The following is a 144,179-nucleotide window of genomic DNA, read 5'->3' on the forward strand; positions in this document are numbered from 1 at the left end:
TATGATAAAGAACTTTTGAGTTAGAAAGTTTGTGTTTTGATGTGGCAATGAATTGGGGTGACTGGAGAATTTGATGGATTACCTCCCGTGATTGGGCAGCATTTACTGAATAATCCTGAGTGCACTGATGATTAACAAGCTCACAATGTGGCTCGTTTACTCAAGTGAAATATTTGTACATGGACCCATTCTCTGCAAGCAAAAGATATGTTTAAGCCTCGTGTCTTTTAATTTATTGGGGAGCCTATAGTTCCGTTACTTCACGGCAACACCTTGACCAATAAGAGTCGACATGCACCCTTTTTTATCCCCAATAGAAAATTGGCATTCTTGTCTTTGTCCTGATAGGTGCAAGATGAAAAGCTTCAGCAACCTCTTCTTCAGTGTTTAAGTTTCGTACTACCGAGTGACTATTTTTTGAGGTCAGAAGGTGTTTGATAAAGTGCCATATCAGCAAAGCTGAAGATCATGGACTAAAAAGATCTGTAACAACATGGATACAAAGTTGGTTGAGTGACAGGAAATAGAGTAATGGTGAATGATTGTATTTTGGACTGGAGGAAGATATACAATGGAGTTCCCCTGCGTTTGGTATTAAGAACCCCCTTGGTATATAATAGTCTAGACTTGGATGTACAGTGCACAATTTCAAAATTTGCAGATGAGACAAAACTTGGTAGCATTGTGAACTGAGGAGGACAGTGATGAAATCCAAGCAACCATAAGTTTGTGGACTGGATGGACAAGCTTAATGTAGGCAATTTAAAAGGATAATTATAAAGTGGATGCAGGAGTAGAGGGACCTTGGTATAAACGTGCAGAAATTATTTAATGTGGCAAGGCAAGCTGAAAAAGTTCAGGAGTGATGAGCCCAAAGCAAACTTGAAGTGATGGATAAGATTAGGCAAGAATTGTTAATAAATAATAATTGTGGGTAATCTTCACTTCTGGAACAACAAACTTTTTTATGCTTCTGTGGTTCTAGAATAGAAATATATTTGACCCCAAGATGAGCTTCTAACCAAATAGCCACATCATCAAACTGCCAATTTCTATCTCTAGCGTTACCCAAATCTGCTCTGCCTCAGCGTTTCTGTTACTGGAACCCTCATCTGTGCCTTTGTTAACCAGTGCACTCCTAGCCAGTCTCCCACATTTTACCCTCCCATAAACTTGATGCCCTTGTCCTAATTTGCACCATTTAAGCAGCACCTCAATTTAAATTCTCAACCTTGTTTACAAGAATTCCCTCCTAAACCTCACCTCTTCACAACCTACCTCTTTGGCCTTCTGGTCATGTAGTGTTAAACATTGAGGCCACTATCAAGTTTTACTATAGCGATAATAAAATCTGCACTCAACTGATTTTCTTGATCACCAATGAATGAGACTAACTGAGCGCAAATGCTCATGTCGATCTTGACTCGTGTCTTAAATTGATTAAAAAATAAATTAGTTCACATTTTCTAAATAGAAATCTAGAATCAAGCTCTTGAAACAACATGAGCCAGAATAGCTTGCGGTATCAGAAATGTTTATAATCCCATTATAAAATATTTGGCAACTTTGTCAAATTGCATCAGTGATGTTGACAGCTTCAATGAACACTTACTGCATCTGAATTTATACAATGTTCTGGTGTAGGGAATTGACTTACAAACTGAAACAAAAGTCCACATCAGTTTGGCACCACCTCCATGCCATCTGCAACTCCACACCCAAAAACCTGTTCCCATAATGTCCAGTCTGGGGACAGAAACTAATCTAAATTTATTTTAAACTCTGCAGTCATATAAATCTGAGCTTGCTGTGAGTCGCCTGTAATTCACTAGTGATTGAAAATCATTGCTGCAATGCTGTTCCAGGTTAATTCTTCACCTCCCCACCTACCTGCCTTTGCTGAATTCTACTTGGTAACTGTATGGCATTGCTTTCTTTTAAATTCTGGTTAGGCTGCTACCACTCTTATGGACTCAAGGATCTGAAATCCAACAAAATGAGGGATAGAAAATCACAGATATAGCTGTCATTGACATTTAAGGTGGTTCAAGTTGTGAAATTGGGAATTTGGTTTGTTAATTGTGCCATATCCAATTTCTTCTGATATATGGAATTCTGCTGAGGTGGGTAGTTTCCCTAACCAGTGCTTATCCTGTATATATACACACACAGATTTAAGTATAATTTCTCAAATACCTTGCAGTGACAGCAACGGCACAGGTTCAATTCCCGTACTGGTTAACGTTATTCATGAATGCCCACCTTCTCAACCTTGCCTCGGCTGAGGTGTGGTGGTCATTGGGTTAAATCACCACTACTCAGGCTGCTCTCCTTTGAGGGAGAGCTATGATCATCTGGAACTATGGTGACTTTACCTCGAAGTTTCATCTTGAATTCTAAAAACGTAACTATTGCTTTACAACTTTGCATCCATTTATAAAAAAGATGGAAATGAGAAAAATTACCAAAATCTTCAAATGTTTCCACAATTTTTTATATTTTTTGCCTTCGTGGTTTCCTGTGTTCAGTCTGGGTTTAATCCGTGTCATGTTCTTTAAAGTAGTAGATCATGAAACTCCGGTTCATTTTGTTTGAAAGTTTTATTTCCAGTTGTGTTTGTTTTTAGTGTCACAAGTAGGCTTACATTAACACTGCAATGAAGTTACTATGAAAATCCCCTAGTCATCACACTCTGGCACCTATTTGGGTACACTAACGGAGAATTTAGCATAGCCAATATACCTAACTAGCACACATCCTTTGGACTGTGGGAGGAAACCCACGCAGACACTGGGGGAACGTGCAAACTCCACACACAGTGACCCAAGCCAGGAATCAAACCCGGATCCCTGGCACTGTAAGGCAGCAGTGCTAACCACTGTGCCGCCCCCTACCTCATTCTGAGGTACGATCTAGTCAGAATGACATTTTCCAAAATATACTCTTTAGATTACCTCCCCTTGCTGGATAGGAGAAAATGATTGGGGTGCAGTTTTTAAAAAAATCTAATACCTGTACTATTGAAATGGCTTCTCACATCGGATAAGAGAATCTGGGTAGTCTAGCTGAATCTTTCAATTCGTTTTTGGGATATGTGGCTTGCTGTAAGGCCAGAATTTATTGGCCGTCTCTAGTAGCCCTGGAGGTGGGCTGCCACCTTGATTAGTTTGAATGGAATGATCCAGCAAATCAGAGGGCAGACATTGCTGTGGGGCTGAAGTCAGCTACACCACACCTGAGTTTAAATTTCCAGATTTGTTTTATGCTGAGTTCAGATTCTCAAACTATGTGCTATTTGAAGTTTTATGGAATATTAGTCCAGTAACATAATCACCATTGCTATGTTTGTTGAAATTCAAAGTATTCACTGGACGTAGAACCAATACACAACAGCTGTTAGTTGTTTCACATTGCTCAATATTAGGTGGGCCTGTCAGCTGTTGGATTCAATCTGCAGGAATAGCATTTGCATATTTCATGTGGAAAGTACAGAAATTCAAAGTGGTGTTCATTTAAGTTTTTGTTCGTGGGCATTAGTGACTGGACCATCCCAGATGTGGTAAGCTGCCTTCTTGAAATGCTGCACTCTGTGAAGACACACTCAGATGTTGGGTAGGGAGTTCAAGCATTTTGACCCAATGATGAAGGAACAATGTTTTCTATCAAAACATTGTGGAACTTGAGAGTGGGGAACTTGCAGGTGATGGTTCCTTGTGGCAACTGCCCTTGTTTTTCTCGTTAGAGGTCACCGGTTTGGCAGGTACTGTCAACAAAACTGTGGCAAGTTGCGACAGCACATCTTGTAGATGGTACACATTGCTACTCTCAGGTGGTGGATGAAACGACTGTCTAGCGGGCCACTTTGTTCCAAATGGTGGTGAGTTTGTTGGAGCTACAGGCATGTGGGGAATATTCCCTGATACTCCTGACAGGTATCTTGTAGATGGTGATATGCTTTGGGTAGTCAGCAGAGTTATTTACCATATGGTAGTCAGCCTTCAACTTGCATTGGAGCCTGCCACAGTATTTGAGTCCAGTTATTTTTCTGGTCAGTGGTGACCCCAAGATGTTGATGGGAAATTTGATGCTTGTAATACAGTTGAATATGAGATGGTTAGATTCCTTTTAAAACTGTCATTGTCTGGCACTTGTTTGGTACAAATGTTATTTGCTACTTATCAGTAGGAGCATCAGCCTTGATTAAAACTTATTACATGTGGGCACAGACTACTTCATGAGTTGCAAATAGAACTGAATGCTACCGTAATCAGCAAACACATCCATCCTTCTCACCCTGTGGGGGGGAAGATCATTGATAAAGCAGCAGCTAGTTGAGCCTAGGACACTATTGCCAAACCCTTATTCTGGGACTGAGCTCCAATTTATCATTGTGTTAGCTATGACTACAAGAGTGATTTTTGCCCTGAAACCTACAAGGGCTCCTTGAAATTGAGTGGCCCTAACCACATTGGTAAGGGCTGCTTGATAGCATACCTTGAGTGATGGGGCAGTAACTGGCTGGATTGAACGTATGCTTTTTGTGATCATACATAAATCTCCTTTTGTCATCCAATTTCTCCTGCCTTTCGCTCATCACCAGTATTCTATTTTGGGCTGGTGGGAGGCCAATGGAATGATATTTGAGGAATTTTATGCACCCCAAACCCACCAGGGAATGTAAAATTCTGCCCAGGAATTCTTCCTATTTTGAATTTCCTTCCCTTGTCCATGCTCTCTCTCTTGTTTACATCTGTAACTCTGACGTGGACTTCTAATCCCTCTACACCTCCATAATAGCCTTTGGGCTCTCCCCTTTTCCGAATACAGGTCCAACTAATCTCCATCCACATCTATGACCGGAGAGCAGCATTTTGTTTTACATCACAGTTCCTTGTAATGTCCTAGGCCCAACCATCTTCAACTGCTTCATAAAAGACATTCCCTACATTGTTAGTTTAAGGTTAGCAGTGGGGCTGTCCACTGATGAACGTGGAATACTCTGTTCCATTCAAAATTCCTCATAATAAAACAGCTCTTGCATGCAGCAAGTCTTGGATAATTAACATTTGTGCCCACAAATATCAGGCAATGCCCATCTCCAATGAGTCCAAATGCTTCCTTGACATTAAATGGCATTATTGCTGAATACCCCACCATCAACATGCTCTTACACAACCCGTCAAGATAATGTTCGAACTCTCTCCACTTGCCTGCAGCAATACCATCATCCAGGATAAAGCAGTCTGATGGACAGCCATCCAACACCTTAAATAGCTATTCCCTTCATCAGTATGCTGACTGCAGTGTTAACTAGCTGCAGGATGCGCTGCAGAAACTCAAATTATTTGACCTCCCCTTCCAAACCCACAACACACACTAGGAGGACAAGCGCAGCAATATGCATGGGAACTCTCGTTTCCAAGTCACAAGCTGTTAAAGTCAGAATATTGCTGTCAAAAATCTGAAACCTCTTATCCAACAGCATGGAATATCTTCACCACACACTGCAGCAAGTCAAGGTCGATTACAATATATAGAATATCTAACAATGGCTAATCTCAAGTTGACTTTTAACACAATTTGACAAGATTATTGACCTAATGGGTATAAACTTTTCTGACAAGTATTACATTTTAGGAACTTTTTCTAAAATCTTCAGCCTAAGCTAAATGCCTTAAATAAGGGGTAGATCCAAGGCAATAGGAACATTTATTCTGGGCAGGTGGGGGAAACTGTCAGATTTTGGGGTACTTACTTTGCAAATTTCTGCCAAGGAGATTTAAACAATGTCCTGGGAATAAGAGAACACTACAGCCAGTTCTGCGGTTCATGAGTGAAAATAAAAGAGTTTAAGTATTTAATAAAACAAAACAACTTTTAGTTATGAACATTTTTATATACATTATACCTTGTGCACACAACACCATAGTTTCAAGACATAATTGATCACGTAGCTGGAGCAGGCTGGTTAAAGGCTTGACTGAATTCCAAAACCTGGTCCCTTGGGTGTTTCTAATAGTGAAGTTAAACCTTCAGCAGGCTCACAAGAAAAACGTCCATTCCTAGAAAGGACAAAAGATAAAACTGAGTCACTGTTCAAATACTATGCAGGAAGGTTACTTTTAGCAATCCACAAGCCATTCTGCAGTGAAGTATATGCTGCTGTCGAGTGAGTACGGACATTGGTACTGTATCACAGGGCTAAGCCTCAATTTTAAATTTAAAAAACCTGAATTTTTCCTGAATATTTTTTAAATCTTTTCTGATTAGTATACCAACAACTTGTATTTATTATGATGCCTTTAATTTGGTAAAACATCCTAAGGTGCACTTCACAGGAATTTTAAACAAAATCTGACAGTCAAGTGTGGAGATTTTAAAGGTGACCCAAATCCTGTCATCCTGTGGGTTTTAAGGGAGCATGTTAATGGAGAGGTAGAGAAATGAGAGCTTTAGAGAAGGGAATTGCCTCAGTTGCGACAAAGAGATGGAATTAGTGGTAAGGGAGACTATGGCTTTGACTACCTAGTATTCAGTTGGGAGGAAATTTCTGCTCTTGTTACACTGCTTGTCCAACATGCAGTGCTACAAGTTAGGAACAGGGGAAGATTGTGGAGATGGTGGTGTTTGTATACGTGAAACCCCTGAACTGTTTTTGGATAAATATCACCAAGGAGCAACATTTTGTGAGCAATCGGTGGGAATTCTTTCCCTCAGAAGTGGAGGCTGGATATTAAATACTTTTAAAGCTGAGTTAGATGAGTTGAAGGGTATAGAGGGTAGACAGAAAAGTATGGCTACAATCAGATCAGCTATTATCTTACCAAATTGCCAAGCAGACTCGAGGGGTCTGAATGGCCGCCTCCTGCTCCTAATTCATATGTATTCCCTCTGAGTAACTTTGACTTAAGAGCTACTGCTGCTGCACCTGTGAAGATTTCTGTACAGATTCATTCGCATACAAAATTTAGTGGACCCCATGGAAAAGTTGAGGCTTTAGTGCCTCAAACACCAGACCCACTCTGCAATTTACTTCCTTGCTAACAAGCCTTGCTCTGGCATCAGTTAGTGGCCTCTGGCTCTCCAAACTTCTATTTTGAGGAGACAGCTAACCAATGGCATGCAGATGAATTCCAGGAATTAAAAGGCTCCAGTCCTCAAACTGCATTTTACCCTCCCCTACCTCACCCTGAACTTGCTGAAATTAAAATAGATTAAATGAATACTAGGTTTACAGGTTCTGACATGAGTAACAAAACTTCCACCGCCCCTTGCATCATATCATCATATTATTTTGAGTTAACCATCTAATATCAGGAAGTGGTACTAACCATTTGCCGGTGCAAATTATAAATAAAGCACTGCCTACAATTTTTCGAGCATGCCAATTATTTTGCAGTTGATCAAAATGTTTGCACTTTGTTGATCATTAAGTTACTCTGCTTCCAAGAAGGACTTTTATTTTGAAGTCAGTTAATTTTCCCCTTGTGGGGAAAAGAGAAAATTATTTTAAAAAGCCCCTGGAATTCTTGCAATGCTACAATCTCCTCTTGCTGAGATTTATGTCTTCCAAACTCAGTTGCAGAATGACTGAAAGTGTTTGAAAAATGATCTGAAAATAGGAACATGTTTGATAACAGCACCTGAAAATTAAATTTCAGCAGTAGGTAGCGTTAAGTTTAATTTTGAGAGGTGCAGTTCTGGCCATCACTGATTAGACAAATTGCATTCGCACAAGCGATGGGACTGACGTCCTTTGCTGCTTGTTATTCACATGACTGAATAACACAACTGATTAACTGAAGCTTTTGGAGCAAAATGTGTGCTTCAAAGAATGAACACAACCGACTGTTCAGTTAACAAGTTACTGGTTTATTTACAGTACATGGAACAGATTTTATACAGGCCTACATTAGAATGTTTGAAAATTAGACTGATTTACATAAATGGCTAAATATAAAGTGGGTCTATGAAACTTGACTCAAGTTGTCGTTGGTTAATTTAAAAGCTAGCAAGTAAAACAGCTGCTGGGACATTGTTCAGACATGCAGCTGCCTGTCCTAAATTCCAAAATACAAGAGGTTGTTTAATGTAACTGCCCTTGCACGTCCATGACAAGAAAACAAGATGGAAATTATAATGCATTACTAGTTGCTGTTTGTTGTTATAACCCTTCGCAGATTTTATTTAGATTAGTAATACATGAGAAACATTATGGAATTTTATTAAATTATATTTATAACCATTCATTTTTTCCTTTGCTACAAAAATTTTAAAATCCTTTCTCAACAAGTCAAATTCCCCTCCCTCAGCATTGATAATACGAAAGAATATCAGCAATAATCTCTCTCAAAAAGAGAATTACTTGTCTAGACTGACATGAATATAATCTCAGAACTATACCCATGTCTAAATTACCACCTTTGGGAACTAAAAGAGATGAAGCCTTTTAAAAGAAAAAAATCTCTCCATAATCCTGAAATTATGGTGGTGAGTGTTAGAGATAAGAAAATAATGCCCCGATTTACTTTAATGAGTACATAAGCAAGGAAGTGCAATAAACCTGAATTTTGCCATGCAGTCTTCACTGCTGGCCCACCTCCTGCTCCTGACTCTGAAATTCTTTCACAGGGCCTGAAATATAGTTTTGTATGCTCCCCTCCCTTAAGGGAGGCTCCGTCTGCAAACCTGCTTCAGCCTAGTTAGCGGCTTTGCCACTCGGGTTTCAATTAAAATGCAACTCTGGTTCGTCTGATGCAATACATCTCTGGCAGGTGCAAGTTCCGAGTATCTGAAATGACTCCAAGATTGGAAGTTGGGGAAGAGAGCACATCTAAATTATAAAGCACTGAATGTAATGTCTTGGTACAGTGGTTGCCATGGAAAGGATGGAATAGCACTGGATAGGGATTTAAAGGAGAACTGTTGCAATAGAGATACCATTGCACTGTAAATGCTGTGCCGGTCTCTGCTAGTCAATTTTTAAAAAGCACCTTAGTACACCCGGGAAATTACCGACCGGTGAGTCTAACCTCAGTGGTTGGTAAACTGATGGAGAAGATCCTGAGGGACAGGATTTATGAGCATTTAGAGAGGGTTAGTATGCTCAAGAATACTCAGCACGGCTTTGTCAAAGGCAGATCGTGCCTTACGAGCCTGGTGGAGTTCTTCGAAAATGTGACTAAACACATTAACGAAGGGAAGGCAGTAGATGTGGTTTATGTGGATTTTAGCAAGGCGTTCGATAAGGTCCCCCATGCAAGGCTTCTAGAAAAAGTGAGAGGGCGTGGGATCCAAGGGGCTGCTGCCCTGTGGATCCAGAACTGGCTTGCCCAAAGGAGGCAGAGAGTGTGTATAGATGGGTCTTTTTCTAAATGGAGGTCGGTCACCAGTGGTGTGCCCCAGGGATCTGTTCTGGGACCCTTGCTGTTTGTCATTTTCATAAATGACCTGAATGAGGAAGCGGTTGGTAAGTTTGCCAATGACACAAAGGTTGGTGGGGTTGTGGATAGTCTGGAGGGATGTCAGAAGTTACAGAGGGACATAGATAGGATGCAAGACTGGGCGGAGAAGTGGCAGATGGACTTCAACCCAGATAAATGCGTAGTGGTCCATTTTTGGCTTAATAAGTACTTTGTGTCAGTCTTCACAGTAGAAGACATGAGTAATATCCCAACAATTCAGGAAAGTCAGGGGGCAGAGTTGAATATGGTTGCCATCACAAAGGAGAAAGTGCTAGAGAAACTAAAAGGTCTGAAAATTGATAAATCTCCGGGCCCAGATGGGCTACATCCTAGAGTTCTAAAGGAGATAGCTGAAGAAATAGTGGAGGCGTTAGTTATGATCTTTCAAAAGTCACTGGAGTCAGGGAAAGTCCCAGAGGATTGGAAAATCGCTGTTGTAACCCCACTGTTCAAGAAGGGAACAAGAAAAAAGATGGAAAATTATAGGCCAATTAGCCTAACCTCAGTTGTTGGCAAAATTCTAGAATCCATCGTTAAGGATGAGATTTCTAAATTCTTGGAAGTGCAGGGTCGGATTAAGACAAGTCAGCATGGATTTAGTAAGGGGAGGTCGTGCCTGACAAACCTGTTAGAGTTCTTTGAAGAGATAACAAATAGGTTAGACCAAGGAGAGCCAATGGATGTTATCTATCTTGACTTCCAAAAGGCCTTTGACAAGGTGCCTCACGGGAGACTGCTGAGTAAAATAAGGGCCCATGGTATTCGAGGCAAGGTACTAACATGGATTGACGATTGGCTGTCAGACAGAAGGCAGAGAGTTGGGATAAAAGGTTCTTTCTCAGAATGGCAACCGGTGACAAGTGGTGTCCCGCAGGGTTCAGTGTTGGGGCCACAGCTGTTCTCTTTATATATTAACGATCTAGATGACGGGACTGGGAGCATTCTGGCCAAGTTTGCCGATGATACAAAGATAGGTGGAGGGGCAGGTAGTATTGAGGAGGTGGGGAGGCTGCAGAAAGATTTAGACAGTTTAGGAGAGTGGTCCAAGAAGTGGCTGATGAAATTCAACGTGGGCAAGTGCGAGGTCGTACACTTTGGAAAAAAGAATAGGGGCATGGACTATTTTCTAAACGGTGACAAAATTCATAATGCTAAAGTGCAAAGGGACTTGGGAGTCCTAGTCCAGGATTCTCTAAAGGTAAACTTGCAGGTTGAGTCCGTAATTAAGAAAGCAAATGTAATGTTGTCATTTATCTCAAGAGGCTTGGAATACAAAAGCAGGGATGTACTTCTGAGGCTTTATAAAGCACTGGTTAGGCCCCATTTGGAGTACTGTGAGCAATTTTGGGCCCCACACCTCAGGAAGGACATACTGGCACTGGAGCGGGTCCAGCGGAGATTCACACGGATGATCCCAGGAATGGTAGGCCTGACATACGATGAACGTCTGAGGATCGTGGGATTATATTCATTGGAGTTTAGGAGGTTGAGGGGAGATCTGATAGAAACTTACAAGATAATGAACGGCTTAGATAGGATGGACGTAGGGAAGTTGTTTCCATTAACAGGGGAGACTAGGACGCGGGGGCACAGCCTTAGAATAAAAGGGAGTCACTTTAGAACAGAGATGAGGAGAAATTTCTTCAGCCAGAGAGTGGTGGGTCTGTGGAATTCATTGCCACAGAGGGCTGTGGAGGCCGAGACGTTGAGCGTCTTCAAGACAGAAATTGATAAATTCTTGATTTCTCGAGGAATTAAGGGCTATGGGGAGAGAGCGGGTAAATGGAGTTGAAATCAACCATGATTGAATGGTGGAGTGGACTCGATGGGCCGAATGGCCTTACTTCCGCTCCTATGTCTTATGGCAGGTCAAATGGGATGAAGGAGTACAATATTAAGGGAAAGACTTTAGTACGGTAGAGGATCAGAAGGACCTTGGGGTCCGGGTCCATAGGACTCTAAAATCGGCCCCGCAGGTGGAGGAGGTGGTTAAGGCAGCATATGGTGTGCTGGCCTTTATCAATCGAGGGATTGAGTTTAGGAGTCCGGGGATAATGATGCAGCTATATAAGACCCTCGTCAGACCCCACTTGGAGTACTGTGCTCAGTTCTGGTCGCCTCATTACAGGAAGGATGTGGAAATGATTGAAAGGGTGCAGAGGAGATTTACAAGGATGTTGCCTGGATTGAGTGGCATGCCTTATGAGGATAGTCTGAGGGAGCGCGGTCTTTTCTCCTTGGAGAGACGTAGGATGAGAGGAGACCTAATAGAGGTATATAAGATGTTGAGAGGCATAGATTGGGTGGACTCTGAGGCTTTTTCCCAGGGTGGAAATGGCTGCTACGAGAGGACACCGGTTTAAGGTGCTGGGGGGTAGGTATCGGGGAAATGTTAGGGGGAAGTTTTTCACACACAGGGTGGTGGGCAAGTGGAATCGGCTGCCATCAGTGGTGGTGGAGGCAAACTCAATAGGGTCTTTTAAGAGACTCCTGGATGATTACATGGGACTTAATAGGATGGAGGGTTATAGGTAGGCCTAAAAGGTAGGGATATGTTCGGCACAACTTGTGGGGCCGAAGGGCCTGTTTGTGCTGTAGTTTTTCTATGTTTCTACACAGTGCTGAGTATAAATGTGTGCAAAATATGAAAGATTTAAGGGATTAACAGTATAGATATAACATTCCATAATAGATGATAGAATCCAAAATAATTTGGATTGGTTTAGTCTATATGCAAGTTTAAAAATCCTAAAACTCATTGCTGTTATACAAAGCTCATTTCCTCTAATCTTCCAAATGTAGATTTTAAAACATTGCATTTTACAGTATTCTTGCATTCTACTTACCTTGGGCCAGGTTTGGGCATTTTGCCAGCTTTTAATTCATCAATTATTTCCTCCATATCTTTTGTTGTTAGATCTTCCTGTAATGCAAATATAACATCCATATGCAATTATACAACTTGCTGTGAAGAAAAGTTTCAAGTATTTGAATGGAAATGTAGCACATCCCTATATACTTTAACAAAGGATAGAGGAACACCCACTGTAGTAGAAAAGCTAAAAATCAAAAACTCAAGGTTCAATTTCTGGTTCATTATAAGTTAGCTGATGTCAGCCAGGGTTCCTAATCACTAATACAAAGTACAAATGTGAAGGTTAGGTGAGAACAAGACCTGCTACAGTTTACCAATGCTTACTGTATTGACAAGAAGAGTGGCACTTGGCTGATTCATTGGACTATACTCCAGGAAGAATCAGAAAAAGGGTAAATATTGACAAAATCTAATTCACTAACTTATAAATCACATGTTCTTGAGCAAAATGGTTTACATTTTAAAAAATTAGGCACATAACTGATTTTAAATAGTTTGCAATTTAACAGTCACAAGTAGGCAAGTTGAGCAAGTTTATTTAAAGCTGTACCGTTGAAAATTAGAGCCAAGGGCTGGATAGTGTGTGTTGTGTATTAAATAACAGACACTTCAATTTCCTTCAATTAAAAAATCATCATCCTGCTGTGGACCACATTGAAATTATATTTATTGAAATATTTAAAGACGAGTAGTATTCCAGTTGCTGCCATTAAAGGTTGAGCAGTCATTTGAAATTGGATTTAGTGTTGAAACTATTTCCCATATTAACTATGGTAAAGATGACTAGTGTTGTTAAACTTGCCCTATTGTAGGATATAAAAGCAAAAAACAGTGACAACCCATTTCAAATACTTACATAATAATTGTCATTAATTTGCACCATTGGTGCATTGACGCAAGCACCCAGACACTCCACTTCTGTGACAGTGAAAAGCTTGTCAGGTGTAGTTTCTCCAAGAGAGATACCTAAAGATGAAAAGAACTTAACTGAAAACACTTTCACCTTTAGAGACCCATCAGAACCAACCTGGCTGGATTCACTTGTTTCAAAGTAGTTTTTTCAAAAATCCTTAATGGTTTAAGGGCTAGACTAGTCTTGCTTCCATTGCAATACAATTTTAGAAAAGGCACTTTTTAAAAAAAGATAACTTTGGTAAAACCATGATCAATGGAAATTGCTGCTTTTGGGCTTCTCTGCCAGATTCAATATTTAAAAATCATGACATATGCTTAAATTCATGTATATTCAATAATAAAGATTTTACCGTTGCATTTGACAAATTACACAATTTACAATAGGATTGAAGATACCAGAATCAAGAAAAAATTCAACAATGATTTACGGTTTATCTATACAGTAAACAAATATACAATACCATCTGAAATTTAGGTTAATAGTTTCAATGGTGAAGATAATCAAGTCTTAAATCAAATTTTTCATGTTCCCTTAGTCAAGCCTGTCAATTTCACATAGAAAGGGGAGGAAAAGTTTCCAATTGTCAGAGTACCTTTGAAGAGCAAACAAAATTCTTCTGGTACTCTTACCAAAAGAAAATAGGATGGTTTGGATTAGAATCTCTTCCATGCAGGAAGAGGCCATTCAGCACTTTGAGTCTGCACTGACAACAATCCCACCCAGGCCTTATCGTTGTAACCCCACCTGTGCTAATCCCCCTAACACTAAGGGGCAATTTACCATGGCCAATCCACCTAATCATGTGGAGGGCGTAGAAGGTCTGCAGAGAGATTTGGACAGGCTGAGTGAGTGGGCGAGGATCTGGCAGATGGAGTATAACGTTGACAAATGCGAGGTTATTCACTTGAGGGAATAATAGCAAATTGGATGATCTAAATGGAAAAAAATTACAACATGCTACTGCGCAAAGGGACCTGGGGGTCCTTGTGCATGAGACGCAAAAACCCAGTCTGCAGGTGCAACAGGTGATCAAGAAGGCAAATGGAATGTTGGCCTATATTGCAAGGGGGATAGAATATAAAAGCAGAGATGTCTTGCTGCATCTGTACAGGGCATTGGTGAGGCCGCAGCTGGAATACTGTGTGCAGTATTGGTCCCCTTATTTGCGGAAGGATATATTGGCCTTGGAGGGAGTGCAGAGAAGGTTCACCAGGTTGATACCAGAGTTGAGGGGTGTTGATTATGAGGAGAGACTGAGCGGATTGGGTTTGTATTCGTTGGAATTTAGAAGGCTGAGGGGGGATCTTATAGAGACCTATAAGATAATGAAGGGGCTGGATAGGGTAGAGGTGGAGAGATTCTTTCCACTTAGAAAGGAAGCTAGAACTAGAGGGCACAGCCTCAAAATAAAAGAGGGGTCAGTTTAGGACAGAGTTGAGGAGGAACTTCTTCTGAGGGTGGTGAATCTCTGGAATTCTCTGCCCACTGAAGTGGTGGAGGCTACCTCGTTGAATATGTTTAAATCACGGATAGATGGATTCCTGATCGGTAAGGGAATTAGGGGTTATGGGGATCAGGCGGGTAAGTGGAACTGATCCACTTCAGATCAGCCATGATCTTATTGAATGGTGGGGCAGGCTCAAGGGGCTAGATGGCCTACTCCTGCTCCTATTTCTTATGTTCTTATGTAATCTTTGGATTCAGCTATAAATTGGCAGAATGAAGCTATATATTATGATTTATAGCCTAGGGATAGTTAACTTGATTCTCACCTTTTGAGCAATGGTCATTAGTTGTGGTCTGCAGCTTGCATGAGTTACAATTCATATCCCACAGTTATTTATATATTCTGAGCCATCAAGCATGAAGGTCCTCAATTTGATCCACAACAGCTCTGGGTTAGCACTCAGCAGGGGTAATGGTGAGGCTTAAGTTAGGATGGGAAAGGAGCTCAGAGAGTGCCCTTGCTCAAAAAAACATGAGGTTACGGGATAAGGCCGGGGTGGGAACTCTGTCGGAGAGTCGGTGCAGACTTGATGGGCAGAATGGCCTCCTTCTGCACTGTAGGGGTTCTATGATTGCTGACCCGCAGGCAGTCACAACTTCTACAAGCAGATAGTATAGTATGTAGCTTCAAAAAACCTAATGGATTTTATAAAAATTGCAAGTTTCCAGCATGAGTTGTGATAAAGTTTAAGTCAGACTGTATTCTCGCGATCAGAGGTTATTGGGATCCAACAAAACTTTGAAAACGTAAATAGATAATTTTCATTGGTTTGAGCCAATTTGGGATTAGTACAAAAAGCATAAAAAGGATGCAAAGAATATTTTAGTACTCAAAGGCAAAATACTGCAGATGCTGGAATCTGAAACAAAACAGAAAATGCTGGAAAATCTCAGCAGGTCTGACTGACTCTACACTTTCTCCACAGAGCCAATGTTGAGAGGAAGAGTCATCCTGACTCTCAACATTGGCTCTACACTTTCTCCACAGACAAAACGTTCGCTCTATTTTCTCTCCACAGATGCTGTCAGACCTGCTGAGATATTTCAGCATTTTTCGATTTTAACACTCAGCTTCAATAGCAACTGGTGGAAAAAATCCAAAACTGAGAGTCAATCATGGTAACTAAAGAACTGGATGAGCAATAAAAAGGATACATGTAAAGAGCAAAGGAAGGCATTAAAATAGATCCACCTGGAACAAACGCTAGCACCAACACTGGATCACCAAAATATATCCACCATTGGTGCATTGTTTACAGTAGTTCTGACAAACACAAATGAAGCATTGAGGATGCTAGATAAAGGCTCCCGTCGTAAGAAGTTCCATTGTGGAGAACTCATCCTTTTTTATTTCTGGATACAAATTACAGCTTTTGTTAAATAAATCTTGACAAACCACTGCTGTGATCTCAGATGGAACACAAGGTGATACACTAATGTGGTGGCATTCAGGAATGAGGTATTGGCAGAGATTTTTTCACATTCAATGTTACTAGTAAGTTCCATAAACAGAACTCGTCCAACCCAGAATAAGACTGCTCAATACCTAGTTGACAAATGGAACAAACTGATATTTTTAAAAAGAACCCTAAGCTCTATATACCAGCAACTGATATCAACAGGCCATTACATGATTTCTCATTTTATAAAAGGCACCATGAATAAGAACCTCAACAATGCAAGACATAGCTTATACTTGCTGTACCATTCATTAATGGACATTTACTTGAGCATAGCAAGATATAGATTCTTATGTCCAAGTTATGAAAAGAAAATGCAACTTGTTTCCTCTCAATACAAGTTCCAAGACAGAAGACTACCGAGGGAATTTTCACAGTAACTTCATTGCAGTGTGAATGTAAGTCTACTTATGACTAATAAATAAACTAAACTTAAACCTTCGAGCTTAACCTCTGAAGTTGTTTATTCAGGTTTTAAAATATAGTCACATTGTATCTGCTGGTTGTGAACCACAGGCCAATATTTGGCACAGACCACCCCTGCCTCAGGGCACTGTTCTGGCAAGGCAATTGGATCCTTGTTCAATGAGCTATAAATCAGAGGGTTACAAATTGGGGCATAATCCTAGACTGTGACACACAACTTACCTCATTAATTATGTCAAAGTATCTACTCACTAACATTGAATGAAGGCAATCTATTGGTGGATGCTTGCCAATTACTGTGACCATTCTAACTCGCTAGTTTTCACGACTAGACACAACTTCAATAACTTTCATAAATAAACAACATTGATCCAACACACATCTAATTATCATTTGAGATTGCCGATTTACTAGTTAAAAAAATAGGATGCAACCATTGGTGTTTCACTGTTGGCGGTTGAGAAACATTACAAGTTTTAAAAAGTCCATCCCACCCAAAAATCGATTCCTCCTCCTCCACCACCCCCCCACAAGATACTTGCTAATCCTAACTTTCAACAAGACCATTTTCAGAGTTTGAATCTGCTGAATGCTAAACCAGTTTTCACCCAACATGAAATGCCAGAGTTGAGAACGCCAAATAAATAATTCCTCCTGGTAGCTTTGCTCCATGGAGGTTTTCTCACCCGTGTCAAAGCTTGTGGGTTCAAGCTCCACTCAGAACTTGAGCACTTGTAGTGCAGTGCTGAAGGAATGCTGTTATTAAACCAAGATCCTTGCTGCCTATTGAGCTGGATATATATCGTGGCATTCTGAGCCTCCGCTTTGACCAACATTAATCTTGCAACCAAGAGTATCAAGGCAGAATAATTGGACTTTACACACAACAGCGGTGAGATTAAAATGGGTGCTGTTTCTAACTACATAACAACAGTGACTATACATCAAAAATATTTAATTAGTTGAGTACTTTGGGATGTTCTGGTGACATGAAAAGATACTGCAGTTAAATAACTTACAAAACTGATAGGAGCATTCGAATTTGGAATATGGCTTTAAAAGTCCCTATTTAATCATTTTAAAAATGATACATCATACTTTCTAATATTTGAATATTTCCAATAAATGCAGAGTACCAATCACTTAGTTTACTCTTACTGAAGAGAAACTTTAAGCCACAGTAAATAAATCAATACTAGAATATTTTTGTACATTAGCTTTCACAGTAATTTTTTAAAAAATCAGAATCATCCCTGCTAGTGGTAGTGATAATACCATTACACCACTGCAGAGGAGGCGGTGGTGTAGTGGTATTATCACTAGACTCATAATCCAGAGACCCAAGGCAAGATCCAGAATTCTGGTTTGAATCCCACCATGGCAGATATTTGAGTTCTAAAAAATATCTGGAATTAAAGATGTGATGACCACAAAATCATTGTCTATTGTAGTTTTTAAAAAAACATCTGGCTTACTAATGTCCTTCAGGGAAGGAAAATCTACTGTCCGTGCCTGGTCTGGTCTACATGCAACTCCAGGCCCACAGCAATGCAGTAGTCTCTTAAATGTCTACAGGGCAATTAGGGAAGGGCAACAAATATTGGCCTGGCCAGTGATGCCCGCATCCTACGAATGAATAAAAAAAATTGGTAAGTTACTTTAAGAACAAATGACTAGAGTATCCAGATTTTCCGCTTACCAAGCTTTTTCTTGATGCATTCTACAATGCCGTCAGAGTCACGCAGCATGCATGGTGTGGTTGTGCAGATCTGAATATGGAACTTTCCCATTGGCTTGCGATTAAACATAGTGTAAAACGTTGCTACTTCATATACCCTCATAGCAGGCACATTCAGAAGCTCACCAACCTTTTAAAGAAAGACATTATAGAAAGTGATTTGAAGATTTTGCTTCCTAGAATAGACTCCAATAGAAACAGAATTGCAAATTCTTCAACTTCATCAATTCAGTCCAACATTTTCAAATAACTATATTTGAATGAAATTTATGCAATTGATGAGATACCCAATACACGTCAACATTAATATATATTTTGACATCGTCATAGAGCACAAATAAAAGCCCAAGGAAAGCTACTCTTGCTGAAACTACGGAAATACAGTGATGTCTTCCGTTTTAAAAAAAATCAACTAACTGAATACATTCTTGTGACTCAATCTTTATGTGGGAAAAGCTAACCTCTTTGTTCTTTGAACAATACAATAGCAGTCTTATATTTAAAGGTATGCATACTGGTCAATATATAAACAGATAGTGTAACCAAGGGCGATACAATAGTTGCCCCTTTTTGATTTGAATTCGATCTTCATTTCTTTCATAAAGCCTCTAATGTTTCCCAAGGCAGACCACGATCACTTTTGATAAAGCCGAGTCTAGATGCAGATCATTTAATGGCTTTATTTCATGGAATGGTTACAGTTACAACTACAACACAGAAGGTCATTTGGCATGTAGAGCCTGTGCCAGCTTACAAAAAGCAAATTAGCTAGTCTCATTACTCCATCCTTTGCCCATTATTTTCCCTTCAGGTGCTTATCCAATTTCCTTTAAGGCCATGATTGCATCTGCCTCTACAACCAACCACTCTGCTTAAACTTTTTCCTCATATTGACGTTGGTTCGTTTGCCAATCCCTTTACATCTAGGTCCTCTGGTTTGTGACCCTTCTGCCAATGAAAACGACATTTTAAAGGGGAACAACTCCAGATTCTCCAATCTATTGTCCTAACTTTAGGGGAGGTGAAGGCCTAGTGATATTACCAGACTTTTAATCCTGAAACTCAGCTAATGTTCTAGGGACCCAGGTTCGAATCCCGCCAATGCAGCTGGTGGAATTTGTATTCAATAAAAAATAGCTGGAATTAAAAATCTAATGATGACCATGAAACCATTGTCGGAATAGCCCATCTGGTTCACTAATGTCCTTTGGGGAAGGAAATCTGCCATCCTTACCTGGTCTACATGTCACTCCAGAGCCACAGCAATGTGGTTGACTTTCAACTGCTCCCCACCAAGGGCAACTAGGGAAGGGCAACGAATGCTGGCCAGCCAGCAACACCCATGTCCCATTCTCTTATATCTTTTCTGCGCTCCCTAAAACCTTTGATTCCTTTCTAAATTGTATTGTTTAGAATTGGACACAATAGTCCAGTTGTGGTTGGACCATAATTTCTCAAGGCTCTCCATAACATCCTTGTGCTTTTGTACTCATTAGCTTACCAAGAAAAGCAGTGCACCTAGTGCACCAATCCATGGGGAACTCCATACCATCCTCCTGTCCAAAGAACAGCCATTTACCACTAATTCTTTGGTCAGTTTTGTATTTCTATACACTAGACTGGCAGCTAGGATGAAAAGGTGGTCTTATGAGAAAAGTTGGGCCTTTACTCATTTGGAGTTTAGAAGAATGAGAGGTAATCTAATTGAAACAGATAAGATTCTGAGGGTTCTGTAGAAGAGTCATATGAACTCAATGTTAACTCAGTTTCTTTCCTCACAGATGCTGCCAGACCTGCTGAAATTATCCAGCGTTTTCTGTTTTTATTTAAGATTCTGAGGGAACTTGAAAGGGTAGATACAGAGAATGTTTCCCCTTGTGGTGAATTTAGAGCTAAGGGACACAGTTTAAAAATAAGGGGTCTCCCATTTTAAGACCAAGATAAGGAGCATATTTTTTCTGAGGGTTGTTCGTCTTTGGAATTCTCTTCCATAGAAAGCAGTAGAAGCTTAGTCATTAAATATATTCAGGGCTGAGCTAGACATTTTTTTTTACAAAGGTGTCAAGGGGGCAGGCAGACAGGCAAGCAGAGTTATGGCGACAATCAAATCAGCTATGATCCTATCGAATGGCAGAGCAGGCTCACAGGGCCAAATAGCTTACGTCTATTCCTATTTCTTAAGATCTTATTAAAGTTGGCATAAGAACTGGGAGGAAGAGGTTCCCTAAAACTGACAACACAGGTGGCCAAGATGATTAAAAAAACATATGGCATGCTTGCCCTCATCAGCCAAGTCATTAAGTACAAGAGTTGGGAAATCATGTTGCAGCTCTATGAAACCTTGTTTAGGCCGCATTTGGAGTATTGTGTGCAGTTCTGGTCACCACACTACCAGAAGGACACAGAAGCTTTGGAAATAGTGCGAAGCAGTTTCACCAGGATGTTGCCTGGTCTCGTTGGCTATGAGGAGATGTTGAATAAACTAGGATTGTTTTCACTGGAAAGACAGAGGCTGAGGGGAGACCTGATAGAGGTCTACAAAATTAAGAGGCACAGACAGGGTGGATAGTCAGAGGCTTTTTCCAAGGGTGGAAGCATCAATTACAAGGGAGCACAGATTCAAGGTGACGGGAGGAAGATTTGAGAGCGATGTGCAGGGAAAGTTTTTCATGGAGAGAGTGGTAGATGCCTGGAACGCACTGCCAGAGGTGGTGGTGGAAGGAGGCACATTAGCAACATTTAAGAGACATCTGGATGGGTACATGAATAGGGAGGGAATTGAGGGATACTGACCGAGTAAGGGCAGAAGGCTTTTTTCTTTACTTTAGTTAGGGCATCATGATTGGCACAGGCTTGGAGGGCCGAAGGGCCTGTTTTTGTGCTGTACTTTTCTTTATTTGTTGCATAAAAAGGGTGTTATGATCTACAATGGACTGCCCAAGACTAATGGAAACAAATTCAATATTTTCAGAAGGGAATTGAATGGGAAAGACCAATGTAGTGGAACTAATTTGGCTATGTCTTCCAAACAGCTAGCACAGCTACAATGGACTAAATGACCATTTTCTATGTGATATGATTTATTATCTGCATTTCATAGGTATTGTGAACAGGGAGAAGGGATGGTGGTAAAATGGGATAATGGTGCACATCGTCATACTATATCTGGATGAGACCAGCTGAATTGAATAATTGGTCCTTTCCTGTGTTTAATGTACGAAATATCATTGACCATATCTCTTACAGAATCCAATTCACATTCATCAACAAAAGAAAAACTGATTTACATGAATATTGAGCTAAAAATCTCAAAATATGCCTGACATTTTTACTATTGATTGCCAGCCACAATCTCATTTTGCTTATTTTAGTGAATGTTTTTGTCCCCTGGGTCTCTGACAGTTAATATCAAACTTGTAGCTCAAAATAACATGGATACAGTCTAGTGAGCTGAAAAGCAGCAGAGCAAAATTGCATTTAACTGTAACAGACCACCAACGAAAGTGTACCTGATTAGATCTGGAGTGCTGCAACACACAACAGATGGCTGACAACACAATGCTTTATTTATACAGTATTCCTGAAACCAAGATTGTTTCTCAGTAATACTACAGAGACTGATCTGATAGTCTTTTAGCAAGTCACCATTTTGAAGGAGCCATCCACTATCAAAGCAACATTATGTTGTATTTTTTGAAATAGGTAAAGGAAACAGACTGCATTATTTAAAAAAAACGATGGAAACACCAAGATGCAAAAACATACAGCAGATGGTCAGAATTGCAATGTTGAGTCATTCATATGGCAATATGGTGACTTTGGCTCCCTCTCAATAATTCTGAAAACACCATCTGATCAATCAAGGTGCAGCACTGAACAATTTAAAGGCCTCCCAAAGTAATTATTTTTTGGTGGGTCATTGGTTTATGAATCACATTAAAATGAACAAACAAATTTGCCTACACAGATCTTTTCTCCTCTATTCATATACCAATATTATTCACAATTGTATATGACTACAGTCAGAATTTTGCCTTTTAAAACTGTGACCCGGGGTAGGGTTATTTTTACAATTGTGAATCATGAAACATTTACTTTCAATCCAGCAAATTGAGCGCTCAATTTTCAGGGCAGCCAGACATAAATTTATGGACCATATAGAATTCTTTTTAATTTAATTTTAGGATGTGGGTGATCCTAGCATGGCGATTTATATTATCGATCCCTTGAACTGCTACAATCCTTGTAGTGATGATGCTCTCAATGGCACACAGTAAAGATTTTGACCCAACAGTTATGTATATATCCAAGTCAAGATGATCAGAATGGGGTGTCTTACCAGACTTGCCATCACAACTCCAATGATGACTCTGCAGAATGTAAAGTACAGAAAGAAAGCAAGACCCTTGGAAGCAGATTAGGAAGTTGGAAAAAAAGTGCCAAGCAGTTACCCATATAGCATCCTTGTAAAGTTCCTACAGACATTCATTGACAAAGATCTGCTTACAAGTTACTCACTCTGCTTGCATGGAGTTTTGTTTAATATGGGGAAAAATTATTTAAAACTGTCGCTATAAGCATTATGTAAAACCTTTCAATGTGATCATTACTGACCTTGTTCATGGCAGAGATAGGTAGCCAACCATGTTGTCTCTGAGCCAAATCCAGCGCTGGGATTACAGCAGCTGATTGATGCCCTTCTGGATAACTACTGAGAATAACATCTAGCCGCTGCAAAAATGAACATTAAAAGCAAAATTACATTCAACCATGTACTGACAAATCTTTATGATTTTAGTCAATCAGTTTGGAAGCAGTTATAGATATAGGCACACTGTTCTACAGAATAAGACATGGGTTTCACAATCCACCAAATGTTGCTGCATTATTAGAGGGAGGGAGGGCATGTGGGCGGAAGCACTTGCATTTCTCGACTTAAGTGTCCCAAAGTGGTTCACAGCCATGGTAAAACGAGAGAGGGAAAAGTTATGTTTTTGCATTAAGATCATGAAAGCAACCAGATCTATAGCACAAAATGTAACACTTTTAATAATTGATACCACCCAAAGTTTAACAAAACTTACCTACTCAGATGTATGTTTCAACATTTGTTACACTTCATTTCAATCCAAGCACATCCTAAGTGCTTCAAAATCAATTACTTTTGAAGAGCAGTCAATATTAAGTTAATATACATATATGAAGACTCTCGATCACTCCACACATCCTCCTCCTCGATCACACTGGTTGCCCCAGACAGCAGGTAATTTGACTAACCCGCGTTGACTGTTAGCAATGCTCAGATCGAGCACCATCAATCGGAGAGTGTGGAGACCAGGAGATCAGAAGCTTAATTGAGGGGGGGTGGAAAGCAGCACTGAAGAATCCAGAATGAGCAAGAGCATGGCATCCAGCTCGAAGCAGGTGAGCAGACTTTTGAAAATTGCTACAATTCTATCCATAAAATGACTTTTACATCACACCCACTTTTAATCTCCAGTGATCTAAATTTCCAGTCTTGCATGAGTCGCAAGTGGCTCCAATTAGGATGGTGGAAAGTAGCAGTCCTGGCTCATTTTACTCCAGCTAAAAACTCCTCCGGAATGATACAATGTGAAGACACTGGTAAGGGTGCAGACTAATGGCTGCAAGCGCACACACTGAGAATCTCCAGCCTCCGCATTCTGCATGAAGAATCTCCAAAGACTGCAAACGTGGAAACGAACTTACTGTAAAAGTGAGTATACAAGGTAAACAAACCAGATTCAGCTGAAGGCTGATAGCTTTTAAGAGTCTGGTTATTTTACCAAGCACTTAATTGGGCAACAATGGCCCTTTCCCAGAGGCTCTTCATTGTCCAGCAGCGCCACTGGGAAGGTGGTGGCTGTTGCTGGCACTACATCCACCCGATGCCTTGGATCAACAAAGAACCCAGGCCACAGACAAGTGGTGGCAAAGGGGAGTCACGGGTGGGAGGGGTTCAGCAGGCCACAAGACCTTACCAATCAGTGTGCAGCAATGCCAGTGTGGGGTTCAATCCCTATCCCAGCTATTTCAATATTTAACATTGCAAATATTTAATTGAATTCTCCAAAAAATACTTCTTGGTGAAACTTCCAAAAGAAAACAAATGTCATGGTGCTCTTACCTTATAATTTTCTGGTGTGAAATCAAATGGTGTATCTGGATTGTTATTAGGCGTATCCCTATGCTTAAATGGAAAAAAATACATTTTAATATACACTGGTAATGGAAAGCAGCTCACTTCACTATACAACAATAATTCACAGCTTTTAAAGTGTCATTTAACATTGTAAAGGATCTTCAGTGAAGCAAGAATAACCAGACATCAAGTACTGGTGAAAGGATTGTTTATGCAGTGAAGAGACGGGGAGGCAGTGGCATAGTTGTATTGTCACTAGACTAATAATCCAGAGGATAATGCTCTGGGGATCTGCGTTCAAGGCCCGATTCCCCATGGACTTGAAATTTGAATTCAATAGAAATCTGGAACTAAAACTCTAATGATGACCATGAAACTATTGCTGATAGTTGTAAAAACCCATCTAATGTCCTTTAGGGTAGGAAATCTGCTGCCCTTACTGGGTCTGGTATGTGACCACAGCAATGTGGTTGACTCAAATGCCCTATCAAGCAGTTCAGGGCAATTAGGGATGGGCAAAATATGCAGGCTCAGCCAGCAACGCCCACATAATAAAAAAGTTACAAGACGGAGGGGCATAAGAACAACATTCTAAAACGCAGCAGGATATAGCCAAAGACTTTGGAGCAGAGGGAAAGATACAAAGGAGGACGAGAAGAGTGTAACTGCGCGCATGAACAGAGAAAGGTGATGGAGATTATTGATGAGGACAAGGATTTTATAAATTATGCATTTTAACAGGAGGCAATGAGTATTGATGAGCAGAAGTCATCCGGTGTGCAAGTTCTGGACCATTTTTTCTTCTTTCAAAAATTAACATAACAGCTCAAGTCTGACATTAGAACATAGAACAGCTACAGCACAAACAGGCCCTTCATCCCACAAGTTGCGCCGAACATGTCCCTACCTACTAGGCTTACCTATAACCCTCTATCTTACTAACTTCCATGAACTTATCCAAAAGTCTCTTAAAAGACCCTATCGAATCCACCACCTCCACCACCACTACCGGCAGCCGATTCCACACACCCACCACCCTCTGAGTGAAAAACTTACCCTTAACATCTCCTCTGTACCTACTCCCCAGCACCCTAAACCTGTGACCTCTTGTGGCAACCATTTCAGCCCTGGGTAAAAGCCTCTGAGAATTCACTCGATCAATACCCCTCAACATCTTATACACCTCTATCAGGTCACCTCTCATCCTTCGCCTCTCCAAGGAGAAAAGACCTAGCTCTCTCAACCTATCCTCATAAGGCATGCCAACTAATCCAGGCAACATCCTTGTAAATCGCCTCTGCACCTTTTCTATGACCTCCACATCCTTTCTGTAATGAGGCGACCAGAACTGGACACAGTACTCCAGGTGGGGTCTGACCAGGGTCCTATACAGCTGCAGCATTATCTCCCTATTTCTAAACTCAATTCCTCTATTGATGAAGGCCAGTATTCCATACGCCTTCTTAACCATTACGTAAAGTGCAGTAGAGTTCTACTTTCAGTACAGCAATTAGCACAATGAGGTGCCTCATTACAGTTACAAGTTATATTCACCATTTCCATTTTCATGTCAAACATTCTCTTTTGCATACAAGCCAAGGGGTTTTACAAGGGTCCAGATCCCTGGTGTACTACAGTGAGGGGGTCTTAAATTTTGGCCTTTTGTTATGGAATCTTTGCTGCAGCTATCCAAAGCTTTAGTATGCCATTGTTAGTCCTGGACTGTGGTGGCGCTAATCTGCAACATTGTTGTATACGGCTCCTTGCATTGAAAGACCAAGCTTCAGGCAGACCAAAGAACATCTTTCACAGAGTTCACAGGCCTCTTGTAGCTTTTCATGTTTATCATGTATTCCTGGGAACAGCCTGTAGAGCATAGAATCCTTCATTTCGGAACTACTCTGGGTAAATCTCAACAAAAACCACTGCATTTCTTTCCAGATCTGCTTTGCAAAGGTACATTCCAGAGGGAAGTGGGCAATTGTCTCTTCCGTATTGCAGCTGTCTTGGGAATGTCGTGCGGCAGCGCTGAGACCTCAGCAATACATGATGGTTCTGACTGGGTGGGCCCTTCTCAACACCAGCCAAGTCACCTCTGGGTGCTTGTTTGAAAGTTCTGGCAATGAAGCATTCTATCAATCAAAGGAATTTGAGTCCACTCAGGGAACCATCAGACAGGATGCACCATCTGCCTTTTTCCTCAGGGACTAGGGGACATTATATGTGGACCCCTGCCTGATGGATTTGTGGTCAAAGTGTCTTTGTGCACAAACTTTTCTAGAAGGGACAGGTGGTGTGACATGGTCCAACTCAACAGCGCATTCCTTGCAACGTGGCCAGACCTGTCCTCCGCAACACCAGGGACATGTAGATCCTCAGCAGGCAACGACATCTGGTATCTGCATACTACCCACAGCTTGTTGCAACCACACACAAAGTGGCTATAAAGTCAAGGACGGCATTCCCCACCCACCTTCTTTATCTGTAGATGATTACACAGTTCCCTGTAGACTGAATTTAATGTTGTATTTACCCAAGGTACCATCATAGGGTTTCATCTTATCTACATCTTAGCTCAAGACTACAACTTAAAACAATGCATTTCTGTTTAGCAGTTTTCCTACTTAGCAGGAATGAGTTTCAAACCATAAGGCTGCATACTTTAGTTAATTTGATAGCGATTATAATTCCAACACACATCTTACACTTTTTTGCCAAGATGCATGCTGTTCTCAGAAATATCCTGACAGTCACAGTAATGCAAGTTCACATCATTCTATCCTACAATCAATTTTTACAGGCACTTTGCAAGAATTTGAAAATGATTTTTACATTTTTCTTTACATGAAATCACATGCAAAGTGACCACTCCAAACACAACAGCTGAAATATTTCAGTTAAGCCATCATTCATAGATTACTGATATACCATGTACCAAAGCATACTGAAAAATTATTTCAACCCACGTGTAACAATTAAGAGGTCTTCCAAATGACCTGGATACCATGCATTTGCTGAACTTGACACTTTAACAAAAACTATTTTTTGTATCCTACTCCCATATTTACTATATTCATGCTTTACATGTAGTAAATTAAACCATAGGGCAGACATTGCAGAATTAATACTATACTTTACAAACACAAAATTTCCCAAAATAATGTTGAGTGGAAGGTCAAATCAGTGATCTCAATGACAGATGAGCTCTCCTCTCGAATTCACCCGGTTAGTGGTCTTGCATAGACACACACATCTCGAGGATGCTCGGATGTGCGGTAGACTCCTGTCTGAGCGTGCCCATGCTCAGACAGAATTTCACATTGGCCCCAAGCCCTCCCTCGGGCACCTGTGCTCCACAATCTGAGTCACCTCATGGAAATGCCCTCCGTGTCCTTTAGCATGGTGCAGAGGGGTTTCCTGTATGGGCTGCTGCACACTTTTCACCTCCTTGCCGTCACCTGCCATTGTGACATACCTTGTTGCCTTCCATAGAGGACTCTCTACGCGCAAGTCCTCCTCCTTACCATCAGGGACGCGGGATGGAGGGTGTTGCAGTCCTATCCAACTGCAGGTTGCGTTGGTTCATGGACTCCCAATATGCATGAGTCTTTTGCGGCCTTATGGAGTCCATGGACCATGTATATCAGTTGCCCTAGGATGCACCCCCTTTTTAGTTTCGAGAAATCTCTACTTTCCTTTTGGTTGCACTTCAGCTCCACGCTCCAGATCCAGATCTTCGGGCATTTGATGTTAAGGGGCTGGAGAGGGAGGACCACCTGCTTGTGGGCCTGCTCCCGGACCGAGCCAAGCTGGCCATTAATATGTCCAGGTAGTGGGTAATCAAGGGGGTTGTCATTATGACTGTTCCTCTTCCACAGCTACATTTGCTGCTAAGTGTACCTGGAAAGAGAGCACGTGCTGTCTGCCAGCACCATCGAGGCCTTCCATGCCTGGTGGGTACCATGGGAACTGGGGTCCTTTATTGAATCCTTTAATTACATTTTGTTTTGAAGCTTTGAGTTTTCTTTGAAATTTTGTTTACTTTGATGCAGTATCCCTTCAGGGAACTGCATTTTTAATTTATCCAGGATTTGTTAATTTAGTTTATCTGGTTAATGCAAAGAAGCACAATTACATTCGACATAGGCAATAGTGCTGCTCATTTGTACTTCACTAGGATCTGGGTTAAACATACCTTAACTCCTTCATCTACACTGGCTACAAGATTAAGACTTTCAACCTATTAACTCAAGTACCCCAGTTCAAACACTGACGCCAGAAGTGAAAGCAGAGTTCTAACCACTGCAGCATCAGGTTAATCTAACTAAAAATATCCTAATTAAATTTCACATTTAAGATTATGCTTTAAAAAAAATGCATGTTCCGATATTGTGCAGCCAATTGCTTACCACAAACGAGGCTGCACCACTTCCTCCTGCACATTGAGCTGTCCTTTGTACATAACGGACTTGTCTCAGCTAGAACGCAAAAATCAAAAGGTTAAAATCTCAGACCAATATCAGGGACTGAAATACTGTTCTATTGTGATCAATAACAATCGTAATGTCATTTTAAATCATTTTTTATAAGTAGCTGATCCAAAACTACCAAAGGCTAATGGTCTGTTCTCAGGGGTCACTGGTTGACATAATTAAAGCAACTAGTAAGAGCCATAATGATGAAGTTTGAAAATGTTTTGTATTGCAGACAATACAAATCCATAGATTATTTAATGATTAAATATTAGCAAGCATACAAAAGAGATTACTTAGCTCAGTTTACCATTTGTGGGATGGGGGAGGGGAGTATTGTAACTCTACCTGAATTTGCCAATAACATTGAAAAATATATAGAGAAATACTCTTCAACGGCCAACATTTTGAAAGTTGGTAGCCTAAGGTGATTAAAGTCAGCTCCTGTAATTTATCATGCAACTAGGGTGACAAGACATGACAATGGGATGGCAGGACACGGGTCACATTCTCAATCCTCCATGAGCAGGATTTGTAGCTGCAGTTTTCAGAGTAGCACAAGTGAACGAATAGGAACAGCTCCCTCATTAAATTACAAAAGGAAGTCTCAACATAAAGAATGCACTGAAAGAAAAATAAGGGACGAGGCAGTTGAAGAGACAGTGTATTTTTGTTGCTGTGAAGGTGACTACAGTTTTTTTTTTAAAGCTAATGGAACACATAGAGACCATCTTCACTAAGAAACTAATGTATGGGATCGGGAGCTGAGAAAGTGCAGAGGGCTGTCTATACATTAAATCTTTCCATTTGTCTTCAGTCATAAAACAGCTGTTCACGCTGAGCTTGTGACAGACAACTGGTTCCTGAAATGGAATTTCCAAAAGTGCATCTTTAAAATTCCTCTTGCAACAAATGATGGTGATATTACCAATGATTCAGGATTTTGACTATAACTCCAATCTCATGACGGACATTTATTTTACTTTTAAAGATATAATACATTTTACAGTATTAGTTATTTATAAGGATAAAAACTGCTGAGTGTCTACACAAGCACTTCAGTTTCAGAGGCTATCTTTTAAATCAAAATTAGAAAACTTCAACTGTCGGCAAGATCTTGTGAACACTGGCAACAGCACTGAAACGGCACTTCATATCCACATCCAACTACATTGTTATATACAATGCCTCTGTCTCTACCATTCTTCAGACAGTGAGTTCCACATACCCTCAAATTCTCTCTTCTCTCTGCCAAAACCTTACAAAGTGCAAAACAAAGTACGCAGTGAAAGGTGATGGATGCAAATTTAAATACGACTTTAAAAGGGGAATTGGATAAATACTTACTTAAAAGAAAAATACAATCGGGCAGGGGGAGTGGGGCTAATTGACTAGCTCTTTTCCAGAGCTGCCACAGAGCTGATAGACTGGCTCTCTGCAGTATCACTGTGAGTCTTTCTAGCAGAATTGGAATTGTTGTAGATCAGTTATAGTGTAAATAAAAACTAATTTTGCATTTGTATCTCCTCCATCAATTTCTACTCCACAGCTGCCAGAATTGTGCCATTTTAATTGTGTGGTTGTTTCTAAAGCAACCAAATCAACAATGTATGAGCACCAACTAATTTTAGTTGACCTTGGAGTTATCACTGGCAGTTAAGCACCTGTGTATAAACCTGCTGTTGAATACATTTGGGTGAATAATAGATTTAATTAGCTGATGAAAAAGGCAGTTGCTTGATGTCACCTGACTAGATTATTTGTTTTAATGAATAAGGGCTCAGCTGGTGGGTGCACTGCTCAGTTAAGAATCCAACGGGTTCTTGATTCCAGGGTTTTCAATTAACACTGAGAATCAAGGCTTTCCTGGCTTGATTGAAGTTAGAGACAGAAGGAATAGGCATGACTGGAAGATGAAAATACCGGTGCTACTCTTCCTTTACTGTTTTATGTAATATTTCTTTCTTGAAAGATTATTTATTGTGTTGAGTGGGCTTGCTCAAATTATTTTTGAATAGTAATTGCACTAAATAGGGTACAAAGGAATTTATGAGGATGTTACCAGGAATGGACAATATTAGCTATGAGGTAAGGTTGGATAGTCTGGGGTTGGCAGGGGAGAGTCAATGATCAGGCAGGTTGATCTCCCATGCTGGGGTAGTCAAAGATCAGGGTAGCCGATGAGGCTTAACTGAGGCGTCGCCTAATGCAATTTTTCAAAGCCATCTCTGCCTTTTGGCCAAGAATAAAGTGTCAGACCAAGCCCAAGATGGTGTGCAATGTCTCATCCTGTCAGCTTGGATCTTGTTTGTCTCCCTTGAGAGCTCACCTGATGAAGGAGCAGCACTCCGAAGGCCCGTGATTCTAAATAAACCTGTTGGACTTTAACCTGGTGTTGTGAGACTTCTCATTGTTTATTTAGTTTTGACTGTCAATCTCTTATTTCCATTTATCTGGGTCAGATTCATTCTCACCCCATTGAAATTAGCCCTCCACCAATTATTGCTCTTTGTCCTTTTCCATAGCTAATTAAATCTTATGATACCAATTATCCCTAAATATTCCCTTACTAACATTTGGTTCACATGGTCCACCTCATTCCCCAGAACCAGATCCAGCAATGCCTCCTTCCTCTTTGGATCAGAAATGTATCAATGTAAAAATTGTCCTGAACACACTTCAGGAATTCTTCCCCTTCTCTGCTCTTTACAATACTATTACTATCCCAGCCTATATTTGGATAATTTAAAGTCCTCCATTACAACTACTCTATAGTTTCTGCACATCTCTGTAGTTTCCTTGCAAATTCGTAACCCTCTATCTTTCCCACTAGTTGATGGCCTATAGAATACACCCAGTACTGTAATGGCATTTCAGTTGTTTCTTAGTTCTATGCAAAATCGATTCTGTCCTTGACTCTAGTACATCCTCTCTCCAGCACTGAAATATTATTCTTAGTACCAGGTCTCTGTTATCATGGAAACAGACCCTTCGGCCCAACTTGTCCATGCCGCCCTTTTTTTTTAAACCATAAGCTAGTCCCAATTGCCTGCATTTGGCCCATCTTACCCATGTAACTGTCTAAATGCTTTGTAAAAAACAAAATTGTACCCACCTCTACTACTACCTCTGGTAGCTTGTTCCAGATACTCACCACCCTCTGTGAAAAAATTGCCCCTCTGGACACTTGCATCTCTCTCCTCTCACCTTAAACCTATGCCCTCTAGTTTTAGACTCCCCTACCTTTGGGAAAAGATATTGACTATCTAGCTGATCTGTGCCCCTCATTATTTTATAGACCTCTATAAGATCACCCCTCAGCCATCTACGCTCCAGAGAAAAAAGTCCCAGTCTATCCAGCCTCTCTTTAAAAAAAACCATAGAAACACTACAGTGCAGAAAGAAGCCATTTGGCCCATCGAGTCTGCACCGACCACAATCCCACCCAGGCCCTACCCCCATATCCCTACATATTTTACCCACTAATCCCTCTAACCTACACATCTCAGGACACTAAGGGGCAATTTTAGCATGGCCAATCAACCTAACCCGCACATCTTTGGAATGTGGGAGGAAACCAGAGCACCCGGAGGAAACCCACGCAGACACGAGGAGAATGTGCAAACTCCACACAGACGGTGACCCAAGCCAGGAATCGAACCCAGGTCCCTGGAGCTGTGAAGCAGCAGTGCTAACCACTGTGCTACCGTGTTGCCCCACGGGCTCTCCTTATAACCCAAACCATCAAGTCCCGGTAGCATCCTAGTAAATCTTTTCTGCACTCTTTCTAGTTTAATAATATCCTTTCTATAATAGAGTGACCAGAACTGTACACAGTATTCCAAGTGTGGCCTTACCAATGGCTTGTACAACATCAACAAGACGTCCCGACTCCAGTATTCAATGTTCTGACCAATGAAACCAAGCATGCTGAATGCCTTCTTCACCACTCTGTCCACCTATGACTCCACTTTCAAGGAGTTATGAACATGTACCCCTAGATCTCTTTGTTCTGCAACTCTCCCCAACACCCTACCATTAACTGAGTAAGTCCTGCCCTGGTTCAATCTACCAAAATGCATCACCTCGCATTTATCCAAATTAAACTCCATCTGCCATTCGTCAGCCCACTGGCCCAATTGATCAAGATCCCGTTGCAATTGGAGACAACTTTCTTCATTGTCCACTATGCCACCAATCTTGGTGTCATCTGCAAATGTACTAACCATGCCTCCTATATTCTCATCCAAATCATTAATATAAATGACAAGTAACAGTGTTCCCAGCACTGGTCACAGGCCTCCAGTTTGAAAAACAACCCTCTACAACCATCCTCTGGCTTCTGTCAAGGAGCCAATTTTGTATCCATTTAGCTACCTCACCCTGGATCCCGTGAGATTTAACCTTGTGCAACAATCTACCATGCGGTACCTTGTCAAAGGCCTTGCTAAAGTCCATGTTGACAACATCAACTGCACTGCCCTCATCTACATTCTTGGTTACCCCTTCAAAAAACTCAATCAAATTTGTGAGACATGATTTTCCACTCAAAGCCATGCTAACTGTCCCTCATCAGTTCTTGCGTCTCAACACCATGCTCCCAAGAGACTGTGTCTTCAGTTCACCAACACTATTTGCAGGCATTCACATACATGCATCTTTGCTGCCATCTGAGTGAATAATGAAAGAATTAGGAAGATTAGACCATTTGACCCCTTGAGCCTGCTCCAGTATTCAATAACATAACTGATATGATCGAGACCTCAACTCCACTTTCCTGCTTGCACCCCATAGCCCTCGACTTCCTTGTCAAAAAGAAGTTTATCTAACTCAGCCTTGAATAACCTCAATGACCCATCCTCCCCTGCTCTCTGTGGTAGAGAATTCCAAAGACTAATAACTGGAAAGAAATTCTTTCTCATCACCATATTAAATGTGAAACTGATTATTTTGAAACTGTCCCTTAAGAGGACATATCCCCTCAGCATCTACCCTATCTGGCTCCCTCAGGATCTTATATATTTTGATAAGACTCATCCAAAATCAAGGAATTTCTGCCCCGACCATTCCTCATGAGATAGCCCCTTCATCCTCAGAATCAACCCAGTGAACCTTTTCTGAACTGCCTCTAATACAAGTATATTTCTCCTTCAATGAGATCAAAACTGTGCACAGTACACTTGGTCTAGTCTCATAAATGCACTGAATAGTTGTAGCAAGACTTGCAATAAAGACCAATATTCCATTTGCCTTGCTAATTATTTGCTGTACTTGAATGCTAAATTGTGATCTCCTCTGTAGGTCTTTATCTAATTCCTATTGTGTGGTACCCAGAGTTGACCACAGCACTCCACCTAAGGCCTAACAGTGTTTTATAAATGTTGAGCATAACTCCCTGCTTTTAAACGATGTACATCTACTTACAAAGCTCAGGATCACGTATGTATTTTTACCAACCTTAACTCATCGCCACCTTCAAAGACTTGCAGCCTTCCCCTGTTCAAAATCATAACATTTAGATTATATTCTCACCAAAATGAACCATTTCAACTTCCCGTGTTACATTTCATCTGCACGTGTCTGTCTATTTTACCACTCATTTTCTCCTAAAGTCTGTTACTAATCTTCCTCACCATTTACATCATCAGCTGTAAGCTTTGAAATTATACCTTGTACTTCAAAGTCCAGATCACCAAAAGGAGCAATCGTCCCAATACCAATCACTGGAGATACCACTGCACTCTTATTTCAAGTATGAAAAACTACCTTACCACCATTCTCGACCCCCTTGCTAATTTTATATTTACACAGTCACTGCCCTGTCAATCCCACAAGCTTCAGTTTTATTTGGTCCTGTATCAAAAGCCTGAGTCCAAATATACTGCATCGATTACACTATCCTCATCAACTTTCTCCATTACTTCATCAAAAAACTCAAATCAAATCAATAAAATATGATTTGCTTTTAACATATCTATATTGGCTTTGATTTATTAACTTTTTTCCTGGAATATTTTTATCTGGCCTGGATTTGTCATTTTAACTTGCTATCTTTTTTTAAAAAAACAGTACTGTAACATTTGTAATCCTCCAGATATATTAAATAGTCTCACAATGCTGGATTAAAGTCCAACAGGTTTATTTGGAATCACGGGCTTTTGGAGCGCTGCTCCTTCCTCAGGTGAGTCCCAAAATATGACATCTTTCTCATATTTAAAGCAGGTTGGAAAATTGTGGCTTCCACAATTTCCACCTTTACTTCCCTCAAACTAGGATGTATTCCACCCAGACTGAATGAATTTGCTTTCATTTTATTTCATTTTTAACTGTTCTCTACCTTTTTATTTCTTTGTCTTTCTTCATTTTTCTCCTCCCCCCCCCATTTCCTTACCTTTTCCTCAAATTTACCTCTCCCCTCCCCCCCGTCCCAAATCTTCATCTGTCACAGCTTACCCTCTGATTTCAGCTTCTCGACCATTTGCCCATTCACACCTTCTATTCTCTCAATGGACTGCCATTAGCAGCCTTTCCCCTTGTTTTTGTGGCTATGAATCATCTTTCATTCCCTCACCCTACAGTATAAATAGCTCCCACTTTCTATGCCTTTTAGCTTTGACAAAGGGTCATCTGGACTCAAAACATCAGCTCTTTTCTCTCCTTACAGATGCTGCCAGACCTGCTGAGATTTTCCAGCATTTTCTCTTTTGGTTTAAAAAAACTTTTAGTTACAGCGCTAATTGATCACCAATTATTACACTCCTTTAAAAATCAAAATCGCTGGATCGCTAGAACCAATTAATGACATCGTCAAACATTAAATATGTTATAGAGATACAAGGGCAGTTTATTATTCACAACCTAAAGCAAAGGTAATTCATGGTCTTCAGTTTATATAAAAAGTCAACTGATGGCAAAATTTGGCAGCATTTACTGTATTTAGCACCTTATATATCCAAGGCATTCAACAGTTTAGAAACGTGAGAGGGGATCTCATAGAAATTTATAAATTTCTAACAGGATTAGACAGGATAGACTCAGAAAGAATGTTCCCGATGGTGGGGGAGTCCAGAACTAGGGGTCATTGTTTGAGGATAAGGTGAGGAGAAATTTCTTCATCCATAGTGAATCTGTGGAATTCATTACCACAGGAAATAGCTGAGGCCAAAATGTTGTCTGATTTCAAGAAGAAATTAGATAAAGTGCTTGGGGTTAAAGGGATACGGGGGGGGGGGGGGGGGGGGAGAGGCGGGATCAAGATATTGAATATGATCAGCTACGATCAAAATGAATGGTGGAGCAGGCTCAAAGGGCCAAATGGTCTACTCCTGCTTCTATTTTATATGTTTCTATATAGTGAATATTTTATAGAATTACAAGTCTGTTCATTATTCACAAACTGAAGCAAAATTAATTTGTGGTCCTCACAGTTGACATAAAAAGTGAACTGATGACAAAATTTGGCAACATTTATTGTATTTAGCATCTTGTATATCCAAGGCAGTTCAACAGAAACAATTAGATCAGGCAACAGTGGATACTAACTCATAGAAACATAGACATAGAAGATGGGGGGAGGGGGGCATTTGGCCCTTTGAGCCTGCTCTGCCATTCATTAAGGTCATGGCTGATTATCCAACTCAATGGCCTAATCCTGCTTTTTCCCCATAACCTTTGATCCCATTCATCCCAAGTGCTATATCCAGCCGCCTCTTGAATGCATTCAATGTATTGGCATCAACTACTTCCTATGGTAATGAATTCCACAGGTTCACCACGCTTTGGGTGAAGAAATGTCTCCTCACCTCTGTCCAAAATGGTCTACCTGAATCCTCAAACTGTGACCCCTGGTTCTGGATTTCCTCACCATTGGTAACATCCTCCCTGAATCTACCCTGTTTAGACCTGTTAGAATTGAACAAGTCTTATGAGATCCCCCCTCATTTGTCTGAACTCCAGCAAAAACAATCCTAACCTAGTCAATCTCTCCTCATACATCAGTCCCGCCATTCCCGGAATCAGCCTGGTAAACCTTCACTGCACTCCCTCGAGAGCAAGAACATCCTTCCTCAGAAAAGGAGACCAAAACTGCACACAATACTATACGTGCAGCCTCACCAAGGCTCTGTATAGTTGCAACAACACATCCCTGCTCCTGTACTCAAAACCTCTTGCAATGAAGGCCAACATGCCATTTGCCTTCTTTACCACCTGCTGCACCTGCACGCTTACCTTCAGTGACTGGTGCACAAGGACACCCAGGTCCCGCTGCACACTCCCCTCTTCCAATTTACAGCCATTCTTGCTTTTGCTTCCAAAGTGAATAACCTCACACTTATCAAAATTACACTGCATCTGCCATTGATTAGCCCACTCACCAAACCTGTCCAAATTATTCTGAAGGGTCACAGTTCACCCTCCCACCCAACTTGGTATCATCTGCAAACTTTGACATGTTACATTTTGTTCCCTCATCCAAATCATTAATATATATTGTGAATAGCTGGGGCCCCAGCACCGATCCCTGTGGCACCCCACTAGTTACTGCCGGCCAAATTGAAAAGGACCTGTTAATTCCTACTCTTTCAAAGCAAAGCAGGAAGTGGATCAGGGGCTGAACAAAGTGAAGATACTGAATGCCAAAACATGAATTTTAATTTCAAATTCTTAAATTGCAAATGAATTTGAAATACTTGAATTGTAAAGGAAATGGAATGGGGGTGTTCAGTCACCAGTGACCAAATCACATAGTGTAATCCCTATTAAACAGAGTCAATTAATAAGTGAATAGAGCAAATTACTGCGGATGCTGGAATCCGAAACCAAAAGAGAAAATGCTGGAAAATCTCAGCAGGTCTGGCAGCCTCTGTAAGGAGAGGAAAGAGCTGACGTTTCGAGTCCAGACGACCCTTTGTCAAAGCTAAAAGGCATCAGAATTAGCTGTGGAAACGGTTTGAAAAGAACGGGATGAGCTGAGGGGAAAGCTGGTGCTGCGAAGCGCGGTGAGGGTTACTGGGTGGGTGAAGAAGGGTTGGAGGGAGTTCAGGGTGAAGCCGGCTTCTCTCTGAAGGTCGAACCGCCGCCATGTTGACTCAATCAGGCCTGGGGCCCGCGGGCGGCATTAACTAACTCACCCCCTTTTCAAACCGCTCCTACCACCCAACATTAAAACAATACCCAATCTCACTCCGTTTCCAATTCCAGGCAGCGACTTAACAAACGGCATCGATCCTTACCGAGTGAGAGGCGGCAGAGCGGCACAGGCCCGACAGTAACATGGCGGCGCAGCGCTCACCAACCGCCAGCATCGATACAATCACTGAGCCACTGCACAGCCTGCCGCAACAGACCCTGCAATCAAACCCAGAGCGCCATCCCCATTCATTCCATGTATCTGATGCCCTGGTGCCAGCCTCTACATTGAATCTATAACTAACTAGCTGTGTCTGATATACTGGTTAATCAAACCAGCCTCTGCATTGAATCTATAACTAGGTGTATCTGATATACTGGTTAATCAAAGCAGTTTCTACATTGAATCTATAACTAACTAGGTGTATATGATATACTGGTTAATCAAACCAGCCTCTGCATTGGATCTATAACGAGCTGTATCTGATATACTGGTCGCGGTTGACGCCTTCCGCGACCGCTGGGCGCCGCAGGGGCTGGGGTGTATTATCGACCCCGATAATCACCTTTTGGTTTGACGTTTTAAGTTTACTTTCGACTTTGTTTTTGGTTCGGGCTGTTCCCCCCTTCCTTTTGGGGAGCCGCCCCTTTTACTTTGTCCCTAAGTTAATTTGAGTTCGTTTATTATGTTGGTACCTGAAAGAGCTATCTGATATACTGGTTAATCAAACCACCTCTACATTGAATCTATAGCTAACTAACTACATCTGATATACTGCTTTCCAGATATTTAATCTACAGCTGCATCTGATATATCAGCTTATACAACCAATCTACATTTAATCTATAACTAGCTACATCTGATATATTAACTTACACAGACAGTTCAAGAACAGCAGATACATGGGAAGACCAGTACCTGAAGGTTCCCTTCCAAGTCACTCACCATCCTGACTTGGAAATAGATCGCCGTTCTTCCATTGTCACTGGGTCAAAATTCTGGAACTCCCTCCCTAACAGCACTGTGAGTGTACCTACACCTCAGAGACTGCAGCAATTCAAACTCCAGTGGGGTTTCTGGAACTAGTCACCAGTAGAAATAAACCTTTGTGAACTTGTGCAGCACAATATTATTACCTAGAACAACTATAATAACTTTAACATTAATCCAAAGGCACTTCACAGGAGCATCATAAAACAAAATGTGACTTTGAACCACCTAAGGAGATATCAGGCCAGATGATCAAAAGCTTAGTCAATGAGGTAGGTTTACGGAGTGTCTTAAAAAAGGAAAGTGAGGTGGAGAGGTTGCGGGAGGGCATTCCAGAGTTTAGGCCTTCAGCAACTGAAGGTGCGGCCACCAGTAGTGGAGCAAATAAAACCAGGGATAGAGAGAAAGCAGAATCACAGGAGCTCAGGCCGAGGGTGAACAAGCAGAAACTGAAACAGGAGAATCCATCAAAGAAAGTCGTGCAATGTTGGTCTGGGGAATCGGATGATCTCCTATGGGGCTGCTTCGAGTCAGTGGACTGGTCAGTATTTAAAAACTCTGCGACCAGCCTGAATGAGTACACCACTAAAGTAACTGACTTCATTAGTAAGTGTGTAGAAGACTGTGTGCCAAAGAAGCAAATCCGTGGAGGAAATTTCTGCTCCTCCGATACTGGATATCGGATAATGAGTGCAGTGGTGTATTTGTGTGGAATTCCTTTATAATTGAAAACAAAACACTGTAATTCAGAATTCTCTTCAAGGAACTGTTCACAATGAGTGCCGACTGGCAGGTTATTGCTGAAGGTGGAGGGTTATAGGTAGGCCTAAAAGGTAGGGATATGTTCGGCACAACTTGTGGGTGGGGCCGAAGAGCCTGTTTAGTGCTGTAGTTTTTCTATGTTTCTATGTAAAATACACGGGTTCTCTCTTGTTGACAAAAGGATTTTAACAAGCATTGTTAATATGTTCTTCAGTAACATTCAACCCATGGCTCCTGCTCTGACCAAGATCGCAAGAAACTATAAGATGTTGTGAATGTAGCCCAATCCATCACGCAAACCAGTCTCCCATCCATTGACTCCGTCTACACTTCCCGCTGCCTCGGAAAAGCGGCCAGCATAATCAAGGACCCCACACTCACCAGACATACTCTCTCCCGCCTATCTTGCCTTAAGTGATCTTCCTCTGCACCCTAGCTATGACTGTAAGACTACATTCTGCACCCTCTCCTTTCTTTCTCCCCTATGTACTCTATAAATGGTATGCTTTGTCTATATAGTGCGCAAGAAACAATACTTTTCACAGTATGTTAATACATGTGACAATAATAAATCAAATCAAATTCATTGGCCAAGTACAGAAATGTCTGCGTGTTCAGAAAAATGAGGGTTAAATATCACTAAAATAATAAATGAAACATTTTTAGTGAAAAGAAACACTTTGTTATTTTCAATCTTTCAATACAGCATCTCAAATTAGGAAACAGTCTCTAGTGCCCCCTGTTGACGTAACTGGAATTGCAGACTAAAAAGCTGAAAGAAAGCGGCAAAAGTAATCAGAGGAACTGTGTAATGTTATAGTAATAATACATTGTTATAGTATCAGTGGCAGCTACCATAAGCAATGCCACTTATAATTTATCTTCCCCTCCCTTTTTAGGGATAAAGTGCCTTGTCCATCTTTGGTGCTCCAGTACCTTGCCAAACCCTCATAATTCAAATGAGACTCCACATAAATGACTGCCAGCAAGTTAGTTTATTGTGGGAGCACCAGAGTTGAACCCAATCTTCCGCATAAGAGTCTGCATATCTTACTTACCAGACGTGTTTTCTGGTCAGCAACCAGGAAGGGGAAACCTGACTGATTTCCACCCTTGCTCTCTCCCTGGGAAGTATTGGTGTTAATTGTGAGTCTAAATTGAGGTCAGTTAAAACTCTGTACAAGCCAGAGAGTTGAACTGGGTTTTCCTGAACTGTTTCACAATGGGCAGTGCATATCCGGTGGCACAGTGGTTAGCACTGCTGTCTCACAGCTCCAGGACCTGAGTTAGATTCCCGGCTTGGCTCACTGTCCGTGCGGAGTTTGCACATTTTTAAAAGTTTTATTTGTTAGTCACAATGTAATTGTGGCTTACATTAACACCACAATGAAGTTACTGTGAAATTCCCTTAGCCACCACACTTTGGCGCCTGTTCGGGTAAATGCACCTAACCAGCACGTCTTTCAGAATGTGGGAGGAAACCGGAGCACCCGGGGGAAACCCATGCAGACATGGGGAGAATGTGCAAACTCCGCACAAACAGTGACCCAAGCCAGGAATGGAACACAGGTCCCTGGTGCTGTGAGGCAGCAGTGCTAACCACTGTGCTACCATGCCACCCCATTCTCTCAGTGTCTGCGTGGGTTTCCTCCGGGTGCTCCAGTTTCCTCCCACCGCCCCTTAGTGTCCCGGTATGCGTAGGTTAAAGGGATTATCGGGGTAAATAGGCAGGATTACGGGGATAGGGCATGGGTGGGATTGTTGTCGGTGCAGACTCAATGGGCCGAATGGCCTTCTTCTGCACTGTAGGGATTCTACGATTTCTTTAGCAACCAAACCAACGTGGGGGGTTGGGTAGGGGTTCATATATTGCAATTTCAATGTGAAAACTCATTGTCACTTGCCTTCTTAAAGTGGAATGATGCATATTGCTGGAACTGGCTTGATGTTCTTACGATTTGACTGTTCAGGGAGTGTGTGCGTTGGCCATGCTAAATTCTAAATTATAATTTCTGACCCTTGTTACCAGCTCTCATTTACATCCTACTGAGCATTATCCCAAATACAACTGTAACTGGTCTTGAATAGACAGATGTCAGAGAGACTGTCACCAATTTCTACAGATGCACCATAGAAAGCATCCTTTTCAGGTGTATCACAGCTTGACCAAGAATCAAGAATCTACAAAGGGTTATGAACGAAGCCCAGTCCATCACGCAAACCAGCCTCCCATCCATTGACTCTCTCTGCGCTTCCCGCTGCCTCGGAAAGGCAGCCGGCATAATCAAGGACCCCATGCACTCTCTTCCACCTTCTTCCGTCGGGAAAAAGATACAAAAGTCAGAGATCACGTACCAACTGACTCAAGAACAGCTTCTTCCCTGCCGCCCATCAGACTTTTGAATGGACCTACCTCGTATTAAGCTAATCTTTCTCTACACTCTAGCTATGACTGTGACATTACATTCTGCACCCTCTCCTTTCCTTCTCCCCTACGTACTCTATGAATGGTATGTTTTGACTGTATACTGCACAAGAAATAATACTTTTCACTGTAACCCAATACATGTGACAATAATAAATCAAATCAAATCAAACAAAGCCCTTGCTACGATAATATTTTAAATTACATTTAAACCTTATTGGCAACATACTTGGAGGATCATTGAGGGCCAGCAAGAATTTTGAATCATTGATTTTTGTGATATTGCTCTTTTAGATAGGCTACATAGAACGCCCTTGTCGATCTTCATTTGTTTGCCAGAAGAATTGGGAATATTTTCTTCTTAAGGAAATCAGCTCTCCCAGTTCCCCATTGGACACATAGATCACTTATGTGCTACAGAGGTGTACATACCAGCAAGCTCCCAGGTTTGATTCCATATCTGTGCTTTGTTAAGCTACTTTAGTTGAGGGGAGTAGTGTGGTAGTAATCTCAACAGACTAATAATCCAGAGGCCTGGGTGAATGCTCTGGGGACACGGGTTCAAATCCCACCACAGCAGCCAATGGAATTTAAATTCAAATAATTGACATTCAATGGTGTAACCATCACTGAATCCCCCACTGTCAACATCCTTGGGGTTACCATTGACCAGAAACTCAACTGGACTCACCACATAAACACAGTGGCTACAAGAGCAGATCAGAGGTTAGGAATACTGCGGTGAGTAACTCACCTCCTGACTCCCCAAAGCCTGTTCACCATCTAATAGGTACAAGTCAGGAGTGTGATGGAATACTCCCCCACTTGCCTGGATTGGTGCAGCTCCAACAACACTCAAGAAGCTTGACACCATCCAGGACAAAGCAGCCCGCTTGTTTGGCACCACATCCACAAACATTCAATCCCTCCACCACCGACACTCAGTAGCAGCAGTGTGTACTACCTACAACATGCACTGCAGCAATTCACCAAAGATCCTTAGGCAGCACCTTCCAAACCCACGACCACTTCCATCTAGAAGGACAAGAGCTGGAGGTACATTGGAACATCACCACCTGCAAGTTCCCCTCCAAGCCACTCACCATGCTGACTTGGAAATATATCGCCGCTCCTTCACAGTCGTTGGGTCAAAATCCTGGAATTCCCTCCCTAAAGCATTGTGGGACAGCCCACAGCACGTGGACTGCAGCGATTCAAGAAGGCAGCTCACCACCACCTTCTCAAGGGCAACTAGGGATGGGCAATAAATGCTGGCCAGCCAGCGACACCCATGTCCCATGATTGAATAAAAAGAAAATCTGGAATTGTAGAGACCTTGAAACTATTGCCAGAAAAGCCCATCTCATTCACTAAAATGCTCCATCCAGCCTGACTCCAGCCTCACAGTAATGTGGTTGCCAAAATGAGCCATTTGTGTCAAACCATCATGAAACCGACAATAAATGGAATGAAACTGGAAGAATCACCAGGCTAGGATCGCCAGGCTAGGATCACCAGGCTAGGATCGCCAGGCTAGGATCACCAGGCTAGGATCACCAGGCTATGATCGCCGGGCTAACCACCGGCAGTGACATTGGCAAAACCAGCCCTGTTGACACAATCCTGTTCACTAACACCCGGGGGCTTGTGGCAACATTGGGAGAGCTCCCACAGAGCAGTCTGACATTGTCACACAGATGGAATCATACCTTACAGGTAATGTCACAGACACCACTGTTAAGAATCATAGAATCCTACAGTGAAGAAGGAAGCCATTCAGCCCACTGAGTCTGCACTGACCACAATCCTAGTTCCCCTGATACTAAGGGACAATTTAACACAGCCAATCCACCTAACCCGCACATCTTTGGACTGCTGCTCCTTCATGAAGGAGCAGCGCTCCAAAAGCTCATGCTACCAAATGAAACTGTTGGACTTTAACCTGGTGTTGTGAGACCTCTTACGGTGCCGGCATCTCCACATCTTTGGACTGTGGGAGGAAACCGGAGCACCTGGAGGAAACCCACGCAGACACGGGGAGAATGTGCAAACTCCGCACAGACAGTGACCCAAGCCTGGAATCAAACCCGGGTCCCTGGTGCTGTGAGGCAGCAGTGCTAACCACTGTGCCACTGTGCTGCCCACCGTCATCTGGAGAGGTGGCTGGTGGTGGGCGACACGGTGGAACAGTGATTAGCACTGCTGTCTCACAATGGTATACGGTCAAGAGGGAGTTGCCCTGGAACTTCTCAACATCGACTCTGGATCCCATGAAGTCTCATGGTTAGCACTGCTCCCTCACAGCGCCAGGGACCCGGGTTCAATTCCCAGCTTGGGTCACTGTCTGTGTGGAGTCTGCACATTCTCCCCGTGTCTGCGTGGGTTTCCTCCGGGTGCTCCGGTTTCCTCCCACAGTCCAAAGATGTGCCGGTTAGGTTGATTGGCCATGCTAGATCACCCCTTAGTCTCAGGGGGATTAGCTGGGTAAATATGTGGGGTTAGGGTTACGGGAAAAGGGTCTGGGTGGGATTGTGATTGGTACAGACTCGATGGGCTGAGTGGCCTTCTTCTGCATAATAGGGATCCTATGGACACCAGTTCAAACATGGGCAAGGAATATTCCTGCTGATCACCACCATCCGCATCCCCCTCAGCAGTACTCCTCCATTTTAAACATCCTCAATGCATTGAGGAAGCATTGAAGGTGGCTAAGGGCACAGAATATACTTTGGGTTGGGGAACTTCGATATCCATCACCAAGAGTGGCTCGGTAGCGTCCCCCACAGACAAGAGAAAAAAACACATTTGATCACATCCTCACCAATACACCTGCCACAGAGGCATCTGTCCATCTGTCCATGACAGTACCAGTATGAGTAACCACGGCATAGTCCTTGCAGAGACAAAGTTCCGTCATCACATTCAGAATCCCCTCCATCATGTTGTGTGGCACTATTATTGGATGGATTTCGAACAGATCTAGCAACTCAAAACTGGGCATCCATGAGACTTTGTGGGCCACCAGAAGCAGAATTGTACTCAACCACACGGTGCATGGGAGCACGGTGGCACAGTGGTTAGCACTGCTGCCTCACAGCGCCAGGGACCCGAGTTCGATTCCCGGCTTGGGTCACTGTCTGTGTGGAATTTGTACGTTTTCCCCGTGTCTGCGTGGGTTTCCTCCGGGTGCTCTGGTTTCCTCCCACAATCCGAAAGATGTGTGGATTGGCCATGTTAAATTGCCCCTTAGTGTCAGGGGGACTAGCTAGGCTAAATATGTGGGGCTACAGAGATAGGGCCTGGGTGGGATTGTGATCGGTCCAGACTCGATGGGCCGACTGACCTCCTTCTGCGCTGTAGGGATTCTATGATTCTTTCACAATCTGTAACCTCACGGCTCAGCATATCCCCCACTCTACCGTTACCACCAAACCAGGAGATCAACCCTGGTTCAGTGCAGAGTGCAAAGGAACATACCAGGAGCAGCACCAGAAATACCTAAAATTGAGGTGTCAATTTGGTGAAGCTACAACATGGGACCAAACAGCATAAGCAGCTTGTGATATATAGAGCTACGTAAACCCTAACTAATGAATCCTGCAGTCCAGCACATCCAGTCATGAATGGTGCTTGATAATTAAAAACTAACACAAGCATCCCCATCCTCAACGATTTGATTTGATTTGATTTATTATTGTCACGTGTATTAACATACAGTGAAAAGTATTGCTTCTTGCACGCTTTACAGACAAAGCATACCGTTCATAGAGAAGGAAACGAGTGAATGCAGAATGTAGTGTTACACTCATAGCTAGGGTGTAGAGAAAGATCAACTTAATGCAAGGTAAGTCCATTCAAAAGTCTGACAGCAGCAGGGAAGAAGCTGTTCTTGAGTCGGTTGGTACGTGATCTCAGACTTTTGTATCTTTTTCCCAACGGAAGAAGGTAGAAGAGAGAATGTCCAGGGTAAGTGGGGTCCATAATTATGCTGGCTGCTTTGCCTAGGCAGCGGGAAGTGTAGACAGAGTCAATGGATGGGAGGCTGGTTTGCATGATGGATTGGGCTACATTCACAACCTTTTGTAGTTCCTTGCGGTCTTGGGCAGAGCAGGAGCCATACCAAGCTGTGATACAACCAGAAAGAATGCTTTCTTTGGTGCATCTGTAAAAGTTGGTGAGAATTGTAGCTGACATGTAAAATTTCCTTAGTCTTCTGAGAAAGTAGAGGCGTTGGTGGACTTTCTTAACTATAGTGTCGGCATGGGGGGACCAGGACAGGTTGTTGGTGATCTAAAAACTTGAAGCTCTCAACCCTTTTTACTTCATCCTCGTTGATGTAGACAGGGGCATGTTCTCCTTTACGCTTCTTGAATTTGATGACAATTTCCTTCGTTTTGTTGACATTGAGGGAGAGATTATTGTTGCCGCACCAGTTCACCAGATTCTCTATCTCATTCCTGTATTCTGTCTCATCATTGTTTGAGATCTGACCCACTACGGTGGTGTTGTCAGCAAACTTGAAAATCGAATTGGAAGGGAATTTGGCCACACAGTCATAGGTGTATAAGGAGTATAGTAGGGGGCTGAGAACACAGCCTTGTGGGGCACCGGTGTTGAGGATGATCATGGAGGAGGTTACTGATTGTGGTCTGTGAGTTAGGAAGTTCAGGATCCAGTCGCAGAGGGAGGTGCCGAGGCCCAGGTCACGGAGTTTGGAGATGAGTTTCGTAGGAATAATAGTGTTGAAGGCTGAGCCATAATCAATAAATAGGAGTCTGACATAAGTGTCCTTATTGTCTAGGTGTTCCAGGGTTGAGTGCAACCATGGGGGAGCCATCAGTACAAAAGACAAAGTTGAAACATTTGCATCAATCTTCAGCCAGAAATGCGAAGTGGATGATCCATCTAAGCCTCCTCCTAAGGTCCCCAGTATCGCAGAGACGATTCTTCAGCCCATTAAATTCACCACATATCAGGAAAAGCTGAAAGCTTTTATCCACAAGGTTATGCGTCAACATTTCTGTAATAGTACTGAAGACTTGTGCTCTAGAAGAAACTGCGCCTTTAGCCAAGCTGTTTCAATACAGCTTGGTGAGATGGTGGCACAGCCATATTGTCACTTAATTAATAATACAGCAAGCCAGAGTAATGCTCTAGGGACCTGGGTTCGAATCCCACCATGGCAGATAGTGAAATGTGAATTCAATAAAAGATTAATGATGACCGCTGTCAATTGTTGTTTTGGACCCATCTAGTTCATTAATGTACTTTAGGGAAGGAAATCTGCCGTCCTTACCTGAGCTGGTACAAAGCCAGAATATTGGCATCCACTCAGCAATGTGAAAAGTTGCCCAGGTATATCCTGTCCACAAAAAGCAGGATAAATCCTACCTGGTTAATTACCGCCCAGCAATCTCCTCTCAATCATCGTCAACAGTGCAATCAAGCGACATTTACTTATTGATGCTCAGTTTGGATTCTGTCCAGGTTGACTTCACTACAGCCCGAGTTCAAACATGGATAGGCAGCTGAACTCAAGGCAGCATTTGACTGAATGAACAAAGATCAAAGAACAAAGAACAATACAGCACAGGAACAGGCCCTTCGGCCCTCCAAGCCCGTGCCGCTCCCTGGTCCAAACTAGACCATTCTTTTGTATCCCCCCATTCCCACTCCGTTCATGTGGCTATCTGGGGCATTGAGGAGCTGTAGCAAAACTGGAGTCAATGGGAATCAGAGCGAGGGGGGGTGGGGGGGAACTCTCCGCTGTTGAAGACGTACCTAACACAAAGGAAGGTACTTGTGGATAAAAGCAAATTACTGACTGGAATCTGAAACCAGAAGAGAAAATGCTGGAAAATCTCAGCAGGTCTGGCAGCATCTGTAAGGAGAGAAAGAGCTGATATTTCGAGTCCAGGTGACCCTTTGTCAAAGCTAAAAGGCATAGAAAGTGGGAGATATTTATACTGTAGGGTGAGGAAATGAAAGATGAGTCATAGCCACAACAACAAGGGGAAAGGCTGCTAATTGCAGTCCATTGAGAAAATAGAAGATGTGAATGGCCGAACGGCAGAGAAGCTGAAATCACATGGTCAGCTGTGATTTCAGCTTTGACAAAGGGTCATCTGGACTCGAAACATCAGCTCTTTTGTCTCCTTACAGATGCTGCCAAGGTGCTTGTGGTGTTCAGTCCCAAGACATCACTGCTGCAGTTTCTCAGGGTAGTGTCCCAAGCCCAACCATCTTCGGCTGCATCATCAATGACCTTCTCAAGGGTCCCGTCTGAGCTGAGGTACCACTCGAGCAGAATGCATATTTCTCAGGAAATAAGATTCTGCCAAGGCTCATTTTTTTACAGCCATTCAAGAATAAAATAATATTTCTCAAGCATTCCTTTCCTTCTCAAGGCACTGCTGTCTGACATAGCACTTGGGGTGAATGGGATCAAAGATTATGGGGAGAAAGCAGGATTAGACTATTGAGTTGGATGATCAGCCATGATCGTGATGAATGGCTGTCCAGGCTCGAAGGGCCAAATGGCCTCCTCCTGCTCTTATCTTCTATGTTTCTATATCTATATTTAGTCCAGTAACCGAATAAGAACTTCAGGCTGTGGGGAACTCCAAGGCTTCCCCCTGGAAATGCATGTGAACAGGATTGGGTTTGAAGTGATTTCCTCTGTAATGTGTGTTGTGGATTCACAGTAAGGATTATTACTCGGATGGAAGTGCGTGAGAGGGTTCCCGATACTTATGGAACTATAAATGAGTAAAAGACTGAATGCTTCATGTTAGAAGGTGGGAAAACGAGACAATTAGCAAGGTAGAGCGGTAGATGAGACTGGGTTCACAACTCAGAGGTGTTGAGTTCAAGTTCCATCATAGCATGCTGTGGAATTGAACTCAATAAGGATATCACTTTGTGGGCTAGCTCCAGAAAATAAATCGTATATGTCGGACTAGTACAACAAAGCAACATATCACAGTGACCTGGGCTAGTCCGCTTGTGATTCCAGCCCCACCACATGCGGTTGACTCTTTAAATCCTCTGAAACAGTTTTGCAAGCTGTAAAATCAATTGTTTTTTTTATTCATTCACGGGACATGGGCATCGCTGGCTGGGCCAGCATTAATTCCCCTCTCTAGTTGCCCTTGAGAAGGTGGTGGTGAGCTGCCTTCTTGAATCGCTGCAGTCCACGTGCCGTGGGCTGTCCCACAATGCCGTTAGGGAGGGAATTCCAGGATTTTGACCCAGTGACTGTGAAGGAACAGCGATATATTTCCAAGTCAGGATGGTGAGTGGCTTGGAGAGGAACTTGCAGGCGGCGGTGTTCGCATGTAATTGTTAATCAGAGAAACTAGAAATGAGCAATAAATATGATCAGCCAATGTTGATCACTTAGTACTGGGAATACATCTTTTAAAAAATATATTTAAATGAATCTTGGAAAATAAGATTAACATGGTGTAAATTAATCGATTTGTACCTCACTACAACTCCTACAGTTTCAGTGTCTCCTCTTTCCTGAATAAATCCATGTTTTCTCTGCATATCAATTGAGGTGTTCTTTCTGACAAAGCCCACTATCTGTTATTGCTGAACACAAAGAGTTAGCAGTGCTGCCTCGCAGCGCCAGGGATCCAGGTTTGATACCCGGCTTGGGTGACTGTATGGAGTTTGCACATTCTCTCCATGTCTGCGTGGGTTTCCTCCGGGGGCTCCGGTTTCCTCCCACACTCCAAAGACGTGCCGGTTCGGTGCATTGGGCCGAACAGGCGCCGGACTGTGGCGACTAGGGGAATTTCACAGTAACTTCATTGCAGTGTTAATGTAAGCCTCACTTGTGACTGATAAATAAACTTTAACTTTTAGTTTAATCTCCTTTCCCTTAAATTGGATCCATCTATTTAAATAATTTGTTGCAAGCGACTGCGGTGAGTGTTTCCACCAATGTCAGTGTTTCCTCGCCTGCTCCCGTTGCATTTCTCAAACATTGACAATTCTCCAACCCTTAAAGCTGAATTGTCCTGTCTCTGCATGTTTGTATCAGAGAGAGAGAGGCTTGCCCTTGTGCTTGGGAGCCGCGCAGAACACACACACCTATAGGTTTTAGGTTCTGTACAAGTCGTCACCTGGAAATGCCAGAGGGAAGCTGTGTGGAAATGTTGCCAGTGCAGTGCCTAAAGACAAATCAAGCCAACATGCTGAAATTCTTGATATTCTTGTCTCCCCAACATTGCAACTTGATTGCTTAATAGGAGGTGAGGCTTTCTAAGCTTGCGATTGGATAGTCCAATCTTCAGACCACATCACCATATAACCTGGTGGGTGGCACCAGGTATTGCGAGAACCACTCAAGTAAGCAGCAAATAAAGGGGCCGTCACGTACTTATTTTGTCTTTAGCAACATTATGCAATGCAGTGCTGTATTGAAATGTATCCGAAGTTGCACAGACCTATGCACTTGTGCCGTTTGACAGAGCTTTGTGTTTGAAAATAAGCCCTCAGTCCTGTTGCACTGTCTGCCAGGAGAGTGAGCTAGCCTGCCAGGTAGACGGGGCGGAGTCTGCGGGGGAGGTAGTGAGTGTTGTTACTCCGAGCTGTGTGCTCCATGCAGTCTCTGCTGGAGAGCTGCCCCTCCAGGTCAGCATGACTTCCGAAAGACTTTCCGCCACCAAGCTGGTTTACCACCCGGACCGAATTATCCAGCCAGACGCTCACGTTCCAGATTTGGAAACGTACAGGAGGCTGTACAAGAAATCAGTTGAAAACCCGGGAGGTAAGGTACTTTCAACAACTCAAGAGTCGAGCTGACGAAATCCAAATTGGGCATTAAATATTCGCCCATCTTTCCACTGTAAGTACTGGTGGTGATCTAAGGTCGAGGTGTTTGTTCACCCAGGCTCTTTCATTTGGTGTTTTGTGTGTGGTTTGATTCAACCGCGCTCCAAACTTCAGAGACTTCTGCCTCTCTCTCCAGGATAGCCAGTATTCTGTGCTGGGGACAGCAGGCAAAGCAATTTTCTCAATATCTGGAAGGCTCTTTGCAACTTTGTCTAAATGCCTTCACCTGTCAGCGCCCTGACTCTGCAATTCCACTCCTTTCCTCCCAACCTCACACCTCTTACACCCAGTCTGTCATCAACTGTCTTCATTGATCCTTATGTTAAATTTTGTTTGCTAACCCTCCCCTCGTAAAGCACACTTTATTGCATTGAAGGTGCTATATAAATGCAAGTTGTGAAAGTTTTTGCCGTTGTCTTTTTTTGCAATTTAACCTCAGGAATGACATTAGGTTACCATTGCTCAGAACCTGAACTGGACCAGCCGTAAAAATACCACAGCTAAAAGAGCAGGTCAAAGGCTAGGAAACATTCTTAAGCCCCAACCCCCCTCCCCCACCCCTGCCAACCCTCACCCCAAAGCCTGTCCACCATTTACAAGGCACAAGTCAGGAGTGTCTGGGAAGAGTGTCCTGGCAGACAGCATTGCAGTGAAGCAGTCTGGGAAGAGTGTCATTGCAGACAGTATCACAGTGATGCAGTCTGGGAAGAGTGTCCTTGCAGACAGTATCACAGCGATGCAGTCTGGGAAGAGTGTCCTTGCAGACAGTATCACAGCGATGCAGTCTGGGAAGAATTTTGTTGCAGACAGTATCACAGTGAAGCAGTCTGGGAAGAGTGTCTTTGCAGACAGTATGGCAGTGAAGCAGTCTGGGAAGAGTGTCAAAACAAAGAACGATACAGCACAGGAACAGGCCCTTCGGCCCTCCAAGCCCGTGCCGCTCCCTGGTCCAAACTAGACCATTCTTTTGTATCCCTCCATTCCCACTCCGTTCATATGGCTATCGAGATAAGTCTTAAACGTTCCCAGTGTGTCCGCCTCCACCACCTTGCCTGGCAGTGCATTCCAGGCCCCCCCCCCACCCTCTGTGTAAAATATGTCCGTCTGATATCTGTGTTAAACCTCCCCCCCCCCCCCTTCACCTTGAACCTATGATCCCTCGTGAACGTCACCACCGACCTGGGGAAAAGCTTCCCACCGTTCACCCTATCTATGCCTTTCATAATTTTATACACCTCTATTAAGTCTCCCCTCATCCTCCGTCTTTCCAGGGAGAACAACCCCAGTTTACCCAATCTCTCCTCATAACTAAGCCCCTCCATACCAGGTAACATCCTGGTAAACCTTCTCTGTACTCTCTCCAAAGCCTCCACGTCTTTCTGGTAGTGTGGCGACCAGAACTGGACGCAGTATTCCAAATGCGGCAGAACCAACATTCTATACATCTGCAACATCAGACCCCAACTTTTATACTCTATTCCCCGTCCTATAAAGGCAAGCATGCCATATGCCTTCTTCACCACCTTCTCCACCTGTGACGTCACCTTCAAGGATCTGTGGACTTGCACACCCAGGTCCCTCTGCGTATCTACATCCTTTATGGTTCTGCCATTTATCGTATAGCTCCTCCCTACATTATTTCTACCAAAATGCATCACTTCGCATTTATCAGGATTGAACTCCATCTGCCATTTCTTTGCCCAAATTTCCAGCCTATCTATATCCTTCTGTAGCCTCTGACAATGCTCCTCACTATCTGCAAGTCCTACCAATTTTGTGTCGTCTGCAAACTTACTGATCACCCCAGTTACACCTTCTTCCAGATCGTTTATATAAATCACAAACAGCAGAGGTCCCAATACAGAGCCCTGCGGAACACCACTCGTCACAGGCCTCCAGCCGGAAAAAGACCCTTCCACTACCACCCTCGGTCTTCTGCGACCAAGCCAGTTCTCCACCCATCTAGCCACCTCCCCCTTTATCCCATGAGATCCAACCTTTTTCACCAGCCTACCATGAGGGACTTTGTCAAACGCTTTACTTGCAGACATTATCACAGTGAAGCAGTCTGGGAAGAGTGTCCTTGCAGCCAGTATCACAGTGATGCAGTCTGGGAAGAGTGTCCTTGCAGACAGCATCAAAGTGCTTTCTGGGAAAGAGAATTGCACTAATTCAGACCCTCTAAGAGAAACATAATCTCCTCATTTCGGTCTTAAATGGAAGATCTTAAATTTTTTGTCCTGCTCCCAATCGCACCTGAGAATGAAAGCCTCGGCGGAGTATCCACCCTAGCCAGTCTTGGCAAGATCCTGTGTGTTTCAATAAGATCACATCTCATTCTATTAAACTCTAATGGTTTTAGTTCAACCTGTTCAACCTTTCCTCACATGATAAGTCCCTTATCCCAGGAATGAGTCGAGTGAACCTTTTCCGAACTGCTTCAAACACAACTATATTGTTTTTCAAGATGAACATCTAATTTCAGATGTGGTCTCACCAAGGCTCTGTACAGCTGCGGTAAAACTTCCCTGCTTTTATTTTCCATTCCCCTTACAAATAACATCAATATTCCTTTTGTCTTCCTGATCACATGCTGTACCTGCATATTAATATTTTGTGATTCATGTACCAGGACACCCAGATCCCTCTGTAACACCGTGTTTTGCAATATCTCTCTATTAAATAGTCTACTGTTTTTTTATTATTCTTCTCAAAGTAGGCAAGTTCACATTTTCCTACATTATACTCCATCTGCCAAATATTTTGCCCCTTCACGTAGCCTGTCCTTATCCCTTCGCAGACTCTCTACCTCCTCTTGAGAACTTACTTTCCTATTTATCTTGGTGACATTGGCAAATGTAGTTATCATGCATCCGATCCTTTCACCCAAATAACTGATGTGGATCGTAAACAGTTGAGGCTGCAGTGCTGATCCCTACAACGAAGGCTGGGACATTGATGTTCCCAGGACATCGCTGCAGGAGTTCCTCAGTAGTGTCCTAGGCCTAACCCCTTTCGTCTGCTTCATCAATGACCTTCCTTCCATCATAAGGTCAGAAGTGGAGATATTTGCTGATGATTACACAATGCTCAGCACCATTCATGACTCCTCAGATACGAAGGTAGTCCATGTCCATTTGCAGCAAGACCTGGACAACATTCAGGCTTGGGCTGATTAAGTGGCAAGTAACATTAACACCACACAAGTGCCAACCAATTACCATCTTCAATAAGAAAGAATCCAACCATTTCCCCTTTACATTCAATGGCATTACCATTGCTGAATTCTCCACTATCAACATTCTGGGGGTTACCATTGACCAGAAACTGGACGTGCCATATACACACTGTGGTTACATTAGCAGGTCAGAGTCTGGGAATGCTGAGTAAGTAGCTCACTGAACTCTCCAAAGCTGGTCCACAATGTACAAGGCACAAATCAGGAGTGTGATGGAATACTCTCCCCTTGCCTGAATGAGCACAGCTCCAAGGGCACAAACTTGACACCATCCAGAACAAAGCAGTCTGCTTGATTAGCATCCCTTTCACAAACATTCACTCCGTCCACCACTGCCACTCAGTAGCAGCAGTGTGTACCATCTATCAGATGCACTGCAGGAACTCACCAAGGCTCCTTATGCAGCACCATTCAAACCCAAGGCCACTATCATCTAGTGGGGCGACAGCAGCAGATACATGGGAGCACCACTACCTGGAGGTTTCCCTTCACGCCACTCACCATTCGGACTTAGAAACGTGTCGCCGTTCCTTCTGGGTCAAAATCCTGGAACTCCCCCTCCTAACAGCACTGTGGGTGTACTGACACCACATGGCCTACAGCAGTTCAGGAAGGCAATTCACCACCATCTTTTAAAGGGCAATTTGGGATGGGCAATGAACGCTGGCCTAGCCAGTGAAACCCACAATCCTTGAATGGATAAAAAAAACTCTATGCCTGTTACAATTTGTGAACTCTAAAAGGACCCATTTATCCCGACTGTCTGTTCCCTGTTCGGTAACCAATCCTCTATCTGTGCTAATATGTTATCCCCTACACCATGCAATCTTGTGTAGTAACCTTTGATGTGGAACCTCATCAAATTCCTTCTGGAAATCTACACCACATCTACAGGTTCCCCATTATCCACCCTGCTCATAATCTCTAATAAATTAGTTTGTTGCCTGGAAATAGACACTTCAATAGTGTATCATGCTTTATTTAACTTTCATATCCAGCCTTGGGTGATGCATCCATCTCACAAAGAGTGTTTCTTTCTCATTGGGATAAGTCTTTGCTGAGAGTTAATAATCTCTTTAAAAGTTTGCCAGCGCAATTGGCAGTACTGTTCTACCTTATAACCTAGTTTCCCCAATTCATTTTAGCTAGATCTGCTTTTATACCCTCATAATTACCTTTATTTAGAGGTCAGACGTTCATTATTCTCAACTCCTGCCTCTGCAAAGCCTGTCCACTGTCTACAATGCACAGATCAGGAGTCTGTCGGGATACTGTCCATTTGCCTGGTTGAGTGCAGCTCAAGCAACATTTAAATACCTCGACACTATCCAGGACAAAGGAACCCAGTTGATCGGCACCTCATCAGTTTTCCTAAACATTCACCCCTCCGTGACTGGTGCACTATGATTGCGCTGTGTATTTTTAAATAATTTGTTCATGAGAGGCGGGCATTGATCACTAGGTCTGTATTTAATGCCCATCCCTAATTGTCTTGAAAAGGTGGTGTCAACCGTCCTCTTGAACTGCTGCAGTCCTTGCAGTGTAGGTACATCAGCAGTGCTGTTAGGAAGGGAGTTCCAGGATTTTGACCCAACAACAGTGAAGGAATAGCAATATAGTTCCAAGTCAGAATGGCGTGTGGCTTGGAGGGGAACTTGTAGGTGGTGTTGTTCCCATGCATCTGCTGCCCTTGTCCTTCTATGTAGTAGAGGTCCTGGGTTTGGAAGGTACATGAGAATATAATCATAGAATCATAGAATACCTACAGTGCAGAAGGAGGCCATTTGGCCCATCGAGTCTGCACTGACTCTCCGACAGAGCATTCCACCCAGACGCCATCCCCGTAACCCCACATACTTACCCCACTAATCCCTCTAACTTAACCATCTTGGGACACAAACAACAATTTACCATGGCCAAACCACCTAACCTGCACATCCTTGGAAACCAGAGCATCCAGAGGAAACCCACACAGACACGGGGAGAATGTGCAGGCTCCACACAGACAGTGACCCAAACCCGGAATTGAACCCGGATCCCTGGCGCTGTGAGGCAGCAGCGCTGACCACTGTGCCACCGTGCCGCATATCTTTCTGCAAGTTTCTCTCCAAGCCACACATCACCCTGTCTTGAACCTGCATCACCGTTCCTTCAATGTTGCTGGTTCAAAATCCCAGAATTTCTTAGCTAACAGTTCTGTGGGATCACAAAATAATACAGCAGTTCAAGAAAACAGCTCACCACCACTGTCTCAAGAGCAACGAGGAATAGGCAATAAATGCTCTCTTTGCTGGTAAAGTTCGCACCCTCCGAATGAATGAAGAAAAAAGTGGCAATAATTATCATTACCTTCATGACTAGTCACGGATAAAATAATTTTAACCCATTGCAAATTACTGGGAAACAGCACTGCTTGCAAAAAAGGTCTGTTTTATTACTTGCAGATTCATATAATTCTCCCCTTTTCTGAACAGAATTCTGGGGCGAACTTGCTAAAGGGTTTTACTGGAAAAGCCCTCCGACAGGATCAATTCTAGATTACAATTTTGACGTGACAAAGGGGAATGTGTATGTGAAGTTCATGGAAGGAGCAACAACGAACATCTGCTACAACCTCCTGGACAGAAACATACAAGAAAATGGCCAGGGAGAGAAAATAGCATATTACTGGTAATCAAGGTTTTATATTTTCTCTTATATGTTTAGTTATCTATATATTATTTCAGTTTTTAAAAAGATAAACGCGTCAAAAATAGTTGTGGATCCAGCAGATAAGAAATGTTCTAAACATAGCTTTTGCTTGGACCTTAATGGGAACAGTTAGACAAAATAGTCACTTTATTAATTCAGGAAATTCCTTCACAAGATGAATGTTCCATTTTCTGTGAAAGACACTAACTAATATTGGAGTGTGCTATTTCAGCCAGTGGTAACCTGATGGTAATTAACCCAAGTGGTTCATGTGAGAGAATAGTGTGAAAGGCAAGAACTGAAGGGTAAATGCAAACAAATGGAATGAGAGGAAATGGCTTGATCTGGATGGTTAGCACCAGTATCACTCTTGTGGACTAAATGGTCTCCATGAAGTAATGTCCAGAATCTCTATGTCGCATTGTACTGGGAGGTTATTTGAAAGCGGTTACTGGGTTGCCCAGTGTTACTAATTTCCTTGTAAGGTTCTTGTTGAGGCACGTGAATAGGTCACCAGGATGGCATCGCAGCTGCAGCAAGTACGTATGAGCTCGGTGCTGGGTGATATGGGCCAGCAGTAAAATGATAGAGGGGTGAAAAGAGAATCCAGGTTCTGACCCTTGTCTGTCCCTTCAACTTCGATTCACCACATTGTTTTTTTTTCATAGAGTCCCTGCAGTGCAGAAAGAGGCCATAGAGGAGCTTTGGGGGCCACATTGCGGCAGGCGGGTCGCCGGTTCAACAAGTCTGATCTACACCCTGCAACTATCCACTTATGGTGCACATGGTTTATAATCTATGACTAACCCCACCATAGTCATTTCTACTCTAATGGAAGGAATCCTGATCTTCATTACCCACATTAATGCTCCCTGAAACTTTTTCTGAAGCAAAGCTTCATGTCTGGTGGACCCCTTGACCTTGCCCTAAGCCCTACACAGTCAAGGAATGACACAATCAATACACTGTGCTACCATTCACAAATCTATGTATTTGCTGAAACATACAGTGTGTTCGAACCTATAGAAGCAATCAACCTTTACTAAAATTGATACACATTTTTCAATTTGAAAGCACGTTTGAAAATGGATCATATTCTGCAACACAGTTAATGCATTTGGTCCATCTGGTGTAGGTACACCCACAGTGCTGTTAGGGAGGGTGTTACAGGATTTTGATCCAACGACTGCGAAGGAACATGATATATTCCCAAGTTAGGATGGTGAGTGGTTTAGAGGGGAAATTGCAGGCTGAAGTGTTCCCATGTATCGGCTGCCCTTGTCCTTCTAGATGGTAGAGGTCGCAAGTTTGGAAGGTGTTGTCGAAGGAAAATCAGTGAGTTGCTGCAGTGCATCTTGTAGATGGCATACACCACTGCCACTGTGCATCATTGGTGGAGGCAGTGGATGTTGAAGGTGACACATGGGGTGCCACTCAAGCAGGTTTCTTTGTCCTGGATGGTGTTGAACTTATTCAATGTTGTCGGAGCTGCAGTCAACCAGGTATTCCATCATACTGACTTGTGCCTTGTAGATGGTGGACAGGCTTTGTTGAGTTGGTAGGTGAGCTACTTGCTGCAGGAGTCCCAGCCTCTGACCTGCTATTGTAGCCACAGTATTTATATGGTTAGTCCAGTTCAGTTTCTGGTCAATGGCAACCCCCAGGATGTTGATATTGGGGGATACAGCGATGGTAATGCCACTGAATGTCAAGGAGAGATGGTTAGACTCTCTCTTGTTGGAGATGTTCTTTGCCTAGAACTTGTGTGGCTGAATGTTGTTTGCTATTTATCAGCCCAAGCCTGAATATTGTCCAGGTCTTGTTGCATTTGAACATGAACTGCTTCAGTATCTGGGGAGTCGTGAATGGTGTTGAACATTGTGCAATCATCAGCAAATATCCCCACTTCTGACCTTATGATACAGAGAAGGTCTTTGGTGAAGTCGCTGAAGATGTTTGGGTCTGGGATGTTGCCCTGAGGAACTCCTGCAATGATATCCTGGGACTGAGATGACTGACCCTCCAGCAACCACAACCATCTTCCTTTGTGCTCAGTATGACTACGACCAGTGGAGAGTTTTCCCTCAGATTCTCTCTGGTTTCCATTTTGTAATGGCTCCTTGATGCCACAATCAGTCAAATGCTGCCTTGAGATCAAGGGCAATCACTCCTGTCTCAATTCTTGATTTAGTTTTTTTGTTCATGTTTTGACCAAGGCTGTAATCTTCACCAAATCCCTCACCTCACAAACCATTCCGGTAAACCTCCTCACAAAGATACTCCCATCTTTTCTGTTGTGTGATGACCAGAACTAGATCCATTACTCTAGCTGTAGCCACTTTCCTGCTTTTGTACTCAGTACTTCTATTTAGGAGGCACATGATCGCAAATGTATTAATCTCTCAATGATCTTTCAGCCACTTTCAATATTTAAGCACACAAAACCCCAGACCCCTTTGTCCCTGCACACTCTTTACAAATATGCCCTGAAGCTTACATATCTTTTTGTATCCTTTCTGCAAAACTGTATCACCTCACACTTCTCTGTATTAAATTCCATCTGCCACCTGTCTGCCTGTTGTGCGAGTCTATCTATTGTTGTGTTGCAATCAATTGCTCTCATCCTCATTGTCCGCCAAACCTCCAACTTTGGTATCATCACAAATTTTGAGACTTTAGTCTGTATTCAACATTCAACTAAGTGGGGCGGCACGGTGGCACAGTGGTTAGCACTGCTGCGTCACAGCTCCAGGGACCTAGGTTTGATTCCCGACTTGGATGACTGTCTGTGTGGAGTTTGCACGTTCTCCCTGTGTCTGCGTGGGTTTCCTCCGGGTGCTCCGGTTTCCTCCCACACTCCAAAGATAGAACATAGAACATTACAGCGCAGTACAGGCCCTTCAGCCCTCGATGTTGCGCCGACCAGTGAAACCAATCTAAAGCCCCTCTAATCTACGCTATTCCAATATCATCCATATGTTTATCCAATAACCATTTGAATGCTCTCAATGTTGACGAGTCCACTACTGCTGCAGGCAGGTCATTCCACGCCCTTACTACTCTCTGAGTAAAGAACCTACCTCTAACATCTGTCTCAATTTAAAGCTATGTCCCCTCGTGTTAGCCATCACCATCCGAGGAAAAAGGCTCTCACTATCCACCCTATCTAATCCTCTGATCATCTTGTATGCCTCTATTAAGTCACCTCTTAACCTTCTTCTCTCTAACGAAAACAACCTCAAGTCCCTCAGCCTTTCCTCATACAATTTTCCCACCATACCAGGCAACATCCTGGTAAATCTCCTCTGCACCCTTTCCAACACTTCCACATCTTTCCTATAATGTGGCGACCAGAACTGTACGCAAAACTCCAAATGTGGCCGCACCAGAGTTTTGTACAGTTGCAGCATGACCTCCTGGCTCCGAAACTCAATCCCTCTACCAATAAAAGCTAACACACCGTGCGCCTTCTTAACAACCCTATCAACCTGGGTGCCAACTTTCAGGCATCTATGCACATGGACACCCAGATCCCTCTGTTCATCCACACTACCAAGTATCTTACCATTAGCCCAGTACTCTGTATTCCTGTTACTCTTTCCAAAGTGAATCACCTCACACTTTTCCGCATTAAACTCCATTTGCCACCTCTCAGCCCAGTTCTGCAGCTTATCTGTGTCCCTCTGTAACCTGCCACATCCCTCTGCACTGTCTACAACTCCATCGACTTTAGTGTCATCCGCAAATTTACTAATCCATCCTTCTACGCCCTCATCCAGGTCATTAATAAAAATAACAAACAGCAGTGGCCCCAAAACAGATCCTTGCAGTACACCATTAGTAACTGAACTCCAGGATGAATATTTCCCATCAACCACCACCCTTTGTTTTCTTACAGCTAGCCAATTCCTGATCCAAACCACGAAATCACCCTCAATCCCATGTGTCTGTATTTTCTGCAAAAGCTTACCATGGGGAACCTTATCAAACACTTTGCTGAAATCCATATACACCACATCAACCGCTTTATCCTCATCCACCTCTTTGGTCACCTTCTCAAAGAACTCAAACTGTGCTGACTATCCCTAATCAAATTATTCCTTTCTAGGTGATTATAAATCCTATCTCTTATAATCCTTTCCAAAACTTTGCCCACAACAGAAGTAAGGCTCACCGGTCTATAATTACCAGAGTTGTCCCTACTCCCCTTCTTGAACAAAGGGACAACATTTGCTATCCTCCAGTCTACTGGCACTGTACCTGTAGACAATGACGACACAAAGATCAAAGCCAAAGGCTCTGCAATCTCCTCTCTCGCCTCCCAGAGAATCCTAGGATAAATCCCAACCGGCCCAGGGGACTTATCTATTTTTACCCTTTCCAGAATTGCTAACAACACCTCCTTATGAACCTCAATCCCGTCCAGTCCAACAGCCTGCATCTCAGTACTCCCCTCGACAACACTGTTTCTCTCCTGTGTGAATACCGACGAAAAATATTCATTTAGTGCCTCTCCTATCTCTTCAGACTCCGCGCACAACTTCCCACTACTGTCCTTGACTGGCCCTAATCTTACCCTAGTCATTCTTTTACTCCTGACATACCTATAGAAAGCTTTAGGGCTTTCCTTGATCCTACCTGACAAAGACTTCTCATGTCCCCTCCTGGCTCTTCTTAACTCTTTCTTTAGGTCCTTCCTGGCTAACTTGTAACTCTCAAGCGCCCTAACTGAGCCTTCACATCTCATCTTAACATAAGTCTCCTTCTTCCTCTTCACAAGCGATTCAACCTCCTGAGTAAACCATGGTTGCCTCACACGTCTGCTTCCTCCCTGCCTGACGGGTACATATTTATCAAGGACGCGTAGTAGCTGTTCCTTGAACAAGCTCCACATTACAATTGTGCCCATCCCCGGCAGTTTCCTTCCCCAACCTATGCCAGCTAAATCTAGCCTAATCGCATCATAATTTCCTTTCCCCCAGCTATAACTCTTGCCCTTTGGTATATACCTATCCCTTTCCATTGCTAAGGTAAACGTAATCGAATTGTGGTCACTGTCACCAAAGTGCTCACCTACCTCCAAATCTAACACCTGGCCTGGTTCATTACCCAGTACCAAATCCAATGTGGCCTCTCCTCTTGTTGGTCTATCTACATACTGCGTCAGGAAGCCTTCCTGCACACATTGGACAAAAACTGAGCCCTCTAATGTACTCGAACTATAGCTTTTCCAGTCAATATTTGTAAAGTTAAAGTTCCCCATAACAACTACCCTGTTACTTTCGCTCCTACCCAATATCATCTTTGCAATTTTTTCCTCTACATCTCTGGAACTTTTCGGAGGTCTATAAAAAAACTCCCAACAGGGTGACCTCTCGTTTCCTGTTTCTAACCTCAGCTCAAACTACCTCAGTAGACGAGTCCTCATCAAATGTCCTTTCTGCCACCGTAATACTGTCCTTGACTAACAATGCCACACCTCCCCCTCTTTTACCACCTTCCCTGCACTTACTGAAACATCTAAACCCTGGAACCTGCAACAACCATTCCTGTTCCTGCTCTATCCATGTCTCCGAGATGGCCACAACATCAAAATCCCAGGTACCAACCCATGCTGCAAGTTCACCCACCTTATTCCGGATGCTCCTGGCGTTGAAGTATACACACTTCAAACCACCTTCCTGCCTGCCAGTACACTCCTGTGACGCTGAAACCTTATCCATGACCTCACTACTCTCAACCTCCTGCACACCGGAGCTACAATTCAGGTACCCACCCTCCTGCTGAATTAGTTTAAACCCTCCCGAAGAGCATTAGCAAATTTCTCCCCCAAGACATTGGTATCCCTCTGGTTCAGGTGTAGACCATCCTGTTTGTAGAGGTCCCACCTACCCCAGAAAGAGCCCCAATTGTCCAGGTATCTGAATCCCTCCCTCCTGCACCATCCCTGTAACCACGTGTTCAACTGCTCTCTCTCCCTATTCCTCTCCTCACTATCACGTGGCACGGGTAACAAGCCAGAGATAACAACTCTGTTTGTTCTAGCCCTAAGCTTCCACCCTAACTCCCTGAATTTCTGCCTTACATCCCCATCCCTTTCCCTATCTATGTCTTGAGTGCCTATGTGAACCACAACTTGGGGCTGGTCCCCCTCCCCCTTAAGGATTTCGAAAACACGATCCGAGACATCATGGACTCTGGCTCCTGGGAGATAACGCACCAATCGCGAGTCTCTCTCGTTCCCGCAGAATCTCCTATCCGTCCTTTTAACTATGGAGTCCCCAATGACTAATCCTCTACTCCTCTCCCCCTTCCCTTCTGAGCCACAAGGACAGACTCCGAGCCAGTGACCTGTACACCATGGCTTACCCCTGCTAAGTCATCCCCCCCAACAGCATCCAAAAGTGTACTATCCCCAATTTCTACTACATTTTTTTTTTCTGCCCCCACTTGAACGGCTCCCTGTACCTTGTCAGTCTGCTCATCCTCCCTTTCCCTACCCTTCTGAGCTACCGGGCCGGACTCTGCGCCGGAGACACGTCCACTGTTGCTTCCCCCAGGTAAGCTGCTACCCCCAACATTACTTAAACAGGGGTACTTATTTTTAAGGGGCACAGCCACTGGGGTACTCTCTAGTACCTGACCTTTCCCCTTCCCATTCCTAACCGTGACCCACTTGTCTGCCTCCCGTGGCCCCGGTGTGACCACCTGCCTGTAACTCCTCTCTATCACCTCCTCATTCTCCCTAACCAGACGAAGGTCATCGAGCTGCAGTTCCAGTTCCCTAACGTGGTCCCTTAGGAGCTGCAACTCGACGCACCTGGCGCAGATATGGACGTCCGGGAGGCTAGCTGACTCCAGGACCTCCCACATCCGACACTGAGAGCAACAAACTGGCCTCACATTCATAATTCCCCCTTTCTTCCAATGACACAGGAAAAACTATCTAAACCTATCCTGCCTCTGCCTGTTTACTCCGAAGCCCGATGAGCCAAAGCCCTTTAGCTCTCACTCTGCTCCCTGCTCACTCTGCTGCCCGCTACAACGCTGCCCGCTGGATAGTGCGGCCTGCTTTTAAACATCCCGCGCGCTTAAAAAAAAAACAAATTTTCTTCCCGGGTCACCCCGCGCCCGGCTACTTCCGCTTTTCCCTTAAAGTTAGTAACAAAGAAAGATGTGCTGGTTAGGTGCATTGGCCATGCTAAAATTCTCCCTCTGTGAACCTGAACAGGCACCGGAGTGTGGTGACTAGGGGATTTTCATCGCAGTGTGAATATTCGCCTACTTGTGACTAATAAATAAACTTTACTTTACTTTAACTCATTTATCAAAAAAATGAGTAGTGGGTCCATCACTAATCCTTGAGAACACCACTATCTACCATCCTCCAGGCTGAAAAACAACCATCTCCCATGAAAATATAATTCTTAACTATAAGTAGCTAGGGCATTACCATTGACTAGAGACTGAACTGGACTGAGCCTCAGAAACAAGGTAATCTGGTCTGCCAGTGTGTTGGTGGCGATGTGTCAGATGGATAGATAATTCCATTAAAGGGCTAACTGTTTTAAAGCACCATTGAGATTTGACTCTGGGTTTTCATTCTTGAGCCACGCAGAGAGAACTGGAAAAGATTCCCGGCTTGGCGGTCCTGCCTCAGGAGAAAGTGCCCACAAAGGCGGGATCTTTATTGCCTGAGATCAGAGTCAGGCCAGCCCACTCAGGAAGAAATGTGGGGGCAGCCAACGAGGCTGCCATGTACCGAGGCCCTCCAGCCCTCACCCCTCACCCTCTTCACCCACCAAACTCTCCCCATACCCTATACAAGCCACCTCGTGCCCATCACCCAGGCTCTTGGACCCCTCATGTGCTCTATGCCAAGCTGTGCCCTTATACCCGCACTCCTAGGTCCCCCATGCCCCCTGTATGAAGCTCTGCCCCTTAACCCGTACCTCAGAGCTCTCATTCCCCTATGCCAAGCTCTGTCTTTCCACTCAGCCCATATGTTCTCTGGGTGACACGGTGGCACAGAGGTTAAAACTGCTGCCTCACAGCGCCAGGGACTCGGGTTCAATTGGCATGTCAGCTACAACTCTCACCAACCTTTACAGATGCACCATAGAAAGCATTATTTCGGGTTGTATCACAGCTTGGTATGGCTCCTGCTCTGTCCAAGATTGCAAGAAACTACAAAAGGTAGTGAATGTAGCCCAATCCATCCAGCCTCCCATCCATTGACTCTGTCTACACTTCCCGCTGCCTCGGCAAAGCAGCGAGCATAATTAAGGACCCCATGCACCCGGACATTCTCTCTTCCACCTTCTTCCTTCAGGAAAAAGATACAAAAGTCTGAGGTCACGTACCAACCGACTCAAGAACAGCTTCTTTCCTGCTGCTGTCAGACATTTGAATGGACTTACCTTGCATTAAGTTGATCTTTCTCTACACCCTGGCTATGACTATAACACTACATTCTGCACTCTTTCGTTTCCTTCTCTATGAACGGTATGTTTTGTCTGTAAAGCGCACAAGAAACCATACTTTTCACTGTATGTTAATACATGTGACAATAATAAAATCAAATCAAATCAATTCCTGGCTTGGGTCACTGTCTGTGCGATGTCTGCACCTTCTCCCCATGTCTGCGTGGGTTTCCTCCCGGTGCTCAGATTTCCTCTCACAGTCCCAAAGATGTGCAGGTTAGGTGGATTGGCCGTGCTAAATTGCCCCTTGAAAGATACCTATGTTAGGTAGATTAGCTATTGTAAATGCGTTGGATTATGAGGAGAGGGCAAGAGGGAGGGCCTGGGTGAGATGCTCTTTTGGACATTCGATGGGCTGAATGGCTTCTTTCTGCACTGTAGGGATTCTGTGTCCCCTCATGCCCCCATGTCAAGCTCTGCTCTTCCCCTTCTTATGCCACCATGTCACAATTTGCCCTTCCACCCACCCTATATCCCATATTGCCTGATAACAAGCTCTGTCTTTCCACCCACCTTCTACTTCCCTTATGCCCAATATGCCAAGCTCTGTCACTTCCATGCCCATTGACTCACTGTACACTTTCTATAACCAATGAACATAATAGCATATACAGGCATGTGTAAAAAAAACCTTTGAAAAAATGTAATGCGTTGATATCTTTCTCCTATGTTTGAAACAAATAGTCTGGACAACAAGCTACCAAAAGTATGAATCATCCAGGCCCTCTGACATTTCAAAAACCACAATCATAAAATCTTGAAACTGCCTAACTTATGTCAACAAACATTGTGAAATTTACAGCAGAGATCAAAAATGTCAATTAAACAATATTTTCTCTGGGGAGCAGGTATTCTTGAATTCTAATGGATGTTTGGGCGCTCAACCAAGCGTACATAATGAGATTGGAGCACAAACTTAAAGGAAAGAGGTGTGGGAAGAAATTTAGTACAGAGAATTGAAGTGAGTGTGTAATAAAATGAAGCATTTAGTTGAGTTCAGGTCAGAGAAGGATGGATGATATTGAGATGAATGATATTGGAGGTATAACATTTTCTTCTTAATCAGGATGATTTCTGACTTTTTTTCAGGGAAGGAAATGAGCCTGAAGACAGCTCCACCATCACCTACTCTCAGTTGTTAAAGGAAGTCTGCAAGTTTGCAAATGTCCTGCGGACTTTAGGTGAATAATTCCTTTTTTCCAAGAAGCAGTAGAGGGCTCTTATCTTGTTCATGTAAGTAGAGAGCTCTGTTATTCCAGTGAGTAGAATGCTCTGTTATTCCAGTGAGTAGAGTGCGGTGTTATTCCAGTGAGTAGAGTGCGGTGTTATTCCAGTGAGTAGAGTGCGGTGTTATTCCAGTGAGTAGAGTGCGGTGTTATTCCAGTGAGTAGAGTGCTGTGTTATTCCAGTGAGTAGAGTGCGGTGTTATTCCAGTGAGTAGAGTGCGGTGTTATTCCAGTGAGTAGAGTGCGGTGTTATTCCAGTGAGTAGAGTGCGGTGTTATTCCAGTGAGTAGAGTGCGGTGTTATTCCAGTGAGTAGAGTGCGGTGTTATTCCAGTGAGTAGAGTGCGGTGTTATTCCAGTGAGTAGAGTGCGGTGTTATTCCAGTGAGTAGAGTGCGGTGTTATTCCAGTGAGTAGAGTGCGGTGTTATTCCAGTGAGTAGAGTGCGGTGTTATTCCAGTGAGTAGAGTGCGGTGTTATTCCAGTGAGTAGAGTGCGGTGTTATTCCAGTGAGTAGAGTGCGGTGTTATTCCAGTGAGTAGAGTGCGGTGTTATTCCAGTGAGTAGAGTGCGGTGTTATTCCAGTGAGTAGAGTGCGGTGTTATTCCAGTGAGTAGAGTGCGGTGTTATTCCAGTGAGTAGAGTGCGGTGTTATTCCGGTGAGTAGAGTGCGGTGTTATTCCGGTGAGTAGAGTGCGGTGTTATTCCGGTGAGTAGAGTGCGGTGTTATTCCGGTGAGTAGAGTGCGGTGTTATTCCGGTGAGTAGAGTGCGGTGTTATTCCGGTGAGTAGAATGCTGTGTTATCCCGGTGAGTAGAGTGCTGTGTTATCCCGGTGAGTAGAGTGCTGTATTATTCCAGTGAGTAGAGTGCTGTGTTATTCCAGTGAGTAAATCACTGTCATTTGTTTATTTTTTACTGGATTGATGCGATACGATAATTTCCGCAGTGCCTGTATTTGCTGACCATCCCTAATTGCCCCTGAGAAGGTGGTGTTGAACCTCCTCTTTGAAACGCTGTTGTCTATGTGCTCTCTGTATGTCCAGAGTGCTGACTTTTGATTTTTTACCCACTGACAGTGAAGAAATAGCGATATATTTCCGAGTCAGCATAGTGAATAGTTTAGAGGGGAATTTGCAGGTAGTGGTGGTCCCATGTAGCTGCTGCCCTTGTCCTTATTGGAAGTGGTCGTGGTTTTGGGAGGTGCTGTCTAAGGAGTCTTGTTGAGTTGCTGCTGTGCATCTTGTAGATGGTCCCCTCTGCTGTCAGTGTGTGTTGGTGGCGGAGCAGGTAAATGTTTAAGTGAATGGATGGGGTGTTGATCAAATGGGCCGTTTCGTACTGGGTGTTCTGTAGGAAACTGGCAGCTCTGTTAATCCAGTGAGTAAGGCTCTGTCAGTTTCACAAGTAAGGTTCTGGTTATTCCAATGTTTTGAGAGCTCTATTATTCCAGTGTACGGAGAGCTCTGTTCTCCCAGTGTGCGGAGAGCTCTGTTCTCCCAGTGTGCGGAGAGCTCTGTTCTCCCAGTGTGCGGAGAGCTCTGTTCTCCCAGTGTGCGGAGAGCTCTGTTCTCCCAGTGTGCGGAGAGCTCTGTTCTCCCAGTGTGCGGAGAGCTCTGTTCTCCCAGTGTGCGGAGAGCTCTGTTCTCCCAGTGTGCGGAGAGCTCTGTTCTCCCAGTGTGCGGAGAGCTCTGTTCTCCCAGTGTGCGGAGAGCTCTGTTCTCCCAGTGTGCGGAGAGCTCTGTTCTCCCAGTGTGCGGAGAGCTCTGTTCTCCCAGTGTGCGGAGAGTTCTTTTCTTGTGAATTGCCACAATTGGACTGAAGAGCCGATGGCTGTTGGTGAAGCCACGGATGACCCTCGAATGGGTCGCTGTCGCCTCTTTACCCAGAGAAGGGCGAGAATGAGAAACTTGCTACCACAAGGAGAGGAGAGGAGTTGGGGGAATAACACGTATTAATTTTAAGGAGGAAACTAGGTAAATCGGGAAAAAGAGAAGGAAAGGGATGTCGATGGGGAGGTTCGATGTAATGGGGTGAGGGGAGACTCATGTGAAATATAAACACTGGAATGGACCAGATGTGGCGAATGGTCTATTTCTGCACTCTACTTTCTATACAGTTTGTGAAAATCCGTCACTGGAATTCTACCGCCCCACCTGCCACGGAACCGGAGCGGGCGAGGGTGGGGAGGACGATGGAAATGTCTGGTGACCTCGGGCGGGATTTTCTGGTCTTGCTGGAACAAGGCCATAAAATCCCTCCCTGTGCGTGGAAAGGAAATCAACTGGAAATTCCTGAAAGGAAATGGAACAAAAAAAAACAGACATGATTTTTCGGGCTGATGGGCTGAACTTTTGATAAGTTTTTTTGATTGAATTCCAAACGCTTGACATCCAAAATCTTTCAATCAATCATAAATAAAAAGCGGAACATCTTATTCTCTTCACAGGAGTGCAGAAAGGAGACAGGGTTGCCATATACTTGCCAGTGATCCCAGAGCTGATATGTGCAATGCTGGCGTGTGCGAGAATAGGAGCCGTACATTCGGTTGTGGTACGTATGGAATGTCCAACTGCTCGACGAGCACTTTGCAATTAAATAAATAAACCCCGGTGAGGGATCAAGAACCATTGTAAGGTACAGTGGGCAAACTTTGATTTGATTTAGTTTGATTTATTATTATCATATGTATTGCGATACAGTGAAAAGTATTGTTTCTTGCGCTCTATAGAGATAAAACATACTATTCATAGAGTACATAAGGGGAAAGGAAGGAGAGGGTGCAGAATATAGTGTTACAGTCATAGCTAGGGTGCAGAGAAAGATCAGCTTAATATATGGGAGGTCCATTCAAAATCTGACGGCAGCAGGGAAGAAGCTGTTGTTGAGTCGTGACCTCAGACTTTTGTATCCTTTTCCCGACAGAAGAAGGTGGAAGAGAGAATGTCCGGGGTGTGTGGGATCCTTGATAATGCTGGCTGCTTTTCCGAGGCAGCGGGAAGTGTCGACAGAGTCAACGGATGGGAGGCTGGTTTGAGTGCTGGACTGTGTTACGTTCACGACCCTTTGTAGTTAGGGCGGCACGGTAGCACAGTGGTTAGCACTGCTGCTTCACAGCTCCAGGGACCTGGGTTCGAATCCCGGCTCGGGTCGCTGTCAATGTGGAGTTTGCACATTCTCCCTGTGTCTGCGTGGGTTTCCTCCGGGTGCTCTGGTTTCCTCTCACAGTCCAAAGATGTGCGGGCTAGGTTGATTGGCCATGCTAAATTGCCCCTTAGTGTCCTGGGATGCATAGGTTAGAGGGGTTAGTGGGTAAAAATATGTAGGGATATGTGGATAGGGCCTGGGTGGGATTGTGGTCGGTGCAGACTCGATGGGCCGAATGGCCTCTTTCTGCACTGTATGATTCTACGATTCTAGTTTCAAGTTGGCGTGACAGCTGAGACCTGCAAGTGAAGTCTCATGCACCCAATTGGACGGATGTAACTTGAGCTCAGGACAAAAACCCTCCTGATGCACCGGTCAACAATTAGTCTGCAAACAACTCCACTAAAAATCAATTATCTGGTCATTCAACTGTTTTTTTTTTATCAAGACATGGTTAACAGATGTGATTGACCACATTTAACGATATATTTCATTGACTGCAAAGCATTTTGTGACCCAGGTTGACATTAGGACCTTTCAGCCAATGCAATTTCATGGGGGCATGAGCTAGTCAGGGGGCATGAGCTAGTCAGCGGTCATGAGCCAGTCAGTGGTCATGAGCCGGTCAGGAGCTGGTCAGGGGGCATGAGCCAGTCAGGGGGCATGAGCCAGTCAGGGGGCATGAGCCGGCCAGGGGGCATGAGCCAGTCAGGGGTCAGGAACTAGTCAGGGGGCATGAGCCAGTTGGGGGTTGTTAGTTGATCCAGCCAATAACATCCATGCAGTGATAATGGTTGATGCTTGCATACATGGTTTTCTTGCACTTGTGCCTGTGAATTTGCCACAGTATTAATATCATTGTCTAATAAATGAATGGGTTCCCATTGAACACGTCCCCTAATCTCAGGGAATATTCAGCAGGTTTGGCAGCATCTATGGAGAAAGAAACAGAGTTAACGAATCAGACCAATAGAAGATGTGACATGGCCTAAGTCACACTATTTATTCACATAGAATCCCGACAGTGCAGAAGAAGGCCATTCAGCCCATCGAGCCTACACCAATAACAATTCCACCCAAGTCCTCTCCCTGTAACCCCACATCTTTACCCTGCTAATCCCCCTGACTTTAAGGGGCAATTTAGCATGGCCAATCCGCCTAACCCCCACATCCTTGGACTGTGGGAGGAAACCGGAGCACCCGGAGAAAACCCATGCAGACACGGGGAGAATGTGCAAACTCCACACAGACTGTGACCCGAGGCTGGAATTGAATCCAAGTCCCTGACCCTGTGAGGCAGCAGTGCTAACCACTGTGCCACCGTGCCGCCCCAACCACTGTGCCACCGTGCCGCCCCAACCACTGTGCCACCGTGCCGCCCCAACCACTGTGCCACCATGCCGCCCCAACCACTGTGCCACCGTGCCGCCCCAACCACTGTGCCACCGTGCCGCCCCAACCACTGTGCCACCGTGCCGCCCCAACCACTGTGCCACCGTGCCGCCCCAACCACTGTGCCACCGTGCCGCCCCAACCACTGTGCCGCCCCAACCACTGTGCCACCGTGCCGCCCCTTCCCATTGACTGTCATGGGAAATGTGCTCATTAAAACACTTTGTGCTGATTAATAGATAATGGAAGTCATTCCAGCTGTTTTATATGTTTATTATTTAGTTTGCAGGTTTTTCAGCCGAGTCTCTATGTGAGAGAATATTAGACTCCCAATGCATCTTATTGATCACTGCAGGTAAGGACCCTCTTATTGCTGTATAGTTATTCACTGTACGCTCTGAAGTCTTCTGGCCTATTCTTGTGATTAGTTGTACCGGTTGTGCTAGAAAACTTTGAGCATCAACATTAGAAAGCCGTGACGCTTCACCCTTCTGGTTTTTTCTGCCATTTAGATGGTTTCTACCGAGGACAAAAGCTTGTGAACTTAAAGCAGATCGCAGACGACGCTTTGGAGAAGTGCAAAGACAAGTGAGATTTCCGTCATAGCATTCTGTTGTGTTTGAGATTGTCAAGTTGCCTTATGAGAGAAACAGCCAGTAAGACCCAGCGCCCAGTCCATGCTGAATCGTGGCTGACGCAGAGAATATATTGCAGAGGGCATTATTCCATATTGAATTTCATTCATGTTGGAGACTCTAAAGAAGAGTCCTGGGTGGCATGGTGGTTAGCACTGCTGCCTCACAGTGCCAGTTCAATTCCCGGCTTGGGTGACTGTGCGGAGTCTGCACGTTCTCCCCGTGCCTGTGTGGGTTTCCTCTGGATGCGCCAGTTTCCTCCCACAGTCCGAAAGACGTGCTGGTTAGGTGCATTGGCCATGCTAAATTCTCCCTCAGTGTATCCGAACAGGCGCTGGAGTGTGGCGACTCGGGGATTTTCACAGTAACTTCATTGCAGTGTTAATGTAAGCCTACTTGCGACACTGGTAAATAAACTTAAACTTAACTAGAGTTAAACAGATTTCCCTAATGAAATAAACATTTAGTTAAATAAATTCTTAATGTATCCCACCTTGTATGTTTCACGTTTTGCCAACAAAAAATGTCTTAAATTCTCACATAACATCCTAGTACTTCATTCTATACATTATAAGGTTACTTTGAGCCCCTCGCTAAAACCGTCTTTCCTTTTTTTAATTCAAAAGAAGTGGAAATGCTAGTTGATAGAGTAGGAAAGGTTGCTGCTAATATCATTTCTATTACCAAGAAGAGCTCAGTGATAGATGAAGGTTGCGCACTAAGTGTGAAGTTGATTGAGAAGACACCCAGAGAGTAGCCTTATGACTGGAATTAAATTTGTCTTATGTCAAATTCCGTGTATTTCTCTGCACTGCGCTGTGAGTCATGCTGGCTTCTGGACATCACTTTCTATCAATCTCGTCATCATGCTTCACTCTGTTAGATTTTTGATCCACAAGGGAATTAAGGGCTATGAAGGGCAGACAGGAATGGGGAGTTGAGGCCACATTCAGATCAGCCACAATCTTATTGAATGGCAGATCTGGCTCAATGGGCCGAATGGCCTCCTCCTCCTCCTCCTATTTCTTATGATCTGATGATCCTCCAGCACATTTATCACACTCAATCCTATATGTCACCGTGAGTTACACTGTCTTGTTAATTATTAAAATTTGTTCATTAAGGGTGAGGGAAGTTTGCATGATTTAAAATTCTGTGTGGAGTGTGCACATTCTCCCCGTGTCTGCGTGGGTTTCCTCCGGGTGCTCCCGTTTCCTCCCACAGTTCAAAGATGTGCAGGTTAGGTTGATTGGCCATGCTAAATTGACCCTAGCGTCAATTAGGGGGATTAGCAGAGTAAATGTGTGGGGTTATGGGAATAGGGCCTGGGTGCGATTGTGCTTGGTACAGGCTTGATGGGCCGAATGGCCTTCTTCTGTACACTAGAGATTCTATGATTCTATGTTCTAATTAGTCTGTGTGACAGGGTTATTTATGTTTCATGGTTTCCAAATAAATGAGCGCAGTTGTGCTGACAGACTGGGAAAAGATCAGAGAGCGAGGGACACAACAGGGCGGGACTTTCCCCTGCCCCACCGCTGCACCTTTTCCTGTGGCGGAGGCGGCTCACCATTGGCTGCCAGCGGGATCTTCCTCTCCCTTTGATGTGTGCACCATTTTGCATGGCTCGCCTGTCCTGCCAACGGAGAAACTGCTGCAGTGGGGGGAGGGGGAGGGGGGGTGGTCACCTTTTGTGCGACCGGAAAACCCCATCAAACATGTCCACATCAGTGGGAGGAGGTGGGGAAAGGAATAGAACCTTTGAAACCAGGGCCAGTAAAGAGAGTGGCGATGGTGGAACTGGGAAAAGCAGCGATTGTGACAAAAATTAAAATGACCATTACTAAAAAGGAATAGTGAATAATTTGGTCCCCACCAGAAAGAAAACTGATATTTAAAAAACAAGGAAGTCCTGCGATAAGTAGAACATACTGCATTTATAACTTTTTTGACAGTTTGATTTATAATTTATTTCAGAGAGGATTTTACCATGAAAAAGTGCATTGTGGTACAACACCTTGGTGACAAGGTGAAAAACAACCATGGACAGGTTTGCTCTAACATCCTACAGGTAAAATGCTGATTCAATTCAGAAATAACTCAGTGGTGACTAACGGTTGCTATGTTATATAATAATAAAGGAAATCTTGGGGATAGGGAATAAGTCATTTAGCTCCTCAAGTCAGCCCATTCCACAATGTCAATGTGTAAACAACCCCGCCCATCACTCTCCCTCCTGCACTCAAGAACTCAATCTACCTGTACTCTCTTCTGGGGAGGTGATGGCCTAGTGGTATTATCACTAGGTTATTAATCCATAAAACTCAGCCAACATTCTGGGGACCTGGGTTCAAATCCCGCCACGGTAGATGGTTGATTTTGAATTCAATAAAAAAAGTCTGGAATTAAGAATCTACTGATGACTATAAGACCATTGTCTATTGTCGGAAAAACCCACCTGGTTCACTAATGTCCTTTCGGGAAGGAAATCTGCCCTCCTTACCTGGTCTGGCCTGCATGTCCCTCCAGAGCCACAGGTTGACTCTAAATGCCCTTTGAAATGGCCTAGCAAGCCACTCAGTTCAAGGGCAATTAGGGATGGGCAATAAGTACTAGCCCGGCCAGAGATACCCACATCTCCTGAACCAATAGGAGAGGGCGGCACGGTAGCACAGTGGTTAGCACTGCTGCTTCTCAGCTCCAGGGACCTGGGTTCGATTCCCAGCTTGCGTCACTGTCTGTGTGGAGTTTGCACATTCTCCTCGTGTCTGCGTGGGTTTCCTCCGGGTGCTCCGGTTTCCTCCCACAGTCCAAAGATGTGCAGGTTAGGTTCATTGGCCATGCTAAAAAAATTGCCCCTTAGAGTCCTGAGATGTGTAGGTTAGAGGGATTAGCGGGTAAATATGTAAATATGGGGGTAGGGCCTGGGTGGGATTGTGGTCGGTGCAGACTCGATGGGCCAAACGGCCTCTTTCTGCACTGTAGGGTTTCTATGATTTCTATGATTCAATAACAAAGAATTCCACTGAGCATATTCGATGTTTACGCACATTCATGTCTGCTGTTAACAATCCAAAAGAGCAATTTACCTCTCCCTAAGGGTACCTGACCCTTCCAAAGGGGCCTCTGAACCTACCCAATGGGTATTCTACGTCTCCAAAGAATTCTGCTAACTTGAGACTTTCTCCCGATAGGCCTAAAGTGCACAAGTTGTCTCTTGGACAACCCACTAGCTAAATTGGATCAAGCTGAAGACAGTTGCATGAACTGCATTCATGAACTGTGGATGTGAAAATTGCAATCTGTCCCCATTCTCCTGCCTCTGGTGAAAATGGTAGGTGCTGATTTCAGGTCGGGACTTCTAGGATCAGGACTCTGGTGCCGTGTTGGCTAAGCTGGAGACCCCATTCTCTCGCCCCCCAAAAATTCAAGCCTTGGTTATCCAATTGTTGTTCTAACCACACCTGACCCTGTTCTTGGCAGCCTTCTGCAACTCACAACTGGGGGCAAATGTTACTGTCTAATGATGAGTCTCAGGATTTCTAATCCTGGACCCAGTTGTTGCCTTCTGGTAGTCAGTTAACCTGCTGCAGACTAGGGAATGGGCATTCCTGCTAATTCCTTTTCACAGCTGCACCATTTTTACTGAGGACAGAACACACATTTCACAAACATCTCACAGAATCAACCAGCACTGAAGGAGCACCAACAGTCAGAGTGCATGGAGGTAGGTTTGACCTGGAAATTCCCCATGTGGCTACTTACCTCTTAGCTTTGTCGTTTCACTGAGGTCTCATTTATTCACGGCGCTGGAGTGGAAGCATTGCAAAGTCTTGAATGACATTTCTTAACCTCTTGATTTTGGAACCGCCCGAGTGAAGTCTCAAAACAGTTGAGTGCCTACCTGATCACTGAAATGAATGGAAGGAAAGTCTTGCAAGATTCATGAAGGGTGTGCAATCCTCCCCCTCAGACTTATCTCTCTGTACCTAGGCCAGACGATGCTTCATGCCCGGGGGATGAGGAGTGGGCCTGATGGACACTTTTCTCATTCTGCATTTTAAGTAAGAAACCTCAGGACTCACCTGATGAAGGAGAGGTGCTCCGAAAGCTTGTGATTCCAAATAAACCTGTTGGACTTTAACCTGATATTGTGAGACTTCTTACTGTGCTTACTCCAGTCCAACGCCGGCATCTCCACATCATGAATTTTAAGCGGCAGCAAAATGGTAAATTCTGAAATATGTTAATGCTCTAATTCTTTGTGGTTTCCTCATAGTTATTTTGGAACTGTGAAACTGATGTGTGCTGGGATGTGCTAATGAAGGATGCCAGTGAGCAGTGTGAGCCAGAATGGGTCGATGCTGAACATCCACTCTTCATCCTCTATACCAGTGGGTCTACTGGGAAACCCAAGGCAAGCCTTCTGTCTGCATGTAATCTTCCCCATTGGATCCCAATCAATAATATCTAACTCTTTCTTGCAGTGTCACTATGCTGAAAACAAGACTGTATAACATCTCGCATTCTTTCCCGTTCTTGCCCACAGCCTCACAAGGGTAAAATATTTTAAACTCCCATCAGACTTTTGTTCCTCCCACAAGTTTTTAAAGTCCAATCCCATTCTCTTTGTCACTAGTTCCTCATTTGTTTTGATTTGATTTGATTTATTATTGTCACATGTATTAGGATACAGTGAAAAGTATAGTTTCTTGCACGCTATACAGACAAAACATGCCGTAAATAGAGGGGAAGGAATGGAGAGGGTGCAGAATATAGTGTTACAGTCATAGCTAGGGTGTAGAGAAAGATCAACTTAATATATGGTAGGTCCATTCAAAAGTCTGATGGCAGCAGGGAAGAAGTTGGTTTTTTTTATTCATTTGTGGGAGATGAATGTCGCTGGCTGGGCCAGCATTCATTGCCCATCCCTAGTTGCCCTTGAACTGAGTGGCTTGCTAGACCATTTCAGAGGGCAGTTGAGAGTCAACCACATTGCTGTGGCTCTGGAGTCACATGTAGGCCAGACCAGGTAGGGATGGCAGATTTCCTTCCCTAAAGGACATTCGTGAATCAGGTGGGTTGTGCTGACAAACAACAATGGTTTCATGGTCATCAGCAGATTCTTAATGCCAGGCTTTTTTTATTGAATTCAAATTCCACAACTTGCCTTGGCAGGATTCGAACCCAAGTCCTCAGAGCATTAGCTCAGGTTCTGGATTAATAGTCTAGCAATAAAACCACTAGGCCATTGCTTCCCAAAGTCGGTTGGTACATGATCTCAGACTTTTGTATCTTTTTCCCAATGGAAGAAGGTGGAAGAGAGAATGTCCGGGGTGTGTGGGGTCCTTGATTATGCTGGCTGTTTTTCCAAGGCAGCGGGAAGTGTTGATGGAGTCAATGGATGGGCGGCTGGTTTGCGAGATGGACTGGGCTTCTTGTGGTCTTGATCAGAGTAGGAACCGTACCAAGCTGTGTTACATCGGGAAAGGATGCTTTCCATGGTGCATCTGCAAAAATTGGAGAGAGTTATAATTTACCTCTTCTTTACTGCTGCTCATTTTAACCATGGTGATTCGGTGTATTGCAATCCTTCACCATCCCTGTATTGGAATGGTAGTTATAGTGGTTATATTAATTGTGAGGTTTGCACCATTCATCTGGAGACATACCAACAAGAACTTAAATTAACTAAATAAATCAGGAATAAAAAGCTAATATCAGTAATGGTGACCATGTGTAACTATTGGATTGCTACACAAACCCAAAGAGCTCACTAGTGTCCTTCAGGGAAAGACCTTACCCGGTTTAGGCTATATGTCACGTCAGACTGACAGCAATGTAGTTAACTCAAAACAGGCTCTCTTCACCTCATTCTTCAGGGTAATGAGGGAAGGACATTAAATGGTGGCCTAGTCAATGACACTCACTTTCCGTAAGTGAGTAAAAGTAGTTTGTGAGTGAATCATAGAATCCCTACAGTGCAGAAGGAGGCCATTTGGCCCATCGCACCTGCACCAACAACAATCCCACCCAGACCCATCCCTGTAACCCCATGTATTTATCTGCTAATCCCCCTGACACTAAGGGTCAATTTAGCACGGCCAATCCACCTAACCTGCACATCTTTGGACTGTGGGAGGTAACCGGAGCACCCGGAGGAAACCCACGCAGACACGAGGGGCACATGCACACAGACAGTGAGGCTGGAATTGAACCCTGGTCCCTGATGCTGTGAGGCCACCGTGCCGCCCCTAAAGCACATCTATTAGTGCAACTTAATATGATTTCATAAATAAATGTACTCAACAATTTGTACATTTCCTTTCTTTTCTTTACCTCAGTCACCTCAATGACAGTAAGAACTTTCTTCAGATCACCATAACATTTAGGTTGATGCTTGCGAATGGCAAAGATACTAAATTGTCGCAGCCTGCATCTCAACCCTCGGACCCAACTCCGAGACACTTCCAACCACTTTAGACACGGGAGGGTGGGAGTTGGGAGGCGTGTGACTGACCTGGCTTATTTACTGGCATTTTGTTAGTGGTTGGATCAATTCCTACAGCAACTGAGCTATAATCCCCACAGTGAATAATGACTGACTGCACGTTGTAGCAGTGATAACTCACAGCTAGTCACAGGGCAATAACACAATTATTACTCAATGTGAAGGTCACTGATCTTTCCTTTTATTTTTGTTTTCATTCCAGGGGGTGCTGCACACTGTTGCAGGGTATCTGATTTACACCACAATCAGTTTTAAATATGTTTTTGACTACCACAATGATGATGTCTATTGGTGCACGGCCGATATTGGATGGATCACTGGACACTCATATGTAATCTATGGTCCCCTGGCAAATGGTGCGACTTGTGTTCTGGTGAGTAGAGGCAGTATTCTGTGCACCATCTGGAGTAGGGAAGGTCCTGAAATGGTTTAGCTCAATTACAGAAGCTAAAAATCGCCGTCTTGTAAAGGAAATGGGGGATTTTCCGCTCCCGTTTTCAGGGGGCGAGATTGGCGGGAAATCCTGTGGGAGTTCCAAAACGCAGTTTATGCGGGCGGGATTTCCCATTCCGATTGTCTCCGTCCTCCCCTGCCAATGATGTAATGGGAATATCGGGATCCCCGTTTGAATGGATTTAAATATAATTATCAGGCCCACTGAGTACCCCCGCCCACTATGTTCGATTGTCCATTCACATGGCGTGAGGACACACACGTGTGAATCACGACAGGTCCCCCACAATGTGCATCAGGTGAATCCAGAACCTGCTGGAAGCGCACAGGTGAGTACATCCCTCTGGTGGGCAGAGGGTCATGTTCGGGAAGCACCCTTGGGGAGGTTGGAGGCAACATTCTCAATGAGTGCAGTATCCTCTGAATTAAATTCCTATATATTGTAAAGATCCTTCAGTTCTTTTAAATAATAGAAACGGATTTATTCATAGAATCATAGGATCAAACAGAGCAGAAGAGGTCCTTTGGCCCATCGAGTCTGCACCGACACGTGAGAAACACCTGACCTTCCACTTAATCCCATTTATTAGCCTTGAATGTTACGACGTGCCAAATTTAAATTCAATGAACTATCTTTTTGTATCTTGCTGGCAACATTATACAGAAAGGTACAGGGAAGATTAGGAAACATTCTGCGGATGCTGGAAATGTGAAAAAGACAAACCCAGGAAGTACTGCAAAAGCTCAGCAGCGTTTGCGGAAAGAGAAACGGAGATAACGTGTCCAATCCAATGTGACTCTTCCCTGGTTCTCAACAAGAGTCATATTGGTCTGGAATGTTAGGCTATTGAGTTGGACGATCAGCCATGATGGTGATGAATGGCGGAGCAGGCTCGAAGGGCCGAATGGCCTCCACCTGCTCCTACCTTCTATGTTTCTAGAGAGAATTTCGGCGCCACCCCCGACCCCAGCAGCTTTTCCTGCAGCGGATGCGGTGAGCCATGGAGGTTGGCGGTATTTTCCAGTCGTGTGTGAGGAGTGTGTGTGTGTGGGAGTGTGTGTGTGTGTGTGGGAGTGTGTGTGTGTGTGGGAGTGTGTGTGTGTGTGGGAGTGTGTGTGTGTGGGAGTGTGTGTGTGTGTGGGAGTGTGTGTGTGTGTGGGAGTGTGTGTGTGTGTGGGAGTGTGTGTGTGTGTGGGAGAGTGTGTGTGTGTGTGGGAGTGTGTGTGTGTGTGGGAGTGTGTGTGTGTGTGGGAGTGTGTGTGTGTGTGGGAGTGTGTGTGTGTGTGGGAGTGTGTGTGTGTGTGGGAGTGTGTGTGTGTGTGGGAGTGTGTGTGTGTGTGGGAGTGTGTGTGTGTGGGAGTGTGTGTGTGTGTGGGAGTGTGTGTGTGTGTGGGAGTGTGTGTGTGTGTGGGAGTGTGTGTGTGTGTGGGAGTGTGTGTGTGTGTGGGAGTGTGAGTGTGTGTGGGAGTGTGAGTGTGTGTGGGAGTGTGTGTGGGAGTGTGTGTGGGAGTGTGTGTGGGAGTGTGTGTGGGAGTGTGTGTGTGTGTGTGTGTGTGGGCGTGTGTGTGTGTGTGGGCGTGTGTGTGGGCGTGTGTGTGTGTGTGGGCGTGTGTGTGTGTGTGGGCGTGGGCGTGTGTGTGGGCGTGTGTGTGGGCGTGTGTGTGGGCGTGTGTGTGGGCGTGTGTGTGGGCGTGTGTGTGGGCGAATGGGTGCGCGCGAGGGCGAATGGGTGCGCGCGAGGGCGAATGGGTGCGCGCGAGGGTGAATGGGTGCGCGAGTGAGGAGTGGGTGCGGGGGGGCGTGGGGGTGTGTGGGTGTGTGTGATGACATTGTTGGGAGGGACTGGGAAATCCCGCCCATTAACTCTGTTTCTGTCTCCACAGATGCTACCAGACCCCTTGAGTTTTTCTGACACTTTCTGTTTCAATGTACAAGATTTTCTAGCCACGTAAAGGAGTCAGTAATGGTGTAGTATTTATCTTTTTGTCCCCTCGGATCTCCCCGCGTCATGCCCAATTGTTTAAGGGGCAGAGAGGGAGCAGCAGACAACCTGATCCCAGTGTTCTGCAAATCAGTTTCTAAAGTCCTAAAGAGGTATTCCAGAAGATGTGCTGGTAAAGGGGGGAGGCGACTCGCCTTACAGTTTTCCCTCCAAATCTGTGCGAGTCACTACTTTGTAGATTGCCATGGCTACGGCTGAACCTCTCAATTCAGCAAATCACAGACTCACTGCTCACTGCTTAGAGACTGGAGTTACACCAGAAGCCTGCCAACAAAACTAAGGATTTGAGATTTGAGAAAGATAAATAATGGACGTGCATGAATTGGACGATTTTGCAGCAAACGCGTTCTCAGTAAGTTTCTTTCTGTTTTAGTTTGAGGGTCTGCTGCTGTATCCACACGTTGGGAGGCTTTATGAAATGATTGAAAAGTACAAAGTTACAAAGCTTTACACAGCGCCCACCGTCATTCGAATGCTCATGAAGTTTGGAGAGGAACCTGTGAGAAAGTAAGAAAGTTAGGAATAGGCTTTGAAATATCCATTTGTGAGTACAATACATTAACCACAAACAGTGCAATAAAGTATCCAAAAGTAAGAAGTGTCATTGGACTCAGGATCCAGGCCCTCGGCTATTGCAATTTTCATGTTTTACAGCACTTTTCTGGGCTGATCATGAGGGAGGTGATCATGAGGGAGGTGATCATGAGGGAGGTGATCATGAGGGAGGTGATGCCACTGGACTCGTACTCTGAGGACATGGGTTCAAATCCCATCACAGCAGCTGCTGGAGTTTAAATTCAATTAATAAAATGTGAAATTGAAATCTAGTCTCAGACTATCATCGATTGTCGTAAAGACCCATCGGGGTCCAGTAATGTCCTTTAGGGAAGGAAATCTGCTGTCCTGACCCGGCCTGGTCTGCATGTGACTCCAGAGCCACAGCAATGTGGCTGACTTGTAGCTGCCCTCGGAAATGGCGATGCAAGCCACTCAATTCAAGGGCTTTAGGGATGGGCAACAAATGCTGGGCCTGGCCAGCGATGCCCACATCCCATGAAGGAATAAAAAAAAGCGATGGTGTCTTGTATCCTCTCCTTACTGCGAGTGTGGAGCATAAACTCTGAGATAGACTGGCTGAACCCAACATCCTGTTTCAATATTGCGATTATTGTGCAATTCAAAACTGAATAACATAGAACATAGAACAGCACAGAACAGGCCCTTCGGCCCACGAGGTTGTGCCGAGCTTTATCTGAAACCAAGATCAAGCTATCCCTCTCCCTATCATCCTGGTGTGCTCCATGTGCCTATCCAATAACCGCTTAAATGTTCCTAAAGTGTCTGACTCCACTATCACTGCAGGCAGTCCATTCCACACCCCAACCACTGAGTAAAGAAATGTTTGTATTGGACCCCTGAAAGAGTCTAGCTTATTCTAAAGCCTTGAAATGATGTTTTATTTAAATAACCATTGCAATTTCTGTAAGTACTTCAAACCTTTCATGATGATGATGCTGTTTTCCAAGCTTTGGTTTCAGTGTGGGAGTGGGGGTGGGAGTGGGGGTGGGAGGTGGGTGTCATCAAGGTTGTAAATGAGTGGCACGGTGGAGCAGTGGTCAACACTGCTGCTTCACAGTGCCAGGAACCGAGGTTCAATTCCGGCTTTGGGTGACTGTCTGTGTGGAGTTTGCATGTTCTCCCCGTGTCTGTGTGGGTTTCCTCCAGGTGCTCCGGTTTCCTCCCACAGTCCAAAGATGTGCAGGTTAGGTTGATTGGCCATGCTAAATTGCCCCTTAGTGTCAGGGGGACTAGCAGGGTAAATGTGTGGGGTTACGGGGATAGGGCCTGGGTGGGATTGTTGTTGGTGCAGGCTCGATGGGCCAAATGGCCTGCTTCTGCGCTGTCGGAATTCTATGAATTCTACAAACTGTGATGGTTTCTGAGAACAAGCTTGAGTCCTGTCAGGCCATAGTATGATCAATAACTCTCTCTACTATAGTGAGCGCCTCTATTTCTTTCTCTATGATCTGTTTGCAATTCAGGAAAGTTGTTAGGCTCTCCAATCTTCCTCTCTTCTTTTAGCCACTCTTCACTTTTTCACCTTCCTCCCTTTTCCCCCCAATCTTTCTCCTCCCTCTCCTTGCAGAGATACTGCGGCTGCCAGCAACTCATCAGTAGGTCATCCAAGAGCACTGAGAGTGAGTGGCAACAGCTACCCCACTAATAGGGCATCACAGAGCGCTTACATAAATGTCCGTGGATGCTTTAGTTCTCTCTACAGAAATCGCTGCTTGGTAATCAGCTGTGGGAATCCTTCTTTCACCCCATGAGAAATTCTTCGACAATGTTTTTATTTGTCACTGTTTAACAGTTTCAGAAGATGTGCAGTTTGTGTACAAGAGAGGATAAAGATATTCCAGTCATGCAAGAGATACTTTTGTAGCACTTATTTTGCAATTCTGTTTTTATCATAATGACCATTTGTTAACAATCTGACATCCCTCAGCAGTGAGTTTGATTCCACCCAAAGTGACTTTGCCCAACATTAAGGTCAGCGCTACAATGCTAAAATTTAGCGTCTGATATTTATTATTTGCGAGGAGAACATTTCAAACAAACATTCTGACACATGAAAATAATTGTAAAAGTTCTGATGAGAAGTTGTATCTGACAAGTGAATCCTATCTGTTCCATTTCACCGTTGGTTGACTGGCTTGCTGTGCGTTCCCAGAAGCCTTTGTGTTTAATGCCCAAAGTTTTCTGCCTTCTCTATTGCAAACTTTTCGAGAATATCTTAAATAGCTGATGAAAGGGTATTTAAAACATGACTTATCTTCTCTCTTTCTCTTTCAGATGCACCTCGGTTTACTTGCATTTTGACATCTTATTTTCATTTCCGGCTTAAGGGCTTATTTTTTCTCCATCCCTGGACACCGGGGGTGGCGGGGGGAGGGGGGGGGGGCGCGATTCTCCCAAAAAATTTGAAGTGCTGAATTTGCGGGAACATTGGTGTAAATCACGATTGTTTTCTCAGTGGGAGTTCAGACTCGAATCTCCGCACTCTGTGCAACGCAGAGGTCACAATCGTAAATATCAGTAAAAGCTCGGGGGCGGGGCCTATTCACCTCGGAGTCTGACAGCTCTGGTACTCTGCGCATGCGCAGTGGCACCGATCTGTCAGCCTGCAGTTTGCTGGTCAGCTCGATCGCTGGCCAGCCCAGGACCCCCACAGTGCTGCCCCTCCAGTGCCCCCCACTGCCCGATCGCGGCCCTCACAAGCATTCCCAGGACAACCCCCACACCCCCTGTCCCAGAGCGCCCTGACCTCCACCTCCCTCATCCCAGCAGCGATGATCCCCCCCATCCCCCCACGGGAGGCAGACCCCTCCTACTGGAGGCAGACAATCCCCACGGGAGGCAGACTCCCACCCAGGAGGCAGACCCCCCTCCCTGGCAGATCCCCCTCCCCGCCTAGCCTGCCCCAATCGCTGACCTTCTTCCAGCCCCGACCGAATCCCAATACAGACTGGCAGCGGGACCCCCACCCCCACTGACCGCCCTCAGCTGGTCTCACCCCCAGCTGGCCTTGCCCATTAGGCCCCACCCCCTTGGCACTGCCTATTACCAGGTGGGCAGTGCCAAGGTGCCCTTTGGCATGGGCACTTTGCCCCTTGGGCAGCGGCAGGGGGCTCAGGCTGGCACTGCCAGGGGTGCTCATGCCCAGGTGGCACCTCCCTGCACCTGAATCCATTGCGGGGGGGGGGCCCAATTTCCCCCTTCACTCCAGCAGGGTCTCCCGCTAGTTCCCCAAAAGTGGGGAGCTACTCTAAACCCCGCCGGAGTGAAATTGTACTGGCGGGGTGGGAGATGCTATCATGTCTGGAGAATTTAGTCCCGGGCCTGATAATCACATGCAAATAACATTAAAAATAGATTAAAATAACTTGCCTGGTCTTCCCGCCGATTTCCTGCATGGTCCCAACCGTGCCGGATTTCCGGTGGTGAGAGACGTACATGCGTCAGGAACGGATGCGCGAATCCCACGAATTGGCGCACGCGCGGATCTCCCAACCCCACCCACCAAAGAATTTGCAGGTCGGAATGGGAGAATCGCCCCACCCCAAATCTCTGTTGTGTTGCAACTTATCATTTTGGGTGTAGTGTATGATTTAAAAATCCTTCCTTCCCTCTGTAAGATGTTTTCTTTCTCACTTGACTGTTTTCAGGTTCAATCTCAAGTCTTTAAGGATTCTGGGCTGTGCCGGAGAGCCCATTAACCCTGAGGCTTGGTCGTGGTATCATAACATCATCGGTAACGGCCGGTGCCCCATTGTGGATACCTTCTGGCAGACTGAAACGGTGAGCATTCCAACTCAACTGGCATCCGCAGAACTCAAAAGAGTGGCATGGTATTTTCATTAGCTTCAAGTTTTTAGGTGTCCAGATCACCAACTACCTGTCCTGGTCCCCCCATGCCGACACTATAGTTAAGAAAGCCCACCAACGCCTCTACTTTCTCAGAAGACTAAAGAAATTTGGCATGTCAGCTACGACTCTCACCAACTTTTACAGATGCACCATAGAAAGCATTCTTTCTGATTGTCACATGTATTGTGAAAAGTATTGTTTCTTATGTGCTATACAGGCAAAGTATACCGTTCATAGAGAAGGAAAGGAGAAAGTGCAGAATGTATTGTTACAGTCATAGCTAGGGTGTAGAGCAAGATCAACTTAATACGGGGTAGGTATTCAAAAGTCTGATTGCAGCAGGGAAGAAACTGTTTTTAAGTTGGTTGGTACGTGACCTCAGACTTTTGTATCTTTTTCCCAGCGGAAGAAGGTAGACGAGAGAATGTCCGGGATTCATGGGGCCCTTGATTATGCTGGCTGCTTTACCGAGGCAGTAGGAAGTGTAGACAGAGTCAATGGATGGGAGGCTGGTTTGCGTGATGGACTGGGCTTCATTCACGACCCTTTGTAGTTCCTTGCGGTCTTGGACTGAGCAGGAGCCATACCAAGCTGTGAATGTTGTGAAGTAATTGTGCGTGTGAGTATCAGGAAATGCTGGGGGTTTTACAGCTGGTTTGTGTGTGATGACACCAGACTCTTGATTGGTGAGGCAGTGGGGAGCGACTAGCCCTTGTTTCTCAGAAAGATCAGGCTCTTCTGAAGTCGGATGAAGAAAATTGGAGGCGTAATACACATTGTATAGAACACGAAGTGTGGAAACAGTGAAAGATTTTTCACCTTTAAAAGTATATATTCCCCATCTTCCACATAATGATGAAGCTAATCTTGTTCTTAGATTTTCTAAAATAAGAGAAGGGTTTGCCACAATCTTCCAGACTTCCCTACACAATAGAAGCAGTCAGGCAAGGCCTCCCTGAAGCCTCACCCCCTTCTCTCTAACTTGAATCACTGTTGCCCGCATTGCAAGCCCCCCAAGCAAGACAAAAAAGTTCAAAATTTAACATTTGCCCCCTAGCTCCCACTTAATGCTTTGCCGCCAGGTTCCCCTTTTCAACAGTAACACCGAACTATACCCACGTGACTTCCAGTAGTGAGGGTGGGTGAATATCACGTGGCCACTGCAGCTGGGGTCAGTCCCACTAATGACATGGAGATGAAGGTATTTCTTAATTATCGAGTTGCCGCCTGCTCTGGGCGGAAACCTGATCAGGGCCGGCGGGGTGGGTTGGGTGAATCGGCAACAATTCCGATTTCCAGCTGACGCCCCATTCAAAGAACAAAGAACAGTACAGCACAGGAAACAGGCCCTTCGGCCCTCCAAGCCTGTGCCGCTCCTTGGTCCAACTAGACCAATCGTTTGTATCCCTCCATTCCCAGGCTGCTCATGTGACTATCCAGGTAAGTCTTAAACGATGTCAGCGTGCCTGCCTCCACCGCCCTACTTGGCAGCGCATTCCAGGCCCCCACCACCCTCTGTGTAAAAAAACGCCCTCTGATGTCTGAGTTATACTTCGCCCCTCTCACCTTGAGCCCGTGACCCCTCGTGATCGTCACCTCCGACCTGGGAAAAAGCTTCCCACTGTTCACCCTATCTATACCCTTCATAATCTTGTATACCTCTATTAGATCTCCCCTCATTCTCCGTCTTTCCAAGGAGAACAACCCCAGTCTACCCAATCGCTCCTCATAGCTAAGACCCTCCATACCAGGCAACATCCTGGTAAACCTTCTCTGCACTCTCTCCAAAGCCTCCACGTCCTTCTGGTAGTGCGGCGACCAGAACTGGACGCAGTATTCCAAATGTGGCCTAACCAGCGTTCTATACAGCTGCAACATCAGACTCCAGCTTTTATACTCTATACCCCATCCTATAAAGGCAAGCGTACCATATGCCTTCTTCACCACCTTCTCCACCTGTGTTGCCACCTTCAAGGATTTGTGGACTTGCACACCTAGGTCCCTCTGTGTTTCCTCGGGATTCCTGCCGGTTGTCAGAAGGGGTCAGGGGATCGGGCCCAGGAAGGCAATACCCAAACAGACTACAAGAGGTTGGGCGACCACATCAGTGTTGTGGGGCCAGAAGACCCCACAGAAGAGAGCAATGTCCAGCAATCTCAGCGCAGTGGTTCCACTGTAGGCGGCTTTGGAAAGCTGTATATGTCTGGGGCCTTGAGATATGTATTCGATCCCAAAACAGTACATGAGATTGAGGTACCACACTAGGAAGTGCTTCTTGGATGAGATCACGGATCTCAGATTGTCCTTCTGGAATATTGACATCCCTGTAAGCGGCCACCTCTCCAATTTCAAGTTAGACACAGGAGCTGGTGCTATTGCCCTTCAGGATAAAGAACTGTGACTGAAAGACCTCCGGATATGGATGACAGACACCGCTCTGGAATCCACCTTCCAGCCGTAGGCATGCTCCAGTATGCCATCAGGCAGATATTCCAGAAGCTAATCATCTGCAGCTAATCCTTTTCTCCCTTCAGCAGGGATGCCTGAGTTGCCGTTGATTTCCTCAAAATGACAAAATAAATTAGAACAACCTCTGCCATCAGCTACATGTGCCGTGAGGTCCACCAATACAGATTGTCATGATGATGTGACTTGTGCATGAGTAATATTAATCTGTAATTTCATTAGCTAACCAAACATACACTGAACTGTTTAAAAATGATTTTTTAAAAGACAAGAAGAGACACTGATTAAAGTTGGCTACCACAAGTCACCTGATGTAGGGTGTTACCATGACCAGTTTCTGCAAAGTTCTAATGTGGAATAAAATTCAGACATACCATGGCGTTCTTCATTGGAATTTCACACCTGAGGATGTCAAGAACCACTTCAAAGGGACATACTGAAATGTATTCAATCTACATTTACGTTTCTACCTCTCCAGTGGAGACAGAAAGTCTGGCAGAGCAATAGTTAAATAAAAGATGTTCTCCTGTCTCATCAAGATGGATAGGGACTCATTCAGTGGATTAATGACTCGGACATTGCAGAATTTAATCACCCCTGGCATGAAACAAAAGGATGTCCCGAGGCATGGTACATTGGGGAAACCATGCAGACGCTACGACAACGGATGAATGAACACCGCTCGACAATCACCAGGCAAGACTGTTCTCTTCCTGTGGGGGAACACTTCAGCAGTCACGGGCATTCAGCCTCTGATCTTCGGGTAAGCGTTCTCCAAGGCGGCCTTCACGACACACGACAGCGCAGAGTCGCTGAGCAGAAACTGATAGCCAAGTTCCGCACACATGAGGACGGCCTAAACCGGGATGTTGGATTTATGTCACATTATCAGTAACCCCCACAGCTTGCCTCCTGGACTTGCAGAATCTCACTAGCTGTTCTGTCTGGAGACAATACACACCTCTTTAACCTGTGTTTAATGCTCCCTCCACCCACATTGTCTGTACCTTTAAGACCTGGCTGGTTGTAAGGATTCGCATTCTAATCAGTATTCTGTAACTTGATTTTGTGCACGGTTTGAGAGCACATTTCCACTCCATCTGACGAAGGAGCAGTGCTCCGAAAGCTTATGGTATTTGCTACCAAATAAACCTGTTGGAATTTAACCTGGTGTTGTGAGACTTCTTACTATGAAACAAAAGCACAGTCAGATCAGACATCAGATAAACAAACACCTTCTGAAACCATTATGGGGAGAGAGCGGTCATGTGACTGAAGTTAAAGTAAAGTTTATTTATTAGTCACAAGTAGTGACTAATTAGACACAAGTAGTCACACATTAACACTGCAATGAAGTTACTGTGAAAATTACCTAGATGCCACACTCTGGCGCCTGTTCGGGTACACTGAGGGAGAATTTAGCATGGCCAATTCACCTAACCAGCATGACTTTCAGACTGTGGGAGCAAACCAGAGAACCCGGAGGAAACCCACGCAGATACGGGAAGAACGTTCAGACTCTGCACCGTGACCCAAGCCAGGAATCGAACCCAGGTCCCTGGTGCTGTGAGGCAGCAGTGCTAACCAGTGTGCCACCCTCTCTTTAATATAGATTGCAAATGTGCAAAAGCTGCCAGTGGAGCAGTAGGAGCTCCTTCTCTCCACTCCCAAGTTAATAACCAAAAATCTGCCAAAACAGTGAACTTTCAATTTGCTTACATTTCAGCAGTGAACTTTAATTTGTTTAAGAAACTAACTACCTACAGTTTAACTTGTAAACTTTGCATGCTTGTGAGTGTGAGTATGTGTTGCAAAGTCCAAGACCCAGGTTTACAATACAGTCTTTTCTTTAAGTATGTAAATATTTTGCTACCTTTAGCACAATAAAAACTGACCTTTTTTAGTTTTGAACCTCAAGAAAGCTTGTCAGGCTGGTTTCTTACAATCAGTATGTAAATAGTTACACACGGACACTGAGTAAATACATGCATCTTTCTAAATACTTCACAAAACCTGTTACACAGTCAGACTTGGAGGGGGTAAGATAAGGGAGTCACATTTTACCCCTCCTAGTGCGACTGTAACAGGATACACTTGACTGGGACTTCAGCTCGGAATAGTCTTCACTCTTTGCAGAGCTGATTAATCCAACCCCTTTGCAGATGGCAGCAGAATTCCTCTTTGATTGGACCAGTTAAACGTTCAGATGAGCACCAAGATATTCTGAGCAGAAGGTGCACAGGAGAACCACGAGTCCCAACCTCAACGTCAGAGTCCAATAGTTGCTGTCATGGCAGATAAGCTCCAGTTTTCACCTGAAACAGCAAGTCGATGTTGGAGTAGGAGAGCAGCGACCATCAACTCAGCAAAACAACACCTCAGCGAGCCACAGAAATGAACGCTGTGTGGGAATGGAAGCCACATTGCAGGTTGAGGTCATGAGTGAGGAACCTTCAAACCTGAGGGAAATGCACCTTCAGTCCCAGAGATCCATGCTCAATCCCAGGAGATCCACCTTCAGTCCCAAGAGATCCACCTTCAGTCCCAGGAGATCCACCTTCAGTCCCAGGAGATCCACCCTCAATCCCAAAGATCTACCTTCAGACCCAGGAGATCCACCTTCAGACCCAGGAGATCCACCTTCAGTCCCAGGAGATCCACCTTCAGTCCCAGGAGATCCACCTTCAGTCCCAGGAGATCCACCTTCAGTCCCAGGAGATCCACCTTCAGTCCCAGGAGATCCACCTTCAGTCCCAGGAGATCCACCTTCAGACCCAGGAGATCCACCTTCAGTCCCAGGAGATCCACCTTCAGTCCCAGGAGATCCACCTTCAGTCCCAGGAGATCCACCTTCAGTCCCAGGAGATCCACCTTCAGACCCAGGAGATCCACCTTCAGACCCAGGAGATCCACCTTCAGACCCAGGAGATCCACCTTCAGACCCAGGAGATCCACCTTCAGTCCCAGGAGATCCACCTTCAGACCCAGGAGATCCACCTTCAGACCCAGGAGATCCACCTTCAGACCCAGGAGATCCACCTTCAGACCCAGGAAGATCATGGTGGACACCTCAGAAAAAGAGGATGCCCACGTTCGTTCCATGAATGAACGAAGTAAACATTCCCTTTGGAAGGAATGGGATAAACCCAGGGTGTGTGAACAAAGCAAATGCACTGTCGCTAAAAGGAGATTCAACTCGAATGAGCACAAAAAGTCAATCCGATGGAGATGACCAAGTATCAGAAACGCAGAACAGGATGATTTCAATTTGAAACCGGTAAACAAGGTCTGTCCAAAGCAACTGAGCCTCCAAATATGACAGCAATAAGATATGGATGAATAGCCAAGCGTCAAGACTATCTGAATGTCATAGAATCATCATAGAATCCCGAGTGCAGAAGGAGGCCATTCAGCCCATTGAGTCTGCACCAGCCACAATCCCACCCAGGCCCTATTCCCTAACCCTTCATATTTACCCTGCTAATCCCCCTAACACTAGGGTTAATTTACCATGGCCAAACAACCTAACCCGCACATCTTTGGGCTGTGGGAGGAAAGCCACGCAGACACGGGGAGAATGTGCCAACTCCACATAGACAGTGACTTGAAGCCGGAATGGAACCTGGGAACCTGGCGCTGTGAGGCAGCAGTGACTTGGCAGGGTTTGGGGGAATAAGGAGTAGAATGTAAAGAAAGAGTGTATTGTAAATATGTTGAGTACAGACTTGAAGGAGGTGTAGTCTAAGGGCATTCGACATAGCAAGGCTTAATGTGGGACTGGAGAACAGTGCCGCCCACATTATAATGTAAAGATTCACAAGACAGGAAGAAGAGTTTAAGCGAGGTTAACATGAAGATAGCACCTCGATAAGGTTCTGACAGTGACATTTCTTGCTTTTCAAGGCATTTCACTCCTGCTGCCTTAGGCAGTCACGGGTGAGGGAATGAACCTGACAATCTGTAATCACTGCTGTTGTCATTCTGAAACTGGAGCTGCATGAGATTGGGCAATCATACCCCCACCTCCCCCTACACCGCCTCCCCTCCCCCCACCCCACACCCAATCCCCTCCCATTAGCACGTTAATTCATCTTCCCACCTTCCCCAGTAGCTAGGCCATGATCAAGTATTATGCGTGTGGATAACGATAGGTGCGGATCCATAATTCACCACCATTGCTCCTGCTAGTTGATGCTGCTGCCCAAAGTTGTGCGGGTTAGGTTGATTGGCAATGCTGAATTGCTCCTTAGTTTTAGGGGGATGTCAGGGGAACTAATAGGGCAAATATGTGGGGTTATGGGGATAGGGCCTGAGTGGGATCATTGTCGGTGCAGGCTCGATGGGCCGAATGGCCTCTTCCTGCACTGTAAGGATTCTAAACATTCTGCTGTGTGGAATGCCATGGTGCTGTTAAATCAGCATTCCCGATGAGCCCACTTACCGGCTACACCACTGACCTGCTACATAGACACTGACCATTGAAAGGCAAACCCTCTTGTCCCTAAATCATCAGAATTTCCTAAGGCTCCGGGTATTCCTTAGGTAGGTTGAAAGTGGGATAACACTGAATGATGTTGACCCGCTCGCTGCCCACTCAACAAAGAGACCAATGATCAGAATATTGTGAAGTGAATTCTAACCCGCACCTTTATTGTATTTCTGTGCAGGGTGGTCCAATGATGACGCCTTTGCCCGCTGCTACGCCACTGAAGCCGGGATCTACTGTAAGCTTTACTTCAATGGAGTGCCTCCACATTTCTTTTCTTCACGTGGTGTGAGCTATCCCCTTCCTGCACAAACACACTCCACAAACTGAACTGTTTCTCTTTTTGTCCTCCAGACATTTCCATTCTTTGGAGTTCTCCCTGCAATTCTTAATGGACATGGTGAGGAGCTGGAGGGAGAAGCTGAAGGTTACTTGGTAGGTGCTCGGGTCACCTCAGACAGGACTTTCTGAAACCTGTGAACTGACTATTAATTAATTTATTAATTTATTCGTGTCACAAGTAGGCTTACATGAACACTGCAATGAAGTTAGCCTGGGACTCTGGCTTGGTCCAGTATTGTCTTTTGGCGTCTTTGATGGATCTCTTTAGATCGTATCTGCCTTTCTTGTATATTGTTATCTTTCAAAAGTTGAAAGCCACGGATTGAGGAATGCTGCTGCTGGACTAACTAGTTTTAAAGTTTAAAGTTTATTTATTATTGTCACAAGTAGGCTTACATTAGCACTGCAATGAAGTTACTGTGAAAATCCCCGAGTCGCCACACTCCTGTTCGGGTACACTGAGGGAGAATTTAGCATGGCCAATGCACCCTAACCAGCACGTCTTTCAGACTGTGGGAGGAAACCAGAGAACCCGGAGGAAACCCACACAGATATGGGGAGAACGTGCAGACTCCGCACAGCCAGTGACCCAAGCCGGGAATCGAACCCGGGTCCCTGGAGCTGTGAGGCTAAACACTGTGCCACCCAATGCCACCATATCGCACAGTGAGGTTCAATATTGTTCTGTACACGGGAAAGTGTAATTCTTAACTGCTTTGCAAAATGATCTGTAAGTTGGATGAAATCCTCCGCTGCTGAAACTGTGCAGTGTGGGGTTACATCACTTTGATGTGAATATCAAATAAAAACAGAAAATGCTGGAATGATTCAGCAGGTCAGACAGCCTCTGTACGGGGAGAAACAAAGTTTCACTTCATTTTCACCCTGGAGATGGGCAGTGGCGGTGGGGAAATTTCCTGGCGTGGTGTGCTAGCCTTGGGGAAAGTGCCCGCAAAGGTGGTATTTTTGTTTCAGAGTGGGCAGGAGCTGTTTGGAGTCATTCCTAGAAGCAATGCAGTGGCAGCCACAGGGCTGCTGTGTGCCAAGCGGGCTGTTTAAAAGGTCTGCCTCAATGCTCTGGGACTTTGTCCTGGTTACGGTAAAATAACCCAACAGAAAACAGCCCTTTAGACCTCCCCGTGCCCTCCCCGTGCCCTCCCCGTGCCCTCCCCGTGCCCTCCCCGTGCCCTCCCCGTGCACCCCCCGTGCACTCCCCGTGCACTCCCCATGTGCCCTCCATATCACGTGTTCTCCAGCCACCCACTGTAGCACCTCATGCCGAGTAGAAGGTTAATATTTATGTTAATGAGACAATGGTGGGAATGATGATGTAAGCATGACATCAATGGTCAGATGACAGAGGTTTCAAGAGAACAAGACCCAGAACAAGTCCTGGAAGATCTATGCTTATCCTTTGGTCTTTGTATACAGTTCTTACGAAAGAAAAAATATACACTGACTATCTCAAGTCACTCTTAGAATAAGCAAAGGCCCATCAAGATATGGTAACGCACTAAAACACAGAAACAGCACATACGCCCCCTCATGTCAACTTGTAGAACTCCATCCACCTCCAATGGTCCCTTATACCCTCCATGTCAAACTGTGCTTCTCCAACCACCCCCAATGGCTCTGTCACTCTCCATGCCAACCTTGTCCCTCCACCCACCTCCGATGGCCCCTTCATTCTCCATGCCAACCTTACCCCTCCACCCCCCCCAATGACCCCTTCACCCTCCATGCCAACTGGTGACGCCTCAATGTCTATTTACCCAATAATGAACCCTTCAGTAACAAGATCATGTGTGAAAAAGCTTATAAAAAATTCATTCATTCATAACTTTTTACTATTGCCCTATAAAAGCGTTAATCAATCAGACCATTGAAGTATCACTGGCAGAAACTGCAAGCACTTGGCACCTCTTTATCTTGTGTAAATAAACAGTGAAAAATCGATTTAATACAGAAAGCTGTCAATCAAGCAATGTTTTTCCTTGGGTACAGCTGTTTTAACAGACTTCTAGATTGGCATGGCGGGTTGGGGGAGGGTTGGGGGCAGCAGGGGGAACAGCTTTTGGACTAACCTTTCAACAGGTTCCTTCATCCAGACAACATCTCTGAGGTGCCATGAACCACGACTGATTGTGGATGGCGAGGAGATGCCTATCCCTGCACTGGAGCTGGTCAGTTTGGGAATGTAGGGTGCTCCGCACCAGCCTGCACCATTATCCCACACTGGTTAAAATTGGGAATGCCGTGAAGGGGACCAGGATCCCAGAATGGTGTCCTAGGCACCATTTTTAAAGGTCTGGGGTGTCTTCCTTACCCTGCGAACATCCAGCCCAATGTTTCAGTTTCTGAAGAATTATCGACCTGAAATGTTAACCCTGTTTCTCCCGCTGCAGATGCTTTCAGAGCTGTTTTTATTTCAAATTTCCAGCATCCATGGCATTGCTAATTCACACCTGAACTAATTACCCTTTGAACCCCTATGTGGCATCAGCATTACCTTTTTGTCTTTTTAATCTAGTATCATTAACTTTAAAAAGTGGAGCTTATGGGGGGCCCTGCATAAAAGGAATGCATTTATATAGCACCTTTCATGACCTCTCAGGACAAGTGCTTATAGCCAATGAAGTACTTTTGAAGTGTTGTAATGTAGGAAACATCGTAGCAAATAGGGACACAATTCTTAAGGGGGTGCAGGAGCAGAGGGACCTGGGTGTACGTGCATCGGTCATTGGAGGTGGCAGGACAGATGGAGAGAGCAGTTAATAAATCTGTGCGGAGTCTTCACGTTCTCCCCGTCAGTGTGCGGGTTTCCTCTGGGTGCTCCGGTTTCCTCCCACAGTCCGAAAGACGTGCTGGTTAGATGTATTGGCCATGCTAAATTCCCCCTCAGTGTATCTGAACAGGCGCCGGAGTGTGGCAACTAGGGAATTTTCACAGTAACTTCATTGCAGTGTTAATGTAAGCCTACTTGTGACATTAACAAATAAATAATAAAGCATATAGGATTCAGGGCTTTATTAATAGGAGCATAGAGCACAAGAGCAAGGAGGTTATGCTGAATTTATACAAGACACTAGTTAGAAAGGAGTATTATGTACTGTTCTGGGCGCCACACTAGAGGAAGGATGTGAACGAGTGGAAAGAGTGCAGGAGAGAGTTACAGCAATGGTTCCAGGGATGAGAAACTTCAGTTTTGAGGGTAGATTGGAGAGTTTGGGACTGTTCTCCTTGGAGAAAAGAAGGCTAAGACGAGATTTGATCGAGATGTTGAACATCATGAGGGGGCTGGACAGAGTAGATAGGGGGAAACTGTTCCTGCCCGTAACAGGATCAATAACAAGAGGGCAAGATTTAAAATGATTTGCAAAAGAAGCAAATGTGATGTGAGAAAAAACTTCTTCACACAGCGACGGGCTCAGGTCTGGAATACACTGCCTGGTAGTGTGGTGGAAGCAGGTTCAGTCAAAGCTTTCAAGAGGGCATTAGATGATTACCTGAATAGAAACAACGTGCCATGGGGAAAAGGCAGGGGAATGGCACTAAGCTCATTTGGAGGGCCGGTGCAGATAGGATGGGCCAAATGGCCTCCTCCTTCATCATAACAATCCTGTGATTCTATGAAATATATATACAGCAGGCAAATAATGAACAGATAATCTCTGTTTTTGATGTTGATTGTGGAATAAATCTTGACCAGGGAGAATCCGTTGTTCTTCAAAATAGTGCTTTTCAGTTCACCTGAATCTTGGCTCGGGTGAAAGCTGGAATTTCTGACAGTGCAGCGCTCCCTCTGTACTGTGTCAGCGTAGATTTCCATTCTCCAGTCACTGCGGGGGGACTTAAATACACAAACTTGGGAGGTAAGAGAGGCACTAACTCAGTTACCAGGATGCTACCGGGACTTTTACCAGGATGCTACTGGGACTTGATGGATTGAGTTATAAGAAGAGGCTGAGGGGTGATCTTACAGAGGTCTATAAAATAATGAGGGGCACAGATCAGCGAGATAGTCAATATCTTTTCCCAAAGGTAGGGGAGTCTAAAACTAGAGGGCATAGGTTTAAGATGAGAGGGGAGAGATACAAAAGGGTCCAGAGGGGCGATTGTTTCACACAGAGGGTGGTGAGTGTCTGGAACAAGCTGCCAGAGATAGTAGTAGAGGCGGGTACAATTTTGTCTTTTAAAAAGCATTTAGACAGCTACATGGGTAAGATGGGGGTAGAGGGATATGGGCCAAATGCGGGCAATTGGGACTAGAGTAGTGGTTAAAAAAAAGGGCGGCATGGACAAGATGGGCCGAAGGGCCTGTTTCCTGTAAACCTATATGAGTCCATGGTGCAGTGATGTAATAAACACACGGCACAATGTGTCCTGGAGGTCTGTGACAATGGTATTCTTTAACTGGTGGGATTATCCTGTTTTTGTCTTTGTTTCAGGTGTTCAAACAACCTTGGCCATCCATGCTGCGTACGGTGTACGGAGACAACGAGCGCTTTGAGATGACGTACTTCAAACAGTTCCCAGGCTTTTACCTGACTGGAGACAGTAAATCGCTATTTCACTTTCAATAATTTCTTTTACATTAATTATATGAATGAATCTACTTTGTGATGACCCCACAGTTGCCCGGGTGGCTGGCGATTAGTTTAAATTACTTATTTCACTTGCTTTACATCAGAAAAATCACAATCTTGAAGAAGTTTTACAAGCATACAAGTTTTAGGAACAGGAGCAGGCCATTTGGCCCTTCAGGACTACCCCACTATGCAACACGTACATGGCTGACCTGACCAGCCTACCCTCGATAACCGTCCACCGCCTTGTTTATCAAGACTCTGCTTCCACTGCCTTTTGAGGAAGGGACTGATCCCTGTCTTGAATGGGTGACCTTTAATTTTTAAACAGCAACCCCTAGTTCTAAATTCTCCCACAAGTGGAAACCTCCTTTTCACTTTCACCTTGTCAAGTCCCCTCAGGATTTTATATTATAGAATCACAGTATCCCTACAGTGCAGAAGGAGGCCATTCGGCCCATTGAGTCTGCACTGACACCAAACCCACCAAGGCCCTATCCCCATAACCTCACATATTTACCCCGCCAAACCCTCTAACCTACGCACCCGGGGAGACTGAGAGGTAATTTAGCATGGCCAATGCACCGAACCCGCATATCTTTGGACTGTGGGAGGAAACTGGAGCACCCAGAGGAAACCCACACAGACACGGGGAGAATCGAATGTGGTCTCAACTTCACTGTCCCCCCATTGCCCTTGACTTGTTTGACCAACAAAAGTCTATCAATCTCGGCCTTGAATGAATTCAACGTTGAGTCTCTGCCATTTCCTGTGGAAGAGAATTCCAGACTAACCACCCTTTGAGAGAAATAACTTTTCCTCATCTCTGTCTTAAATGGTAGACCTCTTATTCTTAAGCTGTGTCCTCTGGTTCTAGTCTCTTCCACAGGTGGAAACATACTCCCAGCATCTACCCAATCGAATCCCCTCAGGATCTCGGCATACAGGGATTCAGCGCACACTGCACAAGCTGCTCACACCATTCAGCCTTCTGACTACTTTGTATAACTCTCAGCACTCTCTTCTCGTACATTTGGTACTCTTACGGGTTGTCCTGATGAGTGCAAGATGAAAAACTTTGACAGAAATTGTCTCTTTTTTTCAGCAATATAACTTTATCAGGTCTCCATATCGCTGTGAAGTAAATAGACCCAGTTCTTCAATCATTCTTAGAATCATAGAATCCCTGCAGTGCAGAAGAAGGCCATTCGGCCCATCGGGTCTGCACCAACTACAATCCCACCCAGGCTCTATTCCCGTAACCCTTAATATTTACCCTGCTAATCCCCCTGACACTAGGGTCAATTTAGCATGGCCAATCAACCTAACCCGCACATCTTTTGGACTGTGGCAGGAAACCGGAGCGCCCGGAGGAAACTCATGCAAACACAGGGAGAACATGCAAGCTCTGCACAGACAGTTGGTGGGGAGGTAGTGATGGGTTGGGGCTGAAAGTACATTCCTGGCTTTAAGTGTTACCAATGGAGTGGCATGGTGGCACAGTGGTTAGCACTGCTGCCTCATAGCGCCAGGGACTTGGGTTCGATTCCCGGCTTGGGTCACTGTGCGAGTTTAAACGTTCTCCCCGTGTCTGCGTGGGTTTCCTCCGGGTGCTCCGGTTTCCTCCCACAGCCCAAAAGATGTGCTGGTTAGGTGGATTGGCCATGCTAAATTGCCCCTTATTGTCAGGGGGATTAGCTAGGGTAAATGTGTGGGGTTACGGGGGTGGGACCTGGGTGGGATTGTGGTCGGTGCAGACTCGATGGGCCGAATGGCCTCCTTCTGCACTGCCGGGATTCTATGATCAGATTCAGCTAAAGTAATGTTTCGGACTGATTTGAAAAGAAGCAACAGCATCCTGTGTGATTGACTTTTGAAGCAAAATGTGACTGAAAGTGACGTTTAAAGCAATGTTCCTTGCAGCTTTTTCTTTACAATTTGTCAGTTTACGTGGATAAATAATTAAAGAGCGCATTTTGCCGTGAAGTGACTGCCGGTGTTTCTCACTGAAGGATTTGTTATCCAGGTTGCAGACGAGATGGCGATGGTTATTACTGGATCACTGGACGGATAGATGATATGCTGAATGTCTCAGGTGGGAATGTTGTCACTTTACTCAGACCTGGCTGTAATTGAGACAAAAACAGTCAAATGCCATTTATGATAAGCATGAGGAATGTGTGTGTGGATATTTAAAAGAAATCATCTAGATCATGCCTTGCACTACTTCAGAATATTCCAAAGTGCTTTCCCATCAATTGCACACTGTCAAAGTGTAGTCACTGTTGTAATGTGGGAAAAAACAACACGGCAAGATCCCTCAAATAGCAAGTGATAGCGGTTAGATAATCTACACACTGGTAGAAAACACATCTAGAACAATATGGTGTGCAGATATCAGGACTCACCTGAACAATGCCTGGGGCTGCCTCCAGAGTCCAGGATGGAGCCACTTGCAACCCCTAGGCCTCGGAATATCACAGCAGTAGCAGGGCTACATCAGCAGTAACTCAGGTGTCCAGTGCATTGGTCATCTCCCCACCCGCCCCCTCCCGCCCCCTGCTCCCCAGCTTCTGTGGTTTGGTCCTTCAATTGACACGAGATCTATGACTGCGTAGATTGGGAGACAGTTGTCTCTGTGCTGGAGACACTGCTGCTGAACATTGGGTTTTGGACCAGGAGTTCCTCTGTACAAGGGCGGGCTGCGTCAGCTAAAATGGGCAGCCTGCTCACCTTAGAGCTTTCCAGAGCAGAGGAGTAGCAGAGTTTCAAGGTTAGCAGACTGTCCCCTGACTACTGTGTCCAACTGGGACAGGAGAGCTTCCCAGAACTCTGCGGCACGGTGGCACAGTGGTTAGCACTGCTGCCTCACAGCGCCAGGGACCCGGGTTCGATTCTCAGCTTGGGTCACTGTCTGTGCGGAGTCTGCATGTTCTCCCCGTGTCTGCGTGGGTTTCCTCTGGATGCTCCAGTTTCCTCCCACAGTCTGAAAGACGTGCAGGTTAGGTGTATTTGCCATGCTAAATTCTCCCTCAGTGTACCAGAACAGGCGCCGGAGTGTGGCGACTGGGGGATTTTCACAGCAACTTCATTGTAGAGTTAATGTAAGCCTACTTGTGACACTAATAAATAAACTTTAAAAAAAATCTCCATTCCCAATACAGCACCGATGCCTGATGCATTGGAGGATATTTGGGAGAACATTGCAACGTTCATATCTATTAATTGTATCCACCCACCTGGGAGTTCCCCTCCTAGCCACACACCATCATGACTTGGAAATATATTTCCGTACTGCTGAAACTCCCTCCCTGACAGCACTGTGGGTGCACCTACACCACACAGACTGCAGCGATTAAGCAAGTTGGCTCACCACCACCTTCTCAAGGGCAATAGGGAATGGGCAGCAAAATGTTGGCCTTGGCAGGTATTCCCACACTCCGAAGAAGGATAAAGTAAAAATGATTGAGGTATGGCTCACTGGGGTTACTTTAACAACCAGTGGATTTTCTGAGCAAATCCAATGGCTTCTCCACCCATGTCGGATTGGAATCGGGGCAATGTTAACTCCTCAACCTCATTAACATGCTCCATGTTTGGGTGACCAATGGCTGCCCTCTCACACTCAGATAAGTGTGTGGTCCCAGGAGCGTGCCTGCTGCTAGGAAAGTGAGGGGAGCAGGTATTTGAGTTCAAACCTCCTTCAGAGGCCCTAACCGGATCCTCAAAAGAAAGTAAAAAGCTTAATCTGCATTGCCGCTTCTGCTTCAGAGCCCTCTCCGAGTGGGGTTTAGCTGTCAGGAAGGCTTCCCTAATCAGATCACCGTTAAAATAGTGCTCGGGGTCTGGGGACGTCATCATGCTGTAGAGAACGAATCGTCCTGATGTTAAAACCCAGGCCAGAAACTCCAAAGTGTTTTATGAAGTTAGCCTACACCCTAGGGGCGGGATTTTCCGGCTGCGCTCATCCCAAAAACGGAAAACCCTGCCCAAGGTCAATGGACCTTAGCATAGTCCGTCCCCCGCCTGCTACGATTCCCGTGGCGGGTGGCAGATGGGAAAACTCCCCCCCCTTGGTTTTTACATTTGATGTTGGCACGGGCGAGCATAAGATGTTGCACTCCAGGTATGATTCAAGTGACCCACTAGGAAGCTTTTATCAAACAAAGTTTATTTAAGAACACATTTAAAATATAACAAAAAGATTTAGCATGACTTTTACAATTACAAAAATCAGACATGATACAGTATAAATCTTAACAGCTAGCTACTTATGGTGTTCCAAGTCAAACAACACCTCACAAACATACACCCCCTTCTAGACTTGGCGCAAGAAGCAAGTATGCTCACGTGATGCTGGATTTTGCAGTTTTTAAACGCCTACTGTGAATTGATCCTTTCAATGTTGGAGTAAAACTCTGAGGCTTCCCAGTCCTGGAACTTTCAGCACACCTCTGAAGAGAGAGAGAGGGGGAGACTGCTTTCTGTCTCAAGTCCAAACAGCATCCGAGAAGAATGAAACTAAAACCTTGGATTTTTCTGTGGAAGAAAATCTGTCCCCAGGCATCACCTGACCTGCCAATCATCCCCAAATCAAGCTCCACTCAGCAATCCCCAAAGGACTATAAAGCTCCAGAACCCTGCATTAATCCAGATTAAAAATAAACATGATGTCCATTATATTGCTTCAGTACCAATTAGAGGACAACGGTTACAGACAGCACAGTGTCAATAAAATGCTGGGACCTGCTTAAAAAAACCTGCAGAGAAACATGATTAAAATACATTTCTTAGAGGCACAGTATCGTCACATTGCTCACCACATCAATGTGTATTTTGAATCTTTGTTTTGACATTAACAGGTCACCTGTTGAGCAGTGCTGAGGTGGAATCAGCCCTGGCAGAGCACGATGCAGTAGCAGAGGTTGCTGCCGTGAGCCATCCACACCCGGTGAAGGGCGAATGTATTTACTGCTTTGTCACTCTAAAGGACGGGAGGGAATTGACTCAATCCATCACAGATGAACTGAAAAACAAAGGTAACTTTGACGAGTTGGACAAGATTTAAATTGCTCTGGATACGATAGGGGAGGCGATGGCGTAGTGGGATTATCGCTAGACTATTATTCCAGAAACTCAGCTAATGTTCTGGAGACCCAGGTTCGAATCCTGTCACGGCAGGTGGTGGAATTTGAATTCAGTAAAAAATATCTGGAATTCAGAATCTACTGATGACCATGAAACCATTGCCGATTGTCAGAAAAACCCATCTGGTCCTTTAGGGAAGGAAATCTGTCATTTTTACCTGGTCTGACCTACATGTGACCCACAGCAATATGGTTGACTCTTATCTGCTTCGGGCAACTAGGGATGGGCAATAAATGCCGGGCAAGCCGGCGACGCCCATGTCCCATGAATGAATAAAAAAAATACAAGGCTCCAAATGAGGGAACCCAGTAGCAAACAAAAATACATCAATAAAAACCCCGGACCTGCAGCTTTATCCAACATTTTCTTTATTGTAAGGGAGACTTTGGCAGACCTGGGCCTGCTTGACATAAGAAGATAAGAAATAAGAGCAGGAGTAGGCCATTCGGCCCCTTGAGTTTGCTCAACCATTCAATAAGATCATGGCTGATCTGATTTGGTCTTAACTCCACCTTCCTGCTTGTCCCCAGTGCACCACGCCCCCACCCCTCACCCTAGCCCACCACCACACCCATTACTCTTAACCCATAACCCTTGCCGATCAAATATCTGTCTAATTTAGAGCCTTAGCTAAATTCAGGCCTCCACTGCTCTCTGGGGAGGTGAATTTCAAACACTGATGACTCTCTGAGAGAATAAATTTCTTCCCATGTCTTGTCTTAAATGGAGTGTCGGGAGGGCAAGGTGATACTCAGTGTGGATTCTCTGACAGAGCACAGTACATGTTGAGTTGGGGTGGTGATGGCAGGAAGGAGGGTGGTTCTGCATCTCTGTTGTTGATTTGCTGGCCCTTGTTTGGGAGTCATGCACCCATTGTGTGTTCCCAGAGTTAATGGCTGGAATTTTACGGCCCGCCAACTCACCACGGGAATCCGAGTGGGCGAGGGGCGGAGCATGGAAAGGTCTGTTGACCTTGGGCGGGATTTTACGGTTTCGAGACGAGCGAGGCCGGAAAATCCTGCCCAATGTTTTTAATTTAAATTTATATGCATAGGTTTTCCTAACCTTCCTGTTTTTTGATTCATTCATGGGACATGGGTGTCACTGGCTGGGCCAGCATTTATTGCCCATACTTAATTGACCTTAGAACTGATTGGCTTGCTGGGCCATTTAAGAGTCAACTACATTGCTGTGGCTCTGGAGTCATATGTAGGCCAGACCAGGTAAGGACAGCAGATTTCCTTCCCTAAAGGCCATTAGTGAACCAGATGGGTTTTTACCACAATTGACGATGGTTTCATGGTTGTCATTAATTCCAAATTTTAAAAAAAGATTTCATATTTCACCATCTGCTATGGTGGGATTCAAACCCTGGTGTCCAAAGAATTATCCTGGCCTTCTGGATGACTAGTCCAGTGACAATATCAGTGTGCCACTGCCTTCCCTTTGATAGGCCTGTGACTATCTCGGCTATCTTTTGCTTCTGTTATCTGTTGGGTTTATTTCCACCCCTCTACCTGTTTTTTTTCCCGAGTAGCATTGTTGCTTACCTTATAATTTCTTTCAGTCCTTCCTGAAATGTAGATCATTTTGATAACTCTGAAATTTGAAATTTATTTATTAGTGTCAGAGATAGGCTTACATTAACACTGCAATGAAGTTACTATGAAAATCCCCATGTCATCATTCTCTGGTGCCTGGTCGGGTACACTGAGGCAGAATTTAGCATGGCCAACGCACCTAACCAGCACATCTTTGGGACTGTGGGAGGAAACCAGAGCATCCAGAGAAAACCCACGCAGACACGGGGAGAACGTGCAGACTCCGCACAGACAGTGACCCAAGCTGGGAATTGAACCCGGGTCCCTGGCGCTGTGAGGCAGCAGTGCTGAGTTGAAGAAGAGATGGGTGGAGGTTTGCTCACACCATTGCAAGAGATAGCGTGGTGTTAATAACGATGCAGAGTGGACAGGCTGTGTTGTCAGATAGAGCCTAATCCTGATGTGAACCAAGCACTGCCATTTTCAATCTTGCTGCTCCAGTTAACATCCTCTCTTCAAACAGACACAGCTGAGCTTGCATTGGGGCTGCATGACAGGTCCCTCATCTGTACTATTAAAAGGAATTCATCCAACTAGTTGCTTATTACTATTTACCAGCTGTTGCAGAGTTTGCAGTGTGTATGAGGTTGTTGGAAGAGTTCAGAAAGATTAGTAAAGTTCGTAGGGAGGGGCACTTGACCTAATGCTTCTGGGTAGATCATGTATTCCCAGTCATGGGGGCGAGATTACAGGTCACCTATTTCTTTTAGTATATATTCACAGCAGGGATTCCTCAGGTTCGTGTCCTAGGCCCAACCATCCACGGCTGCTTCATCAATAACCTTCCCTCCATCATAAGGTCAGAAGGGGGGATGTTCGCACAATGTTCAGCACCATTCACCACTCCTTAGATACTGAAGCACGCTGTGTCCATATGAAGCACGACCTGCACTAATTCAGCTTGGGCTGATAAGTGGCAAGTAACATTCGTGCCACGCAAGTGCAAGGCAATGACCATCTTCAACAAGAGAGAATCTTACTGTCTTCCTTGACATTCAATGGCATTCGAGAAATCCTCTAATCATGCTAATATGTTACCCCCTACACAATGACCTCTTATTTAGTGCAATAAACTTTGATGAGGCATCTTGAACGGCGATATAGTTCCAAATCAGGATGGTGAGTGGCTTGGAGGGGAACTTGCAGGTGGTGGTGTTCCCATTTATCTGCTGCGCTTGTCCTTCTAGATAGAAGAGGTCATGGGTTTGGAAGGTGCTGTCCAAGGATATTTGGTGAACTGCTGCAGTGCATCTTGTTGATAATATACGCTGCTGCTACTGAGTGTCGGTGGTGGAGGGAGTGAATGTTTGTGGATGTGGTGCCAATCAATTGGGCTGCTTTGCCCTGGGTGGTGTCAAGCTTCTTGAGTGTTGTTGGAGCTGCACCCATCCAGGCACCCATGCCTTTTGGGAATCAAAGTGCAGCACTTCCACAGATTCCCCTTTATTCTTGTTACTTCCTGAAAGAACTGTAATGGGGTGGGAGGGGGGAATATGATGAGGCAAACCTCTAAACATGTGTCAGCAATTGCATTTATATCTTATCACATTGAAACAGCTGGGAAACACGGCTCACAATAGATTGCTTGTCACACACAATGAATGGTTTTTAATGGGGTGTTGATGGAAGCATTGCTTTTTAAAATGTCTCTTTTTATTTCATGTTGCCCCTTTCATTCCTGCACCTGACCCACAGATACTGCCTCACGTCAATGTACAATTAGCCATTCTTATTAACTGAGCCCGGCTATTACTTGCTGGTGGGCTATTGGACCACAGCGGAGGCGATTCTGCCCATTATCTTCAGAAACATCATCGAATCCTTACAGTGCAGAAGAAGGCCATTCGGCCCATTGAGTTTGCACCTTACTCTCTGATAGAGTATCTTACCCAGGCCCTTTGCCCCGCCTTATCCCCGTAACCCCGCACATTTCCCATGGCTAATCCATCTAACCTAGATATTTTAGGACACTCGGGCAATTTAGCATAGTCAATCCACCTAACCTGCAAACCTTTGGACTGTGGGAGGAAACCCACGCAGACACAGAGAGAATGTGCAAACTCCACACAGACGGTGACCCAAGGCCAGAATTGAACCCGGGTTCCCTGGCGCAGTGCTAACCACTCTGCCGCTGTAAACTTGCGTACACTTTACATCGGGAGCTACTCGATAGTGATGAGGAGCAGAAGCTGCGGCTGATGTGTCTGCCTGCCACAGGCTGGGGTTGGAGGGGGGGGGGGTTGTAGTTCACTCGCACTGCAACATTCTCATTCAGCACACCCTGGGGATTACTGAGTAATGGAATGGAGCTTTCACTCTCTTCCCCATGCCACAGGTTCCCTGATCTTTCCCACTTGAATTACAGTGTCAGCACTTGTTAGCTGTGCTTATACTGAGAGCGCTGAGCGCTGCACCTTCGTGCTGTGGAACCGCCACTTAATGCAGGTTAATGTCACCCACAAATCAAGGCGCTGCTGTCAGCGCCATTGAGAGTGGGCTAGAAGTGAGGCAGGAATGGCAATAAATCATAACGGACTCACAACGAGATTGCAGGGCATCACCTGCCAGAGAGAAAGTGCTGACAAATGGGAAAGGAAAACAGAATATGCCGAGGAAAATTTCAGTGAGCGGAAATTAAAATTTATAAAACAAAGGCAGTAGAATCATGCAATATGCAGCAGGTCAGTCGTCAGTGGAAAGAGAGGTCACTGGGTGTTGTGCTGAACTGTTCCAAATGCTGACAGAACGTGCCATTTATTTCCGGTATTTTCTGTGATCAGATCTCTTCCTCACTGGTTTAAAATTCCCAGCTGGAAGTTACTGATAATATTCAGGGCAGCAATGGCTTGTTCCGAGACTGGATAACCTCCAGGTTCCTGAGCATGCGATAGGTCTCTGCTTCATGTGAGAAGCTGGTTAGATGTGAAAAAGCTGCTACTTAAACTCAGCGGAACAATGAAAAGAAAGAAAGTCTCGGCATCCCAAAGCGCTTTACAGTCAATGAAGATGAAGGCGGCACGGTAGCACAGTGGTTAGCACTGCTGCTTCACAGCTCCAGGGACCCGGGTTCGATTCCCGGCTTGGGTCACTGTGTGTGTGGAGTTTGCACGTTCTCCCCGTGTCTGCGTGGGTTTCCTCCGGGTGCTCCGGTTTCCTCCCACAGTCCAAAGATGTGTGGGTTAGGTTGATTGGCCATGCTAAAAAAAATTGCCCTTAGTGTCCTGAGATGCGTAGGTTAGAGGGATTAGTGGGTAAATATGTAGGGATATGGGGGTAGGGCCTGGGTGGGATTGTGGTCGGTGCAGACTCGATGGGCCGAATGGCCTCTTTCTATACTGTAGGGTTTCTATGATTCTATGATTTCTATGAAGATGGCAGCACGGTGGCACAGTGGTTAGCACTGCTGCCTCACAGCACCAGGGACCCGGGTTCGATTCCCGGCTCGGGTCACTGTCTGTGCGGAGTCTGCATCTTCTCCCCGTGTCTGCGTGGATTTCCTCCGGGTGCTCCGGTTTCCTCCCATAAGACATGCTGGTTAGGTGCATTGGCCATGCTAAATTCTCCCTCAGTGTACCCGAACAGGCGCCGGAGTGTGGCGACTAGGGGATTTTCACAGTAACTTCATTGCAGTGTTAATGTAAGCCTACTTGTGACACTAATAAATAAATGAATACTACTTTTGACATGTAGATATTGTTGCAATGTCCACCAAAAGCAGGACAAATCCAAGCTGGTAAATTACCGTCCCAACAATCCACTCTCAATCCTTAGGAAAGCAATGGAAGACGTCAACAGTGCTACGAGGCAGCACTTACTCAGCAATAACCTGCTCATTAACACTCAGTTTGGGTTCTGCCAGAGTCACTCAGCTCCTGATTGCAGCCCTGGTCCAAACATGGACACAAGAGCTGAATGCCAGAGGTGAGGTGAGTTACTGCCTTGACATCAAGGGAGTATTTGATCGAGTGAGGCATCAAGGAGCCCTAGCAAACTGGAGTCAATGGGAATCAGGAGGAAAACTCTCCGTTGGTTGGGGTCATATCTAACACAAAGGATGATGCTTGTGGTTGTTGGAAGTCAATCATCTCAACCCCGGGATATCACTGTGGGAATTCCAAAGGGGCGTGTCCTCGGCCCAACCATCTTCAGCTGCTTTATCAATAAACTTCATCATAAAGGCAGATGGGGGGCTGTTTGTACAATGTTCAGCACCATTCACATCAGGGTGGCATGTTGGCACAGTGGTTAGCACTGCTGCCTCACAGCGCCAGGGACCTGGATTTGATTCCTGGCTTGGGTCACTGTCTGTGTGGAGTCTGCACATTCTCCCCGTGTCTGCGTGGATTTCCTCCGGGTGCTCCAGTTTCCTCCCACAGTCTGAAAGATGTGTTGGTTAGGTGCATTGGCCATGCTAAATTCTCCCTCAGTGTACCCGAACAGGTGCCGGAGTGTGGCGACTAGGGGATATTCACAGTAACTTCATTGCAGTGTTAATGTAAGCCTACTTGTGACAAAAACTTAAATAAACTTCCTGAGATATTGAAGCACTCTATGTCCATATGAAGCAAGACCTGCAATAATTCAGCTTGGACTGGCAAGTGGCAAGCAACAGTTACACCACACAAATGCCAGGCAATGACCATCTCCAACAAGAGAGAATTTAATCATCTCCCTTGACATTCAATGGCATTAACATTGCTGAATCTCCACTATCAACATCCTGGGGGTTGCCATTAACCAGAAAAAGATCTTGACCAGTCATTAGGTACAAGAGCAGGTCAGAGGCTGGAAATTCTGCAGAGAGTAACTCACCTGACAACTCCTTCCAAACCTGTTCACTACATGGCACAAGTCAGGAGTGTGATGGAATACTTCGCATTCCCTGGATGGGTGCAGCTCCACCAACACTCAAAAAGCTTGACAGCATCCAGCACAAAGCAACCCGCTTGTTTGGCAGCAATCCACCACCTTTAATATTCATTCCCTCCACTACTGACGCAAGTGGCAGCAGCGTGCACCACCTTCAAGATGCTCCGCAGCAACTCACCAAGGCTCTTTAGACAGCATCTTCCGAATGTGTCCTGTACCATCTAGATGGACAAGGGCAGCAGATGCATGGGAACACCACCACCTGTATGTTCCACTCCAACCCTCTCACCATCTCGACTTGCAATTACATCGCTGTTCCTTTGCTGTTGCTGGGTCAAAATCCTGTAACTCCCTCCCTAACAGCACAGCGGGTGTACCTACATCTGGGGACTGCAGCTGTTGAAGAAGGCAGCTCATCCCAAGGGCAAGTAGGGATGAGCAATAAATGCTGGCCTAGTGATGCCCACATCCCATGAAGAAATAAACAATAAAATGTAGAAACCTCAACCAATTTGAACACAGGAAGGTCCCAAAGACAGCCATGAGATAGTGCTTAGATAATCTACTTGCTTTCATGTCTCATGTGAAGGAGTCCACCCCTGACACCCTCAATGTTGCACTGGAGGATCAGCCTACCTCTTGTGTTCTAGAGCTGGACTTGGACCCTCAACCTTCTGACTGAGAGGGAAGAATGATACCAACCAAGTCACAGTTATCCAGTTTGTAGCATGTATTAACCATGCCACAAAGATTTGTACTGGGACCCTTACTGTTATATACATAAAAGATATGGATGAAAATGTGGGGGAAATGTTTAGCAAGTTTGCAGATAACACCAAGATTGGTAGGGAGGTTAATAGTGAAGGAGAAGTTCGTAGGTTACAGGAAGATATAGATGGGTCGGTCAGATGGCAGAGCTGTGGCAGATGGTATGTAACCCTGCTAAGTGTGAGGTGATGTACTTTGCAAGAAGTAACAGGAGAAGGGAGTATTTAATGAATGGCAGGACACTAGAAAGCCCAGAGGAACAGAGGGATCTTGGGGTAATTATTGACTGAAGGCGGCAGGACATGTGAGTAGTATAATTAAAAGGCATCTGCGACACTTGCTTTCATCAGTCGTGGTATAGAGTATAAGAGAAAGGAGGAAATGTTGGAGTTGTACAGAGCATTGACTGGATCATAGCTGGAGTAGTGTGTGTAACTCTGGTCATCTCACTATAGGAAGGATGTGATTGCACTAGAGGGAGATTCACAGAGAAGGTTCACTAGGATGTTGCCTGGGATGGAGCATTTGAGCTATAAGTAGAGACTGGATAGGCTTGGATTATTTTCTTTAGAGCAGAGAAGGCTGAAAGGGGACATGATTGAGGTGTATAGGATTCTGAGGGGCATGGTGAGTAGGGAGCAGCTGTTCCTCTTAGTTGAGGGTCAATCACAAGGGGGGGGGCATAGTTTTAGGGCGAGGGGCAGGAGATCCAGAGTTGATTTAAAGAACAAAGAACAAAGAGGCCCTTCGGCCCTCCAAGCCTGCACCGACCATGCTGCCCGACTTAACTAAAACCCCCTACCCTTCCGGGGACCATGTCCCTCTATTCCCATCCTATTCATGTACTTGTCAAGACGCCTCTTAAAAGTCACTACCGTATCCGCTTCTACTACCTCCCCCGGCAACGACTTCCAGGCACCCACTACTCTCTTTCAAAAATCTGCCTCGTACATCTCCTTCAAACCTGCCCCTCGCACCTTAAACCTATGCCCCCTAGTAATTGACTCTTCCACCCTGGGAAAAAGCCTCTGACTATCCACTCTGTCCATGCCTCTCATAATCTTGTAGACTTCTATTAGGTCGCTCCTCAACCTCCATCGTTCCAGTGAAAAGAAACTAAGGGCCTGATTTTGCCAAAACTTCGCGCCCGTTTGGTAAAGTTGGGCGTCGGGCTTTTAACGCGATCTGCACCCGAATCCGAGCAGATCGCGCCTTTACCAACACCCGATTCGGGCGCGGGTCTGGCCCGCGCCCGAATCGGGCGGCCCGACGATTTAAATGCATTTGCATACATTTAAATCGACTTAATGAACCGCGCGCCCAACTCTACCGCCAAATCCCACTTTACCGTCTTCTGGCCCGATCCGCGTCCGCCGCAGCCTCCAAAGAGCGGGGTCAGAGACTGCAACGGCTCTCTGACCCAGGTCATCCTCTGGTCGGGGCGGGAGGGGGGTGGGAGGCGGAGAGGGGCTGTGACACCTCATCCCCTGGGGCGGGGGGGGGGGGAGAGAGGGAGTGTAACGTCTCATCCCCTGGGGGGGGGAAAGAGAGGGGGTGTGACGTCTCATCCCCTGGGTGGGGCGGGGGGGGGGGGGGTGGGGGGGAGGTGGGAGGGGAGGGGATGTGACGTCTCATCCTCTTGGGGGGGGTTGGGAGGGGAGGGGGTGTGATCGATCATCCCCTGGTCAGGGGGGGTTCCGCTGCCAGTCTGCAGCCGATCCCTCCTGTCGGAGTGGACGTGCGGCCATGCCATCCCACAAAACCTTCAGGATGAAGCGATTCCTCGCTAAGAAGATGAAGCAGAACCGGCCGATTCCACAGTGGATCCGCATGAAAACCGGCTACAAGATCAGTACAAATCCAAGAGGAGACACTGGAGAAGGACCAAGCTGGGCCTGTAAAGGGATACACCATCACTGGTACACTACCAACCACAGATTACTCTTCCCTGCAGGGGCAAGAGAGCAGGAGAGATGGCTGTGGCTGGTAGTGTATCAGCGATGGTGTATCCCTTTACACTGTGGAATCGGCCACTGTGGAATCGGCCGGTTCTGCTTTATCTTCTTAGCGAGGAATCGCTTCATCCTGAAGATTTCGTGGGATGGCATGGCCGTACGTCCACTCCGGCAGGAGGCATCGGCTGCAGACTGGCAGCCGCCCCCCCTCCCCTCCCCTCCCCTCCCCCCAGCCACACCGCCCCCCCCCCCTTCCCCATCTCCCCTGACCAGAGGATGAACGTCAGAGAGCCGCTTTCTGCTTTTGTTTTCACGCCCGGGCGCGCTCTGTCAGATATTTTTTGAACTGCGCATGCGCAGTTCAGAGCTCCGATCGGTCCGCCAGCGCTAAGCCCCGGCCATGGCGCGGATTGGACTGGAGCCGGCAAAACATGTATGGGCGCGCTGGAAAGAGGATTCCAGGCGCGGATCTATTTGATGCCCAGATTCGACACTTAGACTCAAAATGGTAAAATTCCCCCCTAAGTTTCTCCAACCTCTCCTCATAGCTAATGCCCTCCATACCAGGCAACATCCTGGTAAATCTTTTCTGTACCCTCTCCAATGCCTCCACATCCTTTTGCTAGTATGGCGGCCAGAATTGAACACTATATTCCAAGTGCAGCCTATCTAAGGTTCTATAAAGCTGCAACATGACTTGCCAATTTTTAAACTCATTGCCCCGGCCGATGAAGGCAAGCATGCCGTATGCCTTCTTGACTACCTTCTCCACCTGCATTGCCACTTTCAGTGACCTGTGTACCTGTACAACCAGATCCCTTTGCCTATCAATACTCTTAATGGTTCTGCCATTTACTGTATATTTCCTATCTGTATTAGACCTTCCAAAATGCATTACCTCACATTTGTCCGGATTAAACTCCATCTGCCATCTCTCTGCCCAAGCCTCCAACTGATCTATATCCTGCTGTATCCTCTGATGGTCCTCATCGCTATCCGCAAATCTACCAACCTTTGTGTCGTCCGCAAGCTTACTAATCAACCCAATTACATTTTCCTCCAAATCATTTATATACATTTAAGAAAAATCTTTTTCACTCAGAAGGTGGTGGGAATCTGGAACTCACTGCCTGCGAAGGTAGTGGAGGCTGGAAACCTTACAACCTTTAAAAAACACTTGGATGAGCACTTGAAACATCCTAACATTCAAGGATATGGGACAAGTGCTGGAAAATGGGATTAGTGCGACTTTAGTAGTAGATATTGTCGGTGCAAACCTGATGGGCCAAAGGGCCTTTTTCTGCAGTGTATGACTCTATGAATCCATGAGAAGGATGTTGTTGTGAGAAAGGGAACATCGCACTGAAGCAATGACCCTTGACGCGTTTATCGCTGTAAGCATCTTCTTTGGGAAGAAAGAATGGAAATATCTTCATTCCTTAATGCTGCTGCTCTTCACCCGGGCAAACAACGGGACAAAATCAATTCAACTGACTAAAATCGCTAACTATCTCTTTTTAAATTTGCAGTACGACAGAAGATTGGACCAATAGCAACGCCTGACTACATACAGAATGCACCTGGGCTCCCAAAAACCCGCTCAGGTAAATCATGTGTCACAGGGGAGGCGGTGGCCTAATGGCATTATCGCTAGACTATTAAGTCAGAAACTCAGCTAATGTTCTGGGGACCCGGGTTCGAATCCCGCCACGGCAGATGGTAGAATTTCAATTCAATAAAAAATATCTGGAATTAAGAATCAACTGATGACCATGAAACCATTGTCGATTATCGGAAAAATTCATCTAGCTCATTCATGTCCTTTAGGGAAGGAAATCTGCCGTCCTTACCTGGTCTGGCCAACATGTGACTCCAGAACCACAGCAATGTGGTTGACCCTCAGCTGCCCTCTGAGTTGGCCTGGCGAGCCACTCCGTTGTGTCAATCACTCAAGTAGGTAACTCGCCACCACCTTGTCAAAGGCAACTAGGGATGGGCAATAAATGTTGGTCAGCCAGCGACACCCATATCCCATGAATGAATAAAAAACGATGAAGTAGAATTGAATAGAATCATAGAATCCCTACAGTGCAGGAGGAGGCCATTCAGCCCATCGAGTCTGCACCGACCACAATCCCACCCAGGCCCTTTCCCTGTAACCCCACACATTTACCCTGCTAATCCTCCTGACGCTAGGGTCAATTTAGCATGGCCAATCCACCTAAATCACACATCTTTGGACTGTGGGAGGAAACCGGAGCACCCGAAGGAAACCCATGCAGGCACGGGGAGAATGTGCAAACTCCACACAGTATTGAGACTGTAGTAGGTGAAATTAAGACCAGTTGTAAAAAGCACCCAACTAACAACAGAACACGTTGTTTAACCAATCATTTTTTTCTTCTCCAAAGGTAAAATAATGAGGCGCATCCTGAGGCACATTGCTTGCAATGAAAAGGATTTGGGGGACACCTCCACCCTCATAGACCCGACAGTGGTGGAAGTTCTGTTCAGCCAGCGATGTCAAGCAGCTGCTTGAAAGCAAGCAGTGAACGGCCCGTTCCAATCAGACCCAGCACTGAACAGAGAGAGCCTCCAACAGACTGGTCCAGATAGGGGCCAGGAATTGCACTGCACGGATATTCTAACTAGCAATGTACTTGTTAAAAAGAAATCATTCCAAATCTGCAATAACCTATCTCATTAAGGAATTGCTTTTTATAAACTGCTTCCCAACGTCTAATTATTTCTGAAATGATTCCAGGGTTTTATACCTCCTGTACTGTAAGGGGAGTTTATTCCACTTATTGATCCTTATGTGAAGAGGTATTCCCGACTCGATCCTCACATTACCTCCCACTGATTAGAATTGATGTCTCTCTATTCTGTTTGCACAATTTAAATTCTGCGTGAACTTTTTCTACATGGTGAACAATATTTGTAACCTTTTCTAAATTAATCTCTCCAATGCTTCCTTTCCAGGCTGGAAAACTCAAGTTATCCCGACCCTTCCTCTGGGTTTCCGACCTGTGGCACTCAGCTTTCCTGTTCTTTGCGGTGTTTGGATGTCTTCTCTGTTTCTCACTGACCATCTCCTTCATATTTACACCATGGATTTGGTTTGCAGCATCACTGCTTGGAGAGGGTAGACTTCCTCTTCAGATCACTGATGCTCTTCTTCAGATTCAAATGCGTTTGCGTCTTTCATGCGTTTCACCAATTCTCTGTCTCCTTGAGGTGGCTGTGTTGAAAGGGGTTTGTAATATTATGTTTGGCCTAAGCTGTTTTGCTTCACTGTCCCTCGAATCACGCAGCATTTTCTTGCTTTTGCCCCAGCCAATCCTTTCTCTTTTCTCCCGTAGGATTTGTACAGATCACTTTTCCTCTGTGTCTCACTTTTAATCAGTTCCTCAATGGATCCCGGGTCATGTTTGTTCAGTCTGAGACTGTACGTTTTGGGAACACATTGGATGCTCAGCATTTTAAAAGTTTTAAAGTTAAAAGCTTATTTATTAGTCACAAGTGGGCTTACATTCACACTGCAATGAAGTTATTGTGAAATTCCCCTAGTCACCACACTCCGGCACCTGTTCGGGTACACTGAGGGAGAATTTAGCATGGCCAATGCACTTAACCTGCACATCTTTGGACTGTGGGAGGAAACCAGAGCACCCAGAGGAAACCCATGCAGACACGGGGAGAATGTGAAAACTCCACACAGACAGTGACCCAAGCTGGGAATCAAACCCACGTCCCTGGCGCTGTGAGGCAGCAGTGATAACCACTGTGCCACCGTGCCGCCCCAATATATGGCTTACATAGAATTTAGCAAAACTGAAATATGTCATTCAGCCCAACCAGTTTGTGTTAGCATTTAGTCTCCTTATTCCCAGCTGCCGACCCATTTCCTACATCTCTTTGGTTCCCTTTCCCTTAATCACCGATCCAAATTATTCTGAAACGGTTTCATGGTACTTGTTTCGCTGCCTAACACCAGTAATGCATTCGACGGTCCCACAACTCTATGTGTAAAAAGCTTTCTCATGCACCGTATCAGAATCATGACAATTCATCGTCGAACACTGTCCACTAATTTAGATTCCTCACAATTTGTTTCTATTTACTCTGTCCCATCTTTTCAAATCATCGCATAATTTTCTCTGTTCGAACAAAAACAGCCGCAATTTCTCACATCGTTCTTCAAATGGAGATTTGATTATGCAATGTCTTATTAAAATATTAATTGTGATTAAAAGGAGCTTGTGAATATTTCCGTCTTCCCACTTTCTTACACTTCTCTCCTCTGGGTGACAAATCCACCTTGTGATGGTCACAAGACTGGCTCTAAACCTTTCCACACTCGACGGTTATGGTTACAAACCACCCACAGTCGATTGGGCCAAATGTTCCCTCACCTGTGCTGGAGCACTTAAACTATTGTAGTGCCATGGTTGCTAGCTGAGGTCAGCTCCTCAATATAAAACTGACAATAGAAACCAGGTGGGGAGGCAGTGGTGTAGTGGTATTTTCACTGGACTAGTAATCCAGAGACCCAGATGTGGGGACCTGGGTTCGAATCCAACCATGGTCGATGGTGAAATTTGAATTCAATAATAATTTGGAATTAACGATGACCATAAAACCGTTGTTGATTGTCGTTTAAAAAAAACCCCATCTGGTTTCACTAATGTCCTTTCGTGAGGGAAATCTGTCATCCTTACCTGGTCTGGCCTACATGTGACTCCAGATCCATGGCAATGTGGTTGACCCTTAAGTACACTTGAAATGGAAGGCAGTAAGGGGCGGGTGATAAATGCTGGCCCAGCCAGCGACTCCCACATCCTGTGAATAAATATTTTAAAAAATTCAATTTCAAAATTCCATAGAAAGAATTTCAAAAGATGCTCACAGTCTGCTCAGCCAATCACAGGCTGGTTTCTCCATGTTGATTGGCTCACCAGTGGGGGCCAATGTAGGGTGAAACCAGCCTGTGATTGGACAGGCAAGCAGAATGTCATCAGTTACTGGGTAAGATTTTAATATCTCTTTATGACTGGGGAGTTTAGAGTGGAAGAGCAAGTTTATGGAGAGCAGTTGGGTTGGCACTGGCTGCCAGCAGCGAGGGTGTGGTGGGTGGTACAGGAACTGACTGCTGGTGTGTGAGTTTGGGAGAGTGTGTGAGAGAGAGAGTCTGTGGGAGCTCGCTGCCTGGGGGTGCAGTGGGGGGAAGGTGTTGGTGGTGGTGTTGGGTGCTCAGAACTGAGGTCAGCCCAGGCCTCGGGCAGCCTCAATTTTCTCCCTCAAGGGGCGAACCTAGAGCGGTGAGTGTGTTGGTGTGAGTGAATGTGTGGGGGGAGAGTGCGAGGGATGGAGTGAGTGTGTGGGGGTGAGTGCGAGGGAGGGAGTGAGTGTGTGGGGGAGAGTGCGGGGGATGGAGTGAGTGTGTGGGGGTGAGTGCGAAGGAGGGAGTGAGTGTGTGGGGGAGAGTGCGGGGGAGGGAGTGAGTGTGTGGGGGAGAGTGCGAGGGAGGGAGTGAGTGTGTGGGGGAGAGTGCGAGGGATGGAGTGAGTGTGTGGGGGAGAGTGCGAGAGATGGAGTGAGTGTGTGGGGGGCGAGTGCGAGAGATGGAGTGAGTGTGTGGGGGAGAATGCGAGAGATGGAGTGAGTGTGTTGGGAGAGTGCGAGAGATGGACTGAGTGTGTGGGGAGAGTGTGAGGAATGGAGTGAGTGTGTGGGGGAGAGTGCGAGGGAGGGAGTGAGTGTGTGGGGGAGAGTGCGAGGGATGGAGTGAGTGTGTGGGGGAGAGTGCGAGAGATGGAGTGTGTGTGTGGGGGGGCGAGTGCGAGAGATGGAGTGAGTGTGGGGGGTGAGTGCGAAGGATGGAGTGAGTGTGTGAGGGGTTGAGTGTGAGGGATGAAGTGAATGTGTGGGGGGAGAGTGTGAGGGATGGAGTGTGTGTGAGGGGTGAATGCGAGGGATGGAGTGTGTGTGTGGGGGGTGAGTGTGAGAGATGGAGTGAGTGTGTGGGGGGAGAGTGCGAAGGATGGAGTGAGTGTGTGGGGGGAGAGTGCGAGGGATGGAGTGAGTGTGTGGGGGGAGAGTGCGAGGGATGGAGTGAGTGTGTGGGGGGTGAGTGTGAGGGATGGAGTGAGTGTGAATCTGCCTTACGCCCAATCTCAGTATTTCTCACTCAGTCTCACACACACACACACACCCACTCCTGCTCATATTCACTGACCCCCTCACTGCCTGTTGATTTTTATTCATCATTCTTTTTTAATGTAGCGATTTATTGCTATGACTTTGCTGATCTTTTGCTGAACAATTGTTTTTTCGCCTGAAAACTTGAACTTTTAAAAAGATTCAGTTTACTGCTATGCCAAACCTTATGTTTCCCAAATTTGCTCATCTGCCCCTTGAGTGAGAAAATACGCAAATGAGGCCCCTTGAGTTGAAAGATGCACTGTAGCAACTCACCAAGACTTTTCCGACAGCACCTTCCAAAGCCACAACCTCCATGACCCGGAAGGACAAGGGCAGCAGGTGCACGGGAACACCACTACCTGCAAGATCCTAGTCACTCATCATCCTGACTTGGAAATATATCACCGTTCCTTCACTATCACCAAATCAAAATCCTGGAACTCTCTCCCTAACAGCACTGTGGGTGCACCTACGCCACATGGACTGCAGGGGTTCAAGAAGGTGGCGCACCACCATCATCGCAAGGGCAATTAGGGCAATAAATACTGGCTCAGTCAGCGATGCCCACATCCCATGAATTAAGAAATAACGTACCATATAATGTGAATTTATCAACTGAGCTATCAGGGAGTTACCTTCATATATGTAATGCAATAACCAATTAACACCAATTGCCACTTATTGCTTATATATTATGGGTGAAGCTTGCTGTTACAGCTACTTAAAAAGCAGCACTATTTAATGAACAGGAATTAAAATACAGTTAGAATGTCAGCTTGTTGTCAAGAAGAAGACTAATTATTCAGGGTAGACCATTTTGGACGGAGGTGAGGAGACGTTTCTTCACCCAAAGAGTGGTGAGCCTGTGGAATTCATTACCACAGGAAGTAGTTGATGCCAAAACATTGAATGCATTCAAGAGGCAGCTGGATATCGCACTTGGGGTGAATGGGACCCAAGGTTATGGGGGAAAAAAACAGGATTAGGCTATTGAGTTGGACGATCAGCCATAATCGTATTGAATGGCGGAGCAGTCTCGAAGGGCCAAATGGCCTCCTCCTGCTCCTACCTTTCCATGTTTCTATTATAACCAATGTTATTAGCACCTCTCTTGCTCCTTCAATTCTCTCTGAGTGATGTATTTCTCTAGAAGAAAGGACTGGTGAGTCTTGTGAGAGGACACATCCGTTAGGATAATCTGTCAAGCGTCAGCCTGTTGAACACAATGGCATTTTTCCTGTCTCTAAATAATTTCAATGTACAATGTATCATTCCCACTATCCCTGTTCTTACAGCAAGCCACAGAGCTAACCCAAGGAGGGACCTTTCTACCCTGGTCCTGTGACTGATAACATTGTGTACATAATCCTTGAAGCTAGTTTATCAGTAATGGTCTATCATTCTACTAATATTCCCACACTTTGAAAGTTCATGGGTGGGGTGTTTCATACTGAAGAAGTTAATTCGGTTTCAAGTATCATGATTGCGTTAATGCACTTGTTACTAATATCACACACTGTGCCTTCAGGCACATTGAACCCAATTCTAACTGTCTCTCCTGCCATCTCAGCCAATGTAGCACAAATATTCCCCCTGGTCTATAAGGATCTTTTACCCAGTAAAGCCTTAGGACAGACCCTGAATTGTGTACTGAAATACTTAGAGGTGCCTCCAAGTGGTAATACCATATCGTGCTTATATTTATTTAGCTGCTTGTGGTTAGTGGTAATAAAAAGCCTGCCTCAATACTTTGGACATAGACAATTGTTAAACATTTCCTTCAGTAGAATGTGACACGTTTTGCTTCCTGTTCTGGGCTACTGTTTCCCCCTCTGGCTGTGAGCACTGGTGAACTTTTCAACATCACTGTGCATGCCCCGTGAGCGATCCTGCTCCTGTATTTGCTGTACCAGCAGTGCCTGGCTCCTGCTATTTAGCCCTCAAAACAATTACAAGTGGGTTCTGGGACAAATAGACTCGGGTGAGTGAAAAGCCACCTACTGACAGGATTTGCTTCCAGGGTTACCTGTGAATGCAATCTCCGCCGCTCCCAAGACTCATTGGGCTGCAACAAAGGAGCTGAATTACAAGTTACTAAGAGGAACTTTACTTCATGATTTCCTGTTTTGAAATATTGGGCCATCAGTTTAAAGTTTTAAAGTTCATTTGTTAGTGTCACAAGTAGGCTGACATTAACAATGCGATGAAGTTACTGTGAAAATCCCCTCGTTGCCACACTCCGGCGCCTGTTCGGGTACACTGAGGGAGAATTTAGCACGGCCCATGCACCCTAACCAGCACGTCTTTCAGACTGTGGGAGGAAACCCACACAGACACGGGGAGGACATACAAACTCCACACTGACAGTGACCCAAGCCAGGAATCGAACCCGGGTCCTTGATGCTGTAGAAACATAGAAGATAGGAGCAGGAGGAGGCCATTCGGCCCTTCGAGCCTGCTCTGCCATTCATCACGATCATGGCTGATCATCCAACTCAATAGCCTAATCCTGCTTTCTCCTCATAACCTTTGATCCCATTCGCCCCAAGTGCTATATCCAGCCACCTCTTGAATACATTCAGTGTTTTGGCATCAACTATTTCCTGTGGTAATGAATTCCACAGGCTCACCACTCTTTGGGTTGTGAGCCTGTGAGACAGCAGTGCTAACCACTGTGCCACCGTGCCACCCACACTATGTAGAATGCAACATCATGTGCCAACTTTTATACTCTATGCCCCGTCCAATAAAGGCAAGCATGCCATATGCCTTCTTCACCACCTTTTCCACCTGTGCTGCCACCTTTAAGGATCTGTGGACTTGCACACCCAGATCCCTCTGTGTGTCTATACTCCTGATGGTTCTGCCATTTATTGTATAGCTCCCCCCTGCATTAGATCTACCAAAATGCATCACTTCGCATTTATCTGGATTAAATTCCATCTGCTATTTCTCCGCCCAATTTTCCAGCCTATCTATATCCTGCTGTGTTCTCTGACAATGTTCATCACTATCCGCAACTCCAGCAATCTTTGTGTCGTCCGCAACCTTACTAATCAGACCAGCTACATCTTCTTCCAAATCATTTATATATATCACAAACAGCAGAGGTCCCAGTACAGAGCCCTGCGGAACACCACTAGTCACAAACCTCCAATCAGAAAAAGACCCCTCCACTGCTATCCTCTGTCTTCTATGGCCAAGCCAGTTCTGTACCCACCTAGCTAGTTCACCTTTGATCCCATGTGATTTAACCTTTTGCACCAGCCTGCAATGAGGGACCTTGTCAAATGCTTTACTAAAATCCATGTAGACGACATCCACGGCCCTTCCCTCGTCAATTATTTTTGTCACCTCCTCAAAAAACTCAACCAAATTTGTGAGGCATGACTCCCTCATACAAAACCATGTTGTCTATTGCTAATGAGATTATTCAGTTCTAAATGTGTTTAGATCCTATCTCTAAGAATCTTCTCCAACAATTTCCCTACCACGGACGTCAAGCTCACTGACCTATAATTACCCGGGTTATCCTTGCTACCCTTCTTAAATAACGGGACCACATTTGCTATCCTCCAATCCTCTGGGACCTTACCTGTGTCCAATGAAGAAACAAAGATTTCTGTTAGAGGCTCAGCAATTTCATCTCTTGTCTCTCTCAGTAAGCTAGGACAGATGCCATCTGGCCCTGGGTATTTGTCTACCTTTATGCTTCCAAAACACCTAACACATCCTCCTTCGTAATTGAGATTTGTTCTAACGGGTCTACACATCCCCCTGAGACACTACCAATCAACGTGTCCCTCTCCTTTGTGAATACTGATGCAAAGTATTCATTTAGGATCTCACCTACTTCCTTGGGTTCTAAACATAATTCCCCTCCTTTGTTCTTGAGAGGTCCGACTCTTTCTCTGACAACCCTCTTGTTCCTAACGTATGTATAAAATGCCTTGGGATTCTCCTTAATCCTGTCTGCCAAGGACATTTCGTGACCCCTTTTTGCCCTTCTAACTCCCTGTTTGAGTTCTTTTCTACTTTCTCTGTATTCCTCCAGTGCTTCATCTGTTTTTAGCTGCCTGGACCTTATGTATGCCTCTTTTTTTTTCTCTTATTTTCTTTTGAATTATTGATTATTAAACCTCACCTCGCAAGCCTATTTTCATTCCTCAACCCCCAATAGCAACAAAAACAATGCTGCAAACTCTTTCTATCACGCAGAATCAAGCAACTGGCAGCATAACACATAGCATCTCAACCCTCAAACATTTACTTTTATTTTATTTCATCCCGGACATTTTATCCCGACTTGGATCAGGGATGGTGAAAAGACGTAGCCCATGGGCCAAGTTTAAAAGTGCATGAGCCATGTGAAAGTAAAGCTAATTGCTTCCAACTCTCGCACACACCCGCTGACTGCAAGGGCGCCATGGCGTTGAGACGTGCACCTGACGACTCCTTGCATGATTTCACACGGATTTGTGTCAGGTGCACACCCACTCAAGCTCCCTAAAATTCTGGCCTCCATCTATTGGTTTCCCTTTATCTGCCCATCTAGCTATTTCCACACAAAGAAATAAGTTTGTCAAACATAATTTCCCTTTTGTAAAACCATGATGACCTTGTTTGGTCATACTCTAATCTCCTAAACCCATTTTTAAGACTTCCTTAGTCATAGATTCTGATACTTTCCCATTGACTGGTGTCAGGATAACTGGACTGTTTTCTCTCTCTCTCTCTCCTTTCCTGAATAGCTGCGTTACACTTGCTGACCGTCTCAGAATCTCGAGAACTTTGGAAAATTATAGTCAGCTATCTTTTAGAACCCCCTGGATGTAGGCCATCAAGTCCCAGGGATTTGTCAGATTTTAATCCTTTAGGTTTCTCCAGTACTTTCTCTCAGCTGATGTTAGATACCTTAATTTCTCATTTCTTTTAGCACCTTGGTTAACTTTTATTTCTGGTTTGCAACTTGTGTCTTCTATTGGGAGGACGGACACAAAAATATTTGCCCAATGTCTTTGCCATTTCCTCTTCCCCATAATAGTTTCTTCTAACAGACTAACATTTACTTTAGCTACTCTCCTCCTTTTTATATCCCAGTGAAAACTTTTGTAATCTGTTTGTATATTCTTGGTTTGTTTATTCATACCTGACCTTATTCCTTTAAAGATATTCCACTTGCCTTCTCCTGAAGTCTTGTTGAACACCCCCTCCACCCCCCCCTCCCCCCCGCTAATGCCCTCCATGCCAGGCCACATCCTGGTAAATCTTTTCTGTACCCTCTCCAAAGCCTCCACATCCTTCTGGTAGTGTGGCGACTAGAATTGAACACTAAATTCCAAGTGCGGCCTAACTAAGGTTCTATAAAGCTGCAACATGATTTGCCAATTTTTAAACTCAATGCCCCGGCCGATGAAAACAAGCATGCCGTATGCCTTCTTGACTACCTTTTCCACCTGCGTTGCCACTTTCAGTGACCTGTGTACCTGTACACCCAGATCCTTCTGCCTATCAATACTCTTAAGGGTTCTGTCATTTACTGTATATTTCCTATCTTTATTAGACCTTCCAAAATGCATTACCTCACATTTGTCCGGATTAAACTCCATCTGCCATCTCTCTGCCCAAACCTCCAACCAACAACGTTGAGAAATGCGAGGTTATACACTTTGGAGGAAATAATAACAAATGGGATTACTATCTCAATGGAAACAAATTAAAACATGCTACCGTGCAAAGGGACCTGGGGGTCCTTGTGCATGAGACGCAAAAGCCCAGTCTGCAGGTACAACAGGTGATCAAGAAGGCAAATGGGATGTTGGCCTATATTGCGAGGGGGATAGAATATAAAAGCAGGGATGTCTTGATGCACCTGTACAGGGCATTGGTGAGGCCGCAGCTGGAATACTGTGTGCAGTATTGGTCCCCTTATATGAGGAAGGATATATTGGCATTGGAGGGAGTGCAGAGAAGGTTCACCAGGTTGATACCGGAGATGAGGGGTTTGGATTATGAGGAGAGGCTGAGGAGATTGGGTTTGTACTCGTTGGAGTTTAGAAGGATGAGGGGGGATCTTATGGAGACTTATAAGATAATGCGGGGGCTGGATAGGGTGGAGGCGGAGAGATTCTTTCCACTGAGTAAGGAAGTTAAAACTAGAGGACACAGCCTCAAAATAAAGGGGGGTCGGTTTAAGACAGAGTTGAGGAGGAACTTCTTCTCCCAGAGGGTGGTGAATCTCTGGAATTCTCTGCCCACTGAGGTGGTGGAGGCTACCTCGCTGAATATGTTTAAAGCGCGGATGGATGGATTCCTGATCGGTAAGGGAATTAAGGGTTATGGGGATCAGGCGGGTAAGTGGTACTGATCCACGTCAGATCAGCCATGATCTTATTGAATGGCGGGGCAGGCTCGAGGGGCTAGATGGCCTACTCCTGCTCCTATTTCTTATGTTCTTATGTTCTTAATCTATACCCGGTGGATCCTCTGATGGTCCTCATCGCTATCCAATTTCTTTTAATTCTCCATCACCCTCACCCTCGGAATTCTGCCCTTTAGACCGTATGATGCTGCTTGCTCATAGTCTTAAGATTCAATGGGTGACAACTCACAGTAAACATGATCATTCTGTAGTCACTATTACCTGCGGTACAGGGCTTTCATGCCCTGCACATTGTCTGGGTCACAGACAAATACCAGATCATGCCGAAAGCTGGTTCTTGCACAGGACAAGTCTTTAAATTTGAAGTGGTGTTGACAACCTTAAATGAAAAGCAGTGTATCAAGGATCAACCACAGCCTTACTGAATTGCAGAACAGGCTCGAGGGACCATATGGCCTACACCTGCTCCTAATTCTTATGTTCTTGTGCATTTGCCAGAGCAGTTGCTGTCTAACTGAGTGTTATTACGTGGGGTTTAATAATGGTAAAATCTATCTTACACCAACTGAGACTGCACTATTTTTAAGGAGCTTAGCTGGAGTGTTTTTTTTAATTGAATGCTGTAACTCATTTCCAGATGTATACCATCACACTGACAGGGACATTTTTAGAAGTATTAATTAAACCTACGTGAAGGTCAAAGCCTCATTGTGCAGTACATTGCCAAAGAAGAAAATATTAATTTAGAAAACGTCATACATTGCCTTAGATATAACCAAAATACTTCACACAGATTTCATTGCTGCAAATTCTCCCCCAAGCCACCTGATTTGGAAAGATACAAAAGAACAAAGAAAGAACAAAGAACAAAGAAAATTACAGCACAGGAACAGGCCCTTCGGCCCTCCAAGCCTGCACCGACCATGCTGCCCGACTTAACTAAAACCCCCTACCCTTCCGGGGACCATATCCCTCTATTCCCATTCATTATTCATGTATTTGTCCAGACGCCCCTTTAAAACTCACTATCGTATCTGCTTCCACTACCTCCCCCGGCAGTGAGTTCCAGGCACCCGCCGCCTTCTGCGTAAACAACTTGCCTTGTACATCTCCTTTAAATCTTGCCCCTCGCACCTTAAACCTGTGCCCCCTGGTAATTGACTCTTCCACCCTGGGAAAAAGCTTCTGACTATCCACTCTGTCCATGCCCCTCATAATCTTGTAGACTTTTATTAGGTCGCCCCTCAACCTCCGTCGTTCCAGTAATAACAAACCAAGTTTCTCCAACCTCTCCTCATAGCTAATGCCCTCCATGCCAGGCAACATCCTGGTAAATCTTTTCTGTACCCTCTCCAAAGCCTCCACATCCTTCTGGTAGTGTGGCGACCAGAATTGAACACTAAATTCCAAGTGCGGCCTAACTAAGGTTCTATAAAGCTGCAACATGATTTGCCAATTTTTAAACTCAATGCCCTGGTCGATGAAGGCAAGCATGCCATATGCCTTCTTGACTACCTTTTCCACCTGCGTCGCCACTTTCAGTGACCTGTGTACCTGTATACCCAGATCCCTCTGCCTATCAATACTCTTAAGGGTTCTGTCATTTACTGTATATTTCCTATCTTTATTAGACCTTCCAAAATGCATTACCTCACATTTGTCCGGATTAAACTCCATCTGCCATCTCTCTGCCCAAGCCTCCAACCAATCTATATCCTGCTGTATCCTCTGATGGTCCTCATCGCTATCCACAAATTCACCAACCTTTGTGTCATCCGCAAACTTACTAATCAAACCAGTTACATTTTCTTCCAAATCATTTTTATATATTACGAACAGCAAAGGTCCCAGCACTGATCCCTGAGGAACGCCACTTGTCACAGCCCTCCATTCAGAAACACACCCTTCCACTGCTACCCTCTGTCTTCTGTGACGGAGCCAGTTCTGTATCCACCTTCCAGTTCACCTCTGATCCCATGCGACTTCACCTTCTGCACCAGTCTGCCATGAGGGATCTTGTCAAAAGCCTTTTGAAGTCCATGTAGACAACATCCGCTGCCCGACCCTCATCAATCATCTTTGTCACTTCCTCGAAAAACTCGATCAAGTTCGTGAGACACGACCTCCCCTTCATAAAACTATGTTGCCTCTCGCTAATATGTCCATTTATTTCCAAGTGGGAGTAAATCCTGTCTCGAAGAATCCTCTCCAATAATTTCCCTACCACTGACGTAAGGCTCACCGGCCTGTAATTACCTGAATTATTCTTGCTACCCTTCTTAAACAAAGGAACAACATTGGCTATTCTCCAATCCTCTGGGACCTCCCCTGTAGCCAGTGGGGATACAAAGATTTCTCTCAAAGCCCCAGAAATTTCCTCCCTTGCCTCTCTCAGTATTCTGGGGTATATCCCATCAGGCCCTGGGGACTTGTCTACTTTAATGTTTCTCAAGAACCCCAATACCTCTTTCTTTTTGATTTACATGACTCAAACTATCTACACACCCTTTCCCAGATTCATCATCCACCAAGTCCTTCTCTTTGGTGAATACTGATGCAAAGTACTCATTTAATACCTCGCCCATTTCCTCTGGCTCCACGCATAGATTCCCTCCCTTGTCTTTGAGTGGGCCAACCCTCTCCCTGACTATCCTCTTTCTCTTTATATATGTATAAAAAGCCTTGGGATTTTCCTTAATCCTGCTGGCCAATGATTTTTCATGACCCCTTTTAGCCCTCCTTACTCCTTGCTTAAGTTTCTTTCTACTTTCCTTGTATTCCACACTTGCTTCATGTGTTCCCAGCCTCCTAGCCTTGACAAATCCTTCCTTTTTCTCTTTGACTAGGCTCACAATATCTCTCGTTATCCAAGGTTCCCAAAACTTGCCAGACTTATCCTTCATCCTTACAGGAATGTGCCGGTCCTGAATCCCTATCAACTTACACTTGAAAGTCTCCCACATGCCAGATGTTGATTTGCCCTCGAACATCTGCCCCCAATCTACATTCTTCTGTTCCTGCCTAATATTGTTGTAATTAGCCTTCCCCCAGTTTAGCACCTTAACTTGAGGACTATACTTTTCCTTATCTATCAGTACCTTAAAACTTACTAAATTGTGGTCACTGTTCCCGAGCTGCTCCTCTACTGAAACGTCTACCACCTGGCCAGGCTCATTCCCCAATACCAGGTCCAGTATAGCCCCTTCCCTAGTTGGACTATCTACATACTGTTTCAAGAAACCCTACTGGATGCTCCTTACAAACTCTGCCCCATCCACGCCCCTAGCACTAAGTGAGTCCCAGTCAATTTAGGGGAAGTTAAAATCTCCCACCAGAACAACCCTGTTACTTTTACACCTTGCCAAAATCTGACTACATATCTGTTCCTCAATCTCCCGCTGGCTGTTGGAAGGCCCATAGTAAATCCCCAACTACACCCTTCCTATTCCTGAGCTCTACTCATATTGCTGTATGAGCCCTCCGAGGTGTCCTCCTGCAGTACAGCTGTGATATTCTCCTTAACCAGTAGTGCAACTCCCCCACCCCTTTTACATCCTCCTCTATCCCACCTGAAACATCTGTATCCTGGAATATTAAGCTGCCAATCCTGTCCTTCCCTTAACCAAGTCTCTGTAATAGCAACAACATCATAGTTCCTAGTACTAATCCAAGCTCTAAGTTCATCTGCCTTACCTGTTACACTTCTCGCATTGAAACAAATGCACTTCAGTCCACCAGACCCTCTTTGATTAGCAACTACACCCTGCCTGCTCTTTCTCTGAGTCTTACTGGCCCTACTCCCTGGTTCCCCTTCTGTTAATTCACCTTTGCTTTTGTTCCCACCCCCCTGCCAAACTAGTTTAAATCTTCCCGTGTGACACTAGCAAACCTCCCGGCCAGAATATTTATGTCCTTCCAGTTTAGATGCAGGCCGTCCTTCTTGTACAGGTCCCACCTGTCCTGGAAGAGACCCCAGTGGTCCAGATATCTGAAACCCTCCCTCCTACACCAGCTGTTTAGCCACGTGTTGAGTTGCACTGTCTTCCTATTCCTAGCCTCACAGGAACGTGGCACAGGGAGTAATCCTGAGATTACAACCCTAGAGGTCCTGCTTTTTAACTTTCTACCTAACTCCCTAAACTGCTGCTGCAGGACCTCATCACTCTTCCTGCCTATATCGTTAGTACCAATATGTACCACAACCTCTGGCTGTTCACCCTCTCCTTTCAGAATGCTTTCTGCCCGTTCAGAGATATCCTGGACCCTGAGATCATGTAACAACTGACTCATAGAAACCCTACAGTGCAGAAGGAGGTTATTTGGCCCAACGCGTCTGCACCGACAACAATCCCACCCCAGGCCCTATCCCCACAACCCCACAGATTTATCCTGCTAACCTACATATCCTGGGACACTATGGGCAATCTGGCATGTCCATTCAACTTAACCTGCACATCTTTGGACTGTGGGAGGAAACCCACGCAGACATGGGGAGCATGTGCAAACTCCACACAGACAGTGACCCAAGCTGGGAATCGAACCCGGGTCCCTGAAGCTGTGAGGCAGCAATGCCACTGTGCCAACTCAAGGACAGCTTCTTCCCTGCTCCCATCAGACTTTTGAATGGATCTACCATATATTAAGCTGATCTTTCTCTACACCCTAGCTATGACTGTAACACTATATTCTGCATCCTCTCCTTTCCTTCTCCCCTATGTACTCTTTGTCTGTATAGAGCGCTATACTTTTCACTGCATCCCAATACATATGACAGTAATAAATCAAATCAAATATATTGTTGTTCCTTGACTGTCACTGGGTCAAGACCCTGGAACTCTGTCTCTAACAGCACTGTGGATGTACCGATGCCACAGGGACTGCAACAGTTCAGGAAGGCAGTCCACCACCACCTTCTCAAGGGCAATTAACGATGGACAATAAATGCTGGCCCAGCCAGTGACGCCCACATCCCATGAAAGAACAAAATAAAGTTGAATATAACTAAGCCCAGGAAGATTGATTGCAATTCCTATGTTAAATAATAAAATGTCAATAAGAAAAGAATGGAGCGGTTGTGGACACAACTCTGTGGATATGTGATATACCGGGTTGGGGGCAGGGGGTGTGGGGGGGGAGGGGCTAGAAGGCTGGTGGATGGTCCACAGAACGGGTTTGATTCCCATTCTGGCTGAGGTAGATTTTGGCCTCCTCGCTCTGCCCTTGAAAGGCAAAATCAAGCTGCCGCCGACAAAAACAGCCAAGGAAACAGCTCAGGATGAAGAAATAATGGTGATGATATAAATCCCATCCCAATCCTAGATTTCACACCGATCCCATTTACCAATGTGGCACAGTGGTTAGCACTGCTGCCTCACAGTGTCAGGGACCCGGGTTCAATTCCATCCTCGGGTCACTGTCTGTGTGGAGTTTGCACATTCCCCCCATGTCTGCGTGGGTTTCCTCCGGGTGCTCCAGTTTTCTCCCACAGTCCAAAGATGTGCGGGTTAGGTTGATTGGCTATGATGAATTGCCCCTTACTGTCAGGGGGATTAGGAGGGTAAATGCGTGGGGTTACGGAGGTAGGACCTGGGTGAGATTGTTGTCGGTACAGACTCGATGGGCCAAATAGCCTCCTTCTGCACTGTAGATTCTATGATTCTAATTCTACAACCCTTCTTGCTTTTTGTTCAGTCATAAAGATGCTTCTTAGCAGTTAGTAATTTTTTTTAATGATGTCTTCTGGTCATGATCTTTATTCTAAATCTATAAAACTAAGCACAGTGGTTTCCTATCATTCACCCAGCTGTCTATCTTGCTAGTGAGAAGTGACCTCACCTGATGAAGGAACAGCGCTCCAAAAGCTTGTGATTTCAAATAAAGCTGTTGGACTGTAACCCGGTGTTGTGTGACCTCTCATCTTGTCCACCCCAGTCCAACACCAGCATCTCCACATCACAAGATTATGAAGGGTATGGACAGGGTGAGTAGGGAGCAGCTGTTCCCCTTGGTTGAGGGGTCAATCATGAGGGGACATAGATTTAGGGTAAGGGGCCGGAGATTCAGAGGGGATTTGAGAAAAACCTTTTCACTCAGTGTGGTGGGAATCTGGAATGCACAGCCTGGGAAGGTAGTGGAGGCCGGCAACCTTACAACCTTTATTTGGATAGACACCTCAATCATGTCCCCTCTCGGCCTTCTCTGCTCTAAAAAAAGCAACCCAAACCTATCTAAGCACTTGAAACATCATAACATTCAAGGATGTTGGACAAGTTCAGGAAAATGGGATTAGTGCGCCTTTACTGGTAGATATTGTAACCCCCACAGTAACCTATCAGTAACCTATCAGTAACCCCCAGAGCTTGCCTCCTGGACTTGCAGAATCTCACTGGCTGTCCTGTCTGGAGACAATACACATCTCTTTAACCTGTGCTTAATGCTCCCTCCACTCACATTGTCTGTATCTTTAAGACCTGGTTGGTTGTAAGGATTCGCATTCTAATCAGTATTCTGTAACTTGATTTTGTGTCTCTGTGCCCTGTTTGAGAGCAGATTTCCACTCCATCTGACGAAGGAGCAGCGCTCCGAAAGCTACTGGCATTTGCTACCAAATAAACCTGTTGGACTTTCACCTGGTGTTGTTAAAACTCTTACAGATATTGTTGGTGCAGGCTCGATGGGCCGAATGGCCTTTTCTACACTATGACTCTATGGCATTGTTGGATGAGACACTTTGCTGCAGACTGTTGTATCCAGAGGTTGAGAAATGACGTCACCGTCACTTTCTCTGTGGGCAAGTGTGAAGAAATGGTCGACTTCCATCTTTAATGGACTCATTCAAATGTTTTGCTTTGCGCTTAAATGCCCTTGAGCTCCATGGCGGTACTGCAATCACAATGCCAGTGGCAGCCTGAGATTGGGTAATATCAGTCTCTCAGCGCTTGTTTGATAAGAACACCCAAATCTTTCTCCTTTTCTGCCTCTCCATTGTGTACCCAGGGTTATCAAGGGTTGATGACAAGCTGAAGGTCAGTGCTGAGTAATGGCTGAAAAGTCTTTCATGCACCTTTACAAACGGGAAAAAAGTGAACATGTTCATTGAGAAGGAGCTGTGTTAATCACTTTGCTGACAGCCCATACAATCTTGATTAAAACGTAGAGCTCTTTGCATTCATTCTGAAATCGAAAGAACCAAAGACAACTCGAGGAAATAGTTTCTTACTGAGCGAGTGGAATGTACTGTCTGAGAATGTGGCATAGTCAGAGGATCGGTCGTGGTTTTCAAAAGAAAATTGGTTAAGCACCTGAAGGCAAATAATTTCTAGGGCTACAGGCACAGTGGCACAGTGGTTTGCACCGCTGCCTCACAGCTCCAGGGACCCAGGTTTGAGGCAGACCTTTTAAACAGCCTCTGCACACAGCAGCCCTGTGGCTGCCACTGCATTGCTTCCAGGAATGGCAGGCTTGACTCCAACCAGCTCCTGCCCACTCCGGAACAAAAATACCACCTTTGCGGGCACTTTCCCCCAAGACTGGCACACCACGCCAGGAAATTTCCCCATCGCCGCTGCCCATCTCCAGGGTGAAAATGAAGTGAAACTTTATTTCTCCCCGTACAGAGGCTGTCTGGCCTGCTGAGTCATTCCAGCATTTTCTGTTTTTATTTGATATTCACATCAAAGTGATGTAACCCCACACTGCACAGTTTCAGCAGCGGAGGATTTCATCCAACTTACAGGTCATTTTGCAAAGCAGTGAAGAATTAAGCTTTCCCGTGTACAGATCAATATTGAACCTCACTGTGCGATATGGCGGTACGGTGGCACAGTGGTTAGCACTGCTGCCTCACAGCTCCAGGGATCCGGGTTCGATTCCCGGCTTGGGTCACTGTCTGTGCTGAGTCTGCACGTTCTCCCCGTGTCTGCGTGGGTTTCCTTCGCGTGCTCTGGTTTCCTCCCACACTGCAAAGATGTGCGGGTTAGGTCGATCGGCCATACTAAATTGCCCCTTAATGTCCCGGTAAGTTAGAGGGATTAGTGGGGTAAATATGTGGGGTTACAGGGATAGGGCCTGGGTGGGATTGTTGTTGGTGCAGACCCAATGGGCCAAATGGTCTCCTTCTGCACTGTAGGGATTCTATGAGAGAGCAGAGCTACCTGTGTTGCTCTTGTAGAGAGCTGACATGGACGCCAATGGAAAGAATGGTGCTGCAAACATTCTATGGAATGAAGTGACAGCTTTCTATAAATTCCAGCCAGGGAATGGTTTTCACTGCACTTTTTAATGATGTGCATTCATTTGGTCTGTTTCGGGTTCTCTGGGACTCAGTCTCAGACCTCTCTGTGACACATCAGTCACAATCATTGAAATATAAAATTAACTTACTTGTGCTCCACAAAGTGAAGGATGCATGCTGTATGAATCTTTGTACAGAATTCCTGTGCTTATATTTAATGGGTTAATCTCTCTGTTAAAGCAGCTGACGTTTCATCCGTCAATGAATACCCGCATCGTGTTGCTGGGCAGGTCAGAGAAAAGTTTTAACGTCACAATGACACCCCCTACTGAATGGCAGTGAGTGTTGGCATATGTCAGGCCATCTGTCCTGTGCTCCTTCTCAGTGACTTTGCTAATCCAGTACCAATTTATAGCAGCTGATCAAACGCTAATGGTGTCTGCTGTTTCGTTCGACTTGTCTTTCCACATTTAGGATTTTTAATTTTTTTGTGTGGCAGCTGGCTGGAAGTGTGAGCCGATAACACCACAGCGAGGAACAAAGGACAGCTCGATCGGACTGGGCGAGCCACTGTGTACCTCACTCAGCTCCGTTAAAGGATTGTGAAATTAGCAGTACAGCAACGGAGATGTCAGTGTAGGTTAGAGCAGGTTAGTTCAATGTCAGATCAGCTACAGACAGAGAAATGAAGAGAGAAAGACTGGATTAAGACAAGAGAGAATAGTTACAGAAAAGATTTTTTCAGTAAGTTTTTTATTTTATACTTGTTGAAATGTCCAATAGTTAAAACCTGAAGGAATGACGGTCCACATATCATAGAATAGAATCATAGAATCTCCTACAGTGCAGGATGGAGGCCATTCGGCCCATCGAGCACGCACCAACAACGATCCCACCCAGGTCCTATCCCCCATTAATGTACCCTGCTAATTCCCCCTGACACTAGGGGCAATTTAGCATAGACAATCCACCTAACCCGCACATCATTGTACTGTGGGAGGAAATTTGGAGTGCCTGGAGGAAACCCACGCAGACACAATGAGAACATACAAACTCCACATAGAGTCATAGAGGTTTACAGCATGGAAACAGGCCCTTCGGCCCAACTTGTCCATGCCGCCCCTTTTTTTCAAAACCCCTAAACTAGTCCCAATTGCCCGCATTTGGCCCATATCCATCTACACCCATCTTACCCATGTAACCGTCTAAACGCTTTTTATAAGACAAAATTGTACCCACCTCTACTACTACCTCTGGCAGCTTGTTCCAGACACTCACCACCCTCTGTGTGAAAAAATTGCACCTCTGGACACTTTTGTATCTCTCCCCTCTCACCTTAAACCTATGCCCTCTAGTTTTAGACTCCCCTACCTTTGGGAAAAGATATTGACTTTCTAGCTGATCTATGCCCCTCATTATTTTATAGATCTCTATAAGGTCACCCCTCAGCCTTCTGCGCTCCAGAGAAAAAAGTCCCAGTCTATCAAGCCTCTGCTTATAACTCAAACTATCAAGTCCCAGTAGCATCCTAGTAAATCTCTCCTGCACTCTTTCTAGTTTAATAATATCCTTTCTATAATAGGGTGACCAGAACTGTGCACAGTATTCCAAGTGTGGCCTTACCAATGTCTTGTGCAACTTCAACAAGACGTCCCAACTCCTGTATTCAATGTTCTGACCAATGAAACCAAGCATGCTGAATGCCTTCTTCACCACTCTGTCCACCTGTGACTCCACTTTCAAGGAGCTATGAACATGTACCCCTAGATCTCTTTGTTCTGTAACTCTCCCCAATGCCCTACCATTAACTGAGTAATTCCTGCCCTGGTTCAATCTACCAAAATGGATCACCTCGCATTTATCTAAATTAAACTCCATCTGCCATTTGTCAGCCCACTGGCCCAATTGATCAAGATCTCATTGCAATCGGAGATAACCTTCTTCACTGTCTACTATGCCATTAAACTTGGTGTCATCTGCAAACTTACTAACCATGCCTCCTATATTCTCATCCAAATCATTAATATAAATGACACTCAGCACTGATCCTTGAGGCACACCGCTGGTCACAGGCCTCCAGTTTGAAAAACAACTCTCTACAACTACCCTCTGGCTTCTGTCATCAAACCAGTTTTGTATTCATTTAGCTACCTCACCCTGGATCCCGTGAGATTTAACCTTGTGCAACAACCTACCATGCGGTACCTTGTCAAAGGTTCCATAGACAGTTACCCGAGGCCGGACTCGAACTCAAGTCCCTGGCTCTGTGGGGCAGCAGTGCCAACCACTGTGCCAACTGTGCCGCCCTTAATATGTAATAGTTACTTTTCTGTGCCTGGAAGTTTGCATTTTCATAAAGCTAATGCATGTCAGATGGCATCTTTTGGGTTTCTGAACTAAATTCTGCATCTGCTTGTAAGAAATCACCGTATCATTTTATAAAAGCCTAAAAAATGTATTAAATATTATAGCAATAGCTCTCTCTCTCACACACACTCTCTTATAATGGAAAGCTCCTATGTCAACAATGAAAAGTTTGAGTGTGATACAATACTCCTTCACTCCCACCCATTTTCACAAATGTATGCAGATTTTTAGGAATACACAGGTTGCAAAATATATCTTACGCTACAATGCTCTCAGTAAATACACAGTCCCTGTAAACGAACAGGCAACCTGTGGTCAGATACACCCTACTCTGAAACCAAATGGTAGATGCCACTCAATAAAACTTCTGTGGATTTCTCCTCAAATCCCTTTAGATGATTATTGCACTGTGAGCCAGCTGGCATCATGGATTCTGGCTTCCACACGAGTGATTCACTAAATATGAGGGACATGGACAGAGTGGATAAGGAGCACCTGTTCCCCTTTGTTGAAGGGTCAGTCACAAGGGGACATAGGTTCTAGGTGAGGGGCAGGAGGTTTAGTGGTGATGTGAGGAAAAGCTTTTTTACCCAGAGGGTGGTGACAGTCTGGAATGCTCTGCCTGGGAGGGTGGTAGAGGCAGGTTGCCTCACATCCTTTAAACTTCTTACTGTGTTTACCCCAGTCCAACGCCGGCATCTCCACATCATGGAGAATTAAACCCAGCCCACTGCCTGCAGCAGCTGGAAATGGTCCAGCCCATATTCTCAATGTCTAAATCCATAGGATTGGGAGTGAGATCTCGCCCAAAAAATAGATCACCGGTGAGAATTGCAGATGGTCCCCACCAATGGGAACCAGACATGATGGCCTCGCTGGTGGGACCAGGAGCCATTGAAGCCCCCCCCCCCCCTCCCCACCCCACTGGATGATCGGGCAGGGTCGGGCAGGGCATTATCCCTTGGACAGTCCTAGTGTGGCAATGCCTGCCTGACACTCTGGCACTGCCCACTGGGCATCCTGGCACTGCCCATAGAGAGCAGGGCCTGAGGGGATGGAGTCTAGTGTGGCCTGAGAAGGAGTGGAGCCATGACAGAGGATAGGCAGGGGGGAGCTCTGCAGGGGGGGGGGGGGGGGGGAGGTAGAGAATGGGGGGATTCTGTAGTGGGGGTTGATCAGTAGGGGTGGCGATCAGGGAGGGGGGGGAATTGATTGGTGGGGGTGGCGATCGGGGGGTCTAATGGGTGGGGGTGGCAATTGGGGGTGTTTATTGTTGGGAGCGGTGATTGGGGTTGGGGTGAACTCTGCAGCGGCAGTGATCTGGGGCTGGAGGGAACTCTGTGATTGGTGGGGGGGAGGTGAGGTCTGGGGGGGACACTGACACAGGGAGCAATCAGCAATGGGTTCCAATGTATGTGCAGGGAGGGTGGGTGAGTGACAGGAGATCTCCCAGTACGCTGAGAGATCGGGGCACCTGCGCAATTGTGCACCGAGAGATCAGCAGCCGGCTTCACAGGCAGGATTCGGCTCCATACCCTGGCTCATATCATGGTTCTGTTTCTTCATGAAGTGCTGTACGATTGTGACTGGGAGCTCACCCAAAATTGCCATGATTCTCTCCCATTTTCCCGCTTGTTGGACACATAGGGTCAGGATTTTATGACTCACCCTGAAACCATAAAATCCCACCCAAGGTCAGTGGACCTTCTCATTGTCCACCCTGCGCCCATTCCAATTTCCACGACGGGTAGGGCGGTAAAATTCCGGCCTTCGAATATTTTTCATAGAATTCCACCCATAAACTATTTTTGGACCCCTCCCTGAGTTGTGGTTGTTGAGGTTGTTCTGCCACTTGCCAGTCACAACTTTCACTTTGAACGTCCCTCCCGCTCACTGCCTGTGGAAGCTTGTGCTGTCCCTACAGCTGGTTTAAAGTAAAATTTATTTATTCGTCACAAGTAAGGCTTACATTAACACTGCAATGAAGTTACTGTGAAATTCCCCTAGTTGCCACAGTCCGGCGGCTGTTCGGGTCAATGCACCTAACCAGCACGTCTTTCAGACTGTGGGAGGAAACCAGAGCACCCGGAGGAAACCCATGCAGACATGGGGAGAACGTGCAAACTCCACAGAGGCAGTGATCCAAGCCTGCATTCGAACCCGGGTCCCTGGTGCTGTGAGGCAGCAGTGCTAGCCACTGTGTCACCGTGCTGCCCAGCTAGGTCCCCTGGTTTATTATATGAAGATATGTCCTTGTGTCAGACACAAACTCCTCTGTGATGTGCTCAACTACTTCCCATTATTCATAATTAATAAATGCTTTTTTTCATTTTTTGAGGTAAACCTTTGTAATCTGAATCCATCTTTAGAACAACATCATAACATTAAAAATAGATGCCTTCCAGGCCAAATAGATAAAAGTCCCGAAACGTTTGATACATTCATATTGATAGATTCAGGGCAGCTGAACTCCAGTCGATAGTCCTTGATTTTGGGAGGATTTACATTCCATATTCTCTGAAGTTAATGCTGAAACAAAAGCTCAGATTTATCAAACGTTACATTTTCCCCTTGAGTGACCTTAGCTGAGTATTTTAGAAGGAGTCGGCATTTTTCCCCTTCTGAAGCCAGTACCGTATCCAGTCATTTCATTGCTGACTCTGACACTGATTTAATCTCCATGCATTCAGCCCTGCACAGCAGCTATTAATCTTGTTTAGGTTTACATGATTAATCGCAGTGCCCGACCAGCTTGAAAAAAAAATCATCAACTACTGCTGTTTACTTCGGCACTTTCCAGCTACACAATGGGTCGTTGGAGCTGCTCTGACCTGCTCTGACCCGCATGTGATTTCAATCTCACGTTAGGCAGTTGACATGTGGCACAGTGGTTAGCACTGCTGCCTCACAGCACCAGGGACCTGGGTTCGATTCCCGGCTTGGGTCACTGTCTGTGTGGAGTCTGCAAGTTCTTCCCGTGTTTGCGTGGGTTTCCTCCGGGTGCTCCGGTCTCCTCCCACAGTCCGAAAGACGTGCTGGTTAGGTGCATTGACCATGCTAAATTCTCCCTCTGTGTACCCAGACAGGCGCCAGAGTGTGGCGACTCGGGGATTTTCACAGTAACTCCATTGCAGTGTTAATGTAAGCCTACTTATGATGCAAATAAATAAGCTTAAAACTTTAAAATCCTGGCCAGATAGTAAAATTTGAAGGTTTTGTTATTACTGGGCTACAACCGTAATTCATTGTCATTATTTTATTTCCTACCTTATTACGATTAATAAAAGTATTAGCTTCAGTAAAAATACTCTTCCCTGATGTTGCAATAGTCAGAATTTTCCAACTTGTGTGTAAATATTGGCAAGTTACAGCCAAGATAAACACATTCAATCCAGATTGCAATTCTCATCAAACATCTTTCTGATTAGCTCTCATTTAGAATTCATACTTGGGTTCTTTTAGACCCCTTCATGTAAAGTGAAATGATTCAGATAGAGAGGTTGTAATTACCAGACCTGGTTCATATCAGAGGGAAGCTATAGCCTTTTATATCCAGAAGAATAGATACAATGGAGTAAAAATCATATTGCAGCTATGCAGAGCCCTGGTTAGGCCATACTGGGACACTGTGAGAGGTTCTAAGATCCACACCTTAGGAAGGATGTATTGGCCTTAGAGGGACTGCAGGATAGATTTACTAGAAAGATACCTGGACTCCAAGGGTTAAACTACGAGGAGAGGTAACATAAACTGGAGTTGCATTCCCTGGAATTTAGAAGGGGCAATTTGATCAAAGTTTTCAAGGTATGATTGGAGAACCTGACCCTTTGGGGGGAATTTTCCCATCCCCCACAATGGGAATCGCAGCGGGCTGGGGGGCGGACCATGCAAAGATCCATTGACCTTGGGCGGGATTTTCAGGTTTTGGGGCATTGCACGGCTGGAAAATCCCACTCTTTGCCTCTACACCTGTCACTGAGGCCGAATGTGATTAGGGCTAATTTGCTAAGCGGGGTGGGTCCCTGGCATCAGAATTGTAGAGTCCAAGAGGCCGGGCTTGTTGGTTTATCTGCATTGGGTAGGTTGCAGTGATGGTCATTCAGGGGCATCGCTGAGGCTAACATTGGTTGGGTCTGATGTCAGCATTAGTTGCGAACGTGCTGGTAGAATGCTAAGCTTGAGGCCAGCTTTAGGTTGAGTGCTCGGAGTTTGATGCAAATGAAGTTGATTACAAAAGCGATTTGTTCCTCTGGCTGATTCTGTTGGGTAGATGTAGTGGACACCTTGTTCTTGTGCCCACCTGATTTGCACTGGAATTGACAGTTGCCCACATGGTGTGAGTGTCCGTGGAGGAACTAGGCTGGTGGTATCTTGTCGCAACACATGGAGGCACAACATTAAGCGCAGAGGAAAAAGTGATGCAGAAGGAATATGTTATTCTCGCAATGTTCACAGCCCAGAATGCAGAGATGAATAATTGAAGAATCTCTTGTTTTTTTGGGTCATCTTCAGAAAGCCTTGACTTCACCTTCAATTAGCTCTGCCAACTGGTGCCACAATGTTCCATGCAGGACCAATGGTATCTTGTGTGTAAAACTACCCATCCTAACTGTGTGAATGAATGATGGTCATCAGCAAAGTGACACGTCAATCAGAGCAGTGCAGCAAGCTTACCGATCCCCAAATTCAGAGCAATTCTGGAAATGGGATTATTCTTCCCTCCCCAATCTCAGATTGGAAGTACTTCCTTCCCAGTGTGGCACCATGTGGATCAAAATACAATCACTGAGTCTTGCCAAGCCTACTTTGTAACTCAGCGAGCAGACAGAAGCAAGCAGACAAAATGAAGGAGATAGTCATCGACTTCAGGAAGTGTAGTGGAGAACATGCCCCTGTCGACATCAACGGGGACGAAGTAGAAAGGGTCGGGAGCTTCAAGTTTTTCGTGTCCAGATCACCGACAACCTGTCCTGGTCCCCCCATGCCGATACTATAGTTAAGAAAACCCACTGATGCGCGATTAATTCACTCGGGATGCTGGATCGTACCCGGGAAATAAAGGCTTTTATTAGCAACAAGAATAGAGCATACTGCTTAACAATACAAGCCCAGACTAAAGGGTCACTAGGAAGTGCAGTGACCTTTATACTCCTATACTCCTATAGGAAGGTGGAGCCAACTGGAGTGTACCACAGAACAATGCTAACAGGTGGAACACCCCAACCCTAACCCCAACAGTAACAAGAGTAACATATGTACAAGTACCCATAGTGATAACCATCTATGGGGGGTGGTGAAGTTGGGATGGGAGGGAGGGTGGGTGGGCGGGTGAAAGTGGGGTGGGAGGGTGGGGTGGGGGGGGGTTGAAGTTGGGTGGGTGGGTGAAGGTGGGGTGGGAGGGTGGGTGGGTGGGTGAAGGTGGGGTGGGAGGGTGAGTGGGGGGGATGAAGATGTGGTGGGGGGGATGAAGTGCCTATTGCCTTTGTGCCCCATGGCATTCTGCCAGTACCGGGGAAGGAGGAGGCCGGCCCTCCTGCCCAGAGGCCAATTGAGCCCATGGAGTGATCAATTTCTTCTCGCTGCCACCCGTATTTTACCAGCAGCAGGTGGGCCACCTGCTGCACTGGGAAACCGTTTGAATTCTGGTGCTCTCCATGTGGGCTCGAGGCAGGTACAGTGGGGTGGGGGTGTGGGGGGGATTGGGGCTGGGGAGTAGCGGGTTGGCAGAGTCGGGTCTCCTAATCAGGCACACAGTGGCCGGGGCTCCCGATGGCAACATCTCTCTTGCCAATGTCAACCTCTCCTCACCAGGGCCTGCCCGTCTTGACCCTTACGACCTTACTCACCGTGCTGTGTGGGCAGTGTCTGTCGCTGCGTCCTCTCACTGCAGTCCCAGTGGTGGCCATCGCCCTCAGCGGCGCTGCTGAGATAGTTGATTTGCTGTCTCTCTGATTGGCTGGCAGCTCTTGGAGGTGTACTCCCATCTATTAAATGGATGGAAATCCCGGCACCAGCGAATTAGCTGCCGGATACATCTGGAATACATCTGGAATACACCTGGGGATCTCTCAGACAGCCAAAGCAGGGTTCTCCCAAATTTCTGACCAGTGGTGGGAACTCTTACCACCCAGACAAAATTCAGTGTGACGTGTGTGAAATTGCGATGTGCAATATTTTCAGTGAATTGGTAAGACGGTGATGAAGTTCAATACCAGCATATTTTTGATGTGCTAAGGGTGGGACTCAGGGCAATATTGTCTCAGCAGATGTTTGCTGACCGGATGTGTGTAGCATCTCTTTTACCAACACATTAAACAAGTGCCTTATCCAAACAACTGAATAACATAGAAACATAGAGGATAGGAGCAGGAGGAGGCCATTTGGCCCTTCGAGACTGCTCTCCATTCATTGGCTGATTGCCCAACTCAGTAGCCTAATCTTGCTTTCTAGAAAGAAAGAAAGCCACAGCACAAACAGGCCCTTCGGCCCACAAGTTGCGCTGATCATATCCCTACCTCTAGGCCTATCTATAGCCCTCAATCCCATTAAATCCCATGTACTCATCCAGAAGTCTCTTAAAAGACCCCAACGAGTTTGCCTCCACCACCACCGACGTCAGCCGATTCCACTCACCCACCACCCTCTGAGTGAAAAACTTACCCCTGACATCTCCTCTGTACCTACCCCCCAGCACCTTAAACCTGTGTCCTCTCGTAGCAACCATTTCAGCCCTTGGAAATAGCCTCTGAGAGTCTACCCTATCCAGACCTCTCAACATCTTGTAAACCTCTATCAGGTCACCTCTCATCCTTCGTCTCTCCAGGGAGAAGAGACCAAGCTCCCTCAACCTATCCTCATAAGGCATGCCCCCCAATCCAGGCAACATCCTTGTAAATCTCCTCTGCACCCTTTCAATGGCTTCAACATCCTTCCTGTAATGAGGTGACCAGAACTGCGCGCAGTACTCCAAGTGAGGTCTAACCAGGGTCCTATAAAGCTGCAGCATTATCTCCCGACTCCTAAACTCAATCCCTCGATTAATGAAGGCTAGTACGCCGTACGCCTTCTTGACCGCATCCTCCACCTGCGAGGCCGATTTAAGAGTCCTATGGACCCGGACCCCAAGGTCCTTCTGATCCTCTACACTGCTAAGAATGGTACCCTTCATATTATACTGCTGCTTCATCCCATTGGATCTGCCAAAATGGATCACTACACACTTATCCGGGTTGAAGTCCATCTGCCACTTCTCCGTCCAGTCTTGCATTCTATCTATGTCTCGCTGCAACTTCTGACATCCCTCCAAACTATCCACAACACCATCTACCTTGGTGTCGTCAGCAAACTTACCAACCCATCCCTCCACTTCCTCATCCAGGTCATTTATGAAAATGACAAACAGCAAGGGTCCCAGAACAGATCCCTGGGGCACTCCACTGGTCACTGACCACCATGCAGAGAAAGACCCCTCCACAGCCACTCTCTGCCTTCTGCAGGCAAGCCAGTTCTGGATCCACAAGGCAACAGCCCCTTGGATCCCATGCCCTCTCACTTTCTCAAGAAGTCTTGCATGGGGGACCTTATCGAACGCCTTGCTGAAGTCCATATAGACCACATCCACCGCTCTTCCTTCGTCAATGTGTTTGGTCACATTTTCAAAGAACTCAACCAGGCTCGTAAGGCACGACCTGCCCTTGACAAAGCCGTGCTGACTACTTTTGATCATACTAAACTTCTCTAGATGATCATAAATCCTGTCTCTCAGGATCCTCTCCATCAACTTACCAACCACTGAGGTTAGACTCACCGGTCGGTAATTTCCCGGGCTGTCCCTGTTCCCTTTCTTGAATATAGGGACCACATCTGCAATCCTCCAATCCTCCGGAACCTCTCCCGTCTCCATCGACGATGCAAAGATCATCGCCAAAGGCTCCGCAATCTCCTCCCTCGCCTCCCACAGTAACCTGGGGTACATCCCATCCGGTCCCCGCGACTTACCAACCTTGATGCCATTCAATAGTTCCAACACATCCTCTTTCTTTATGTCCACATGCTCGATCCTTTCTGTCCACCGCAAACCAGCAGTACAACCACCCAGATCCCTTTCCACCGTGAATACCGAGGTAAAGTATTCATTAAGCACCTCCGCCATTTCTGACGGTTCCGCACAAACTTTTCCCCCTTCACCTTTTAAGGGTCCTATGCCTTCACATCTCATCCTTTTACTCTTGACATATTTGTAGAAAGCCTTGGGATTTTCCTTAATCTTACCCGCCAAGGTCTTCTCATGACCCCTTCTCGCTCTCCTAATTTCCTTCTTAAGCTCCTTCCTACATCCCGTATACTCCTCTAAATCCTTAACACCTCCTAGCTCTCTGAACCTTCTGTACGCCTCTCTTTTCTTATTCACCAGGTTCATCACAACCTTCGTGCACCACGGTTCCCGTACCCTACCAACACCCCCCTGTCTCATCGGAACGTTGTCATGCAGAGCTCCAGACAAACATTCCTTGAAAATCCTCCACTTTCCTTCGGTACTTTTCCCCAAGAATGCCTCCTTCCAATTTACCCGTCTAATTTCCTCCCTGATGACACTGTATTTCCCTTTACTCCAGAGAAACACTTTCCTAGCCTACCTGATCCTATCTCTTTCCAATGCTATCGTGAAGGAGATAGAATTATGATCGCTATCCCCAAGATGCTCACCCACCGAGAGATCCTCCACCTGTCCAGGTTCATTAGCCAGCACCAGATCAAGTACAGCCTCTCCTCTAGTAGGCTTATCCACATACTGTGTCAGGAAACTCTCCTGGACACACCTAACAAACTCCTCTCCATCCAAACCCCTAGCCCTAGGGATATTCCAATCTATGTTTGGGAAATTAAAATCTCCCATCACGACAACTCTGTTATTCCTACATCTCTCCAGGATCTGTTTCCCCATCTGCTCCTCAACATCTCTGTTACTATTGGGCGGCCTATAGAAAACACCCAGCAAAGTTACCGACCCCTTCCTGTTCCTAACCTCCACCCACAGAGACTCCGTAGTCAATCCCTCCACGGCGTCCACCTTCTCTACAGCCGTGACACTATCCCTGATCAACAGTGCCACTCCCCCCCCCTCTTGCCTCCCTCCCTGTCCTTCCTGAAACATCTAAAACCCAGCACCTGAAGCACCCAGTCCTGTCCCTGAGACATCCAAGTCTCCGTAATGGCCACCACATCACAATTCGAAGCAGCAATCCACGCTCTAAGCTCATCCACTTTATTCACTACACTCCTGGCATTAAAATAGACACATCTCAGACCTTCAGCCTGAGCACTTCCCTTCTCCATCACTCGTCTAACCTCCCTCTTACCCTGTCTACATTCCTTATCTATTTGCGAGCTAACCTCC

The 144,179-nt window shown here is 45.3% G+C and overlaps 2 protein-coding genes across 2 annotated transcripts; one reads left to right on the plus strand and one right to left on the minus strand.

Moving 5' to 3' along the window:
- Positions 1-5,834: 5,834 nt before the first annotated feature.
- ndufv2 (NADH:ubiquinone oxidoreductase core subunit V2) lies at positions 5,835-38,354 on the minus strand. The gene is made up of 8 exons (XM_078215722.1): positions 38,254-38,354; positions 28,958-29,026; positions 24,534-24,596; positions 23,000-23,116; positions 18,347-18,515; positions 13,196-13,305; positions 12,311-12,387; positions 5,835-6,062 (listed from the first exon to the last, which is right to left on the minus strand). Exons 1-8 carry the CDS (start codon positions 38,323-38,325, stop codon positions 5,969-5,971), a joined length of 771 nt encoding a protein of 256 aa, XP_078071848.1. The 5' UTR covers positions 38,326-38,354; the 3' UTR covers positions 5,835-5,968.
- A 12,398-nt stretch (positions 38,355-50,752) lies between these two features.
- acss2l (acyl-CoA synthetase short chain family member 2 like) lies at positions 50,753-115,861 on the plus strand. Its single transcript, XM_078215724.1, has 18 exons — positions 50,753-51,106; positions 56,884-57,079; positions 66,673-66,764; positions 69,256-69,359; positions 71,628-71,700; positions 71,858-71,933; positions 73,958-74,051; positions 76,260-76,397; positions 78,694-78,864; positions 81,321-81,454; positions 85,174-85,306; positions 92,509-92,565; positions 92,682-92,762; positions 97,118-97,226; positions 99,282-99,350; positions 102,118-102,294; positions 113,126-113,200; positions 114,008-115,861. The coding sequence occupies exons 1-18, from the start codon at positions 50,977-50,979 to the stop codon at positions 114,133-114,135; spliced, it is 2,037 nt and encodes a 678-aa protein (XP_078071850.1). The 5' UTR covers positions 50,753-50,976; the 3' UTR covers positions 114,136-115,861.
- Positions 115,862-144,179: the final 28,318 nt, after the last annotated feature.

Source organism: Mustelus asterias, chromosome 7, assembly GCF_964213995.1.
Source record: "Mustelus asterias chromosome 7, sMusAst1.hap1.1, whole genome shotgun sequence".
Classification (NCBI taxonomy): domain Eukaryota; kingdom Metazoa; phylum Chordata; class Chondrichthyes; order Carcharhiniformes; family Triakidae; genus Mustelus; species Mustelus asterias.

Bases quoted from the DNA above. Each gene is read 5' to 3' on its own strand.
- ndufv2 (XM_078215722.1), bottom strand. From the start codon at position 38,325: ATGCTGGCGGTTGGTGAGCGCTGCGCCGCCATGTTACTGTCGGGCCTG. The intron at 29,027-38,253 runs GTAAGGATCGAT...TTTGCGTTCTAG, and splicing joins GCTCTGCCGCCTCTCACTCG to CTGAGACAAGTCCGTTATGT. The intron at 23,117-24,533 runs GTAAGAGCACCA...TCATTTTTGCAG, and splicing joins TCACACCAGAAAATTATAAG to CGGCTAGATGTTATTCTCAG.
- acss2l (XM_078215724.1), top strand. From the start codon at position 50,977: ATGACTTCCGAAAGACTTTCCGCCACCAAGCTGGTTTACCACCCGGAC. The intron at 57,080-66,672 runs GTAATCAAGGTT...ACTTTTTTTCAG, and splicing joins GAGAAAATAGCATATTACTG to GGAAGGAAATGAGCCTGAAG. The intron at 76,398-78,693 runs GCAAGCCTTCTG...TTTTCATTCCAG, and splicing joins GGTCTACTGGGAAACCCAAG to GGGGTGCTGCACACTGTTGC.